Below are 122250 nucleotides of genomic sequence, written 5' to 3' on the forward strand. Positions count from 1 at the left end.
AAACAACAACAACAACAACAACACTACTACTACTACTACTAATAATAATAAATTAAAATCTAATTTAAATTCAAATTTTATTTGTCACACAGTCATACACAGTACGATATGCAGTAAAATGCTTAAACGACCGCCTGTGAACTTAAAAATAAAAGATTATTAATAGGAAATAAATATGAATAAAAAAAAAATAAAATAGAAAATAAATTTAGCTAAGATAAGATAAGACAAAATATACAATATAAGAAAAACATAAGAAAACCTAGCAGGACAGATATGGAGAAGAGATGATTTCTGTACAAATATAGAAAAACATAGACCCTTGTGTGGACTGCGGAGATGAAGTGGGATTTCAATAGAAATTTCCGATGGGGGGGGGGGGGGGGGGGATAAGGGGGCTGTAAATATGCATAAAAGTGTCTTATTGAAAGTCACCCTGAAGTGTTTTATTCCTTTTATTACACTTAAAAATATTTTTGCCTTATACTTTATATATTCATATAATATTATATATATTCCACTAAAATATATTTAAAATACAATTTTATTCAAGGAGTCTAACATAAACCATAAAGCATTATTACAATTTTGTTCAACTTACCTGAAATATTTTACTTTACTTTGAAAATATAAATTGAACTATAAATTTTTAGTTCATTATATTTTATTTTTATTAGAATGTGTTCTAATTTCCTTTTATTATAACGTATTATATTTTACTTCTACTTCACCTTTCATTTAAACTTCAATGTCGATACATGATTATTATTATTATTTTTTTTACATGAAGTTTAATTAATATTTTAATGAGATTGTGTATAATCTCTATTTCCTGCAATCATCTTTCGCCATTTTCAGGCAAGGTGCCAATAATTTTGCAGTTAACCTGACTGCATTTGCGGCGGTGCCGTTTCCTTTGTCCCCACAGTAAGGATGCTGAGTGATAATTGAATTTGGAACGCGACGCCTCCTCAGTTAATTTGAGGCTCCTGGTCGTGGCGTTTGGGACGCGAGCCGAGAGCGAGAGTGTGCTGCGAGACTTAAACACACTGTCTGCACTGTAAAGGACTTTAATTGGATGATTCGGACGCCTTTGCCAGCAGAGGCCATTTGAGATGATTGCGAACATGTGTGCGCCGCTTAAAGAGGTGTAAACACTCGGTGCTGGGGAGGACTGGAGAACCTTGCTCTGCAGCTCCACCATCGCTTCACTACTCTCGTATCAATGTGAAGAGCCGCGACACTGTCATTTCTGTCTTTTATTAGAATTGTGAGCTGCCTGATTTGTAAACAAACACTCACACACACTCTCACACACACAAGTGCACAAGAATGATTGTGTTTTGCGTTTCATGGGAAGACTGAGGTTGCTTTATGCCACGGAAGATAGGGCCCTTCTTAGTTCTGTGTCACTCCAGGGCAAGGTTCTGACCCACACACACACACACACTAGCACCCATACATCATCCAAGGGCCTGGGGGCAGCCAGTGGTGAAAGTGGACACCCTGAAATACCGCAGCACGTTCGAGGTAATCCAACACTGGGGGGAAAGCAGAGTGTGAGAGAGTCTCTCTAATTTTACTGCCCTCCTCCCCTAATGTGCACACACACACACACACACACACATATGCTGTTCTGAAATTTAAAGCCCGTCAAAACTCAAATTATCCTCTAGCGTTAGAGATAGAAGCTAGGCTAAAATTATTATTTAGTTAAAAATGAATCCTCCCCAAATAAGGTTTAAGTGTAACCCCAGTTTAATGCTCAGGGATTGTCGCTAAATGTCACGACGCATCACATTGTTATCCTTTTATGATTCCCATAAAATCACGGTGCTGAAGTTAACCGATTACAAACTGTCTGGATATTGTAATCGGATTTCAAACACTTATTCTCACTCAACGCAAAAAAATCTGCTTACTTTTATAAACATTAATAAATTGCATTTTCCTGCTTGGACAATAAACAACTCTTAAGTTTTTTTTTTTCCCCGCGAGCCCATCTGCCTGCCAGACGCTACGCTAATCACGTTATCTAATTTTCAGAACGGTAAAGTTGTGGTGCTCAGCGGTTATCGTTCTGTGCTAGTGAATTCGTTGGATGTTTTCATGTTCAAATCACAGGAGCGTCTGAGAATTTCCACCCATTATAATAATCTGTCATAATAAATTGGTTTAAAGGGCAAAATGAAATTAAGCAGGAAATAAAAACATGTTGTGGATGAGTTCCTGTTCCCACTTTCGTACCGCGGCTATAAACAGTCGTCTCTCTCTCTCTATTAAATTCAAGGCAAGATTTAGTTTTATTTCTTTAACACAATTTCAGGCCACAAGCGTTACCATAAGGACAATGCAAACAGCAATGAAATGAAATACAAATAAACTGGCAATAAAAAATATTAAAACTCAAAACCTCAAATGAAAATTCAGGACAAAAACAGAAGACTTGATACTACAGCACTTCAAAACACTCTCATGTCTAAGAACATAAATGTACCTTTTTAACAGACTTGAAAGCAAACTTTTTTCTTTAAAGATAAAATAATGTTTACGTTTAAGTGAATAAAGATGAAGTAAAAAGTTAATAAAGTTTAAGCTTAACTGGATAAAGTAAAAGTTCAAATAAATAAAGTTTAAGTTGAACTTGATAAAGTTAAAGTACGTAAAGTTAAAGTGTATCATGTTGAGGTAAAATAAAATTGAAGTGAAGGTTAATAAATTTCAATCTATGGTTAAAATGAAAAAGTTTGAGTTTAAAGCAAATAAAGGTTAATTAATGTGAATTAACTGAAATAAACATTTAAGTGGAATACAGTTTAATAAGTCAATAAAGTTAAATAAGGTTGAATTTAAAGTGAATTATAATAATATAATTTACGTAAAAATTAATGTTTAGGTTAATTAAGTTGAATATAAGTTTAGGTTAAAGTCAATATAGTACAGGTTTAAATTAATATAGTATCTTTAAAAGCATAGAGTAATTTTTATTTTATTTCAAAGTTAATATGTTAATAAAGTTCAGGTTAAAAAAGTTTAAAAGGTAAAGTGAATAAAGTTAGGTTTATTTTAAGGAATGTTTAGTTTAAGGTAAATTTAAGTAACATCAGGTTTAAGTATATAAAGTTTATATAACGTGTGTGTGTGTGCATTAATATAAACATGTAATTAGCAAAGCGATTTCTCTTTATCTCTAGTTAAATACCACCAGATATCTCTGTGTGTGTTTTTATTGTAATGTGTCCTGCTTGCATGGTGTATGTTGGCAGTAAGGTTCCACGCCGTGCCTGTAGTAGCAGCACTCGGAGTGGGCGTGGTGCCCACGTGAGCTCCTTGCTTCCCCAGGCCTCGTCAGCAGGACAGTGCAGTCATTGAAATCTCAGGGTCGAATCTCTTCCCCCTTCCTTCCCAACAATAGCATATTATCTTCAGGAATCTCTAGGTCTTCCAAAAGAGAGAGGGGGGAGGGGGGGGGGGGGGAAGAAGAAGACGAAGAAGAAAACGTTCCTTTTCTCAGCGTCATACTGATGAGAGGCTCCACCAACCTGACACTGAAGCAAGCCATTTAAGAGCAGCGAACAGTGGCGGCCATTCATGAAGGCGAGCAGAATGGACTCTCTCTCTCTCTCTTTCTCTCTCTCTCTTTCTCTCTCTCTCTCTCTCTCTCTCTTCCTGGCCTTGTTTAAGGAGCAGAAAGGGAAGCTCATGAGAAGCACGCACCGAGACACAAGGGCCACGCAGAAACCCGAGCAGCCAGCTGACTCGCACATGAATAGGGCGAGCACAATGCCCGAGCACTCGCCAGCACAATCAGGCCTGCTTTACTGCCTGCTCCACGTCGATAAATAGATAATGAAATGGAGAGAGAGCGCAGCGTCGCCGCTATCTCAAACACACACACACACACACACTCACTCTCACACACACAGACATAAACCTGTTTCAGAGAATCTGCTGATTTGACCTCCGAAATTGGGCTCCTTGTGGATTCAATATAAAAAAAGCGCTGATCAGGCTGGGAATGTCAGCTGAATCTCAGTGGTGTAGAAGATTCAATTGTCAATTAGAAAAAAGAGACAGAGAGAGAGAGAGAGAGAGATGTCCTTATAGTCTGATTTCGATGGAAACACAAGAGACGTCATTCTTTTCCTTTAACATAACAGGCGTTTTGTTTCACCTTAGGGCAGCGGGTCTCCTCTCTCCGTAAGCGGGACACAATGATCCTCTCCTCTCATTACAGGAGACGACTCGGGGAATGAAAGCGCCTGGAGTTGAGTTCGCTCAGGATGGAGTAAGAGGCGTCTTTCAGCTCCTCAGCACTTACAAACCTGTATCTCACTTTTTTTACATCACTGAGAGTGGAAAGTAGGATACTCGCTTTTTAAGCCCTACGTTCACGAAAAGTCGTGAAATTGGTTTCCTGTGTAAGAGTCCACCGACGTACATCTTTCACGCAAATTAGCCTTGACTCAGTAAAGTCAAGCAATAAAACTATATAAATATATTATATTTCTCGAACCTGTCCATTTTTTAGGTCCTTGCGCACAACTCAACGTCCTGCCTGAAAATAAACCTGCAAACTTATAAGGTTTTTTCTCAACCTGTTACACACAACCTTTCATTAGGGAGAATTTAAAGGGAAAATCAAGCACAGATTGTTTATACGTCTGCCGAGTGAGTGCAGCTACAGGTACAGGTGGCCTGCGAGACTTGCTAATCTGCCAGCACTGCTAGTTAGTTAATTGGTATTTATCTAATTAGCATTTGACAAAAAGAAAACAAACAAAAACGCAGGGTGGGACACACCCAGAAGCGGCAACAGTAGCTGTCTTGAACAGAAATGCCACATTCACTTCATTAGAAACTGTGCAGTATTACTGAGTTTAATGTTTCTATGTCCATGCACGGCACGGAGTTAGCATTTTATTTCTTTTCCCGGTCATTACGTCTCATCAGGTGTTGTGTACCATCAGCGTGAACACTTTAACTTCTTAGAGATCAGCACAGTTTTTGCTGGATTGAAATTCATGTCCAGTTTGAATTGTTTATGATACTGAAACTATACGGACGATATTCATTTCCATAGTGCCACTGTAAAGCAAACACTCAGATTGTTGTGGATTTACTGTATTTAGTGTCTTGTCTATAACAAAAGTGCAGTGTTTTATGCTGGCCTGTACTCTAAGAGTCACAAATAGCCGTGTGTGTGCCAACATACCTAGAGAATAAAACCCGGTTCTGGTTCTGATGCTGATTTTACATTTGATGTGTTTAAAGATTCCAGTCATTTTCAAACTTTAAAAAAAAAACTGCAGCAAAAAAATCCTGTTTTTTTTTTCTTATGACTATTTTAGCAGAGACTTCCCTTTATATATTATTTATAGATTTTTTCCATCTTATTTTTTTTGCACTTTTCTTAATACAAACTTTAGTATTTTTTAATCATCATTAAAAAATAAGAGTATTTTTTTCACTCAATCATATTTTTTAATGCCGTACACTGGGTTCACTAAGGTAAGATTCTACTTTCACTTTTGTTTTTATCTTTTTAAAAAAGAGAAAAATGTAAAATTTAAGATGGATATACAGTAATTGAATATATAAGAGGTGGCACAGTGGTGTAGTGGTTAGCACTGTCTTCTTGCGCCTTCAGGGTCCAGGTTTGATTCCCGCCTGTGTGTGCATGAAGTTTACATGTTCTCCTCGTGCTTGTTGGTTTTCCTTCATGTACCCTGGTGTCCTCCAACAGTCCAAAGACATGCAGGTTAGGCTAATCGTGTTTCCCAAACTGCCCGAGTGTGTGTATGAGTGTGTCCTCTACGATGGATTGGCACACCATCCAGGGTGTACCCTGCCTCGTGCTCTAAGTCTCCTGGGATAGGCTTCAGGCCCATGTGACCCTGTATACAGGATAAAGCGGTATAGCTGATGAGTGAGTGAGTGAATAATTAATACAGTAATAATAATAAAAGCGTCTACTAAAACATTTTTCCTTTCCTTATTTCTCTCTCTCTTACTGTCATTCTTTTGACGCTTTTATCTGCTTAAATTTTTAATTTCTCCCTTTAAAAAATAATTCTGCATAACCACACTACTTATAATACTGTATGGAATAATTCATCCTTAATGCAGTACACTACATCTCCACTAGGGGAGCTGTCTGTCTGTGCTTTACATGTCATTCTCTCCAAAGTTGTTTAAACTTGTCCGTTCCTTGTGGTAACACAATGCTAAGCAGTGTGTGTTTGGCGGTTTGGGCCTCAGCCATGTTTTATCATGTGAAAGAAATAAACCAGATGGCGCCATCTTGTGGTGGAAATAGACTACTTTACACGATAACGTGTCTAATCACGAGATCATAAATAAAAAAAATAAGCAAACTTTGAATCGTGGTTATATCAGTCAAATCAATAGTTATTCGTAATTTAACTATTATTCGATACCAGAAACATTCTTTTTAATGTTCAAATTCACTCTTCGGTGAAACACTTCCGGGTTTGTCAGCGCGCCAGAACTTCATTTCCCGTCAGCCTCAAATGTCGCGCGGACAGGATCGCGGACGGCCGTGTTCTCGCGTAGTATCGCGAGAGTAGCGCGGTGGTCTCTAGGCAAAGCTGTCAGTGAAGGTTTGTGAACGAAGAGGCTTCAGATTTACTGGAAAAAACGGCGTAAATGTTACACTCTGCGCTTTCATAGAGGTGCTTTAACAGCCAGTGTACGCGTAATAACGCTTTAATAACCTATCTGTAGCGGAGAAACCGAGTGTTAGCCGGCTAGCTAACAATAAAAACAGCAAAAGCAAATGGCGTTGAAAAGGATTCAGAAGGTGAGTAACGCTAGCTGATGCTCATGGCAACGGCATTCTTATGGTTTCATTATGGATGTATTTGAAAAGAAAAAATCTAATTATTGTATATATTATTATATATTGTATATTATATTGTCAGTTATTTTATATTTTGTGTATAATTATTGTATGTCATACCTATCTGTAGACTACATCCGTTTAAAAATGACGTGGTAAAAAATTACAATCATATTATACACATTTAAAAGCATAAAATGCTTATTATTTTACAAAAATCCTCTTTTAAACAGCTGCTAGTGAATGGGAGTGTGTTCGCGCATGCGCACTGAGCTCCTGCGCTCAACGGCCATATAAGGCTGCAGAAACAGGGCCAGTGGGGCAGTCAGGGGGTATTTATAACAGATTCACCCCACTCTGTCCACATCACTTACCACCTCCATCTCACACAAACACTCCCCCTCCACTTACACCTCATTCAACACGTTCCTTATTAAAAAATCACAGTATTACTAACATGGAGTTAATCCACAGCATCCATCAATCTGATCCCATCAGGCTGAATCTCTCAGCTCCGCTCTGTGAATGTGATATTATTACAATTACCATAGAATTCAGGTTGTGTTCAATAAATGTCATTGTATTTATATTAGTAATATGAAAAATTAAATAATAACACCGGTGACATGTTAAGGAAAGCGGCATCGGCCTTAAAAAATAATTATTGTTGTTTAAACATTTTCCTTTGGTATCAGTTAATGCAATCTTTCAGTAAAACAAGTTAAATGACACAGTTTTTCCAGCATATTCAGAAGGAAAAAGAAAAACAAATGTATGATCTATATTATATTAATATAATATGAATAATTTTTCTTTTTTTAAAGTGTGTATACATTTTTACTGGCTTACATATACTCTTATTTCTTATGTTTTATAATAAGTAAAGGTTTTCTTAGGACAAAAACTATCAAAAAATTTGGTATGAAAACAATAATATATTTTTTTCATCTACTTTTTAAAATAATAATATTAAATATTTGAATATAATCATATATTTTTTAAATGTAATAGAACTAAGTATTTCATTTTTAAATGATTTGAACCATATGATTTTGTACACATTTTAGTAAAAAGAGCACACACACACACACACACACGTGCTAAAGAATGAGGGCAGGATGTTGCTGGTGTGGATGTTGTGTAAGTAAAAATGAAGCTGTAAACAACTCACCAGGCTCAAAGGAACAAATCAACATACAACTATAGCAGTGGTTTGGGGTTTTTTATTTTAAAATGGTATTATATTACAAAATGGTATAATTTTGGATGAGAAATTTAGTAAAATTAGCAAAGAAAGAAGAGTGAAAAAATTATTTAATGGGTGTGTTTTTGTTCATTCTAGTAAAAGATGCCAATCAGATGGCTTCAGATGTACAGTATAGATGGTCTATCTGTCTGTCCGTCTATCTGTCTGTCTGTCTGTCTATCTATAGCATGATTTATATTTTATTTGTTTTCATTTCAACTGCATGTTCAGAAAACCATGACCCAGGTGCGCAAACATCAGGCATGGGTGCCAATAACTGTGACTCATGTTTTACAATGCTGGTTATAATTTTTCCCCCCAGTTTAATGCAGAGTATCCGATCATATTTTTACAGTTATATTCTCGGATTGTGAGTTTATTAAGTCAATTAAACCACAAAGCCCCCATCCAGCTTTTGAGCCCATCTTTAATAAAGGGTGCCAGTAATTTAAACACAGATTCATACTTGTGTTGCATAAGGACTGACTGAAAAGTTATTTAAAGCTATTTTTAGGGTGAATTTTATAACTCATAAACAGCATCAAGAACTTAAACAGTGCGATTAAAAACAGACAACAAAATTTTCTGAACTGGTGCTCTTGAAATCCTCACGGATTTCTGGTGGAACTTTTCTGGCTTGTCTGGCAGAAGCGCATCTGTTTAATAGCTGACGCCAGCGTGGTGATTTGATTTACTCCAGTCCCGGGGGTGCAGCCGGACCAAATTAGCATGGACAGCTCTGAAGGCGATTTGTTCATGGTATTTATTTTTAGCGCCGCATACTCCTCCGCTCACACTTTTTCAGTTTCTATTTTTGCTCCACTTTTTTTTCTTATGGCACAAAGAAGTCATTGGGCAAAACGCGTGGCGTAACCTGAGATACCGTTCTTGAAGGTTCTGGAAGACCTGAATGCTCTGATTGAGTACCAGCACTTAATGTGTTTTTTTTTTTTTTTTTTTTTTTTCTCTCCACAGGAGCTGACGGATCTACAGAGGGATCCTCCTGCCCAGTGCTCAGCCGGACCAGTGGGAGAAGACTGTGAGCTCTGACTCCATAAATCATATGTCTTTAAATTAAATAACTTCATTAAAGCGTGAAGAATCAAGTCCCATTGAATATGTTGGTTTTAATTATGCTGTTTTTTTTTGGGGGGGGGGTTTTCAGTGTTTCATTGGCAGGCTACGATAATGGGCCCGGTGAGTTTGTGATTCTTTTCTTTTTATTTATTTAGCTTTTGCCTGAATTTGTATTTTTTATCATTATTTTATGATATTCTGGAATGCACACAATATGACGTGATACATAGAAGCCATGTCACCTTTAATAATATGACTGATTTACATGGGCCGCACTTTCTTATATTACTGATATACATAGGTCACGCCTCCTTTAATAACTGATACACAGAAGCCACGCCTTCTTTAATATAACTGATACATAGAAGCCACACTTCCTATAATATAACTGATACACAGAAGCCACACCTCCTATAATCTAACTGATACACAGAAGCCACAACTCCTTTAATATGATTGATACACAGAAGCCACACCTCCTTTAATCTGACTGATACACAAAAGCTACACCTTAGATAATCTAACTGATACACAGAAGGCACGCCTCCTTTAATATGATTGATACACAGAAGCCACACCTCCTTTAATCTGACTGATACACAGAAGCCACACCTCCTTTAATCTGACTGAAACACAGAAGCCACACCTCCGATAATCTAACTGATACACAGAAGGCACGCCTCCTTTAATATGATTGATACACAGAAGCCACACCTCCTTTAATCTGACTGATACACAGAAGCCACGTCTCTTTTAATCTGACTGATACACAGAAGCCACACCTCTTTTAATCTGACTGATACACAGAAGCCACGCCTCCTTTAATACAACCGATACACAGAAACTTTAGTATGACTCCTTTACTATGACTGTTACCATAGTAACTGTTAATATGTATGCTCTCTTTCAGAACGACAGTCCTTACCAAGGCGGCGTGTTCTTCCTCACCATCCACTTCCCTACAGACTACCCCTTTAAACCTCCCAAGGTCAGTGATGTTTCAGTCTCTCAGCCGCGGAGGTTCGAGTCTCTTGACGTGACGGAGTTATAATCGAGCTCGTGATGTGATCATGTGACTCTGTGTTTATTCTGTCGCGCAGGTCGCGTTCACGACAAAGATCTACCATCCCAACATCAACAGTAACGGAAGCATCTGCCTCGACATCCTGCGCTCGCAGTGGTCTCCCGCACTCACCGTTTCCAAAGGTCAGGCTTTGCGCCACAAGTCTTGGCACCCTTTGTTAACACTGAATAACTCAACAACACCTTCCCCCTCCCCCCCCCCCCCCTTTTCAAACACAATGTTGCAAAATAATAGACACCCTTAAAAAATGAGTTATCGCAGACAAATGTCTGAGGCTATTCCCATAAGTGTTAAAGTGTTAATGCTCTCGTCTCGTAGTTCTGCTCTCGATCTGCTCGCTGTTATGTGACCCGAACCCTGACGACCCTCTAGTGCCCGAGATCGCACACACGTACAAAGCCGACAGAGAAAAGTGAGTAAGACGTCCCACGTTGACACCACAGTGCTGTTAACACTCTATACTAACACGTCCCAATGTGTCACGGTTACCATAGTAACATTTACAAAGCTGAATTCTTCACTAATAATAATAATTGTTAGATTTGTGTAGAGGAATAAAACATAATGATGACGTTACCCGTTATTTATCTTCACTGATTGCTTCAGCGCACCGTTAGTAAGTTACACCTTGTACGCGCTTTTCCTCTCTTCTCCTCCTCCAGGTACAACAGACTAGCGAGAGAGTGGACGCAAAAGTACGCCATGTGAAAGGAGCACGCACGTCCGGACAAACACGGCGCAGCACAGCGCGAACGCACAGAGGAACCTGTTTTAACTTTTTTTAAAGCGACAGAGCGAGAGACGGAGAAACGGAGAGGTAGATACGGATCAACACTGATGCTTCGGCAGAGAGGGAGAGGGGGGGAGAGAGCGGAGAGACCCGGGAATACCACCGCCCGCTGGCTGTACGGCGCAATCTCAGAGCCGCGCCCAGAAACACACCACACACACACACACACCACATACAGCCTGGAGAACACTCGGGACAAACACAAACCCAGGAAACCAGACTCTACTGACGATTACTCTGGTGACATGTTGTTTCTCATGAGTGTTTCTCTGCCTCTCAGAGATGCAGACAGATGGCTCCACTCACGCTCACACAACTCCGGGCATTTCTCTGTACATATCACACATGTGTGTTTTTTTTGTTGTTGTTTTTTTTCCCCCCTATTCATACCAGTTTACACTCAGGGGCACGGTGCGCTTCATACCCCGTTACAGTATTAACAACACTTACTTAAAGTCTTTTAGTAAACCAGATTTTTTTGTTTGTTTGTTTTTTGTTTATAGAATGTCAAAAATAAATATTAAAGCTGAACGTCTGTATTAGAGAAGCAAGGACAGGACTCAGGACTAGCATACATGCACGTCCAGTTTAATCCAGATTATTTAAAGATACCCTGTTTTACGTAGGTTTTTCTTTATCTCTTTTTTTTTTTGTCAGGGAGAAAAAAAATACAGAAGAGTTATGATCAAAATGTGTGTGTGTCCTAAGATCAGGTCTAGTTTATTCGAGTCAAAGCAGGACTTTTGATTGTACAGAATAATTGTAAGAACACAATTATGAGACTTTATTTCTCTATATAATCCTCGGCTACACTAATGCACTCCACTCAGTGTTTCACACCATCAAGGTAGAACGTTTTCTTAGTACGGCGGTGGATCACATCTGAAACGCCGGACTCCCAGGAACTCCTTTAATCACTTCTCCAAACGTGTGGAAATGGCTTGGAGCGAGGTCAGGACTGTACGGGGGATGTGTCAATACCTCCCAGCCGTGTTTCCTGTAATGTGCAAGTGGTGCTGGTGAATGATCATGCATACAGTTCCTGCATCTCTTCATCATCAAGGTGACATCGATTTGTCTCTAAAAGCTCATGGGGACGACTGCAGCATGCTCTGAATGAAGGCCTTGAAGTGATTGACGTTTACAGAAGACTCCAAGCGCAGTACGGTGATGAGACTCTTAGCCGCAGTAAAACATCAGAAGCATTTGAAAAAAAAAAAGGCCGTACGTCCGCGAGTGATGATGCCGAATGGCCGAGGTGGCTTGGAGCCCACTGTAGTCGTTCAAACAATCCCTGTGTGAATTTGCAGGGAAGCGCCCATGTAACCATCCTGAAACCGGATTAAACCGGACACGCGGATTCTGTACAGCGCGAAGCAACACGTCTTGGGTGTGTGCGGTAGAAACATCACGGCGCTGACTCAACACCGACACGACTTGTGTTTTTTATGTTCTGAAGTGTTTTTTTTTTCACCTTTTTTCTGTGAGTGTTGCTCTTAACCCACATTTCTCATTACAGGGTTAAACAGCACTCAAGCCAAATCCTCATCCTGTCTCGTACGTACGCACGATAACACAGTATACGTTTAATCACACGCGCGTACGGTCATACCTCTCAGAGCAATACAGTAGCTAAAGCAGAACCGTGACTATACAAACTCCACCTTTTTTAGTGGAAAGTCTCTGTCGATCCCTTGTATATACACATGCACACACACACAATGTGCAGCTAGTTCCCGTTTACATTTACGCACAAACGTGGAGGAACATCCTGGGTTTTAGGTGAGAAGCATGTGAGTGTGTGGAGCTAGCAAGCGCGCTTAGCTAATCTGTCTAGAGACAAAATGTACTTATTGTCCGCTAGCTTGAACGTTAGATCCTGTACATGATCTACTTCGGTGAGGGGGGGAGGAAATCATGTTGCCTTTGTAAGACATGTCGTTCCAGAGTCTCTTCCGTATTTCTTCTTCGACTCGAGACGTCCAGTCACGTCACATCGACTAATCACCGTGAGACGGTTAGCTGGTGCGACCGCTGACGTACGGTTATTTTGTTCCTGCTCGAACTTGAGATCTTTTCCAACCGACGAGTGTTTATCTTGCGTCTGATTTTTACCTCAGCGTTTTCCCGCTTCTTTTGCGTAAGGACTCGGTTCTTCCTGCGTCTCCTCAAAATAGAGTTTAACGAATAGAATTTGTGTAGAATTAGAGTAGATTAGTGATTTTAGTAAACATATAGACTCATCAAATCCATGAACTGGAAGCTAAATGCGAAAAACCTGGTGGCCTCTTCATGTAGTAAGGGAACGTTGTCCCAAAATCTCCAGTTCACATGATGATGATGATGATGATGATTATGGTCTGGGGTTAAATAAGGTCATTTCCAACCATTTCAACCTCGAGACATTTGGTCGAGTGTAAAAAATGTGACGCGGATGGAAGTCTGTGTGTAGAGAAGAAAAGAAAGATTTGGAGAGAGAGGCAAGTTTTTCTCTCAAGATCATCAGGGCTTGAACATTAAAGACATGACAACAAACAATAAGAAGCGCGGATTTGAGAACGGATTCTTTTCCGTTATAATTTGACTGGACTCGCGAGACTAAAGCGAGCTCCAGATCACGAGTTCACTTCCTCACAGAGTTCGACGCATCTTCTCATTCATGTAAAAGTTCTCCATTTCCTCAACATATCCTATTGACTAACACTAACAGCCGTTCGACTCTAGTTATTCATTGTGGCTGAAAGTATGTGCACCCCTGACCCTCAGACATCCGTATATGCTCCTTTTCCAAACCAGGTTCTTTCTTGGACGCGCCCGATAATCTTGATATCCTGTATTTCCTTTCACTGTGACCCAGATGTGGAGTGTTAGGGTTGGACAGGAAGAACTAGTGGTTAGGATGAACCGGAATGGGAACCAGAGATATTCCAAGACCAGGCCTGAGCTCACTTGATACTCATGTAGCCGAACGAACACAAATCCAACATCTGGTGCGCAGTCTTCATAAGAGATAAGAGAGGAACCAAGGAAAGACGTGTACAAGCGTGATGATGATTAGAGGTGCACAGACTTTTGCCCATGTAAAGATTTAAAACAGTTTTAAGTGTGAGCTAGAAGGTCAAGACAGATTTTGAGTTCTTGATTTAACTTTGGTCTTTTTTATTTTATTCGTTTTTTCTGGAAAGTTTCTGAATGTATGTCATTAATGCTGCTTCTGTCTGGATCATTTGCTGCTTTTTTTTCTCGTCATATATTTATTAACCTTTTGTATTTCCTATTTATTTATCTTCACTATCCACTACTGAGCTGCAGTTGGCCGTGACGTGAGGTGATGTGCGTCATGTGACCTCACGCTCCTCTCTGACCGGGACCTCAAAAACGGAACAGATCGGTACGGACGCACTTTGCACTCTTCAAACAACCGTATCAGGGAAGCTCTTCTCCACACTCCACTCTCTCATCATCATCATCATCATCACCTAGAGTCAAATCCAGCCTTAACCTTTAATCAGAACTGTACTGTAACATGTCTTGCTTTTTGCCCACTGAAGACTTTTGGGAGGAGAGTGGTGCAGTGGACTCTCACGCATTCATACACACACGACACACACACACACTCTCTCTCTCTTAACGAGCCAGGCAACGTTCTCCTCGAGCTCTCAGAACTGCTGAAATAAACCTCACAGCTGTTGGCGTTAGTGAATAAAGCTCCTTTGGGTTTTATACTCTGTCCTGGATTTTATTTGTGTTGCAGTCGATGATTGTGTGTGTGGCGGCGATGCGTATGAGTTCATTCAGTTAGAAATTATAAAAAGAAATAAATATTCAGAAACGTCTTCACACTCTCTAAAGACACGTCTTGTGTTTCAGACCGCAGTGTTAATGTTTCAGCCTTAAGAGGAATTTTCTGTTCCAGTTCTTCTTAAACAGTGACGCAGGCTAACGTTAACGTAGCATCCTGCTTGTTTACGCTGGAACGTGACCATATGTGTGAGTTAGACTTTAAACAACAGTAATTCTCCTTATATCTCCTTTTAATGTAACTTCACACAAAATTTAAGGATGCATCAGAATATTATTTCTTGACTTGCGCATATACAATTCATTCTTATCTCTATAGCATTTTTACAATAGTCATTATCGCAAAACAGCTTCTTAAAATCAAGAATACGGCTTTTAGTTTAAATAAAACTGTTTATTTTTTATTCATTTGTTATATTTAATGTCCAGCTTCTTAGCTTGGATACACAAGGAGAGATTAGTGTTTTCTAAAATGCCCACTAGGCGGCGACATTTTCCTTTTTATGACCTTAACTACACGGTTATGTAGAATTGACCAATCACAGCGCGGCTTCTGTTGGTAAAAGGCGGGGCTTTTAAAAAATATAGGAAGATTTGGTAAAACAAAACTTTTTATTTAATTATTCACGTGCACATAACAAACAGAATATTGTGGAAATGTTCAAGCTCTTATTTGTTTTAATTTTATTTTTATGATTCCGTTTAGAGATCCAAATCTCTGAACGTTTATTTTTTACATTTTATTTGTTTCTTAGTTTTTTTTGTTGTTGCCTCTTTTATATTTATATACATAATAATAATTGTTTGGTTTCTTTTCTAATTTAAATCTTGGAATAAAAATTAAAACCAGCACAGAAAACAACAACAACAACAACAACAATAATAATAATAATAATAATAATAATAAACATTTATTTAGGTTTATTTTGTTAATATATTTTTTTACAATAGAAGAAAAATATTAAATAGCACAAATATCTACCAATAAATAGATCAATTATTGGCAAAAATATATACAAGATAAATCTTTCACACACACACACACACACCCACACACATATATATATATATATATATATATATATATATATATATATATATATATACACACACAACATAAACATCATCATAATAATAATAAATAAATAAATAATAAACATTTATTTAGGTTCATAGTACACTTTTTTTTTTTTTTACAATAGAAGAAAATTAATTAATAAGACAAATATTGATCAAGAAATAGATCCACTTCTGCCAGAGGTATATTACAGTAAAATATAAAAAATATAAATATTCCATATATTTTATTTTTTTTTAGTTTCATTATTATTTCATATTTTGTGGGAAAAAAAATCCTGATTCTCCTTTGCTCATTTTCCTTGTGAATAATTACCTGAAAAATAAGTTTAAGGTAAATGAATATTAACATTAAAAACAGCGTACACGTCAAGCGTGACGTCAGCGTGCGGAATGACGCAGCGTTCAGCGCTTCCGGTAGGCGTGGCTCAGCGCCCCATCGCCCGAGTCTCACTGTGCTGTGTGTGTGTGTGTGTATGTGTGTGAAGCTCTCTCGGTTTCTTATTATTATTAATATTATTTGTAATTTATAATGTCTGTGAATTTGAGTAAGAACGGCGCAGCGCTCACGGCCGCGTATAAAGAGGTGGTGGACGAGAAATCCGAGACCAACTGGTGAGTAATGAAGCGTTACGACGTCTCGTAGCTGCGTTTATCTGCACGAGCTCGGCGGTAACGGCCATCCTGACCTGGGGCTGTTCCCCCTGTTCCCCCTGTTCCTGCTGTTCCTCTTATAATACAGGCTCACTGCAAGGTCACCCCAGTGTCTACATTAGTAAAAAAAAATAGTTTAAAAAAAATTATATATTATGGAAAAAATATGAAAATTTCTAAATACATAATAAGGTCAGATTATCATCTTAGAATGTCTGTGATTCCTCCGGCTGTTCCTCTTCCTTGTGCTGTTCCGTCGGCATTCCCTCCTGCTGCTGATTCTTCTGCTGTTCCTCCTCCTCCTCGTCCTTGTGCTGTTCCGCCTACGCTTCCTCCTGCTTCTGCTTCTTCTGCTGTTCCTCATTCTTTTCTAGCTGTTCCTCCTTCGGCTGTTCCTCTTCCTCGTGCTGTTCTGCCTGCGGTTCCTCCTCCTCCAGCTGTTCCTCCTCCTTGTGCTGTTCTGCCTGCGGTTCCTCCTCCTCCTTGTGCTGTTCTGCCTGCGGTTCCTCCTCCTCCAGCTGTTCCTCCTCCTCTTTGTGCTGTTCTGCCTGCGGTTCCTCCTCCTTCGGCTGTTCCTCCTCCTTGTGCTGTTCTGCCTGCGGTCCCTCCTCCTCCAGCTGTTCCTCCTTCTCCTGCTGTTCCTCTTCCTCCTGATGTTCCTCTTCCTTGTGCTGTTCTGCCAGCGGTTCCTCCTACTTCGGCTGTTCCTCCTCCTTCGGCTGTTCCTCCTCCTCCTGCTGTTCCTCTGCCTGCGGTTCCTCCTCCTTTGGCTGTTCCTCCTCCTTCGGCTGTTCCTCTTCCTTGTGCTGTTCTGCCTGCTGTTCCTCCTGCTGCTGTTCCTCTTCCTTGTGCTGTTCCGTTGGCATTCCCTCCTGCTGCTGATTCTTCTGCTGTTCCTCCTCCTCCTCGTCCTTGTGCTGTTCCGCCTACGCTTCCTCCTGCTTCTGCTTCTTCTGCTGTTCCTCATTCTTTTCTAGCTGTTCCTCCTTCTCCTCCTTCGGCTGTTCCTCTTCCTCGTGCTGTTCTGCCTGCGGTTCCTTCTCCTCCAGCTGTTCCTCCTCCTTGTGCTGTTCTGCCTGCGGTTCCTCCTCCTCCTTGTGCTGTTCTGCCTGCGGTTCCTCCTCCTCCAGCTGTTCCTCCTCCTCCTTGTGCTGTTCTGCCTGCGGTTCCTCCTCCTTCGGCTGTTCCTCCTCCTTGTGCTGTTCTGCCTGCGGTTCCTCCTCCTTCGGCTGTTCCTCCTCCTTGTGCTGTTCTGCCTGCGGTCCCTCCTCCTCCAGCTGTTCCTCCTTCTCCTGCTGTTCCTCTTCCTCCTGATGTTCCTCTTCCCTGTGCTGTTCTGCCAGCGGTTCCTCCTACTTCGGCTGTTCCTCCTCCTTCGGCTGTTCCTCCTCCTCCTGCTGTTCCTCTGCCTGCGGTTCCCCCTCCTTTGGCTGTTCCTTCTCCTTCGGCTGTTCCTCTTCCTTGTGCTGTTCTGCCTGCTGTTCCTCCTGCTGCTGTTCCTCTTCCTTGTGTTGGTCCTCCTGCTGCTATTCCTCTTCCTTGTGTTGTTCCTCCTGCTGCTGTTCCTCTTCCTTGTGTTGTTCCTCCTGCTGCTGTTCCTTCTCCTGCGTTTTTTTTCTCCTCCTCATGCTCTTTCTTCTGCTTGTACTGTACCTCCTTCTCCTGCTGTTCCTCCTTTTTGTTCTGTTCCCTTTGGTGTTCCTGCTCCTCCTGATTTTCCTCCTACTTTTCCTGTTCCTGCTGCTGTTCCTCTCCCACCTGCTGTTCTTCCTGCTCCGGTTCCTCCATACCGGTATTCCCTTTTTTGCTGTTTCTCCTGCTTGTGCTGTTTCTTCCTTCTCCTGCTTTTCCTCCTCCTCTGGCTGTTCCTTCTCCCGTTCCCCCTGCTCCTGATGTTCCTCCTACTCCTCCTCCTGCGTTGAGGCCTCACTTGCTAGCTCAGCACAGATATCATGAGTAGGGATGCACCGAAATGAAAATTCTGGGCCGAAAACAAAACCGAAATTTTTAATGCACTTGGCCGAAAACCGATACCGAAACCGAAAATGGCTTCATTAAAAAACATGTTTAAAATATTTTCTATTTGTTTGTATTAAAAAAACTACAAATCAATTACAATTATTGCAACTTTGCTGTCCTCATCTGAAACTTTGAAGTGCTTCCAAACCGCCGACATACTCCGTGTTTAATGCGTAATGACAGCGCGAACGAGACGGGAGGATGGGAGAGGCGTGGCGACAATTTCGGCTTTTATTTTCGGCGCTTTCTTACGTTTCAGCCGAAACCGATAATGCTATTTCGGCCGAAAATTTTCGGCGGCCGAAATTTCGGTGCATCCCTAATCATGAGTATAGAAGTAAGGATCTGTGAGCTTCTGTTCCAGGTGATTGCATTTCCATGTGCTTAGACTTCAGCCCAGCATCCTGTTTACTAGGAGCACTGGTGATTCATTGGTGGAGCGTTGCACCACTGACGACAACTTTTACTGCCAGTTCGACACCAGTTAGTGTTCGCGTTAGAGCTGTACGATTAGTCGAAAAAAGAAAAATCACGATCTAAATTCACACACACATGCGGTCTCATTTCTGATTCACTCGCGTGTGTTTCCCTGCGTTCAGATCACACTGCATTCACGAGTTTACTTATTTACTTGACAACAATCCTGGACTGCTGTATCAGTCAAGGTCACTGGTTTCACTTAAATAGTGTAACATGTTATCGTGTAACAAGGAGGCGGAGCTAAACAAGCTAACCGGTAATCGGGAGTTGGGGTAGGATGCTGTTATTTTCATGACAAAAACTATTCTGCACCCTGATTTTATTTTTGTTTGCTTAAACGCTCACTTACTCCAGCAAACTCACACTCCATCATATCTCAGCACTGAATACCAGCTTTTTTTATTTATTCCGAGACCTGTTTTCGATTGACTCCCTTTGATGCTTTATGTATCCGCTCAATGCGTATGTGTCAAACAGTTACACCCCTATCTCACCTATGCGGTTTGACTCGCGGCGAGGCTTCGCATGGCCCGTGAGCTTCAGCGAGGACCCGCCCATAGTAAAACATTTAATTCATGGTGTATCGCCATGAACCCCACTGCATCCAGTGGCTGGGGTTTGGGCTTTGGCTGGGAATTGAACCCGGGACTTTCACATGGCAGGACAAAATGATTGTTGGTGCGTGACTGTGACAGAAAGACTAAGGTAGATGATGACCATCAGACGTAACAGCACATGCGCTATACACGGAGACGGAAATATAAATAAATACATAATGTGCAAGAAATGTATAAAATCAGCCATCGGCTAGCGTCTCTTGACGAAAAACTTTTTCCTGTTGGTCCCTGGACTCCCTGCCACACGTGTCTGCTAAATCAGTCCGGATTCAAACTCGCCATCCCTAAATGTTGTGCCACTCGTCAGATCGTGTTGGGATCGCATTACTTTTTAAAGTAACTTCTTACAAAATTACTGTCTTTAAAAAGTCATCAGTTACATTACAGCGTTTCTTTCTGATAAAAGTAACTAGTTTGAGTACTTATCCTCTGCAGAAAATGAAAACCCCTTTGTGATTCCTCATGCATGTTGTTTTAGTCAAGACCTTTATAATTATTCTACCATCATCACTCAGTGAGAGGGGGCGGATTATCAGGGGCAGGCATGTAGGACGACTTTCTCACACACACACACACACAAACACAAACACTAACGGAATCACTGCTGTCTGGCTCACGGATTACATAAATTGTCTGAATAACGGATTACATTTTAAAAAAATATAACTAAATAATAATAAAGTTTTAGAACACTTTCTAACTCCACGATCGTTCCTGATTTTTATTTCTTTCTACATTGTAAAGGAATGCTAAAGGCGTCCAAAAAATGCATTAATCTCCTTTGAACAGTTGATGGTGAGATGTTTCTGCTACTTCTGCTCTGTAAAGACTTCATAACGCCTCTAATTAATTAGTCATTTTTCAGGCTGATAACTCTAAATGAACTTCTCATCTGAGGCAGAGGTAGGTTTTGGTCTCGCCCTCCTGGGATGGCCTTCATGAGAGCCAGTTTCATTATGGTGCTTGACGGATTTTGCGAATCCACTTGACAATACTGTTCTTGCAAGAAATATTACAGAAAGGCTGACCTCTGTGTCTTAAAATAACAACTAATTGTTGTTTTTTTTTGTTGTTACGTAATTACCTAATTCCATATGTGTTATTTTATAGTTTTGAAATCCCCAGTATTGTTGTAGAATGTAGAAAATAAATCACTAAACAAAAACAAAGAAATTTGCAAGTGTTCTAAAAGTTTTGAACGGTAGTGTACATGGTACAAGTATAGCAGTAGTTAAATGCGATTGCGACAAAATCCAGACTGTGCAAATTAAAAAGAGAAAAGAGAAAAATCAATGAGTAGTTTTAATAGTGATAAAAACACTCTAACCAAGAATAAGAATAAATATGCACATAACGTAATTCTAGGATATAAGTTGCACAGATATAAGGTATATAGATACAAGTCATACAGAATATTCTTCATGTTGTACAAGTTTACACGCCTGGTATGTAATGATCACTCACAGACTCAGTCGTGTCATGTGTTCGGCCATGCGGTATTGTGGTATTCAGGTCCTGTCCACATGCAGCCGGGTATTTTTAAAAACTGAGATTTTTATCTGCGGTTTTTATCCTTCCGTCCACATGCACACACTATTTTGATCAGTGAACTCTGAGCTTTTGGAAAGAGTTCTTCGTCCGAAGTGAAGATATTTTAAATCTCAGTTTTACGTTAACGAACAGAGGTGCCTGAATGTATTGCGTCACTCACTGCTGCTACAAACAGAACTGTGAAGACACGGACACCGCAGACAGCTACTGCGGTTTTGGACAAGACCCGGTCGGATTTCTAAATGGCGGAACCGGTAATGACGTTTTGTCTAGGCTTCTGATTCGCCGTGTCGATCAGGGACGCTCCTGACAGCATTTACCAGGCGTTTTGTATGTTCATGTAGACAAAGATATTTTTAAAACGTAGGTTGTGTGGAAAAAAGTAAAAAAATCTCAGTTTTTAAAAACACCCGGCTATGTGTGGACATGTCCCTAGTTTGCGTACGACTTCGACGGGAATCACCAGGGACGACCCGATACGATGTTATCACAGTGCCGATTCTGTTTGCATTGCGATTCTATAAATATCACGGTTTTATAAATGTCCCGAATCTATTTTATTCTTGTTTTGAGATTTTGTTACAATTCTACATTAATTAAAAATTTATTTTCAAACCAAAAATTTATTTCGAATGCATGAATCGCCACACAAAATATCTAACTGAATAGATTTTTTTGTCCATCTCTAGCAGTAGCATCATATCGTATGTAAAAGTCCGTGTAGTACTCAGAGGGTTTTAGTGTCAGAGCGACTGAGTACTGATTAAATTCTCAATATGATTTTTAATAGCGTATCATGAAGTAAAGAGTGCGCGATATGAGACGTCTGACTTCAGTGTGATGAGCTCAAGCCGAAACGCTCTCAAAGAAGAAACAATATCGAGCAGTTTCCTATTTTAAGTTATCTTTTTGAGTCTTAACTTCCTCTTAGGCCTACGTGTGTGCATACACGCATGCGTGTGTGTGTGTGTATCCTGTAGTGCGACTCTCGATCTAACTTACAGTGCTGATTAGGTCACGAGGAAGTAACGGTTCTTGCAGCGCCGACCACGGCTTCCTTCGAGAACGAGAAAAGAAAAAGTAATTAGGAACGGCCCGTTTGAATTAATTACACAGGCTTTCCCTCTCACGGGGACGAGACTCCGGCGCGCTCGAGAAAGACTCGCTCCTGCCGCCGCTAATTCTGTGGAGAAATACTTAAATCAGTCATTAAGCATGTTAAAAAATAACAAAGAAAGATAAGCAAAAGAGGAGCAGAGAGACAAAGAGACAGAGAGAGACAGGTAGACAGGAAGAGAGTGAGAAACAGAAAAAGAGAACAAGGCAGTAAGACAGACTGATAAGAGACAGATCTAGAGAAAGAAAGAGATGTGAAACGTGAAGTACCTGCTATTTTCATTCCTCTCAGACGTCTTGTTTGAAATCACAGGTTTCTATATTCATCTGGACGTGTGATGGTTTCCATGGTAACGTCTCGCTCACGCGCTTTAAAAAGTTTGACCGCAGGTTTTGGCGCAAGTTTGAACTTCAGTTACAATTTTAGTCAGTTGTACTTAATCCCGGCTACACTGTACACTGAATCACTCACACACTTATTGTCTATACCACTTTATCCTGTATTCAGGACCACAGGGGGCCTGGAGCCTATCTCAGGAGACTTAGGACAGGGCACACACACACTCATTCACACACTATGGGCAGTTTGGAAGCGCCGATTAGCCTAATCTGCATGTCTTTGGATTGTGGGAGGAAACCGGAGTATCCGGAAGAAACCCACCAAGCACAGGGAGAACATGCAAACTCCATGCACTCGGAGACGGGAATCGGGCCTGGCCGGGAATCACAAAAGTTGTGCTTTTGATAACGTAAGAAAATAAAAAGGCTCCGACCTACTCTCTTATCCAAATTCTGTGAGTAAATTAGCCTGAAACACACTCATTACACACGCTTACACCAGTCTCACAACACCGCAAGCGCTAAGTAGTCTGGAAAATCATTAAAAGCCGCCGTGCATACCCCCGCGCTCACTGTCACTTCGAGTTCTGAGACTTTTGCGGCGGTAAAAGGTCTGCCTTTCTCTAAAATCCTACAGGTGGCGCTCTCTCAACTATCTACACATTTCCATTGTGTATGGTAGGAGTGAATTATTTGCTAAGTTTGTTCAGAAATAATCATTCTGTATTATATAATTCACGCTGCACAGTTTAAATGTTAAACTCTTGTAATTAAAGTTAGTTTGTAAAATCCTCGCGAATCCTCGTGTTTGGTGAGAGTATCGCTCTCAAATGGTACACAATGTTAAACTGGTGGGGAAAAAAAGTTTTTACTAAATTTTGAACCATTTCCATCAGTCTGTAAGATTATTGTTTCTTCTTCTTTGGAGTTTTTAAGCGGTTTGTTCAATACCGCCGCCTACTGGATTGGAATCTAGAGCAAAAAAAAAAAAAAAAAAAGATTATGGCTTTGTATGAGGCGTGACCTTTTTAATCCTGTAAGAAATACAGCTGCTTAAGACAAATCTGACAGAAAAATCATAAGTGATGTTAAATCAAATCGAATCACAGGGAACAAAACCCTAATCAGATCAGATCAGATCGGCAGTCTCGCTGTGAATCAGCTCTACAGGATTTTTAAGAAAATGCTCTGCGAGCGATCAGATTAGAGAACTCAGCGGCGCCGTGTGGTATAAATACATCCTGAAAACCTCACAAGCGCATTTATCAACACACGCGGGTTTATTATTTCATTCTTGTTGCTGGAACGCCTGTGCTTTTCCATCCCTGCTGCTGATGAAGCATAAAAAACACCAAGTTCCTCGCTTCTGCAAGAAAGAGGAACACTATTTAAATGTTTGTGTTTTTATATATATATATGCAGTCAGGAGCTTGTTTTGGTTGTCTTTCACTTTCTGTTAGTCCCACCCACGAGCCACGTCTGAGTCTGAGGATTTCGCCCCTGAGGATTTCGTGATTACTCGTCTGTCCTCGGGCGAACCAGTTTGACGTCTCGGCGTTCTGTCAAACAGCTCAGTCAGGATTCTGCAGCACCAAGCAGTGTGTGTGTGTGTGTGTGTGTCTTTGTGTGTGTTTGTTTAGCAAGCACAGAATTTCACACAACAATACCATGACATGGGAAGAAAAAAAAAGTAGTCCCTGACATCTGGTGTGTGGTTTTTTTTTTTTTTTTTCATTACTCCACTAGAGCTCATGAGAACTTCTCCACCAAGGGGCTTCTTCTGATGGAAGAAAATCTCAGATTTGCATACCACACGGTGCATGCTGGGACTTTTTCAGCCTTCTTCTTTTTCTTCTTGGGGAAATCTGCAGAGTCAGCGAAAAACACGAGTCGAGTCAGACATGTCTCCAAACACTTTTTATCTTTTTACAGTGTGTGTGTGTGTCTGTAAACACCGTCAGTGTGGGCTAGCTCCACGGCCTCCAGGTTACAGGAAGGAAGGAAGTTGACACGGCTTCCTGCGTACACAAGTGGCTGAACACACACACACACACACACACACACACACACACACCCACTCATACAAGAGCTGTCTGTGGGAGTCACGAGCTCGCAGAATTCTTTCAAAAGCACAGCTGTTTTTTGTTTATTTTTTTCCCCCTGGTCTGTTGTCCTAGTGTTTTGGATTTAATAAGTTATAAAGTGTTATTACAGGAGAGCGCTTTACGCAACTGTGTGTACACGAGGACTTAATGGGAGCAAAGATTTGCAGGCTTTTAATTCGTCTCAAACCTGAGGTGTGTCTGGGGTAAATCAGACTAACAATTATTCTCTAACAGCGCTGCGCTTTGCGTGTTCCGCCCGGATTCTGTGAAATGGGCGGAGCTACATAACAGTCTCCTGCCAATCACTTAAACGATCATGACTGACATTTCTTTGAATGCGCTGCTAAAGAATTATGGTGTAATATAAGAATAATCTCTCACTGTCTGTTTAAAGTTTTTTTTATGCTGAGAACACACACCCACACACACTGATCTGTACAAACACACACCTGCGTTTCTCATATTTCATAAACCACCAGCGCCTCAGACCTGCCTGAGACATTTATCACGAGAGATGTGGTCTGTTCTTTTCACAATGCAGGGAAATGAGCACGAAGTGACCACGCTGTGGTTCGCATGATCGTAAGTGTCGTTGCATCAGCTGTGCATTGTGTGGAGCATTAACTGTATTCTGGTCTTCTCCCAGGGCCTTGTTCACCTACGAAGGAAACAGCAATGACATCCGGCTGGCCAGTAAAGGGGGTGAGTGTTTCTGACATCTTTATTCCCTGGTAATTGTATATTATACACTGCGATATGCTGCGATATTCTACATATGGAATGTTTTAAATAATGTACAGGTTCTTTTCTAGGGGAATTTGTTACGGTGGACAGCATTATTTTAACAGTGTTTGTGTGGTGCAGACAGTCAAGATATTTAGACTTATAGTTGAGAACTGACAAGATGGGCAGCAAGCTGGTCAACTCATTTCTCTCTGAAAGAAGGAGACAGTCTTATTTTAAACGGCTGTGTGGGTCAACTCAAAATCAGCTACGTGGCCTAAAATTAGCAGTTCCACAAAAAAAACCAACTGAACTCAGTGATTTAAATAAAAAATAACAAAGCAGCTGGATTCAAAATCAGTAACTCAACTCAAAATCAGCAGCTTAAAGCAAAATTATCAACTCAACTCAAAAAATTAGCAACTCAAACCAAAATCAGCAAATGGATTCAAAATCAGTAACCCAGAATCATCAACTCAAAATCAACACCTCAAAGCAAAATCACCAAGTCAACTAAAAATCAGCAACTGGATTTATAATCAGTAACTCAACTAAAAATAAGCAGCTCAACTCAGTTAACAAGTCAATTCAAAATAATCACTTTAAATCAACTCAATATCAGCAATTTTAACTCAAAACCAGCAACTCGGCTTAAAATCAGTGAATCCGTTCAAAACCTCCGAATTAATTTACAAATAATTAACAAATAATTTCCAAATCTAAAAATCAACACAAAATCAACAATCCAGCAAAACAAACAAAAAAAATAAAATTAGCAAGATTTTTTTTTAAACGCAACTCATCTCAGTCGAATCAGAAATGTAATCAGATCAGAATCTCCAAAAAAAAAATTAGCAACTCAACAATCATCAATTCGACTGAAAAAAATCAGCACCTCAACTTAGTCATCAACTCAAATACAAGTCAGCAATTTGACTCCAACTTTCCAGAATCTTTAGGGTGAGGAAATGTATTGAAATTCATCATATTGCGATACACAAAGATTTCACAATACGTGTTGCTTTGTTTTGAAATATGCATCACATGGTCTTCTTGCATCGGAGACTTTTTTTTTTTGCAAATAAGATAAGAGAACGGAAGTCAGAGGCCATATTGGGCAAAAATCTTGTTGATCCTCCACTAGATCAGTTTACACATTGAGTGAAAACCTTGTATGTCCATATATCAGTCTGTTACAAATATCTTACCAATGATAAGTGTTAGAACATGCTTGTGACTAAACCTCGTCACCCGATTGGATCCTTAAAAGTCATCAAAACCTCATAGCTCCGCCCTCGCCGTCATCCGAATGAAGTTACTGCAGTTGTCTGGAGACAGTCTCTGTTTGTTTTTTTCAGTGCAGAAGCAGCAGGGCTAAATAAAGATGTCATTGTTTGAATAAGTACAAAGATTCCTTTACACTAAGTCTATAAAGGTTTTATCTATTTGAAGCCTGAGACATGGGAGCAGGGACCAGCGCAGCCAAACAGCATTAGGTTTAGAGTTTACCGTCTAATCATATTTCAGTGCCTTTTTATAGCATCTAATCTATTCATAACAATACATTTTGGCAAGATTTATTTAATGACAGGTACATTTGTGTGCACACATAGTTAAATTATAATAATAATAATAATAATATGATGATGATGCAATGTAATTCACTTAAATTATCAGGTGCTGTTCAGATCAGCAATGGGAAACTTTTGCAACCTTTGCTGCTCAAAAGCATCGTAACACCGTTTAATTATATCATAACACATTCAAGTATCTGATTATATACACTGGCTGGCCAAAAAAGTGTAGGGTCAAATTATTGGGCTGCATCAAAGCAAAGAAAACAACTAAGGAGATTTGAAATGACTGAAACTGGGTCAAGAACCCATTTAACACGTTATCAAAAACCTGAAAGGACAGTGCTAAACTGTCAACTTTGTGGACGAAAAATGTGGTTAGAAAAAAAAAATCATGAACAGATATGACTTAGACACTTGAAATTGCATGGTGAAAAATAATCAGTAAAAACCAGAGCTATGGTTAATAGTGAAAGTAAGAGCATTTCCACACCCACACAATATGATAAGAATTCACGGGATTGGGACGAAACATCTGTGTGTCTATAAAAAAAAACACTTGTTAGTGAGACAGTTTAGTTTGCTGCATAAAGATTGGACTCTGGAGAGATGGGGGAAAAAGGTCATGTGGTCTGATGAGTCTAGATTGAGCCCATTCCAGAGTAATGGGCGTGTCAGGGTAATAAGGGAAGCGCATGAAACGATGCACCCGTCATGCATAGTTTCCACTGTACAAGCCTCTTGAAGGCAGTGTTATGATTTGGGGTTACTTTAGTTCCTCAGGTGTAGACAATAACATGAAGTCAGCTGACAACCTAAAAGTACTGTTTTTCACATTGATGGAGTTCTTCTGGAAGTGTATAAACACAACACCAACTTTGACAACGCAGTGTTCAGTTCCTTTATAAATACAAGTTTAATCTTTTTTTTTTCCTGAAAAGTCATGTTTTTGGACATACAACTTCCCTTCTGGCAGCAGTTGTGCACAGCAGTAACAGCAATTCAACTCAGCAGCTAACTTTAAAATTCACAATTCAACTTAAACCTAGAATTACGTAAAAAAAGCAGCTCAGTCCAGCAGTTTAAACAGATAAAACAGGTCTGTATCTATGTTAGACACCTACCTGTGCTTCCTCTGTTTCAGAAACCACCCGCGCCACAGAACTCCCCACTTAGACTTTCACTATGAAAGCGTTGTCTGTTTTTTTTTTTTTCAATGCAGAGAAATGTGTATAAAATTAGCATATTTCGATTCTCTTTATTATACGTGTTAAATAGATCGATATTGTGCAGAACTTTAATCAGCATAACTGGAATCTAGCAGTTCAATTCGATCAGCGTTTCAACTTAAAAACCACGGTTCACCCCATGAGCAAATGAGCAACTCGATTCATAATGAGCAGCTCAAATTCAGCCATCATCAGATACTCAGCGTAAATTCATCAACTCAACATAGATTCAACTAAAGATCAATAGTTCTATGCAAAATTAGCAGCTCAGATCAAAAGCAATTTAGCACAAAATTTAACTCAAATTCAGCAACGCAACCCAAAATCAATTCAAATCAGCAACTCAAGTCAAAATCAGAAATTCAACTTAAAGCCATCTAATCAGCTTACATTTGGGAACGCAACATAGATTCAGCAACTAAAGTTCTACTCTAAATTGGATCAAATTCAACAATTTAACTCAAATTCAGCAACTCAACTTAAAATCAATGTTAAAGGCAGCATACCAACTTAATCTGCAACTCAAAATTAGTCATTCAAATGAAAATCAGTAAGTGAACTCAAAATCAGTAATTTAAACTCAAATCATCAATTCACCTAATATTATCAACTCGCGTTGACCAGATTAGCTTAAAGAATGACAGCTAAGAATATCTCAACTTTTTTTATTCACCTTGGGTCACTCTTTTAATACAGCTTTTTCCAACTTGGAGAAATGTTTGAGATGGAACTTTGGAGAAATGTCTGGGTTTGAATTTTTCAGTTTTTGTTAAATCAGTCCTTATGTGTGTGTGTGTATTTAGATGGAGGGCTGGAGGAGCTGGTTGAAGAGTTAAACAGCGGAAAGGTGATGTACGCCTTCTGCCGGGTCCAAGACCCCAACTCCGGCCTCCCGAAATACGTCCTGATCAACTGGGTGAGTGTTCTTCATTTATAGCGATACAGTTCACTTCCTGTCGGTCTTTAACAGTGTTTGTGTTTGTGTTTTTCAGACTGGCGAAGGTGTGAAAGATGCCAGGAAAGGACTGTGTGCCAACCATGTTAGTTCGATGGCTAATTTTCTAAAGGTGACACTTCTCTTGGCTTCTACACAAATGGGTGTGTGGGTGGATTGATGTGTTAATAAGTAGTCGTCCTACTTGGGTCTGATTTTATTATCAGAGCACTTATTGGTTTTGGCAGTAAGAATGTAAACAGCACCACAATGTTTTGGGATTTTCATCTATTTCCAGTTTTTATTCATATATTTAGACAATACATTTTATACATCACAACACAACCTAAACATCTGTTCATTAAGGATGATTTCAGCATTGCTTCTGCAGCCAATAGGAGCACACCAGGGGTGGGATTTTGGTGATACTCTGCTTGCATCCAGACTTCTGTCGTCTAGTAGGAAAATGTATGATGAACCTCAGCTTGATGAACCTCTGTGCATTAAATAAACAAATGTGATGCTCTAGAGAACAACTTCACAGTAGCATTTAATACCCCGTTGTTTAGGAGTGCATTTATTTTAGAACTTTTGAATGTAACCAGAATTATTATGCGGGCTGTTTCTGTAGATTCTGTAAGTGTTTCTGTTTTACTGCTTATAAAGAGTATACAGGAACTGTTACTGATCTCTGACTAAACACATTGACTACAAAGAAAAACCTCACAGACCCACATTTAACGCCTTCCCTGATGAATGCAGATCAAAACCAATCAGAAATCCAACTCAAAATCAGTATCTCAACTTAAATTCAGCAGTTTAACACCATATCAGCAATTTAACTCAAAGCACTCCAGCTCAAAAACTTTTCATTTACAGTTCAACTCAAAATGATCATCACAACTTAAAATTAGCATCTCAACTCGAAGTTAATTCCTTAACTCTAATGTAGTAATTTAAGTCAAATGAAGCAAGCCAATTAAGTTAGCAAGTTTTAAAATAATCAACTTCAATCTCAATTTTCTCAATTTACCTCATAGTACTCTAATTCAAAATCACAACTTAAAATTGGCATCTCAACTCAAATTTAGCAATTTAACTTAAAATGAACATGTAAAGTAAATCAGAAAGTCTGATTTACTGAAATCACTGCAGCTTGATGCAAATCATCAACTTGACCCAAATCAGCAGTTCAACTCAAAGCACTACAATTAAAAAAACCCAACTTAAATTTGCATTTCACCTCAAAATTAGCATCTTATCTCAAAAGTAATAACTCAAATTTAGCTATTTAACTAAAAAAAAAGGAAGTCAACGAAGTCAGCAAGTCAACTAAAAATCTGCAACTCGGTTTAAAATTATCAACTCAAAATTATCAACTTGACCCAAATTAGCAATTTAACTTAAAATCAGCAATTTAACTCAAAGCACTACAGCTCAAAATCTCAACTTAAATGTGCAGTTTAACTCAGAATTAGCACCTCAACTCAAAAGTAACACCTCAACTCAAATTTAGCAATTTACCTCAAAATGAGGAAATCAAGCAAGTCTGCAAGTCAAACAAGTCAGCAAGTCTGCAACTTAACCTAAAATTATCAACTCAATTAGCAGCTCAACTCGAAATCGGCAGTTTAACTCTAACCTAAAATCTATAACTGAACTTAGTCTCAACTTAGAATTAGCAACTCAACCCAAAATCAACAATCCAAATCTAAATCATGCATAGAAATGTTTAATTTATAATCTACTATACTAATATCAGCATGTATAGACAGGCTGTAGGATCGTCTTTACACCCTTATCTATTCAAAAGATCCAGGAGGAGCCAATTATTCTTAAAAATGTCAATGTGGACTGATAAATGGATTGATTTAACGCATCATACAGTATTTACACAGGAAAACTCATTAAAGACCACAATGTCCTTCTTGGACTGTTTATTATTATGATTCAGAAAGTAGGACATTTATGTTAACCAGCGTCCAGTTTGACTCTGGAACAGAAGCCTGTAGAGATCCAAACACAGCACCACCAGGCCTCAGGCCGAGAGTATTTCGGCTGAGCGCACGGACAAGTAGAGCAAACATCTGAGAAAAGCCTCGAGCGCTTGTGGTTACACGAGTTTGGCCTGTGTCAAGAGCTGCGGCAAGATCCAGCATGAAAAATCAGAAAAACACACAGTGGCAGTGTGCCCGGAAAATCCCCAGAAGGTTCTTCAGGAGACACTGTGCATCAAAACCCAGGCAGAAACGTGTCTGTTCCAGACATCAGTGGAGCAGCGTAATCTACACAGCGAAGTCCAGCGTTCTACATCGTAAACATACGCCTCCACACCTGAAGGACAGGGGACACTCCATGTAGAGGACATAACTGGTATGAAAGCGGAATTGCAGGAAAAAGGAACTGGAACTGTGTGTGTATCACACCTCGGGGTCATGAGGTCACGTTCTTCCTGTGATATCAGAGGTGTTATGTTTAACAAAAGGGATTTTTTCCCCCCCAGCATTCTGTAGAACTGAGATGTTGTTGCGTTGACATTCGGTCTGATCTCACACACACACACACACACACACACACACACACACAAACAAACACAATCGGAACAGGTAGAAGTGTGAATCTGGTATTCTCACATAGCGCAGAGTCATCCTTAGATTCCTCGATTGCTGGTTTTCTAAACCGAACCAAATGACACGACATAAAAGCCGTTGAATACGCGACACTGAAACCATCATTACAAGTTTATAAGCTGTGTGTGTGTGTGTTTGCTTAGGGAGCACATGTGACCATAAACGCTCGCGCAGAGGAGGACGTGGAACCCGAGTCCATCATGCAGAAAGTGGCCAAGGCTTCAGGAGCCAATTACAGCTTCCACAAAGAGTCGAACCGCTTCAGAGACACAGGACCTCAGGGACCAGTGGTGAGTCTCTCCCACTCTTTCTCTCTCTCTCCCACTCTTTCTCTCTCTTTCTCTCAATCCCTCGCTCTCGCTTTGAATTCTTGTCTCTGTTTTTATTTCCCCCTCTTTCTCAATTCCTCTCTTTTGTCTGTATCTCTTTCTCGCTCTGTCCCTTTCTTTCTTTTAATTCTTCTGTCTCTCTTTTATTCCTTCTCTCTCTCTCTCTCACCCACACACCGTCTATTTTTCTGTTTTTCAATTCTTTTCTCTCTCATACTCTCTTTCTGCTTTCTGTCTGTCTCTCTCTCTTTCTCTCTCTCTCTGTCAAACTGCCTTTCTTTCTGTCGCTTTCTTTCCAACTCTCTCTCTCTCTGTCCTTCTGTTTCTCTTTCCTTCTTAGTCCCTTTCTCTCTCAATTGTTTCATCTCTTTTTTAAACCATCTCTCTTTTCCCCTGTACTCTTCCATTCCTTCTCTCTCTCTCGCACCCAAACACCTTTTTTCTCATCTCTCTCTCTCAATCCATCTGTCTCTTTTTATATCTCCATCTTTTCTTTTTCACACACTGGGTCTCTTCTTTCTTTGCCCATACCTCTCAATCTCTCTCTTTCTCTCTCTCACAGGCACACACACACCTTTCGACCTTTAGTAACCCCTCATGCTCCAGCGATCTTAGCTATTTTTAGTACTGATACCTGTACAAATTAAAAAGCTGAGTGATTATACACGCCATGGTGATTAAAACCGTACGACTCGCGGAAAAACACGAACACAAACCCGGTCCAGGGGAACTACATGTTGTAGAACTTATTATATGTACAGATGTTGATTTCTTCCTCACCACAGCTGGATTTCAGGTTATCCAGCTCTCAGGTAAACACATTTAAAATCCCCTGACGACAAGAACCGGAAAACTCGTTTTGGGGAGAAAATGAAAAGTGTAAAATATCCTTTAGAGAAGCGCAGAAGCTCTGGAACATGATGTGCTTCAGTGTGTGTGTGTGTGTGTGTGTGTGTGTGTGTGTGTGTAGTGTGTAGTGTGTTTGGCTCAGGATCAGCGACGGAGCCCGAGTGCTTTGTCCTTCACCTCGGTCTCGCATTCGGAGACATTTTATAACAAGCGCTTGGTATTCGAGGCGAACTCCAGCGAGATGCCTGAGCTCTGACTAAACACGCCGTAATTTGAGGAGGAGAAGAAGATGAAGCGATAACTTTATATCCGTAAGATAGAGGGATGAAAGGGGGCGAGAGCGATGTCTGTGATAAACAGGGCGGCGTGATGAGAAGAAAAATACTCAATTCACATCACACTGGAACGCGAACCTCAATACCAGCAGCAGTAGCTAAAGCAGATTCAGAATTATTGGCGCCCCGCACACAAAAATTCAAAGCTCTCGATGTTTACGAAATGCTTCTCTCAAAACTATTGGCACCTCCCAGCAATTCTAGAGCTACTTGAAACTAGTGAAGTAGTGAACGATCTGAGACTAAATCATAATCAGGACAAAGTGCTAATGTGGGCTATAATCAAGTGTCAAAGAACACTTTTAAGTCATGTACCATTTTTTTGTTGTTGTTGTTGTTGGGTTGTGTTTGTTTTAGGGGTGCCAATAATTTATCCATAAACATTTATTTATTTATCTTCCAAAAAAATTTTAATGAAAAGTTTAATATATTGCATGTAGCGTTCATACGGAACACTGAAAAAAAAATCTGTCTCTCATTAACTTTAAGTGTTTTATTAAACTTTTTTTTTTTTTTTAATTATGAGAAATATAATTTAAATTCATTTTTTGGGGGAGGGGACATCAGGCTAAAATTGTTTACACTGTAAAGTGAGAATCGTTTGAAAGACTTTATTGTCTTAAAAAACTGGCAATGAAATTGAGTACACCCTCAGTGAACATGTCAAAACTGTGTCCAAAGTGTCACTGTTGTGTGTGAGCTCCGTTGTCACCCATCACGTCCTGGTCCTGGACTTCACCAGAGCTGTACATGATCCTCTTCCACTCCTCCATAATGATATCACGGAGCTGCTGGATGTTAGACACATGATGCTTCGCCACCCCCCGATTGAGGACGCCCCAGTTCAGTAGGGTTCAGGTCTGGAGACACACTTACTTGTCCACTGACAAACACATGAACATGGTGAATAGGTCATGTGACCCTGCATGGTTAAAGATGTACAGCTGTTATCACAGAAGTGTAATCTCTTTTGTTGCCGGCTATTTTGACAATAACGGTAATAATTTTGGCAAAAATATGTTGCTGCAGATTGACGACTCTAAAATATATCAAAGTTTCATTTCTATATAAGATATACAAAAATGTTTGCTGAAATTAGAGGGGTGTACTAACTTTTGTAAACAGATTATATGTAATAGATGTATTAAATTATTACACACATATATATGTAATACTTTAATAATTATCATTACTTCCCATAATTATTTATTAATTATTAGTTATTTATTTATGTTTTAAATAATGATAATTATAACAAACATGTCTTATCAAGAAGAGGGTGCCAATATTTATGCACTCCCTCATACAGAAGTGTTTTGTCCTTGCAGGGTTCTGTGTACCAGAAGACCAACGCCATGTCTGAAATCAAGAGGACCAACAAGGATAACTTCTGGGCGCAGGCGGAGGTGCACACACACACACACGCACACACACACGCACACACACGCACACACACACACACACACACACACAAGTAATAAAGTGCAGTACAGTATGTTGCATCGTTTCTTTTAAGCTCGTCTTCATTCCCTCTCTCTCTCTCTCTCTCTATCTCTCTTTCTGTCTTTTTTTCAGAAAGATGAAGAGAAGCGGCGACAGGAGGAGAAGAAGAGAGTGGAGGAGGAGCGACAGCAGCTGGAGAAGGAGAGGAAGGACCGGGAGGTCAAGGAGACGGCGCTGAGGGACAGGGCGGCCAAAGAGAGAGCGTCCCAGATCGACGAGCAGAGGTGAGACTGTACGCACAACACACACACACACAGGATCGTTACTGCACCGACAATACTGGTGTAGTGTTACACTAGCGCGCGCGTGTGTGTGTGTGTACTGATAAAGGTGTTTGTGTTTCAGGAAGTACCAGCAGCAGCTTGATAGTCAGCAGAAAAAACAGCAGGTAATCGAGGCGCATACTTCACACACACACACTCATTAAGTAGTCATTTTGTGTGTGTATATCTTTACCTTCATCTCTTATCTCAGTGCGTCAGATAAACCTGCTGTACAGGACGGGGTGGTGTGGCTCAGCGCCGCGAGGATTTCTTTACATTCATTTACATTTTTTCAAGTGCTCATTTTTCAGTTCCCCTACTCGCCCAGGTACCAAGAGAACTTAGTAAAGGTGTGTGGGCGGAGCTAGTAGCCAGAGATGGGGAGGGAACAAGTCGATTTTATAAAATTCAGTTTCAGTTTTTAAGGCAGTAGTACATTGCAGTTCCTCTGTAATCCTGCAGGGGCGCTGTGGACCTAAGTTATTTCCCAAGTTTGTTTAGAATTGTAACAAAATCTGGGAGGGAAAAAAAATATATAAAATCAGGAACTATTTATATAATCGTGATACTTACATTATCCCGATATAAATCGAATGGGAACAGAAGTATCATGATAATATCGTACCGGCTGCTCCCTGGCGAGTCCCATCTCTACTAGAAACATTTATTGAAATCCAAAATTTCCAATAAGTTTTATATTCGTTCTTTTATTATTATTATTATTCGCATGCGCCTTTTCAATTAACGTTTCATAATTTTGACTACAAGAATTTCTGAATTGTTTACACACACTCGCTACATGATAGGGTTTAACACTCTTATAAACTTACCTATGTTTAAGACACACCCACGTTTAATATGCATGATTCATGTTTAATGAAATTCAGCCCATTTTTGTGAAGCGTCACACCCGTTACTGTTCGACCTCCACACAAGCTCCTCCCACTTTTACTGGTACAGACTGTACAAATTGTTTTGTGGTTGTCTGTGCATGACTCGGACACTATAAAATAGAGCTTGTAAATGTAAATAACTTAGTGACATTGTGTGATTTATTATTTTATTCGTTTCATTTATTTTACTATGAAATCTTTTTTTATTTCAGCAGTATAACCACTGACGAGCCCTTTCCTGCTTAACTGGTCATGATTTGTGTTGGCTCTGTAACTCGGGTTAGGGCCGAATAAAGTAAAAAAAAAAAATAGAGAAATAAATTTCAAAATGTTGCGTTTTTTTTTTTCCTTAAAGTCCTTAGATGTGATGGTTTTTATTAAAACCACAGAAACTTGTGTGTGTATATATATATATATATATATATATGTTCTGAAGTCACTGCGAGAACTGAGGCCGGTTCTCGCAGCATGTTAAGTGTGTATTCGTGTGTGTTAGGAGGAGGAGCTGGCTGCCAAACCCAAAAGCTATAAGCGCGCGGAATCGGTGGAAAAAGCAAATGTGCGTGAGTGAGAAAGACGACGACCGACCCGAACTCAAAGCTCCACTCACACTCACCTTCGGCTTTTTATTTCTCCACTTTTACTTTCAGATTAACCGGAAACATCTCTCCTTCTGAATCAGTGCTTCAATTAACCTACAGCAGCTCTGCAGTCTCTGTCTATCTGTCTCTCTCTATCTGTCTCACTCTCTCTGTCTCTATCTGTCTCACTCTGTCTCTTTCTCTCTGTCTCTCTATCTGTCTCTCTCTATCTGTCTCAATCTGTCTCTTTTTCTGTCTCTCTTTCTCTGTCTCACTCTCTCTCTCTTTCTCTGTCTCACTCTCTATCTGTCCCTCTTGATCTGTCTCACTCTCTCTCTGTCTCTTTCTATCTGTCTCTCTTTATCTGTCTCACTCTCTCTCTCTGTCTTTTTCTGTCTCTCTATCTGTCCCCTGTCTCTCTATCTGTCTCGATCTGTCTTTTTCTGTCTCTTTATCTGTGTCACTCTCTCTCTGTCCCTCTTTATCTGTCCTTATCTGTCTCACTTTCTCTCTGTTGCTATCTGTCTATCTCTGTCTCTCTTTATCTGTCTTTATCTGTCTCACACTCTCTGTCTCTCTCTCTGTCTTTCTCTCTCTCTCTTTATCTGTCTCACTCTCTCTTTGCCTCCATCTCTCTCTGTCTCTCTCTGTCTCTCTTTATCTGTCTCACTCTCTCTTTGCCTCTATCCGTCTTGCTGTATCTCTCTCTGGCCTACTAACAGAATTCTCCTTTTAGAAATCTGTACAGTGATCCTTGGTGGTAATAAAGTGTGTGTGTGTGTGTGTGTGTGTAAATGCTCAACAGGAGGCTGCTGCTCTGATCTCCCAGCGTTCTGTGAACCCCAGAGAAATGTTCCAGCAGAGAGAGAGAGGGATGCCATCCAGCAGCACAGACAACACACCCTCCAGCCCACAGCCTGGTCAGAACACACACACACACACACACACACACACACAAAAAAAAAATTATCACTTCGAATCAAACATTAATTTAAGACTTTTAATTAAATTAATCTAATCTCTTACTCAGTGTCGACAAAATCCCACATTTCAGTTTTTTTTTCGTCAGGATGTGGGTGTTTACAGAGCGTGTTAGTAACATGGCTAATTTGCACTCGGTCCTGCCCACAAAACTCCATAAAAGGAAATGCCTGTAAGGGAGAAAATAGCAAAAAGCTGGATACAATCTAAATTATTTGTAAATACTTAGTAAGAATAATTTTGGAAATCCTGCAAATCTTTTATATGCAATTTTGCTCCTTAGTGAGTTAAGTAGTCTAGTCGATGTATTATTATATTTATTGAATCAAATGTTAGAATCGATTTGCACGTTCTATTAACGTTATTTAAATAAACTTTGGAACATGTCTAAAACCTGTGAATTCCTAAAAACAAACAAACAAACAAACAAATAGAAACACAAACCGAAAGTTTTTGCCTTATTTCCACTTGCTGAGCATGTTCACGACACGGCTGGTTTGCATTTGGACACGCCCACCAAACACCGCAAAGGTAAAGGAGACGAGAAACAACAAAATGACAACAGCGCCGCTTGTTTATCAAGTGGAATACAGACTAAATTTATTTGAATTAAAACCGAAAATTTGTAAAATTCTACATATAACAATGATTTAATTTAAATTTAATTTATATGTTTAATTATTATTATTATTTTGTAGAGCCGCACAGTTAAACCAGTTACGCAGTCGAGTTGATCTTTTTTCAGTTTGTTGAATCGGAATCGATTTGCACGTTTTAGTAAAGTTATTCATGTAAACTTCTGAATATGTCCAAATTGGTGAATTAAAAAAAAAAAAATACAGCTTGGGCAGAAGACATAATCCAAGTTCATTATCTTTGAAGTCCTTTCGGAAATACTCTCGTTTTGTGAGACTATTGCATCGTCTTCTTTCGAGTTTATGATCGCTTGGTGCATTATCGCCACCTACTGGAGTTGAGTCTTTTAAGGTTTAACCTCGATTTAAATCTTAACAGATCAGATAATTTCCCGGGAACATACTCTGCGCTTTAAGTGTCACGTGATTTACACACGCACATGCACGTGACACAGTGAAAAACATTCAGCGTAAATCTGTCAGGAGATCGTCTAACGCAATCATTAGCGCGCGATTACAAGATAATTACCACATCTGGTCTGCTGTGCACACGCTCGGATGAGGTGCAAGTCGAGCTTGTACAGTAGGTACGAGGTTGGCCTCCTGTCAATCAAGCCGCTCGTTAGAGTGTCAGGCCACGCCCACTTTTTTTGAGAGAGATTTTTCTAGACATGTTCGAACATGCAGCGGGAAAGCACAGCTGTGACTCCAGGATAATCGGCTCCCAGCTGCCTTGTAAGGAGGAGTGTGTGAACGCCGACACTGCACACACACACACACAGCAAGGGTATGCAGCACAAGCCTGAGCAAGCTGAGGGCGGTCCTCTTGTCTCCTAGGGTCGGATATGATCACTTTGAGCTGATGATTTCCTGGTCTGCTGGTGTGTAACTAACACTAATTCATGTGTGTGTGTTATTCTCTGAGATGGTTAGCGCCCCCCTCTGGCTACATTTCTCCCTGTCTATCTGTTGTTAAGTCAGCGCCATGACTAAACTCTCTCTCTTTAAGCTCACGTCCTGGTTTTGTTTAATGTGTAACTTCTGTGTGTGTGTTATGGCTGTCTGCTCATTTCTGCCTCTTTTCATTCGGTGTCTTTTTCTCTCTCTCTCTCTCTCTCTGTTTCTGTGTGTGTGTGTCAGGGCGGTTGAAAAGCCCTTTTCTGTCTAAGCAGCCTTATGAGCCTGAGCCGCCTCGCTCTCCTGTACGCCAAGCCTCACCCGTACGAGCCACAGGTACACACACACACCCACACACACACGATTCAGCTGTAAATACATGTCCCCACTGAAGTTCCAGGAACCTTTCGAGAACCTGAACCGTCCAGGAACTTTGGATGCCTGAACACATCTGAATCTGAAAGTTCACAGGAAGTTAAAGTCGTTGCTCTGTTGCTCAGATATTTGAAATATGCCGAAGCACAACCTCGTAGCAGGAAGTGTGTGTGTGTGTGTGTGTGTGTGTGTGAAATCCTGCCCTTTCCTGATCGTGCCACACCTCAGATTTAAATGTAAGTGTGTGTTTACTTCGCCAGGCTCCGCCCCCTCAGTCACGCCCAGTCTGCTGAAGGTTCCTGGAACTTCACGATAAGGTTCCTAAAGGATTCCGAGGCTAATTACAGTTCAACCTTGCAGAGATGTAAGAACCAAACCAGAGTGTCAATCTATCTAAACCCCGCCCACTCTGCCATCCCCGCCCCTCTCAGAGCTCCAGAGAAGAACCCTCGAGGAACCTTTCCTTTTTCACACACATCATCGACACTCACGAGGCGCTGTAACACACGGCCGCCCTGTTGTGTCCAGGGTGACGAGTGTGTCCTGTGTTGTGTGTCTTAGCTGCTGCACTCGTCCTCTCCTTCCTTTTTCTGCTTCATGTTCACACACACACACACACACACACACACACACACACTACACCCTACCAGGTGTGTGACAATGATGATGGGTTTAGTAAGCAAGTAAAAGTTATTTATTTATTTATTTATTTGTTTTAATTAATTTATTTATTTGTTTTAATTAAACGTTAGCGTTAAATTTTTAATGATCCTGTCAATCCTGGCGAGCTAGCCAGCTACCGAAAGGGTTTTAACTTTTTGTGAATGAGTTCTAAACTCCTTAAGAGTGTATCAAGTGAATAATCAGCCTTGTACAAACAAGCTTTGACGTTCGAGTCAAACCAGGACTAATCAAATTTCTGCTGAATTGAGATTTACAGAAGATTTCAGGCACAGTACGATGATGAGACGCGTAGTCGCAGTTAAACATGAGAACGGTGCGAACGTTTTAAAGAAGGGGCTCAGTGGTTGTTTCTCGCCGGCCATGTGGAAGTTCCGGGTTCGATTCGCGCTCAGTGCCCGAACCCCAGCCAGTGAATGCAGTGCCGGTCCCGAGCCTGGATGAAATTAGAGAATGGCGTCTGGTGTAAAACCTGTGCGAAGTCGAATGGTTGGCTGTTGCAACCCCCATCAACGGGAAAAGCCAGAGGACTAACAATAACAAACGTCTAAAAGAAGACTGTACATCCGTGAATAATGATCCCGGCTGAGGTGGATCAGATCCCGCTGGAGTCGTTCAGCATTCAGCCAGTGTAACGTCTAATCCTGGACAAAATCGCTGGATAACTCGCGGAAGAGACGCATCCGTCTGTGTGAACTGTACACACAATCATTCACCAACATCACTAACACATCACAGAAACTCGGCTGGGAGTCATTGGCCCGTCACCCGTAGAGCCCCGGCCTTGCTCCGAGACATTTCCACATGTTAAAGGAGTTCTTGGGAGGCCAGGACGTGAGACAAGGATAGCTTTGAATCCAAAATCCAAGCACTAGTGAGACTCTGGGATCAGTGCGGAGTAGGAGGGGATTATAACGAGAAGCAAAGGAAAGGACTTCTGTTATTCTGCACAATCAAAAGTCCTGGTTTTAATTTGGAACTAACTTTTTTGTTGTCGTGCTCAAACAAGCCATGTTTAGACGCGCACACACACAAAAAAATAAAAATTGAAGTCCAAAAAGCTCTGAATCGGCCATTTTGATTTCATCCACACTGTAAATATTCAGGTGCAGATCACCGTTCCTGTTTTTAACAATATTTATTCCTCTTTTTTTTTTTCAAAGCATTTTAAATTGTTACTTTTATGGCCAAATCATCCCTTCATCATCGTTACACAATTTCCTCCTTGTGTCTGGTTTTAATTCATAATAACTAACAAAACTAACTAACGACTCCGTCACACACGTCTCCTGATCATCAGACTTCACTTCACACACTTTCAGTTCAGTAGAAATATAACGGTGTGTATTATTAAATTGTGTGTGTGTTTAAGGGATGGAGTTCAGACCTAACTGACTCCCTGACACGAGTGTTTTCGGCATATGTGTGTTTGTGTATTTTTAAATGCATGTGTGTGTGTGTGTGTACAAGTAGAACCAACCCGAGTTGTGGAGTCTAACACTGATTACGAGGAAGTTGATGCTGACGAAGAGTACGAAGGTGGGATGCACGCGCATACACACACACACACTCACACTTGCACACCTCTCTAAAGCTACACCCTACAGCTAGTTTGTCATGTCACCCCTCATTCTGTCCATTCAAACCCTGCTTTTAGTTTAACTGCACCCAGGCGCCACCGTGTGGCCAAACAGGAGCGTTGCACAAATCTGCAGACTAAACTGTCTTTTTGTCTGTCTGTCTGTCTGTGTTTTGTGTGTTTGTATGTGAAGATGTGGAGCCGGCCAGTAATCAGTACAAGTCTCATGTGGAGCAGCCGCACTACGAAGACCTTACAGAGCAGGAGAACCTTTACGAGGACCCACAGCAGGTCCAGCAAACGCGCACACACACACACACACATATGTATATATCTTTATATAAAACAAACTCTCATACATCATCATGTTGTTAATTGACATTATGAATTCCATATGTATGGTGTTTGTGTGTGTGTGTGTGTTCAGGCAGAGGAACAGGACCTGTACAAAGACACCACCGCAGGTGACCATGGTCAGTGTGCTCGAGCACTGTATGACTACCAGGCAGGTAAGTACTACACAAGTGTGTGTGTGTGTGTGTGTGTGTGTGTGTGTGTGTGAATCCTTGACAGCTTCATAAACTATTATAGCTATTATAATTGATTGTGTTTGTGTCTGTCTGTGTGTGTGTGTGTGTGTGTGTGTGTGTGTAGCCGATGACACTGAGATCTCCTTCGACCCGGATGACATCATCACCGGCATCGAAGAGATCGACGAGGGCTGGTGGCGAGGTTTCGCTCCGGACGGCCATTTCGGAATGTTCCCGTCCAATTACGTCGAGCTCATCTAAAGCGGCTCCGCCAATCACGTCTGGGCTCATGTCGATCTCGCCCCGCCCACACTTAGACACCGAGTCGCTTAGGGAAACGAGTCGCTTGTTCCGAATTGGACAGACTGAAACAAAAAAACAAAACAAAACACTGATTGATGATGAAAGAAAAGAACTCCAATCATGTCAAACTTTTTTTATTTTTTTTTTATTTTAACATTAAGACCGTTCTCACTGGCTAACTAACAAAAATTGTGTGTCACATTAACTAGTTGGTGTTATTATATCATTCTACTCTCAGATGTTCCAAGCGTCTCTTCAGCATTTGTGTTTTATACTGCTGTTTTTGTTTTTCCTAATCTGGACCAATTCCTGTTAGAGGTGATCGAGACGATGATAATAATACACACTGTTTAATTAGGATTAGACGGATTTATCTCTGCCGTGAGCTTTGAGGTCTTGTTTCGCCTTGGTTTTTGCCTTTTCTGCACATTTTGGAGCAGTGAAACGCCGCGGCCGATGATCTGAACACGTGTGCTTGTGCAAACCTCATCGCTTTCCTTCCTGTCTGCTCTGAAATGTGTAAAAATACTGTGATTTTTTTTTTTATTATAATTTTTTTTTATTCTTTAAGTTTCAGGGAACAATCATAAACGGTGATAAAGCGGATTTTTTTTTTCCGACTGCCCTTTTTTCCTTTTTTATTATTAAATTACACCACATTTTTGTTAACGTGCATAGCTCTGGGAAACCCCGCAGGGTTATTTGTGGTAAAGGCTGTGCCAGTAAAAGAGCGACTGAGTGAATATAATGTTTAATTTTTTTTCGAAATCTAACATTGAATTGTATGCAGAGTAATCATGTGACCACCAGCGGGAGCCTGGTTCCTTCAGATGTTTAATCAGAATGTTGAAATAAAGGAAGTGAAAATGCAGTGCGTGTGAATTTGATGGTCTTATTTTGGAGGGGGGGGGGGTGTTGGGGGGGGTACGTTTGCTGAGCAACTTGATGACCAGATTATTTTAACTTGTAAATATAGTGTTTTCTATATAGAATAGTTTCTCAGAAAGTCCATTATATACAGTATATATACAAATGAACTACAGCGTGGGTGAAAAGTAACTCTGCGATAAAATTTGTCCATATTTCGAACACATATTTCGTACATGTACTATTACATATGAAAATGAAGGCAAATCTTTTAATTTCCACCGGGTGGATCAAACCAGTTTTCTCAAACGGCCCGGGGATGGAACCCACAGTCTTCTGAAGGAAATAGTTTCGATTATTGCTGAGAACCTCCTGAATGTCTCCAGTGTGTGTGTGTGTGTGTGTGCAGGTCTTTGTCCTGTACGCCTCCTTCTATGTGTAGCCCGATAAAAAAAATATCACATGGAGTGAGATCTGGACTTCCTTGAGGCAGTTTATGAGGCCCGTGTCGTCCCAGCCAACATCCTGGAGAATGCTGGTCTAACCAACCACGCACAGTAAGAGCAAGATGGGGTGGTGCACCAGGGGGTTTGTGCTCCAGTCTACTACAAGTTCTACAGCCATTAAATATCACCTAGTACATTTTCACCCACCCCCACCATACTATATAAATATGTATGTCTTTTTGTTTTTAATTTGATAAGAAAAAAAATGGGGTTATGTTTTAAATTAATGAACTGCTTAAATAAATACTGATCATCGATAAGAAAAAAATTAGCCAATTAGATTTCTTCCCTGATGTGACCTCATATAAGAAGAGCTTCTCACCTGGCTTGTTGCTCAGCTTCTAAGGAGAGGTGTGGCCCAACAGTCACTCATTTACATGGACACTGGAACAGAGGGATTTTGATGTATGGAGAAAAAAAATGCATAATCTGTTGGTCTTTCTATGTCTAAAGCACAAGCCACGACAGAATAAGTGTGACGTACTCTGGCTTCCTGCTGTCTCCATAGCCTTATTTTTGTTCATCACATTCCATAAGTTAAAAAAACATCAGGATTTTTTTTTTTAGCCCAATAGAATTTTCAGCGTAAAATCTTGTTTTGTTTTTTTTCTTTTAGCCCAATAGATTTTTCAACATGAAATATCGGGTTTGGTTAACCAAAGTGGTTAAAATTACCAAAAGGCATCCCGCTGTTTCATTTTCAAGCATTAAAAGGTCTTCTGAAACCTTAACTGGTAATTAGGCTTTAATTCCTGGACATTAATATGATGAGACATGGGAGGGCAGTGTGTAACTGTGACTCGCAGTGGTGACTGTGGTTAGCACATTACACCAATACCAGTTCTGACATTTGTACTTCCTGTGGTGAAACAGGCTTGATCGTGTTTTGGGTAAAAATCACAAATAATCACTTGTAGAGCGCTAATCTCCAGTTTCATTGTGAGACTTCAGGGAGTAAAGGATGTGGCTCGTCTGTTCTTCATCTTGCTGTGGGAAGATTATGTATGGTTTACATCTTGCTTTAAAAAGAGATAAGGTACCACAAGGTTAAAGCTGCATGTTCAGAGTTCATGGCACTTTTCCATATTTACATCTCAAACTACATTTTGCAAGTCACGTTTTCCATGCCGTTAGGCCTTAACTGAAGTTTCAATTTCAGAACTAGAACTTGAATATTTTTATATGTTTATAACCCGAATTCCGGAAAAGTTGAGACGTTTTTTTAAATATGAACGAAATGAAAGCTGAAAGACTTGCAAATCACATGAGCCAATATTTTATTCATAATAGAACATAGAGAACATAAATGTTTAAAAAGAGAAATTTTACACCATCAAATGAACTCAATTCAAATTTGATGTCTGGTCTCAAAAAAGTTGGGATGGGGCAACAAAGCTGAAAAAGCAAGACATTTTAAAACGAATCGGCTGGGAGAATATCTAGCATCAGATCTGCAACATGGTTAGCTATAAAAGGGATGTCTTAGAGGGACAGAGTCTCTCAAAAGTAAAGATTGGCAGAGGCTCTTCAATCTGTGAAGGAGTGTGTAAAAAGATGGTGGAATACTTTTAAAACAATGTTCCTCGACCCCAAATTGCTAAGGCTTAAAAAGATTTCATCATCTACAGTGCATGACATCATCAAATGATTCTGAGAAACTGGAGAAATCTAAGTGCGTAAGGGACAAGGCAGGGGACCTTCGTTGGACACCCTCAGACAACACTGCATCACTCATCGCCTTGATTGTGTCACTGACATTATTAAATGGGTCCAGGAATACATCCAGAAACCACTGTCTCAATCTCAACTAAAGCTCTATTATGCAAAAAAGAAGCCATATGTGAACATGGTCCAGAAGCGCTGTCATGTCCTGTGGGTCAAGGCTCGTATAAAATGGACTGTTTCAAAGAGAAAGTGTTTTATAGTCAGATGAGCCCGGGTGATGAATACCTGCCCGCAGTCTAGATCTTTCACCTATACAGAAAACACGTCAGCTGGATACCCATGTTAGGGAAGAATAGAACCAGATTCCAACACCAAAACTGTTTTGAGAAGAAGAGGAGATGCAACATCATGATGAACATGCCCCTGTCCCAACTTTTTTGAGACCTGTAGCAGGCATCAAATTTGATTGAATTAAAATTTTTACATTTTCTCAGCTTAAACATTTATGATGTGCTCTATGTTCTATTGTGAATAAAATATTGGCTCGTGATTTTAAATAAAAATATTGTGCTTATTTTATACAAATAACGTCCCAAAAAACATCACAACTGTTCCGAAATTTTTGTTGAACTTTCTTGGGGAAACAGGTGCGATTGGTCAAACCTTCTGTAGGAGTTCATGGGATTTTGGATGCAAGAGTGAACAGGTCGAGTATCTGCAGGACTTGGTCCCGAAACGGATTGGTCAGGAGTGTCTGTTGGAGCAGCAAAGTTTCAGCAAGGTTGGACAAGGTTGGTTAAAGTTTTCTTCAGGATCGAATTAGGATTAGTCGAACATTACATTACATTACATTTAGGCATTTAGCAGACGCTCTTATCCAGAGCGACTTACATTTTTTATCTCATTATACATCCGAGCAGTTGAGGGTTAAGGGCCTTGCTCAAGGGCCCAACAGTGGCAACTTGGTGGTTGTGGGGATTGAACTTAGGACCTTCCGAACCGTAGTCCAATGCCTTAACCACTGAGCTACCCCTGGTCCGAACATTTTGTTGGAGCTGACAGGATTTGTAGGGGCACATAGGATTGAACCATAGTGTATGTAGGAATAGACAGGATCGGTCATGGGTGTCTGCAGGAGGGGATGGGATTGGTCTGCAGAAGGGGGGTGATTGGTCAATTACCTATGCAAGCCGGGATGGGATTGGGCAGAAGTGTCTGCACAAGGGGTGGGATTGATCAGGCGCATATGTAGTAATAGGCGGAATTGGTCAAGAGCGTATGCAGGAGTACAGTGAAATACTTTCTTTGCATAATTAAGGTCAAAGCACAGGGTCAGCCACGGCTTTACAGTGCCCCTGGAGCAGATAGGGTTAAGGGCCTTGCTCAATTGCCCAACAGTGGCAACCTGGTGGTGCTGGGGATCGAACCGCCAATCTTCCGATCAGTAACTCAGTGGCTTAGCCCTTTGGGGCAACACTGCCCTGTGGGTGAAATTGGTCGAGTGTCTGCAGGGGTGGCTGGGATTGATCAAAAGTGAATGCTGGAGAGGAAAAAAACAACAACAACCTTCCCAACAGTGTCTGACCGATGGTTCTCATAGGTAGTAACCTGGTAACAGAGTAATAGTATTCTATCTAGTAGTAATCTATCTGAAACTTCAAAGCACTTTTGTCCGTCACTCTGGATAAGACTGTCTGCCAAAAGCCTAAATTTAAGTGTAATTGTAAATGTCAAGAGTGTATGCAGAAGTGGGTGGGATTGGTCACAAAGTGTCTGCATGCGTGGGTGAGATTGATGTAGTGTTTATGCAAGAGGGTGGGTTTAGGGTGGAGGTGTCTGCAGGAGTGGATGGAGTTGTGAAAGGTTATGCAGTAATACGCAATACTGGTATAAATGTTCTGCATGAGGAGGTGGTATTGGACAAAGTTTTAGAAGCAGAGTATAAGGGACCGGTCAAACTTTATGCATGTACAGGTGGGAATGTTTGTCCAAATCTAACGTAGAAGCAGGTAAGATTGGTCAAGGTTTCTACACATGCAGGCAAAATCAGTCGAAGCAGGCAGGGTTGGACTGCAGGATCTGTAGGAGTGAGTGGGATTGGACTTGCATTCTGCAGAAATGGGCAGCATTGGTAAAATTATCCCACGTTCCCCATCAAATTCTTTTTTTTTTTTTGTTGTTAGAATTGAGCATGGGATCGAAACAGTCTCCACTCACTTCAAAAATATGTAATGGATTGTGGTTTACAACAGATGCGTATTTGATTCAATTTGAGACTCTGACCGGAGTGTCCCTTTAACCACCGAGCCCCATCACCGCCCCTGTGCGTTACAGACATAAATGAATGACTTGTATTATGAGTCATGCTCTGAAATATAGTTACCAAAACACCAAAAAGGTTTTTAGGACAATTCCAAATATTATTTTGAACAGCGTGGTATTTTATGTCCTCTATTTGCATATATATATATATATATGTGCTGACCTGGGACCTGAATAGAAGCAGTGTATGTGTGTGTGTGTGTGTGTGTCAAACACACAGTAGTTTCCTGGAATAAGAGAAATCAACATGGGGATTTTCTGTATTATAACCCCAAAGTTTCACTTTCGGCGCAAAAGACAGAGTTTACGTTTCCCCTTTTTTTCTGAGAGCAGAATAGATTTTTAGCTGAAATTATAACCGAAAAATTTTCCCCATGTGCATGCGTGTAATTATTCACCATACCTTTTTATCTCATCTTATGTCTATTCATAGTTCCTTTAATATTATATAAAATTTGCATGAAAAGTTAGTTTGAACCTTTAAATATTTTACAGTCTTAGCATGGATAACAATACAACCTGGGGGAAAAAAAGGAGCAGCCGGCTGTTAATCTACACACACACACACACATGCATACACTGATATTGAGTGATCAGAGTGCACTCGATTCTCACTTCTGCAAGTTGTTTTTGCATCACGAGGAAGCTACGGAGTCAATGTCCTCTGTGTAGGGTCATGCAGAATTTTAGCACAATATGAACTTTATTCAGAAAAAGGAAGTAAGAAATGTCTTGATGGAAAAAATATCAACACACTTCTGCAAAAGCTGAGCGGAACTGTGCTGGTGTCTGGGGAGCCAGGGCTGGCGCTAGAGGTTCAAGAGCTGGAATCAGAAGTGTGAGATGAGCTGAGACAATGGGGCGAGAATGGTGTCAAGATCTGTACTAATCTGTACTGTGCATTGCAAGGTGTTAGCGATACACACTGCAGCATTATTCACCTCTTCACGTCGCAGAAAACAATCCCTCAACTTTCTCAGAAATGTTTCAGGCTGATGCTCGAGTACCTCGCTTCATATGTCATGACTTCAGCATGGGGTGGAAATGTGTTCATATGAACAGTCAAAGGAAAACTTAGCATTGTGGGTAATACAAGTCTCGAATCGAGTCACTTCAAACCACATTTGACGTCTGAACCTGTGTGTGTGTGTGTGTGTGTGTGTGTGATTAATCTTTCAACGGACACCAATATCAGATTCCTGTATGTTTGGCCTCTGGAGGCAAAAATTCGATAGAACTTTGCCAATCTTGGAGTTTTTAAGAAAAAATTAATTACAGTCATTTTTTAAGTACGTCATTATTTAGTTCATCCTTGTTCCTAATATTGTTTTATTATAATATTTTATTTAAGTTATATACTTTTTGTCCATGCGTTTATTTTATTTATATTTATTTATTTTTGCTTATGTTGCAAAATGTCCAAAATATGTCATATAAATAGTTATTGTTAATATTATTATTACCGGTATTAGCCTAGAAATTTCCCTCAACCTAAACATAGCCATGATTAACATCTTGAATCATTTCATCATAGCTGTATAATTCAGATATCTAAATATAGCTAAATATAACCATGCATTGTAAAAAAAAAACTAATTTTTTTTAAAAAAGCCACAAGCCTGGTTCAGAATTCAGGACGATCTGTTAACGAGAAGTGAAGCGTAATAAACACTGATTGTCACGTGCCACCTCATGTGGCATAAAACCAAAAATTAAAACCCGTAATCGACTTCCCCGTTTCACGTTTAAAGGAAGAAACGGTTAGTTATATGGAATGTATTACATTTAACATTAAAGAGGAACAAAAGCACTGGTGCTTTTCTTTTGATCGACGTTGTGATAAAGCCCCACGTTCCGCTCATATCATTTCGAACAGTCTGCACACGAAACGACCTCCGAGCTGGTTCAGATATATTCCTTCTATAGATATTACATACATGTACTGTATATGCATGTATGTGTATAAGAAATCGTGCTGACTGTTCCCAGGAATCTGAGTCAGATAAAGATCTCGACTCAATCTCGACTTGACGAAATTTCTGGTTAACTCTTTAAAGTCTTTCTGCATCTGGACTGTTTTTTTTTTTTTTTTTACTTTTATTCTCTATTTCTCTCTCTCTTTTTCTTTGCCTGAGATGAATAAAAGGGGAATTTTGTCTCCTCTCCTTTCACATACACACACATATACACACGCACACACACACACACACATCTTCGAGGCCCTGGGTCCTTTGCTGTTCCACTCAATGACTCACTTGCACATATTTACGATTTCTGAACTCCCTCTGTTACCCCACTTTAACTGCCTACTTAAGTGCGAGTGTGGAACTCCAGAATCGACTCAGCAGCTACACAACACGCTTCAAATTCACCTTCTTACATACTGTAACTTTCCAATTCACATGTCAACATAACATGAGCTGCTGCTTTATTGGACGTCCACGAAACCAACTCAACTTTTTTTCCTCCAAATATTGATGGAAATTGATTTGAAACAACAATATTATTTTAGTAAAGATTATACATTCCACACGGTACTATACTATAAAACAACCCCATATTACAACGCCTTGCACCTTTAGGGTCCTGGGTTTGATTCCCACCTCTGGATCTGTGTGCATGGAGTTGACATGTCCTCCCCGTGCTTGGTGGGATTCCTCCGAGATTAGGCTAATTGTCAGTCCCAAATTGCCTGTAGTGTGTGTGTGTGTGTGTGTGTGTGTAACCCCATCCAGGGTGTACCTCGCCTCATGCCTTAAATCTCCTGGAATAGACTCCTAAAAAAATATAGTTTACCCAAATATGCTGCTTGATTGGGAAATCGCTCATGGTTAAACCTACCTAAACTCCTCATTTGCTTAACAAATCAAAGATTATTTCATTTCCCGAATGCCTAGAATGGTGCAAAACTTGGAACCTTACTGTACATTTCCCAAAAGCCAGTTCTTTGCCCAGGGGTTGCCAATACTTTTGGAGCTGACGTATTTGGATTCTACTTCATTTGAAGACTGCTGACTACTTTTTCCGTTGCCTGTCACTTGTTGCGCTCGAGGGCGTGACACTGGCTGGAAAGCGAATAGGGGAAGTACATTAGTCTCTTGTGCATTAGTGTTTTTACTGAAATGATGACCACATGATGGTTATGATTCGTTACCACTGAGTCAATCTTCTCTCTCTGAGCCTGAATCAAAAGTGTTCACTGATGGAGAAGTAAGCCTCCTTTAATTTGGCGCACATGCTATCGCTTTAAAGTCGACTGAGCTCAAATCAATCTAATGCAACTAAACAGTTAAACACACGCAAACACACATCGGTGATCGGCCCCAAAGGTGGGCATGCTGATCCTAGAAGGAGCCTCGAGAGGAACCTGACTCAAAGGTGGACGCATCCTCTCCTGGTGTTTTATAATTCTGCATCAGTGGCAAAACTGAATGTTGAGTTACACTATATAATTTAAGGTAAATACAGTAAACTGTCTTCACCCTTAAATTCTACTGTTCATTATCGTGTTCAGAGGATTGTGGATGCACCTGTGGTCGTAGTATACTGTATCGCTGCAGTATGAGTCAAACAAGGTATACTCCAGGCACCTTGGCAGTCTGGGTAAAGAACTGGTTTTGGGACATAAATCAATAAATTATTGATCTGTTTAACAAATATGGAGTTTAGGTGGGTTTAAACACGAACACTTTTCTTCTGCAACATTATTTATGAAGCAGCGATTTGGCTGAATTGGGGTTCAGATTTGATAAGCTTTTGAAAACGGACCATGCGCTTAAAGGCCACTTTCCACTGGGGAAAAAGTCACTGAGCATTGAAGTAAAGGTTCAGATGATGAACACAGGGGTCTTTTTTAAAAACATAAAGTGTTGCCTTTACTGGTTTTTACACAATCTTAAAACTGGACTGCAGAGTAAAATCAGGAAAGAATTTATGGTCAAAAAAACGTGTTTTTTTTTAAATGATTTTCGATCCGGAAATAGACCCCTTGACAACAATAAGTGCTGCAGTGATGAGTGTGGGTGGATCTGATGATTAGAAGCGGAGGGAAACTGATCTGGTCTGTAGGTGGTCTCAGATGAGAATGAGACTCATTTACAAATATTGGTTTCAAGATGAGTTTAGCGAGGTAGAAGGCGATTCACACGTACATTGTGTGCAGCTGTGCAGTTTATGCTTAAGCATTAAGGGTTTTGCCCATGGGCCTAATACTTTCTGGTTTAACCTCACAACCTCCTGGTGCTCCTTACACCGCTTCTCAATCTCTTCTGTGACAGAAAAAATATGGCCTGATTGAAAGGTGGTTTCTTGTTGAATGTGATGTAGTCGGTTCTGACATGGTTCTCACAATGCTCTCACATATGGCTCTAACGCAGCTCTTACACAACTCTCACACAGTTCTCACAGGCTCTCACACATCTCTTACATGACTCTTACATGACTCTCACACATCTCTTACACATCTCATATATGCTTTGCACAGGGCTCTCACGTACTGTACCTCTCATATGGCACTCCCGCAAACAGCCCTCACATGGCTTTCACACACTTCACACAGTCTCTTACACAGCACTAACACCGCTCTTATACACCTCTCACACAGCTCTAAAAAGGCTTTTTCTTGGCTTACACACATCTCTCATAGAACTCTCACAAGGCTTAACTTACACAGCTCTCACTCATTTCTCACGTGGCTCGAACAAGGCTCTCACATATCTCTCATATAGCTCTCACACAGCTCTCAATCATCTCTAATACATTGTTCACTTGGCTCTTACATGGCTCTCACACAGCTTTCATACATTTCTCACATGTCTCTTACACATCTCTCACATGGCTCTCACACAGCTCAAACGTGGCTCATGCACAGCTCTAACATGGCTTCCAAATGGCTTTCACACAGCTCTCGTGTGGCTCTCATGTGGCTCTCACACAGCTCTCATGTGGCTCTTAGACAGCTCAGAAGTAGCTCCCACACAGATGAAACATGGCTCACACATCTCTTAGACGGTTTTCAAACATTTCTCACATGGCTCTCACATTGTTTTCACATGGCTCTCGTACGTTAGACAGATCTCACATGACTCTCACACAGCATTTACACAGCACTAACACATCTCTCAAACAGTTCCCACAGGCTCTCACACATCTCTTACATGACTCTTACATGACTCTCACACATCTCTTACATATCTCATATATGCTTTGCACAGGGCTCTCACGTACTGTACTGTACCTCTCATATGGCAGTCCTGCAAACAGCTCTCACACAGCGCTAAAAAGGCTTTTTCTTGGCTTACACACATCTCTCATAGAACTCTCACAAGGCTTATCTTACACAGCTCTCACTCATTTCTCACGTGGCTCGAACAAAGTTCTCACATATCTCTCATATAGCTCTCACACAGCTCTCAATCATCTCTAATACATTGTTCACTTGGCTCTTACATGGCTTGAACACATCTCTTACAAAACTCACACGGCTCTCACACAGCTTTCATGCATTTCTCACATGTCTCTCACACAGCTCTCACATGGCTCTCACACAGCTCAAACATGGCTCACGCACAGCTCTAACATGGTTTCCAAATAGCTTTCACACAGCTCTTATGTGGCTCTCACGTGGCTCTCACACAGCTCTCACGTGGCTCTCACACAGCTCAGAAGTAGCTCTCACACAGATGAAACATGCTCTCACACATCTCTCACATGGCTCTCACACAGCTCAAACGTGGCTCACGCACAGTTCCAACATGGCTTCCAAATGGCTTTCACACAGCTCTCACGTGGCTCTCATGTGGCTCTCACACAGCTCTCACGTGGCTCTTACACAGCTCAGAAGTAGCTCTCACACAGATGAAACATGGCTCTCACACATCTCTTAGACGGTTTTCAAACATTTCTCACATGGCTCTCACATTGTTTTCACATGGCTCTCGTACATTAGACAGATCTCACATGACTCTCACACAGCATTTACACAGCACTAACACATCTCTCACACAGTTCTCACAGGCTCTCACACATCTCTTACATGACTCTTACATGACTCTCACACATCCCTTACATATCTCATATATGCTTTACACAGGGCTCTCACGTACTGTACCTCTCATATGGCAGTCCCGCAAACAGCTCTCACACAGCGCTAAAAAGGCTTTTTCTTGGCTTACACACATCTCTCATAGAACTCTCACAAGGCTTAACTTACACAGCTCTCACTCATTTCTCACGTGGCTCGAACAAGGCTCTCACATATCTCTCATATAGCTCTCACACAGCTCTTAATCATCTCTAATACATTGTTCACTTGGCTCTTACATGGCCTCGAACACATCTCCTACAAAACTCACACAGCTTTCACACAGCTTTCATACATTTCTCACATGTCTCTCACACATCTCGCACATGGCTCTCACACAGCTCAAACGTGGCTCACGCACAGCTCTAACATGGCTTCCAAATGGCTTTCACACAGCTCTCATGTGGCTCTCATGTGGCTCTCACACAGCTCTCATGTGGCTCTTACACAGCTCAGAAGTAGCTCCCACACAGATGAAACATGGCTCTCACACATCTCTTAGACGGTTTTCAAACATTTCTCACATGGATCTCACATTGTTTTCACATGGCTCTCGTACGTTAGACAGATCTCACATGACTCTCACACAGCATTTACACAGCACTAACACATCTCTCACACAGTTCCCACAGGCTCTCACACATCTCTTACATGACTCTTACATGACTCTCACACATCTCTTACATATCTCATATATGCTTTGCACAGGGCTCTCACGTACTGTACCTCTCATATGGCAGTCCCGCAAACAGCTCTCACACAGCGCTAAAAAGGCTTTTTCTTGGCTTACACACATCTCTCATAGAACTCTCACAAGGCTTAACTTACACAGCTCTCACTCATTTCTCACGTGGCTCGAACAAGGCTCTCACATATCTCTCATATAGCTCTCACACAGCTCTTAATCATCTCTAATACATTGTTCACTTGGCTCTTACATGGCTTGAACACATCTCCTACAAAACTCACACAGCTTTCATACATTTCTCACATGTCTCTCACACATCTCGCACATGGCTCTCACACAGCTCTAACATGGTTTCCAAATAGCTTTCACACAGCTCTCATGTGGCTCTCACGTGGCTCTCACACAGCTCTCACGTGGCTCTCACACAGCTCAGAAGTAGCTCTCACACAGATGAAAAATGCTCTCACACATCTCTCACATGGCTCTCACACAGCTCAAACGTGGCTCACGCACAGTTCTAACATGGCTTCCAAATGGCTTTCACACAGCTCTCACGTGGCTCTCATGTGGCTCTCACACAGCTTTCACGTAGCTCTCACACAGATAAAACATGGCTCTCACACATCTCTTAGACGGTTTTCACACATTTCTCACATGGCTCTCACATTGTTTTCACATGGCTCTCGTACATTAGACAGATCTCACATGACTCTCACACAGCATTTACACAGCACTAACACATCTCTCACACAGTTCTCACAGGCTCTCACACATCTCTTACATGACTCTTACATGACTCTCACACATCCCTTACATATCTCATATATGCTTTGCACAGGGCTCTCACGTACTGTACCTCTCATATGGCAGTCCCGCAAACAGCTCTCACACAGCGCTAAAAAGGCTTTTTCTTGGCTTACACACATCTCTCATAGAACTCTCACAAGGCTTAACTTACACAGCTCTCACTCATTTCTCACGTGGCTCGAACAAGGCTCTCACATATCTCTCATATAGCTCTCACACAGCTCTTAATCATCTCTAATACATTGTTCACTTGGCTCTTACATGGCCTCGAACACATCTCCTACAAAACTCACACAGCTTTCACACAGCTTTCATACATTTCTCACATGTCTCTCACACATCTCGCACATGGCTCTCACACAGCTCAAACGTGGCTCACGCACAGCTCTAACATGGCTTCCAAATGGCTTTCACACAGCTCTCATGTGGCTCTCATGTGGCTCTCACACAGCTCTCATGTGGCTCTTACACAGCTCAGAAGTAGCTCCCACACAGATGAAACATGGCTCTCACACATCTCTTAGACGGTTTTCAAACATTTCTCACATGGATCTCACATTGTTTTCACATGGCTCTCGTACGTTAGACAGATCTCACATGACTCTCACACAGCATTTACACAGCACTAACACATCTCTCACACAGTTCCCACAGGCTCTCACACATCTCTTACATGACTCTTACATGACTCTCACACATCTCTTACATATCTCATATATGCTTTGCACAGGGCTCTCACGTACTGTACCTCTCATATGGCAGTCCCGCAAACAGCTCTCACACAGCGCTAAAAAGGCTTTTTCTTGGCTTACACACATCTCTCATAGAACTCTCACAAGGCTTATCTTACACAGCTCTCACTCATTTCTCACGTGGCTCGAACAAAGTTCTCACATATCTCTCATATAGCTCTCACACAGCTCTCAATCATCTCTAATACATTGTTCACTTGGCTCTTACATGGCTTGAACACATCTCTTACAAAACTCACACGGCTCTCACACAGCTTTCATGCATTTCTCACATGTCTCTCACACAGCTCTCACATGGCTCTCACACAGCTCAAACATGGCTCACGCACAGCTCTAACATGGTTTCCAAATAGCTTTCACACAGCTCTTATGTGGCTCTCACGTGGCTCTCACACAGCTCTCACGTGGCTCTCACACAGCTCAGAAGTAGCTCTCACACAGATGAAACATGCTCTCACACATCTCTCACATGGCTCTCACACAGCTCAAACGTGGCTCACGCACAGTTCCAACATGGCTTCCAAATGGCTTTCACACAGCTCTCACGTGGCTCTCATGTGGCTCTCACACAGCTCTCACGTGGCTCTTACACAGCTCAGAAGTAGCTCTCACACAGATGAAACATGGCTCTCACACATCTCTTAGACGGTTTTCAAACATTTCTCACATGGCTCTCACATTGTTTTCACATGGCTCTCGTACATTAGACAGATCTCACATGACTCTCACACAGCATTTACACAGCACTAACACATCTCTCACACAGTTCTCACAGGCTCTCACACATCTCTTACATGACTCTTACATGACTCTCACACATCCCTTACATATCTCATATATGCTTTGCACAGGGCTCTCACGTACTGTACCTCTCATATGGCAGTCCCGCAAACAGCTCTCACACAGCGCTAAAAAGGCTTTTTCTTGGCTTACACACATCTCTCATAGAACTCTCACAAGGCTTAACTTACACAGCTCTCACTCATTTCTCACGTGGCTCGAACAAGGCTCTCACATATCTCTTATATAGCTCTCACACAGCTCTTAATCATCTCTAATACATTGTTCACTTGGCTCTTACATGGCTTGAACACATCTCCTACAAAACTCACACAGCTTTCATACATTTCTCACATGTCTCTCACACATCTCGCACATGGCTCTCACACAGCTCTAACATGGTTTCCAAATAGCTTTCACACAGCTCTCATGTGGCTCTCACGTGGCTCTCACACAGCTCTCACGTGGCTCTCACACAGCTCAGAAGTAGCTCTCACACAGATGAAACATGCTCTCACACATCTCTCACATGGCTCTCACACAGCTCAAACGTGGCTCACGCACAGTTCTAACATGGCTTCCAAATGGCTTTCACACAGCTCTCACGTGGCTCTCATGTGGCTCTCACACAGCTTTCACGTAGCTCTCACACAGATAAAACATGGCTCTCACACATCTCTTAGACGGTTTTCACACATTTCTCACATGGCTCTCACATTGTTTTCACATGGCTCTCGTATGTTAGACAGATCTCACATGACTCTCACACAGCATTTACACAGCACTAACACAGCTCTGACACAGTTCTCTGCATGGGTTAATCTGATATGCTTCAAACACACATACACATGGCCGGGGCCCTGCGATATTCTGAAAGCATGGTGTGATCTCAGGCTGAGTAAGACATGCTACTGAATCTGCCAGACTGAAACCTCCCTAATTTCCATTCCACTAATATCACTTCAGACAATATCACATGTGTAAGGTTATTCAGGGGTGGGTGTGGTGATTGTGGTGGGGAAAGGGGGCGAAAATGGAAGCATGAAAAGACTATGGGTAATAAACCGGTGGAGACTTTTAAAGTGCTAAACATCATGAACCACACCATAGACGTTAACCGTCATTTTTTTGTTTGTTGTTGAAATCATACCCTGGGATTATCTCACTTGCTATCTCATGAGAATGATGATAGAAAGATCTGTCTTTTTATTCAACATTAAAAATCAATCCATGTTCACAAGGAAAATCCAGGCTTTTTTTTTTTTTTAAAGTCATATTTTCCAGTCCATCTTTTCCCCTCACCAGTGTTTCCATAATACTGTATTGTGGCTGGTTAAAAAAAAACTTAATCACAGTGACTGATTACTCACAGCTAAGATTCCCCAACGATTATATCAGTTTTCCCTTCGCCTTTTATATGCTAATTATTTAGGACAAAAAGAAAATAGATCTAGAAAGCCACATATCTGGAAAAACAACACTTTTTTTGTTATGAGTTATAAAATGTTTTAATAGTATATATAGCCTAAAGTGTAGGAAAGATATATATATATATATATATATATATATATATATATATATATATATATATATATATTTTTTTTTTTTTTTTTAGGAAGTTTTTTTTCATCAGGTATGATGACATAATACTTTAAGAACTGTCATATTTGTCTGCGTTGATTGTTCACACCTTTTCCCTGATCACCTCAGTACATACTGTACTGTAGGTGTGCGAGTGTGTGTGTGTGTGTGTGTGTGCGTGTGTATTGATGGGAGGGCTAGAGCAGCAGTAGTACCACCTCTCTGGTTCCCAATAATGAAGAACGGCGGATGTTTTTGTCTAATATTTTTTACCAGAGAAACTCGTCTTGGTGTGCCTGTCCTCTCTCTCTGTTATTCTTTCTGACATTTAAAGGTTAAACTCGGTTAAATGTCAGGGACTATCCGGGCAGGTGGAAGACAGAGAGAGAGAGAGAGACAGAGACAGAGAGAGACAGAGAGACAGAGAGAGAGAGAGAGGCCCCTCCATAACACAGATCCGAAACTTTCATCAGCCATGCCGGGTGCAGTAGAAGCCAGCGTGCACAGAACATCTTCAGAGTCAAAACAAAGGCTGCTGCTAATACTTTTCTCTATAATCAGGATGGGACTTTCCGTGCTTTTATTTTGTTGTTGTTCATTTTTTACAAAACCTTTTTTTAAAAAAATAGAGCGATAATATTTATCGTTTATTTAACAGTTCTGTCGCTTTGAGTATAAACACATAGAATTTAAGAGGAAATTAAATATGTAAAAATATTGTAATGAACGAAATTAAAGTTTTTGCACTGATTTTACAGCGATTTGTTCCACTGCAGAAATTAAATGTGAAAAATTCAGAAGATTACATAAAACTGGAATTCAATCGTTTCACGACTCAGTAATCAACTGAACTCTCAGACATGTTGTTGTTATTGTTGAGGTAATACGTGCTCTGGGGAAATTCTGGCAAGAACTTTCACCTGTGCCTCTCTAGACCCATGCACTCGTCTCTGGATCGGGGCAATCCCCCGTTCTCCATCATTTCCAAAGAAACTATGAAATAAAAAAGTACGCAAAACCACAGACAAGATCTGATTACTGCCAGATCAATAGAAGAATGCATAATTAAGCTTGCTTTTGTACGGTTATCGGACGTGCAGGAATTGACTGTTTTTTTCCCTTTTTTTTTTTAACGAGACATAAACAAAAAACATTTTTTTACATGACAATTATTTAGTTGTCAATTTTGAAGATTTGGTTTCACAATTTTTACATTTATGTACGCAAACATTTTTGTGATTAATTTGATAATATTATATTTATGCAAAGCTATTTTTATGATTTTATGTTTTTACAAATTAAAAACCAATGTAGGATGTATTTTTATAGTTGTAATTTGTCATTAATTTAAAACTTTTACCATAAACATAAATGTTAAATATTTAAATACAAGTCCCCAATCTAGAGAAAAACACTTAAATATTATTTATGTATATATTCATCAGAATAAATCTAGTCATTTGATAGTTTTGCAGTGTAGGTTACAGCTAAAGGAAGTATTTGTAATTGAGTAAAACGCAAACCTAACATTTTAGAGGATCTAAATGGCTTTTTAATGGTTCTTTAAAAAAAAAAAAAAAAAAAAATAGAACAAAGTGGGGGTGGGGGTTGTACTTTCTGACAGAAAAAATTTACATAGAACATTTATCTGTGTCTTCTGGAAAAATAATGCTAATAACATGTTATTATATTCTTTTATTGTACCAGGAGAGTCACTGGTGTCACTGAAATTACACGATCACATCATCCATGCTACAGTAGCAGGTTAATACTAGCACATGTTAATGCTAGCTATCACTTGAGTGAAGGATCCAGTATGCTCCTCCTATGTTTTACTAAAGCGGTTTGAGTGTCTTCGTGTCTTTTTACTGATTCCAACAGACGGAATTTAAAGACAGAAATTAGTTCAATGTTAGCATGTTTTTTATTTGTTAAACCACTGCAGTCCTTAGCACGATCGATAGTATTACACTGCAGTTACATCTTTTCTCTTTCTAAATATAACTAATGTTTCAGTTTATTTAAATTGAAACAATTTTATGAACACGTTTTTTTACCATTTCTCTCAGCACAGGAGATTACACAGAGGAGTTTCTCTGAGGGAAAAACATAGCTTATAATTTGCTAAATGAGTCAGCTCTTTGATTTGGCTGTTAGAATCAGATTTTTGAGTCAGTTCGCTGATTCAAAGGGTGTGAGATTACAGTAACACAACAAGCATGATTGATACCAGAAATAAGAATTTTTTAGATTAACTTAATTTTTTTTTAGTAATTTAGTAATATTTTGAAAAATATTTAGTCAAAAAGTAAAAATATATACAAAACTTACGTAAGTCAGATTAAAGATATGACTGAAAGCAAGTTCATTGTCTTATTCGTTGTTGCGTTCATGTGTGATTACTTTTTGGCGGAAATAATTACAATGATATATTTTTTTTGTCTCTTCCAAATTTGTGAATTATGAAAATTGGGTTTATTTTTGTATAAAGCAACATTGAATTTATTACAGTAAAAGAAGTTATTTGCTGCTTAAAGTAAAAGTTGAAAACTAAAAGGTTACTTGCTACAAAAAAAAGATTAAAAGTAAAAAAAAAAACATTCCATAAAAAAAAACATTCTTCAGCATTATAAAGTATATTTCTTTCTTTTAAAATTTCTCTTAAAATAGAAAATAACTCCTTTGACTCAAATAAATAAATTCTTCTTCATACTGTTCTATTTATTTTGAAGTATGTTTCGTGGAATATTTCGGAATATCATAAAGCCCCATCCGACATACTTACAACATAGAGAAACATTATTCAAACACGCTTAAGTACAACAGAAGTTTATTCTAATTGTTTAAAACAATGAATCATTCTTTGGATCTGAGTGTTTCGCTGTGAGTAAAGGTTAACCATTCTAAAAGCTTTTTAATTATCCAATAAACCCTTCTCAAAACCCTACCCCACTTTTTTTTTTCTTTTCATCATAACAAGTACAAAGCGAATTAGTAGAAATGCTTTTTCGGAATTCCTAGAACCATTACATTCAGCTAACTTGTTTGCTAGGAAGAAACATTCTTGGTAGAGTACTCAGATTTCTGCAGCGTTTTAAATTGTGTCACTTCTTCTAGAAGACTCATGAAGCTCATTAGAGTTTGCGGAAATCCTGCAGCTTAAAAAGAAAACTTTGCGCATTCTAATTTGGAAACTGTTTTGCATGTTATATGTACAAAGTGCTGCTCTAGCAGTAGAGATCTTCATTTAGGTAGCTGAATTATTGAATGAAAATTTCTAAAAAAAAAAAACTCTCGCAGAAGGAGTGTATCAAGTAAAAGGTCCAAGTCCAAAGACACTTTGAATGTAGGAAGGTTTTAAGTGTGCAGAAGAAAATATTATCAAGAATGCAGAATGTTATATAACATTATTATTATTATTATTATTATTATTATTATTATTAATAATAATAATAATAACATATAAAATGCTTTGGGGTTATATTCATTATTATGCGCTTAAACCCTAAATGTAATCCTTTTAAAACAGCAACAAGTGTTTGAATATTTAATGAAACAAATGTCTAACACAACACTCGAACATTCCTACATACTACATACATTATGTCTTAGATATATATTCGATCAACAACTGTTGGACTACTTATTTAGACTGCAACCAATTATCATCACTGTTCAAATTCAAACAAAGTGAATAATACACATAAACTTCAACTCCCATGAGCCTTTGGCTGAGAGACTAAGGAAGTGAAAGTCTGTTTCATTGCCCAATGACAACTGGAACAACCAATCTGGTTTAGACCGAGAGATTTCGAAAGTCTTTTGCATTGTGGTGAGAGAGCACTAACGAGAATACACTCTCAAGGAAGACATTCACACACACTCACACACAGGCACACAAGCACATACTGTACGGATCTGAAGCTCAGTGGAAAGAGAGATAGAGAGAGACACATTCACAATGGGTATGTCTGATTTTTGTTGCTTTTCATTGCACTGGAAGTGAATCATTATGAACTGATATGATTAAATATTATTAATTAGTTATTGACAGTTATTAATAATATGGATGTAAGTTTCTTTTTTAGTTGATGTCAACATGTTCATAATGTAATAATAATAATAGTAATAATAATAATAATAATATCATGCATGGGTTTTCTTAGAGTGTTGTACAATCAGATAATAAAGTATAAACAGTTAAAAAGTAATGGAATAAAAATGCAAAAGGATAAAGCAAAGTCAGGATATGAGTGTTAATAAGTGTGAGGCGGCTAAAAAGAAATAGACAAAGCAAATCAAATAAGATACACATTTTGGTTATAATAAAATGAAACAATAAAGTAAATACAAATTTAAATGATTAGCATTTAAAAAAAATCATATAATCAATTTGGAATGGAACTATATTTGGATTGTTGGGGTAAAGTTCAATAAAATACATGTAATTATGAGTTCTAAAGACATGTTAATGTTAATATTTTAGCTTGATAAACCAATATACATAAGAACGTCTTCTTTACTCTGTTTTTTCCTTCCTTCATTTTTTACATTTATTATTATTTTGATCTTTGTGTATGGCATCTGACATGAGAATTTCGGCATTTTGGCACCCGTGTGTGATGTAATCCAGTGTGTATTGAGTATATTACGGCAATAATTTGGTTGCAAGACGTGTACGGCCTGCCGCTGTGTAAAACCTAAATCGACAATATAATAAGGTGGGTTCCAGTGAGATAAAGGGCTCGAGGATGTGTCACGTAGCGTCTGAGCTCAGATATTTGTGTCTGTAGGCAGAAGCCAGGAAGTGGTTAAGGGAAACAGAAACACAGTACAGTATTGCTGAGAAATGTAGAATCCTGAATCTGATAAATTCACAGCTTTACACCGAGTATCACAAAAAGTTTATCTTCAGGAGGAGAGAGAGATAGGCTTTGATAAGGCGGAATTTAACTAAAATCAAAAGATAATCTGTATCAGCACTACAGTATGCATATAGTATATATATGTAGGTATCATGTGGCAGCAGGTCAAGAGGTCATGAGCTTCATATCTGCATCAGAATGAGGAACAAATCTGATCTTGGTGACTTTATCAGTGGCATTGGTATTGGTGCCAGTGTGGTTCGGGTGTTTGAAAAACTGCAGATCTTCTGGGATTTTCATACACGACAGTCTCTCAGGGAGAGCGTTCTGGAAAAAAAAAAAAAACAAGCAAGAAAGAAACATCCAGTGAGCCGGAGTTCTGCAAATGGGATGGAAACATGGAATGGTTAAAGAGAGAGAGAGAGAGAGAGAGAGGGGTTACGAGAAGGCTGGGGTCACTGATATAATCACTCTTTACATCCAGGGTGAGAAGCATCTCAGAATCTTGATGTGGGTGTCAACCACAAACAGGAATCTGTATAGGAGACTGGAAACCTTTTGTTGTTTGTTTGTTTGTTTGTTTGTTTGTTTGTTTGTGTTTTGCAAAGTTCACCATATAGGAAAATCTCTCAGATCAACAGGATCTGAAACACTCATCGACATCTACACAACAGTTAACATCACTGATCCTTATGCATTGGTTATGCATAACCTTATGATTGGTTTATTGGATCAAATTTATCATATTTACTTTTTTTAACACACACACACACCCTTTTACAGTTAAAGTTACATCTCCTACATGATGCTTAGAATTTGCGAACAGATGGATAACCGTGGTTTCTGAATTATTACTCTACAAGTTAGGGTTCGAATCAGTTTTATGAATCGCTCTGATCCGGTCAGTACATTTCTGGCACAAAAAAATCTCTCTAGAGAGCTGTACGGCTGGGGCTTGGACCACAATTAGAGATTAAAACAATTTACCGCAGCTTGTAACACGATAGAAGGTGTGAACAGAATTTGTGAATAATTAACCGATCCGGATTTGACACGTGAGTCATTTGAACGACTCTCTTAACAAATTCAGTGAATCTCGACGCAGCCGGTTTTTGCCAGAACTACGACTTCGTCATCATGACCCGTTAGCTTCATGCCTTTGGCCGTCCTGAACTTGTTTTCTGCCGCGTAATTTTCCCCGCTTTGTCCTGGGACAAATAGGACCAAATGATTCAGAGTAATTGCACAATGATTCAGCTTGTAAAGGTTTTCCATAAATAAATAAATAAAAAAAAGCATTATAAGCAAGAAAAATCAGTGTACATGCCCTGGGTGTGTATGTGCCCCTGTTTGCCCTTATGTGCATCTGTGGCAATACAGACAAAATGCAGAAGTCAAATAATTAAGAGACCGCCGCAGCACAGGAAGTGTGTGATCTCGAAAGCGCAGCGTCCTCTGATATGTGTGGAAAGGAGCGGTGAAGTGAGGAAGGGGAAGTTGGGTAGGGTGCAGGCCACAGCAAGTCTATAATTTGACACAAAAGCTTTTCTTTGCTTTTTTTTTTGCAAGTAAAGAAGCAAATTCACAACACACACACACAACTTTTGGACAAGTCTAAGATCTGCAAAGTCGTAAGGCAGCAAACTATTTATGTTGGTTGTGTCGCATTTGTAGAGAGTGTATTTGTGTCTGTTACTACACCAACAAAAAAAAAAATAATAATAATAATAATAATTTTCCATATCTGCACATCCTGGAGTGTTTTATTTCTCTTATACAACAGCAATTATTTTTAAATGTTAAAATTTTTGCATGCATTTTTATCCAATTCTATATGAAAAAGTTAGTTCCTGTTTTCACGTGTACTATAGCAGCTATAAAGGGTAGATCTTTCACCGGCGTACTTCCTCCATCCGAAAAAAAAAAAACCCTTCAATCCCTTTAAGAATGACAGAAATGAAGTTAGTGAGTTAATACCATCTGTCTAGTCTGACCTGTGATCTGAAAGTGTGAGCAAAGTGTGAAACTATTGTACTGTATACACGAGGGCCAACCTTAAACTTAAGTATTTTATAGACCAAAGTCAAACACCACACGTCTCCTTCAACCCTCATTATTTTTAGGTCATTGCTATTTCGGATTGCACTGTGACACAGTGCGATACATCATCACTGCAGTCGGGTACCGCGTTCCTCGGCCGCGACACTGATATAAACAGTAATAATTAAACCCAAAAGTTACTCTTAATGTTTAGAATATTGAGACGATGTACAGTAAATACACTACATGCACACGAACGTGTCTGGAAATCCCCGTGCTGTGTTTGTGCAGTAATATTTTATATTAGATTGAGGCATCATGAAGCTGTGGTTTATACACACAGACAGGAAGCAAGGTTTGTAAGCATGCGGTTTCATATTAGAACAGTTCTCTCTCTCTCTCTCTCTCTCTCTCTCTTGTTATTTCAGTCTTTTTTTTTTCTTCTCTCTCAAGTATTTCTGGAAGTAAGAATCAACACTTCTGCACCCTACCACTGCATGCTCGAAGATTGCATGGGCGTTTAATCAGAACACAGAAGTCACTTCTTTGTCACAGCTAATAAAAATAGTCATAATGTTCAGATATCTGTTGAGATCGACAGTATCACCAGTGATAAAGTTAAAGCCATTTCGCTGTATTTTAGATTACGTCTGCAGGGTTCTTTTAGTTCTCCTTTAGCGGTTTTTCTGTCTATTTTGCAAACTGGATCTTTCAAAATAAACCTGCAGTTTTCAGTTATATGCTTTTTAAATTATGGAATTAAGCAACACACTCGTATAAAAAAAATACAATGGTCGGATAAATTAGATAAATAATAAAATGCTAAAAAGTATCCTTTCCTCTTTAAGTTATTCTAGATAAGACTGTCTTGTAAATGTAAGCTATATATATATATATATATATATATATATATATATATATATATATATATATTTTTTTTTTTATTTATTTATTTATTTTTTTTTTTTTACCACCTCACTTGGAGTCCATGGTGGAGGGGGGCACAAACTTTTACACCCCACTGCGTTTAAAGTCAAAACACAAAATACAGCACCACACTTGTGGAACAGCCTGCCACACCACACTCCTTTTTACTTTAAGTACTTCACTTTAATGTCAAATGATGCGTTTTTTATTAGCTTTGTTATTGCTTTTATTAATAACTGAATAAATTTTTTGTATTATTTATAATTTATCTTTAGTCTAGCCATGTATTATATATATAATTTTTTTTTAGAAGTTTCAGACGTACAATTTAGCGACGTTGTACATATAATATTCATATTTGAACCTGAAGTGTTTGAGATATCATTAGAAGAATGTACACTGGGTAAAATTAAAAACAAAAAAAAATGGTCTCATTTCAATTAGCTTGAAAAATAAGGAAATGTGATGATCTGAAATTTTTAGGACGTGCAAACACGGCTTGGCAACTTCACAGGAGCATACTGTATATTTCGCAACGCCCCTCCACTGCAGAGGCATAATTAAGCACCTGGGTATTTGTGTGATCTTCGGTGATAGTTGGGAGTTGTAAGTTAATTTCCTCTAAGCTTATATTCGGATACAACCTTGTCTGTTCTACAGTCTTAGCTGGACTGACGATACATCTGCTCCACCGATCTGATCAGGCATTAACACATTACCACTGACTATCAATTACACCCCGGTAGACTGGTGAGAGGATCACGGTCACCCAAGGCCCACCCATGCCCACAGGGCCCGAAGGCCAACCGTGTGGTCCGATCCCACTGAAAAGCCAATGCAGCACGAATCACTGAGAAAAAAAAAATGTTGGCCAAAATAGAAAGGCACCAGAACACCCAGTGCACCACAGGGTTCAGCAGGCCGAAAGCTAAAGGCTTCCCAATCACATGCACCGTCAATGAGATCCACCGGACCCTATCTTGCAACCCACAGCACAAGTCCAGACACCACGGTACATCCCTGGAGGGGTTCTTCTGCGGAGAAACAACCCCGAGGGGTCAGAGCTGTCCTAGAGGCACAAGGGGAACACACACATCATGTGATGTCTGATTGGTGTATAGTCTTATAGCGAGTCTAATCTGTAAAACTATCATTTAAATGTAAATTCTGATTAATAATTATTCCAAGTTACAGTTTGAATCAGATTTCGGGCGTTTTTTTTTCATCGTTTGACAAGAATTGGCTTAATAGTGAACAGTAACAAACCCTTGATTACCCTGTATTACACACACCGAGTGTTATTTATCTGAAACGTCTTCGAGAAGGCTGGAGGAACGGAACAGCGTCGTTGCAACAGCAGCGTTTGTTTGTACAGCACTCGAATCACCTCAATGCTTTTCAAAGCGCACTGTAGATTTGTGTCTTTGCTGCTTGTGGTTTCACTGAAGACGTACATGTGTGCGTCTGTGCTTGTGCTTGTGTTTGTGTGTGTGTGTGTGTAAAACGCATGTGTAAGTGGAACGCAATCACAAACGCCATCAAACCACTAAAAACAACTGCAGCAGTGTGTATTTCTGTCCTCCTCACCTTTCATACAGTGCATGCGTCTTTATATGGTCATAAAACACCATGGCTCTGTTTTTCAGTCTCGGAGCCTCGTGGAGAAGCGAGCGGTGAAGAGGAACACGTGGAGGTGTGCGAGGAGGAGAGGATGGAGGAGAAGAAGCCATCGATTCAGGTAAGGACGTGATTGAGTGACCTAAACTGGCTGAAACGATCATCCGGTTGCGATAAGTGGCAGTGTGGATATTTATAAGGTCCTCTATATGTTATGACCAGTTTATGGACCAGGTACAGGATAAACACTCCATGTCATGCTGTCAGAGGAAAATAATCAACGATGGTTGGTGTAGAAATGGAAACAGATCCGATAGAACGCATTAATATATAGAAGTGAAGGTTATACATGCTCAGAGCGTGACGGTTATTATTCTAGGTCACTCACTCTGAGACACAATTTCCAGCATGTCCACCAAAAAAAAAAAAGTTGAACAAAACCGGATGACTCTGAACCCTGATAGATGGAAGAAATCCGAATCAGCAGATGTGCACATGTTCAAAGGGCTGCTATGAGTCAGGCCATATTTTGCTCCCGTTTCTCATCTTGCAAAAGTTTTAGATTGACGTGTGTGTGTGTGTGAGTGTGTGTTTCAGTAGGTCAACACTCATCAGTGTCTTAGTTGGATTCCACCTCTGCTGACAGAGGTGGAATGGATGGATGGAATGAGATATTTAGCCAAATCTGGTTTATGGTAACTGGTAAAAATGAAAAAGTCCTCATTGTGGAGTTCATATGATCGATAACTAGAACACGCGCAGTTATTGATTTCTCTTTATGGTTATGTACCACTACATGCCTTAAGCTCTGCCTATCAATTGAAATTACTTTTTCTTTCTTTTTTTTTTTTTTAAAGTGGAGGCACAGTGGCGTAGTGGTTACCACTGTGGCCTCACACCTCCAGTGTCCGAGTTCAATTCCCGCCTGATCTTCTCCCCGTGCTTGGTGGGTTTCCTCAGGGTACTCTGGTTTCCTCCCACAATTCAAAGACATGCAGATTAGGCCAACTGGTGTTTCCAAAGTGTGTGTTCTTGTCTTGTGATAGATTGACAGCCCATCCAGGGTGTATCCCCATCTAGTGCCCCTTAGGATTGGGTCCAGGCCCGCCGTGACCCTGTACGGGATAAGTGGTATAGTGAACGAGTGAGTGTATGTAAAAGTAGGTGTACCTGAAAACTTACAGGTATTGTATTGTTATTTATAGAGAGAAGTTTCAAGTATTTTGAGATACCTAGATTAGCTTCCGTGCATAAAATCGCTACAAGAGTCGTAGAAAAACTCTTTTAAGTCCTCGATCTGTGCTTGCATTGTGACTCACTTGGGAGTGAAATGAAGTGAAGTAAGATTTTATTCTTTTACGTGAGATGTGAGAAGCTGCACATCTCCAGCGGCGAAAGCTGCCCTTCCTGTCAGCGTCCCCTACATTCGCGTCGGGCCGACTTTCGTTCTGAGACATTATTGACGCGTCCCACGCACAGGTTTTTTTTTTTTTTCACGATTCGAAATAATGTGGAAATTTAAGCCAGCTCGCTTACGGCAAGTTTGTCGTATGGGGTTTGTTTTTAGTCGCGGTTTTGTTCGAGGGGGTGGGAGTGGGGGAGGTGGAGCGGTAGTCGGACAACAAGCTGCTTCCTGTTTGAAACCGGAACGTCACATTCAACAGCCTTGCGGTCTGAAATATCAACGAAATACCTTCTCTTGCTCTTGAAACGTCTGGAGTAATAATAAAGTGTAAATTTCACAGTTAACTTCTGCAACTCTGGTTTTGACTTGCGTACAGATTTTCTTCGTATTGCAGAACTTCCCAGATTTGATTAACCTTGCGGATTCCAAGTATTAAAAAAAAAAAAAAAAAAAAAAAGGAAAAAAAAAACTCAACTTCTTTCTTCGAAACTGGGTTTTGTCAATTTCACAGGAAGTGTTTGTGCAGACGCCAGCCTCTGAACGCTTGCGGGTGAAATTTCACTGAAGACGAGCCAAATCTGGTCAGAAGCAACGTGTTGACAATGAAGCTACGATAAAAGCGGCTGCGTAGAGGACTCTATGATACTTTTGACTCATTTAGGGTTACCCCTTTGTGGCCCACATTTGCAATATTGTCCCCTTGACAGAACACAGAACTGGTTTCAGCTTTGTCTTCCAAGTGACTCATTGTGCTACCAAGAGAAGGGACCCACATCTTCAATATTACTCAGCGGCAGCAGCAGCCAGCTCAATGCTGACGACCTTAGTCATTTCAGAGGTCTGCTTCTGGGAAGCTCTGATCTCTCTGAGGAACTTCAATTCACTCTGAAACCCTGAGAGTGAACTTTATTTACGTGAGGCCCCCCTGAACGACCGCTGCAGACGTCAAACGGAAAGTCGAGGGTTTACTGTACAGTCACTAGTCTTCGCCCAGCCGACTGTTGGTGCGGGTTTTTAATTTAAGAAACTTAGACTTTGGTCTATTGAAATCGTTTTTATGGGAAAATTTCAGCATCCAGCGCTCTAAAACCGTCCCAGAGTAAACTCTGCATGCATATTCCCGCATGGACATTTTATTAGAAACACCACCAATGAACATTTGCACCTTCTTTTAAAATTCCAATGATGTGTTTGGATCTGGTGTCACGATCGCGGATGCATTATCATGCTCACGGCAGCTACGTTATCAGCACTTAGATAGCCTGTGGCGGTCAAATGATGTTTGTTTGTTTGATATCAATGGTTCTAGTTTGTGCCAGGAAAAAAACATTCCCCGCAGCATGACACCACCCCCGCCAGCCTGAACTGTTCTCACCTCGAGAGATATCGGGGTTTATCTGATAAGACGAGTTTTTTTTTCCCCCTCTAAAATCTTTAACTGTCTGCATTCAGTGAGCCTGTGCCTGTCAGGTTCCTGTTTTTAGCTTGAAGGAACCTTCAGTGTTGAGCGTTGTGCAGTTCCTAGTTGTGAGATGCTTTTCTGGTCAAAACAGCTATAATGACTTTCAAAGATGTCTGTTAAAGTAACATGCTGTAGCTTGCAAGTCATTTTTTCTTTTTACGGGTTGAAAACCGTTATTCTGCCAGTTTGTGCAGACTTGTCCAAAAATGCTACCAGAGTCTATCGATTTGTGCTACTCTTTCAGAAAAATATTGAATGCTTAAAGGTTAAATGTACCATAACAGGAAGTGGAGCAGTTTTTTATACTTTCTTGTAATATATTTATTGGAGAAATTGGGTAGCATATTTTGATAGACAAATATTCTTATCAAATAATGCCTCCAGTACCTAATCGATAAAATTAGTGAAACAATTTCTAAGCTCGTCAGAATCGTTAAGCTGCAAACAAGATAGTTAGCATGACAGTTTAATATTTTAAAATAAGCATATGGGCTTCATTCGTAAAAACAAACAACAAAAAAACGTACTAGAACATCAAGGAGAATCTATTGTTTGTCACATTCAGTCCAAATGAGACTTGATCTAGAGACATGCAGATACAATAGTACACCAAACACTTCACATCATAAAGTAGTGATAAATGGAGCAAATATGGCTCAGTGGTTAAGTTGTTGGACTACTAGGTTCAAACCCCAGCACCACCAAGTTGCCACAACCAAGGGCCCCTTGAGCGAGGCCCTTAACCCTAAACTGCTCATATCTATAATGAGAAAGTCACTCTGGATAAGGGCGCCTTCCAAATGCCGCAAAAGGTAAATATAATGCATGTAGCATTATATTAATATCGCTGGTGCTAATATTGTTAGCATGGTGATCACGATACAACCAGGGACGACACTTATAACATTGCAGCCATGCTATGAAAGGACTCAAGGCAAAAGCCTAGCTTTAGTATTCCAATGCGTCCACGACGCAGTGACGTGTCCTATAACGCCGCGATCGTCTGCGAGACTTCAGAAAACCCAAATCACACTCGCAGCGCAGGATATTTAGTTTTATTGAACAACAGCTTTCAAAAGCAGAAGCGACGCCTCACTGACTCTTTTTAGCGTCTCGTTCTGCCCCGTCACTTTTGCTTACTTCTTGAAGAAATAACGACAGAGTCAGCTGCGTCGTTCTGCTTCAGGCGTCAGGACATGTGACCGGGGTTACGGGTCGTCTTGGTGGAGACGTGACGATTGTGTTTTAGGAAGGAAGGCGACACACGAAGGAGATTCGTTTGCTAATTTATAGGACTGAATTTACAAATCAGGCAAAAAAAAAAGGAGATGGGGGAAATAAAAAGTGTAGGTTCCCTGGAACAACAGAGATCTGTCTATCTGTCTATCTGTCTGTCTATCTGTCTATCTGTCTGTCTATCTGTCTATCTGTCTGTCTATCTGTCTATCTGAAAAGCAATACAAGACTTACAGGATATGACCTGACACATTAACATTTCGCTTCTCTACTCAGAAATCCTTCACACTTATGACCCATCTCGTCTGACTCACTTTTTAACGGATTACAAAAAAAAAATTTTTTTACTCTCTTTTTCCACTCGGTACTTTTTTTTTTGTTGTTGTTAGCTTGTACGTCATGTCACGCAACTCCCCGTCTGAATAATATCAGGTGAATTCTGGAGCGAGCAATCTCTTACTGCCACATCGACCACAATTCTTTCCTCACTTCATAAAAAAACGGTTGAGCGTATGATTGATCCTGTGACAGTTGGTGTGTGTTTGTGCTGCCCTGGTGTTTTTCATTTCCTGCTCTGTGGCCTGCCTCTCACTGAGCCTCATTGTCTTCGCTTTTTATTTATTCTGCTTTGCCACTTAAGCACACTTCCACTTTTGGCTGCACCGCACTAGACAATATGGGAACTTTTATTTATTTATTTATTTATTTATTTATTTATTTATTTATGATGATTCGATAAGACTTAACGTCGGGTATTAGCTCATATCCGCTCTGGGAAAAGAGATGGTTAGAGGTTTGTAATAAATACATCAGTAAAATAAAAAGGAAATGATTTATACTGATTGCGGCTATAATGCTCAGCTCGTTACGATAAGCGCCGTGCTTCTGATACATGTTTGTATTTTTGCACATGAAGTCATTTACTAGTACTTCTGCTGGGGTTTTTGGTATGTTTTTTTTTTTTTTCCGATCACACTGCTACTTTCATTTTGTACAATATTTTACATTCACATCATGCATGTACATATCATGCTTCTGCCTTTTAATCAGGATCCTTTCTAAATTGATCTCTTTTTTAGAGTAACATTTAAATTTTCTGGGGAGAATTTTTACAAGTCACACATAAAAAAAAAAATCCCATGATTAATTAAATACTACGATTACAATTTTTTGTAATAACATGATCATTTTAAGGTGCAATTTTCCCCATCGAATTCCAAAAGATTTCAAACATATACTTTCTTTTTTGCCATCCATACAGGACATCATTAACAATTAAAACGAGGATTTGAGTAACTTACAATGGTTTAATGATGTTCTCAAAAAAAAAAAAATAAGACAATCAAGATAATAAGAATCATTTGTTCACTTTTTTATTTTTAAAATGTCCCTACAACAATCGATATTTAGTATGAAGTCCTTTAAAATCTTTTAAAAACCTGCTCGATGGCTTCCTGAACATCATGGACAGAAATGTAATTAGCCACAGAAGTTCATATTTCCTTTCAGAATTCCTGAGTTTTGGTCATTTTTCTGCAAAACACCAAACACCCACGAGGCGACACCACGGCTTTAGAAAGTCAAAAATCCTGCCAGGTATTTGTTCCATCCATTAATTAAACCAGCTGATTTAAATTAGAACAACTTTTCAGCCAGATAGGTGAGAACTCATTAGTGACATCACATGTTTTGTGGACAGAGAGAGCTGTAACACATGGCATACAGTATGTTGGTTTAATCCTTTTGTCCATGCTGTAGCTCTATCCTCTTCTGACTTACTTACAAATTCTACTTAAAGACAAGATTTAGCAGCGACCTTCGTTTGTAACCTGGGGATTACCTGTGACTTTATTTATTTATTTATTTATTTAATTATTTTTGAGAACAAGCATTACAAAGCTGCTTAAATCACCCTGTTAAAATGTGACGGGTCCCCGGGTTTTCAGCTCGGCTCTTGTTCACGTGTTCCGTCTGTGTCAGTGTGGGTTTCCTCTACAGTTCTCTGGTTTCCTTCCACCTCCAATCAACATCCAGGTGGATGGGCTAACGTACTGTAAATGAACACCACCACTTATGTGTGTGTGTGTGTGTGTGTGTGTGTCCCTATCCAGTGTTCCCGGTATGGGCTCTGGGTTAAAAAGCTGTTACTGAAAATGAGTGAGTCAGTGACAGCACCGGATGGAGATAATTTCCAAATTCTCTCAACTATTCTCCTACATTCTGACCTTAAGCCCTCTTTAAATGTAAAGATTGCACATCTGACATGATAGTTTCATCATTCCAGCAATTACCCAGTTTCACCAGCCTGCTTTCTTTCTGACCTCTTCGTCTTCTAGTTACGATACGTGTACAGAGCAAGCCTCGAGTGTAATATAGATTCAGATTTGCATCAGCTGTTTTTTTCTTTTTTTTACAGGAAATTAATTACATCATCTGTACAGTACTGTGAAAAAGGTCTTGACTTCCTCCTCATTTCTTCATATTTTACTTTCAAAGCTCCAGACTTTCTTGTAATTTTACTGTAGTGCTGAGGAATAGTTCTCCAGGCTTTCTGAAGGACCTGAAGTTTTTCGTCTCTCATTATGTTTAGCCCAGTCCCTGTACCTCCGCAGTTTTAGAGCTTTTTTTATTTGTTAAGCCACGCAGCAACCTATGGATCATTCAAGCATTCAAAACTCATCTAATTTAAGTTATGATCCAGTGAGAAACAGGTGCAGGTAATTATTATACTGATGATGCTGAATGCTGAGTGGGTGGAACAGACGAGAGGGGAAATGAGGTCGCTGCTGAGGCTGTTACATAAACAATCCATTTTTTTAAAAACGTATCTTTAGGCGGTTTGCAGCCTGTCGCACTAAAACATTTTTTTTAGTTTAATATAAAATCCTTACAAACACCACCAAAATCCTAAATTTTATAATTTATTTAAAATATAAAATCATGTTTTCGAAAAACAAAAAAAACAAACAAACAAACAAACAGTAATAATAATAATAACGTTAATAAATTGGTCATTGAATCCAGAGCAATCATCAATCATGAATCTAATGTTTAGAAGAAAAAAAATGAATACAGTACATAACATACATAACAAAATCTAATCCAAAAATATACAAATCAAGGTTAAATGCAAAGGACTAATGTGTAAAAAGTTAAACGTAAATATGAATATAAATTAATCACATGTAAAAGAATTCAGTTGAAAATCAAGGAACTTTGTACACAACTAACATGAAAAAAAAATTTAACCAATCTTGTGCAAAATGTGTTAAATGACTCATTTGCAAGATTCCGTTGCGAACAGAAAGGCATCATGAGCAAAAGAGTCACATGTAAATGTAAATGAATTTAATAAAAGAGTCAGTCGTGAAAATAAAGGAATCATGTACACAAGTCACTTATGAACAACAATGTATATAAAAGAAATCAAAGGAATCGTTTGTAAGAGTCACTTGTGAATTTTGGAGTTGTGTGTAGGTGAAATAAAATCCTGTAAAATAAATAATTATTATCTGAAACAATCTGACGTGTAAAACACTGAAATTATGAAATAAATGAATCGTGTAAAAACTCACATATGAATTTAACGCAATTGTTAGAAAGAGTCACATGTGCCAGAGTCACATGTCTGTTATAAAGGAACCATGTGCTATAATTCTAGTGAAAATAAATAATTCTTGTGGAAGAGTACGAACACTAACTTTTCGTAAAATTTTTGCATCATCAATAACACATGATTTCTTTATATTTGCGAGCGACTCGTGCATGCGATTCTTTTGTGATTTACGATTTATTTATTTTAAACACCGTGAAAAGTCAAAATCTGGAGTCCAAATTTGAAATTTGAATTATGTAATACTTCATCATTTGCTATTTGTAAATGAATTGCAAAGCCACACATCAAGGCTTGATGCACTTAAGTGGTAATGAACACACACCTTTATATTACAGTGAAAAACAAATGCAAATGTGCCTTCACAGCTCGCCCAGAGATCTCTCCTTTAATTCAGGACACGTATGTACACGTACAGTATGTGTGTTACAGTAAGTGTGTGACGAGTTTCTCATGCCCTGTATATACAGTGTGTGTGTGTGTGTGTGTGTGTGGTGTGTGTGAGATGAGAGTGAGAGTGAAGCAGAAGCCTCTCTCTCTCTTTCTGTGTGTGTGTGTGTTTGTGTGTGTGAAACCCCCGGTGTGTTTCGCTTCAAACAGGATGATAGCTTACGTGTTCAAAGCGGTGAAAAAAGAAAAAGAAGAAGAAAAAAAAACACATTCTCAGTTTTACTATGAATCGTCCCGGAAAGAGATGATATGAACCCACATTCACCTGAAATTTGAGGAGATGATGAGAAAGTGAATCAGATTGTTTTTTTTTTTTTTTTGATGTGAGAATTTTGTTTATACGAAAGTGAAATTTTAAGCAACTGAATCAATCAAAAGATAAATAAATAAATAATTAATTAAATAAATAAATAAAGGTGCCTTCTTGAAACAATGCTGAAATTCCCATATTTCTCATAAAATCTAAATAAAATGTAAGTATTTAACACAGCAACGTGTTTTCTTTTTCTTCTTTTTATTAGTTCAGAGAAATGTCGACTTCAGAACTGACCAATGGGAGCGCACAGGAGTCCAAGCCCGGCCAATCAGACAGCGAGGAGAGGACGTTTGTCATGAACTTGTACCAGTTCATGAAGGAACGGGGCACGCCCATTGAGAGAATACCTCATCTCGGATTTAAACAGAGTGAGTAAACAGTCTGAGTGGTTGGAACAGACGAGCGGGGAGACGAGGCTGCTGCTGACGTTGTTATATAAACAGACAGTTTAAAAAATAATTTATTTATCATTTCTTCAATTTAATCTACTTTATTGTATTTTACTTAATATGGGGAGATGAAGCAGGGGGGTCAAGACTTTTGCTCAGCGCTGTATTTAAATTCTGATTCTGAACATTTAATCTAAATTCTGAAAATTGTGCACATGCACTGTAAGTCTTAATTCTCTTATTTAAACATTTTTATGCATAGAGTTTACATAAGAGCTCAAGACTGTGTAAAATGACATGAAAATATGATATTTATTTGATATTAAGAGTTTTAAATGCAAGCTGTTTCCAATAAACCTGGTAATGAAAATCGAGCAAATTTGGGGTTGCAATGTGCATCAAAAAATATGTTGAAATAAAAAATATGGATTTAAATTTAATTAAGTTTAGTATTGCTTTAATAAACTTTAAAAAAAATACCCTTAAATTTTTAACACTAAATACTTTATCCTATCCTGTTCGCACGGACGCGGATTAGTCTTAGCCTTGGCTTGGCTTAAAACTTTTGCAAAATTTCAGTGCAAAATTGTATTTTATAAAATGAACATGCCTTTTTTTCTGATATCTCCTGTGCACATTTCTGGCCACAAGACTAAACAATGCAATCAAATTTGACTTTTAATTTAATTTCCTCTTTTCTTTGTTTTATACTTCCAGGTTGTTGTTGTTGTTGTTGTTGTTGTTGTTTTCCATCTTATTATTTTTGGAGCCTTATTGGTGCTACTAAAATTGAAAACATTTCAGTCATCTAAAACGTTTGCACGCTGCCAGTCTGATGTAGACGTCCAAAAAAAGGATGCGGTTCGTCATCTCTTCCTGTTAGAGAAGGTGCTGCTTAGCCACGTGTAGTGATGAACAGGAGGTACTGGCCTCTGTAGAGCAAGGTGCATGCTTTGAAAAAAGAAAAGGGGAAAAAAAAAAAGAAGCCTTTTTACCGTTTCATTAGATCATCAAGGGTTCTTAGTTCCAACAAAACATGATTTCAAAACTTTTTACGCCAACACTACAGTAGGGGAACGTCAAAAAAAAAGTATATGTTGTTGTTGAATTTTGACTTTTTTAAACTGATGTTTGTTTTAAAAAAAATGGAAAAGAAAAAAAAGGAAAAAAAAGAAAGAAAAGTCATTCACATCAAATCATTGAATTACTTTGGCCTGACCAAATGCTGTTTAACTCAGTTTAATAATATCATTAATGTCACCAAAGATTCCAATGATAATGTCTGTTTAATATTTCGATAATATCAGCTGCTAGCTTTAAGCGCGTCTTACTATTATTATTACGTGTTGTTGACACTAACGTCCTCATTTTAATGTAAAACCACCAACCTGGACCTACAATAAATTACCATTCAAATTTCTTCTCTTTACATAATTGACCAAATCGAGGGTGAATATTAAAACTGTTTTGTCTTTTTCAGTTAACCTGTGGAAAATCTACAATGCTGTGGAGTTACTCGGAGGCTATGAGTCGGTAGGTTTGTGCGCACACCCAAACACATGCACGCACACACACACACACACACACACACACACACACCTACCAGCCCTCCACCTGCTGCACCATAAAGTCTCATAAATAGCTCTCACAGCTCGCTTGCGTACTGAGCACCTCACAGCTTCTGGACGGCATTTCTTTGAAATAGAAGTTAGTTAGTTTTTTTTTTTTCTTTTTTTGCGGCCATCACTCGACTCGGGCTCTGAAGTGGAAACTCGAGCTTGTCCTGAGCTCACGTTGAAAGCAGTGGCCGTTAAAAACCACAACGAGAGCTCAGAGCGCGGGTCCTCAGACTTCCCTCTTCAGACATCCTGAAGCTTTGCTTTTTGCAAGACCCTCTGCCCACCTCTGCTTCTTTGTAGCGCTCACTCAGAAACTTTCCACTTGCTCGAGTGTGTGTGTGTGTGTGTCAGTGAGTGTGATGAGTGTGTGTGGTTAAAGCTAGATCTTGACACTTCATCCAGCTTTATTTCACGTTTTCGGGCCAAAGATCTGAGGAGAGCCAACGTGAAACATCTGTTACCTTGTTTTAAGTATTCTTAGAAGAAAAGAAAACCCTAAATCACAAAACTAACACACTTTAGTGAAAGTACACTCAGAATAAAAGATACAGATGTGTGAGAAAATTTGTTAAACATGCTAAATCGTAGCGCTATGACTAACCAGATCAGATTAGTTTAGAAAAGATAATCAGGCAGATATTGTGTTACTCATAACACACCATGACACAAACACACAATCACACAATTAGTCACCACGGGTTTATCTGTGTGACCCCGAGAGAGAGAGAGAGAGAGAGTAAATCTTAAAGGCTTAAAATCATGAGATTATTAATCAAAATACAGAAAAAAAAAGAATTTCACTGTTTTACGTGAATGCTGAATTCTGATTGGATGTTATCTAATACTAATATATCACCGTTTCCATAGCAACAGCACATGTATTTCAGACACTCGTGATAATTGGTGATAATTTGGTGAAACGTTCTAAAAGGAAATGTTCAATTACAATTCATGGAAGGAGTCTCCAGTGTCAGAGCTCCAGTGTAACTGTTGCGATTTTAAGGTTTTGTTTTTTAGTAATTTTCAAAACAGATGAGTTTCTTTTAGCAGAATGCAGGTGTTTAATGAGATTAAATGTAACTGTAAAAGGATTATAAAATAAGAAAAAAATGTATGAGTTGTAATGATCGGTTGTGAATAAGACGAAGAAAATTCTTACTTTTAATTTGCTTGTGTAGCACTTTTAAAAAGTTCTTTATCGTTAAAATTATCATTATTATTATTATTATTATTATTATAAAACACTTATACAGGGATGTGCGGTTTGAGGACAATAATCAACTGTGGAGCTCATTTCATATTGCTACAATATCTTGTTATAATATAATATAATATAATATAATATAATATAATATAATATAATATAATATAATATAATATAATATAATATAATATGTAGGGAATATCAGTGCTTGTGGGCTGTGTTCTCACTTTGTGTGTGTGTGTGCGTGCAGGTGACAACCAGGCGGTTGTGGAAGAACGTGTATGATGAACTGGGCGGCAGTCCGGGCAGCACCAGCGCCGCCACCTGCACTCGCAGACATTACGAAAGGTAAACTCCATCATCCTGACAGGAAATAATCCCAAATTGAATGTTAACATTAATGATGCAGTTCAGGAGGTATGGTGGGTTAGGGGATTCGTGCCATCACCTCGCACCTCATTGTCAGGGGTTCGAATCTCACCTCTGTGTGCATGGAGTTTGCATGTTCTCTTCCCATGCTTGGGGGGTTTCCTCCGGGTTCTCGGGGTTTCCTCTCACAGTCCCAAGACTTGACTGATTGGTGTTTCCAAAGTTCCAGTAGTGTGTGATTAGGTGTGTAAGTGTGTGTTTGTCAGGGTGTACCCAGTTCTCTGGGATGGTCAGATGTACTGCGTATTTCTTATTATAAGATTACAGAAGAAAACAAATATAAGATTGTTAATCTTAGTTCTAAGCGTGTTTTTAGCATTTATTTTCTCATTGTGTCCCAGATATTTTGCTTATTTCTAGAAATTAATACTTAATTTTTTGTCATCTAGTCATTTCTAGAATTTATTTTCATTTTCGGTGACAGCAAGTTTTTAATAATGAATTTAATACATGCCAGATTATCGCACTGCATTATCATTATCATTATCATCATCATCATCATGATAACTCTAATTGGTCATTATCAGTCATCATCATCATCACCATGAACATCTCCATCCTCATTTTTATAATCCCTATTAATCATTATCATTCAGCGAGAAAAGGTGTACAGGACAGTGGTGAATCCAGCAATGCTATACGGCTTAGAGACAGTGGCGCTGAAGAAAAGACAGGAGGCAGAGCTGGAGGTAGCAGAGCTGAAGATGTTGAGGGTCTCCTTGGGAGTGACAAGGATGGATAGGATCAAGAATGAGTTTATCAGAGGGACAACCCACGTTAGATGTTTTGGAAATAAGGTCAGAGAGGCCAGATTGAGGTGGTTTGGTCAGACGAGGAGAGATGGTGAATTTATCAGTAGAAGGATGCTGAGGTTGGAACTGCCAGGCAGGAGGTCTAGAGGAAGACCAAAGAGGAGATTTATGGATGCAGTGAGTGAGGACATGAAGTTAGTTGGTGTGAGAGAAGAGGATGCAGAGGATAGGGTTAGATGGAGGCAAATGATTCGCTGTGGCGACCCCTGAAAGGGAACAGCCGAAAGACAAAGAAGATTAATCATTATCATCATTTTCATTATCATCATCATTATCATCATTCATCATCATCATTCATCACTATTATCATTATCTCATTATCACCATCATCATTCATTCCCACCATCATCATCATTCATTATCACCACCATCATCATCATCACCATCTTCATTATCACCATCATCATCATCAACATTCATTATCACCATCTTCTTCATCATTCATTATCACCACCACCATCATCATCATTTATCATCATCATCATCACCATCTTCATTATCACCATCATCATCATCATCAACATTCATTATCACCACCATCATCATCATCACCATCTTCATTATCACCACCATCATCATCATCACCATTTTCATTATCACCATCATCATCATCATCAACATTCATTATCACCACCATCATCATCATCACCATCTGCATTATCACCATCATCATCATCATCAACATTCATTATCACCATCTTCTTCATCATTCATTATCACCACCACCACCATCATCATTTATCATCATCATCATTCATTATCACCATCTTCTTCATCATTCATTATCATCATCATAATTCATTATCATCATCATCATCATCATCATCACCATCTTTATTATCACCATCATCATAATTCATTATCACCATCTTCTTCATCACCACCACCACCACCACCATCATCATTTATCATCATCATCATCATCATTCATTATAACCATCATTATTCATTATCACCAATATCATCATACTCATCGTTTTTTTCCTAATTCATTATCATCATCATCATCATTCATTATCACCATCATCATCATTCATTATCACCATCATCATCATTATTTATCACCATCATCATCATACCCATCTTCTTCATCATAATTCATTTTCACCGTCATCATAATCATCATCCTCATTTTAAAATTCTTCTGATCAAATACTACACAGATATTATAAACTCATAGAAAAAAAAATAGATTGTAATACAGTAATATTGTCCTGAGACATGTTTTTGTCTTTATGATGATGAAGGCCAGTTCCAGTGTAAAGGATGTGACATTCTGACTCAGATCATTAAACAAACAAGCCTCAGCTCACAGGCACACTTAGTATCAGTAGATTAATCACCACAATGTTTAATATAAACCCCTTAACCATTTATTCATTCATTCATTTATAACTTTTTTCATCTTCTATAGCGCTTATGTCTGGAGCCTATCCCAGGAGAGGTACACCCTGGACAGGGTGCCTAGAATAGGAGAAAAGGGAAAAGGACCAAGTTAAAGCTTTATCAGTATGAGCAGTTGTAGCATTTTAGTGTGTTTTTTATTTTAGTTTAGTTTTTCCCCCCACAGTAAGGTTGACTGTCGCATGGAAAGGACCCAAAGTCATTGATCAAACACAATTAAAAATAATAATATCATAGAATTACTCATACAGCATTAATTTTCCAAAAGCTCACATCTTCCAGTCGAAATCAGAGCAGTAAAGCGATCTCGGTCGGTTTGTGGTTCATGAAGAGTTTCAGAACTGAAAACTAGCCAAAAACCTGGTTGTTGTGATTTTGCAAACAGGGCTTTTAACCCCCAACCTCACGCAGTTTACACTGGGTTCAGACTGCAGCTCTGTTAGTTGTGGATTCAAACATCACCCAAAGACATCATCCCAGGTTCTGTCACGGAGCTTACAGGAACACAAGACTGAGTATTTTACATGTACTCATGCTTGTGTCTTTTCGTGCTCTCTCACCAGGTTGGTTCTACCATACGAAAGGCATCGGAGGGGAGAGGAAGACAAGCCACTTCCTCCATCGAAACCTCGTAAACAGTACAAGAGAAGTGAGGAGAGCAAGGGCAAACCCGAGAGCAAGAAAAGGCGGAGGACAGACGGAGACGAGACAGAGGTAAATGAAAAAGGTCTCCTGCAAAGCAGCGTTCGGTTCAGGGCTTTCGGGACGAATCCGAACACTCTGTGCTATACACTGCAGCTCTGTTTGCAGAGTCGAAGCTAGAACCTGAATTGCTCGCACACATTAATGCCACTCTGAGCAATACCACAGGAAGCCAGACAAGATAAAGAACGTTGTGATTAACTTCGGATGAACTTCCTGTGTGCTATATCTCAGTCATGTGAGATGTTCGTCCTGAGAAAAACCTAAAGATTTTCATTCAGCACAATTTTATGATGTGACGTGCTTCTGAGCTGGTTTACTCTCCTCAAAGTTTCCTCAAAGGTTCTTCAAAGGTTCTTTGGATGAGTAACTGTCCTCAGAACATTTGGAACCATTCCCCCTACAGGGGAAAGCCCTTTTCCATGGGGACGTTTCCAAAGATAAGATCATAACTCTTGCAGTTCTGTTTTGACTATTTTCCTAAACTTTCCTCTAACATGTTTGTGTGTTTTGTTCATCAGGAAATTCTGAGAGGCAGCCATCTCTGTGAGAGAGGAGTCTGTTCTCACTCTGGACCGTGGCCAGTTCCCTCAGAGCATTCGGACAGTGACCAGGTCTCACCTCGAGACATGTGCCTCAGGGAAAAGCCTCTTCTTCAGCCGCTAGTGCCCGCCCTGGTTATATCCCCTCTGGAGAAGAAGAAGCGTCTAGCTCAGGCGAGCTTGAGTTTAGCGCCTCCTGCTGGCCTGGAGGACGGAACCGAGCCTGAGAGACCTTCTGTGATTCACCTGTCAAATTTGTCTACACCTTCTGGACGCGTAAGCCACACCTCTGACGGCTCACCCTTGCCTCTGTCCTCTCCATCCTCCTCACGGAGCCCCTCTCCGTTCTCCGTTTCCTCGGAGGACTGTGTGGCCGTGTCGACCCAGAAGACGACCGCTACGGAAACGGAAAAGCAGAAACAACCACGCTTCGGAGCTTTGCCTGAATCCGTAGTGCGTGCCTGCCAGCCTTTACCCATCATCCACTCGTACCCCTGCCCAAAAGACATGTCCACTCTGTCACGCCCGCTTCACCACAACTTCCATGATGTCACATCCACAGATCCAGACAAAACCCAGAGACACTCAGCGCTCAGAAAACCCGTCCCCATGTCTCTAGGCCAGGCCTGCTGTTGGCCTGCTGTTGGCTCGAGCTTCAACAGGGTCGTCCCTCGCTCCCGTGACCCCTGGAGGCCTATGTCATTGCAACCACTTTACAAATATCCGGCCCAGAACCCCAAGAGGCCAAGCAGTGCTGAGACACACATGAAGAAGCTCCCATCTCCTCTACGCTTCTCAGAACGAAAGGACAAATCCAAGGCCGCGCCGCCCCAGCAGTACCTTGTGCACCAAAACGGATTGCCCCAATTGCCGGGTTACCTGGTGCCAGGCTTCAACCGGATCAGGGCAGATGCCCTGGAACACATGAAAGCTTTTCCTTTCCCACCTGTCATTGTCCCTGCTCATCTCAGCATCCCTCTGTCTCAATCACATTCCACACATCCCATGCAGAATCCCTTCTCCGGGCAGTATGACCCCACGATGCGGCCGTACCCGTACACAGTGCCAGTCTGGCCACCACCCTCTGGGTACAACATAGCAACACTGCAGCCGTATTAACCCAGACTGCTTTTATCTCCACGGACTGGGATTTCTAGGGGTTCTAGCCTGGACCGGGTCATGGTCAAAATAATAATGTAGCTCATGATTGCTGTATGAGAAAAATCCCACTGATGGGATTCGCATAGGTGAATTTTATTTTGTATTAACCTCCATATGACATTTTACTTCCTCTATGATGACTTGAATCTCTTGACAAATGTGTGGGGTTTTTTTTTATATCTGTTTGTTCAGCCTGACTTAAAATCTAGATTTAATCACACCAGATTACGCCAGTAGTTCGGGACCAAAACGATATTTCGTTGGTTTTCGTCAGCAGCAGCATTTTTCATAGTAAGGGTTTTTTTACTCTGTCTCTCTCTCTCTCTCTGGTGATGTGATAGAAAAGTCTTCTTTTTAAGCACTTAATAATGTAAATTAATGCAACTGTGACTAAAATATAAGAAATGAAAAGTAATAATAATAATAATAATAATAATAATAATTTCAATCAGAATTAAACAGAGTATTGACAATCCATTACTTCGCACTACTGACTCAATCCCTGTTTTAAAAATATCACACAATGAAGTAATGTATATTTTTACTGTGTCTATATAGTATTTTATTATTTTATTAAATACATTTGCTTTGTATAAAATTTGTTCTCAAGTTTGACAAAGGTGTTTCATAATACTGTACACTGAAAGAACTGGACAGTTTCGATACCCTCCAGTTCATTTAATGGAAGCAATCTAAGGTAAATATGATTGATAATGTAGGAACAATGTTCCAGATGCTGTCGCTGTGCTGTTGTTTGACATTCGTTGCTTCGCTGGTTATGCTGCAAGGGCATCTGACAAACCTTGTAGAGATTTTGCAGTTGTTGTAATGTTGTAGCGCCCCTTATTGGCCAAAGTGCTGACTCCGAGTGTCTCTCTCTCTCTTTCTATGTTTTATTTTTAAACTTGTGAATCATTAATAAACAAAATACCAAAATACATGATGCATTTCTGAATATTTTTATAGTGTTGATTGTCTGCAATGATTTTAATAAAGCATGGACAACCCTTTGTGTTCAAAAAGACTGAATTTTGAACGAGATGTTTGTCTCCTCCTCTATCGTGATGTGATTCCAGTCTGATCATCACTCAACATTGACACATTTAAAAAGATGTATTTGTAACTGTATTAATAAGCCATGGCATTAAAATGGACTCATAGATGCAGTAGTGCAAATACAACATTTCAAGATCCACTTTCAAGATGTTATAGCTTTTTCATCTTGTTGGCCAGGCCTTCCATACTTTTACACTGAATGTCTATTTAGTGTCCCACCATCTCTCAGTCGATAAAGATTTATCTTTTTTTTTTTTTTTTAAATCTGGAGAAGATTAAAATATACACTTAGATGTTATTTTACAACTGGCAGCCGGTTATCTTTTATTTTATAACTTTACAGATATTGCCTGCTTCCTGAATATTTGAACTCGGTCATGCATGCAGTGTATGTATGTGTGATTCACACAGATCTATTTGAGGCAGAGTGTGTGTATGGGTCCTTTACATTACTTTTGTTTGTTTTTGTATAAAAATAATATACTTTATTCATTGAGTTTCTTGCTATTTTGTATATGATGATTGAGCCATAAAAATCATTAACAAAAAAAAAAAAAAGTAATACATTTGAGCATTTTTACACAGGGTTATGGAAATATGGATATGTGAGAGAAATGTTAATAATAATAATAATAATAATAATAATAATAATAATAATAACAACAGGTTGCATGGTGGAGTAGTGGTAATCACTGTCACCTTGCACCTTTGTTTGATTCCCGCCTCGGAGTCTGTGTTCATTGAGTTTGCATGTTCTCCCTATGTTTGGTGGGTTTCCTCCAGGTGCTCCGGTTTTCTCCCACAGTCCAAAAACATGTACTCACACCCCGTGACCCTGTATACAGGTTAAAGTGGTACTGTATAGGCAATGAGTGAGTGAGTGAGTGAAAAAGAAATAAGTTTAATTGTTTTTAAACAAGGACATCTCAGAGTATAACTATTTCCAAAGGGTTAATAATAATAATAATAATAATAATAATATTCATAGTGTTTTTTTTTTTTTTACCATCTATCAGACATAAAAGTGTATAATGTATTATGGATAATTGTTCTGTGTGTAAATCATTCTTAATCTTAGTTGTAATTATATATATATATATATATATATATATATATAACCTTGTGTAGTTATTTTTCATATTGCGCAAATAGTGCGCAGAAACAACTCTTCAATGAAGAAAAGTCACACCAATAATAATAATACTCCTTTTAAGAGCAACATTTAAATTTATAATGAAATGTCGTTTTAATTTATAACTAAACAACTAATTGTGTTCTCATTTAATGTGAAAGAAACGAATAAATACTTGTATATTAGCAGTGTTTATTTTCTGCGCAGAGCTGCGCAGACACAACCTGCCAGAGCACACTCCTCTCTTACGTCACACCCGGCCACGCCCAGATGATATGGCGGGAATTTTTTTTACCCCTCCTCCCGGAAGACATGTGTGTTTGTAACTTTGGTCTGTGAACATGTCGGAGTTTATTGAGAATTAAAAGCGATATTAAAGGACGCTTCTGTAAACTACTTTTAACTAGTACGGATGTCGATGTTTACGCCGCCATCTTGGATCCTGAGACGTGCAATTGTTTTCTAACTAGCATTAGCTCGGGTTCCACGCTCGCCGTTAACTCTGTTTGTATAAAACAGTACATGATGGCGGACGCGCTGCTGTCGGAGGCGAGCGACCTGAGCGGAGATGAGAGTCAGGAGGAGGACGTGCTCACCCCGGCCGAGCTCATCTCCAGGCTGGAGGAGGTGAGGACCCGGGGGAGATCCGGGGCTGCGTCCCAAAGCGCGCAGAGGCACTATAGGGTTACCGCCACGGGTTACCATGGTAACCGTAATGCTATCGAGGGCGTGTTAAGCCTACTGAGTAGTGCTGGAGGATTCGGTTTGAGACACAACCACAGATTACCTTATTTTATTGCTCTATAGTGTGTTTACTTAGTGTTTTTTTTATATGTTTGTTATTGTAATTAGTTCAGTAGACTGGTCTGGGAAATATTATTCACAATTAATGAATCTTTTAATATGTATTATTCTTTTTATCAATTATAATATTATTGGTAGTAGTAATAATTTATAAAAATTAAATTAATTTAAAAACTGTATATTTTTTGTATATTTACATATTGTTATATTATTATTATTATTATTATATTTATATATTATTTATTTACTGTATATACAGTTTAAACATTTTTGTCTCTGTAAATGATAAATATTAAGCGAATCTTATTTTATATATTTTTTTAAAATGCTGTTTTTATTTATTTACATTTTATCACTAAATCATTATTTATTATACTGCAATATAGATTGCTTACACTACAATTTTTTTAAATTTTTTCATCACTGTAAAGAATTTAATAGAGAATAAAGAATGATTATTATTATTATTATTACTTATTTCTGATCTTATAATAATTAGCAAAAGTACAAACTGTATATATGGTTAAATAAATTCTGTAATTGATAAACCTTATTCTATTTATTTACATGCACTTTGCATTTATTTCTTTATTTGTTACTATTGAAATATATATTGCATACTCAACACATTTTTTACATTTTCTATAACATATAATATCATGGAGAATAAGTTTTTTAAAAGTTTATTTATCTGTTATTATCATGATGGCGTGTTGTTTAGGCCTGGCTTAACGAGACGTTCTCTCCCGAGCTGCTGGAGAACAGATCCGAGCTGGTGGAGTGTGTGATGGAGCAACTCACACACATGGTATGGGTGGATTAATTGCACACACTCTCTCACATGTCAGTCAGTCGTATACAAAAAAAGACTGAACCATGGTTAACAAACGTGTGTGTGTGTGTGTGTGTGTGTGTGTGTGTGTAGGAGGAGAACCTGCAGCGTGTGAAGAAGGGCGACCTGAAGGCCAGCGTTCACCGCATGGAGATCGACCGCATCCGCTTCGTCCTCAGCAGCTACCTCCGCTGCCGACTGCAGAAGGTCAGTGGGGACACCCTGGTTACCATGGTTACCGCCATGCGTTATTATTTTAGATCATGAACCTTCACAAAATTTGTTGCAAGGTCGAGCAATACATTTTGTAAAATTTTGTACGATTAAGCTGGGTTTGCATAAGTATTGTCCGCCTAATAACCAGGTTGGAGACTCTACTTTCTCTCACTGAAGACACACTCAGTCTCAGTGAAGCATGGTGGTGGAAGCATCGTTGTTCAGAGATACTCTTGGCCAAGTTGTTCTCAATTAGTCACGGCACTGTAATGTTTAGCAGAGCTGAGAAATCACAGTGGATGTGATAAAGTCCAGTATTCTTCAGAGGTTTAAAAGTCCCTCTGATAATTCCTGCACCTCTTTGATGTCGCGTCTCTGTACATTTACGGTTTTAAAACTGTATCTAATTTGTCTTTGTGTTTTTCTCCTGCAGATCGAGAAGTTTTTCCCTCACGTCTTGGAGAAGGAGAAATCTCGAGCCGACGGCGATCCCTCGTTCCTGTCTCCCGAGGAGTTCGCCTTCGCCAAAGAGTGAGCCCCCAAACCGAACGCGAGCCTGAATAACCCGAGCTTCAGTACGCAGTGGTGTGTGTGCTCAGTGCTCGTGTCCTGTGTTCACAGGTACCTAGCGAATACAGAGATGTACCTGAAGTCTGTGGCGCTGAAGCACATGCCCCCTAACCTGCAGAGCGTCGACATGCTCAAAGCAGGTGAGCGAGTGTGAGCGGTACAGCCGCGTGTGAGCGGTACAGCCGCATGAGAGATCATTCGTATCAGTGTCGGGAGAAATGACGACTTAATGCACTTTTCCGAGTGTATCATTTCCCACTTTAACTTTAAACTACTTTTAATATAATTGTTTTTCATTTTCCATAGGAATCAATGAAAAAAATTTATAAAATAACATCTTACAAAAACAAAATGCTTTTTGGTATTAGAGCAAATCTGATAGCTGATTGCGTTTTTTTTTTTTTTTTTTTTTTGGTCCTCACTCCTCAAATATAAATGCTCTTAAGAATCATATTTATATTTTAGTCATATCACCAAGGTCTACCCTTTATGTGTGTGTGTGTGTGTGTGTGTGTGTGTAGTTCCAGAGCCGTGTCTGGACTCATTTGTGTTCCTGCGTGTGAAGGAGAGGCAGGAGAACATCCTTGTGGAGCCTGAGACTGATGATCAGAGGTAGACTTTAAAGATTTACTCACACACACACACACACACACACACACACGGCTATCCTGACCTAAATTATTGAATGCTCTATGAATGCCGACTAAAAGGCAGCCTGTGGTTCAGATGCAAACCCAGAAAAGTGAAGAGGGTTATTAAAAATAACTAGTGAATGAGAGAAGGAAGTAAGAATTAAAGAGGGGAAGAAAAAAATCTACCCTGAACTTCTGCAGCTCTGCTTTTCTGATCACGGAGCTGTCAGTGGTGCTAGTCCTATGATGTGATTGATTTATGTAGCTGTATTGCTCCACCTTTACTGTTTGTGTGTTTCAGGGAGTATGTGGTGGACCTGGAGGAAGGCTCGCAGCACTTGATGCGCTATCGCACTATAGCGCCCCTAGTGGCCAGTGGTGCGGTGCAGCTGATTTAGCGCAAGGAAATTAAATGGACGCAAAATGAGAATGGTCATGATGATGTTGATGGTGATGATGATGAAGCACTGTGTATTATTTTATGTTTCATATGAATTTCAAAACTATTGTGCCTGTTAAGAAAATGATCTGTGTAAAAAAAATATAAGACAAGCTTGAATTTTTTTTGTGTGCTTATTTTCAGAAATCTTTTCTGAGTTTCGTGTAAAAGGTTTCTTTAGAAATGAATCCATTAAAGTGGCTGACAAGCAAGTCATTTCACTAACAAGCTCAGAATTACGTATTGTACTTAATGTATAATTGCTATTATAGAGTGAATGATGAGTAAAGTCTGACAAGGGTTTGAGGCAAGAAAAAAAAAAAACACTTAATGATTCAAGTGATTTCCAAGAAGTTACTTACAAATAAAATGTTTGGGCATATTTTCATAATTTCATACTCTAAAAACATAGCTAATTCTCGCTCAAATAATCTCAAGTTTTAATGAGATGTGTTAAAACAAAAGAGTTTAATGTTTTACATTTATTTCTGTGTTGCTGTGGAACAGAAAATTAAAGATGATGCGAAAATATGAAGTTTTTCCGGAAAGTTTTGTCAGGATTTGACAAAGGCGGTGTATCACCCCTTACGGAGTTGTCAGGCAGGGGATGGCAAGGTTGTTATAGAAACAGAGGAAATGGCTGGAATAACTTGAACTTTAGATCTATCAGTGTGATTTTATTTTATTAAGATAAACAATTTGACTGTTTCTTTACAATATTTTTGGTGATATTTGTGAAGATAAACAGATCATCTTCTTTTGCAATAAGGGGGTACAAACTTTTGCATTCAGCTGTATTTTGGTAACTTCAGTAGGTAGCACCGATCCTTAGAGACATCACTGATATATAGAGTGTTGATTGTTACTGATTTGGCAGTTTGTGCATTTTATGGCTTTTATATTTATACAAATAGTAAAATCCGTCTGGACTAATGATGTAAATCATATTAAATAAATATAATAATCAGGATGTGCTAGTTTTTCCATTTGGAATTTAAAAAATAATAATCTTTATAACACTGTTAAAATTGGTCACCATCTTTTCCACCACATTTCTTTTTGTGCTCTGGCGCAGCTCTGGATGCTGCCTGTTGCATCAGAAATATTGCACCAGTTCATTCCGGTCTCGGTCCCTCAGCGCCCGACACTGATGTTACACACTTTGCAGCTCGGGTCCTTCTTGGCGTTGGCAGTAGAGAGGCTCATGAGCCGGTGATGGCCGCTGATCTGTGCCACCGTGCCTTGTTCCAGTGGCAGTGGCTCTGTGTACAGAGCCTCCAGGATGACATCGCTGGCGTGACAGAACATCGGTTCCTCCCCGGGGACGTACGTCAGGAACGGGTTGTTCGCGAGGTCCAGCAGGGGGAGCCGCCCGTCGCAGAAGCGGTCGCCCTCTGACCCGACGGGGGCCAGGACCAAGATGACGTAGTGGTACGGCGTGTACATGCAGTAGAAATCTGCGAAATAGAGGTGCGTGTCAGCCTTCAGGAGAAGTGCGGCGGAGATCTGGTAGCGCAGGGGGCCGTAGGGCGAGTCTTTAGGAGGGAGGCCGGTGTCAAACTCGGTGTTGCAGCTCAGGAAGACGCCACGGAGCTTTCCGTTGATGGGCGAGCCGTGGCTGCCGCTGTTGTCTTTTAAAGATGTGGGCATCAAACCTCCACATTCAGTTCTTTAGAGAAAACCAAACAGAGCCATATTTAGGACAATAATATATCTCCAACATACCCAAGCCACATGGCAACAAACCAAACCAAGGAACTGCGTGGCTGAGAAGGAAAACAAATATGTGTCAAATTGACATACTGTACTTCTTAAGATTGCAATTCAATTATTTGTCACATTTGTACCTTACAGCATATCCCAGCTAGGAAGTAGGGGTCAGAGAGCGGGGTTGACCAGGATACAGCACACCCTGGAGCAGATAGTGGTACGGACCTGTTCAAGGGCTTAAACCTCTGAGCTTCTGATCAGTAACTGTTAACTGTTTAAGCCACCACTGTCTTAATCTTAATGAGGGGTGCCAATATAAAAAAAAAATGTTGGATCCCAATGCATAATAAACATATGCTTAAAGTAATTTAAAGAGATGTCTAGATGTCGATAGACAGTAATAGACAGTATAGTATATAGACAGTATAGTATATAGACAGTATAGTATTAGTATAATATACAGTATATAGTACTTTGGAAACTTAAAGCAGCGATTTGTAATTTTTGGAATGAGCTGCAGCTACAGCAGAAACAGGGACAGATGTCCACTCCAGTTCCTTTGCTGAATGCTTGAACACCCATACCATCATCACCTCATTGTCCATACTGTTATATCCTGTATTCAGGGTCACGGGGGGCCTGGAGCCTATCACAGGAGACTTAGGGCATGAGGCGGGGCACACCCTGGATGGGGTGCCAATCCATCACAGGTCACACTCATTCACACACTCATTCACACACTTATTCACACACTTATTCACACACTACAATTTGGGATGCCAGTTAACCCAACCTACATGTCTTTGGACTGTGGGAGGAAACCGGAGTACCCGGAGAACATGCAAACCGACATTTTTAACCACTAAGCTACCGTGCCGCCTAAATACCCATGTGATTTAAGTTTTAAGGAAATCTATCGATATGGGCAGCTTTGTTCTTTCCATTGAGGGCGGAACTAATTTCTGGCCCTTAAAAACGTAGAGAACATTGTAGCATCGGGGAGTTCCTTTGTGCCGCTTCTGCTTGACTCATTATGCATCTAAATCTACATACAGGTTCTTTAAAGCTAATTTACAACAACTTTTATTGACATGTTTTAGGAGGGAAAGAGAGATGATGAACTGACACCTACCTGACGTAGTGGAAGTATTCGGGGTGCTGGTTGCGGTAAAACACAGAGAAGCGCAGCATCCTCCCCGCTACACCCTGAGCTTTATCCAGCAGCTGCTGCAGATGATGTACAGCGTAATCTACAGCACAGACACGCCATCACACACCTCCAGAGGCAGTCGGGCACGACACGACTGGTGTCTGTAGATTGTTTAGTTACTCTGTAGTTTATTTACTCTGTACCTTATTGAATCAGTAGTTTGTTTAGTCTATAGTTTTTTTTTATACTGTATCATGTGGTCTATATTTTATTTAACCTGTAGGAGATTTGGTCTTTAGTTTATTTAATTTGTAGTTTATTTATTCTAGCATATGTGGTCGGTAGTTTGTTTGTATCGTTTTTTTTAATTAGTTTGTAGTTTAGTTAGTCTGGAGAGTATGTATTCTGTAGTTTGCCTAATATTCAGATTATTTGGTCTTTAGTTAATTTAATTTGTATGTTAGTATGTAGTTTTTTTTCAGTCTGTAGAATATTTAAACCATAGTTTCTTTAGTTATGTAGTTTTTTGGTTTGTAGTTTATTTTTTGTATTTTTTTTAGTCTATATTATACGTAATCAGTAGCTTGTTTTGTTTTTAGTTTAGTCAGGCTAAAACTTATTTAGTCTCTAGTTTATTTAGTCTGTATCTTAGTTAATCTGTTGCAGATTTAGCCTGTAGTTTATTTAGTTAGCAGTTTATATAATCTGTCAGTCATTTAGTCTGTAGTTTACCTAGACTATAAAATATGTTGTAATGTGTTTGATTCCATAGTGTAATAACATGTTGTTTATTTATTCTGTTTGTTTGTTTGTTTGTTTAGGTTTGTAGCTTACAGTATGTAGTTTAAAGGTTCTTTGATCTATATTTGAGCATATGTAGTCTGTAGTTTATTTAGTCTGTAATTTTTTAGCCTGTAGCTTATTTAGTTTGTAATTTTTTAGCCTGTAGTTTATTTAGTCTGTAATTTTTAGCCTGTAGTTTATTTAGTTTGTAATTTTTTAGCCTGTAGTTTATTTAGTTTGTAATTTTTTAGCCTGTAGCTTATTTAGTTTGTAATTTTTTAGCCTGTAGTTTATTTAGTTTGTAATTTTTTAGCCTGTAGTTTATTTAGTCTGTAATTTTTTAGCCTGTAGATTATTTAGTTTGTATTTTTTTAGCCTGTAGTTTATTTAGTCTGTAATTTTTTAGCCTGTAGTTTATTTAGTTTGTAATTTTTTAGCCTGTAGTTTATTTAGTTTGTAATTTTTTAGCCTGTAGCTTATTTAGTTTGTAATTTTTTAGCCTGTAGTTTATTTAGTTTGTAATTTTTTAGCCTGTAGCTTATTTAGCATTTATTTAGCAGTTTATTTTATTTTATTTATTTAACAAGGCTATTTTGTTTAGTCTGGCGTTATTTAGTCTGTGGTTTATTTAAAGTCACACACTGATGTCTATAAGGGAACCTTAGGGCTATACATCACCAGTGTTTCATCATTTGCATGTAAATGTTATTCCTTGGGAATCGGAGAGTTCTTGTTTATATTTTTAGCAATTAACCATTGAACTTATTAAATAATCAGCACAAAACTGGAATAAATACAGAACAAATCTCGACATTGTTGAAGATCACATGTACGATAAATGTTACTTACCTCCAGTGCAGAACTCCACCACCTGACTCCACTCAGACACCTGTAATATTAATAATAGTAAAAACAAGGTTTAAAAAATTGCCCTAAAAAAGGTTGCAGGATAATCTCATGTAAAAGTAAAGGATTAAAAGGACGTGTAGTGGACCTGGTAGTCTCCATCAGGCTGCCGGATGGCGGTCTGTACAGCCACACAGTACTCGGTTCGAGGGCTCAGGAACCAGTGACCCCTCACGGCCATCGGCAGCGGCACCGCCTTAGCCACCAGCTTAGTGGGAACATCCTGTGAAATCAAAAGCCAACACGATCTTTGCAGAGGTGAAATTAGATGGTTTTGTAGTTAATTATTAGACTAGTAGATATTTCATAGACAGCCAGTAGATATTTTGTAAAAGGCTAATAAACCTTCTGTGGATAGCGAGTAAACTATTGATAGACAGCTAGTATATATTCCGTACACAGCTTGTAGATATTACGTATACAGGGTGGGCCATTTATATGGATACACCTTGATAAAAAGGGAATGGTTGGTGATATTAACTTCCTGTTTGTGGCACATTAGTATATGTGAGGGGGAAAACTTTTCAAGGTGGCCATTTTGAAGTCGGCCATTTTGGATCCAACTTTTGTTTTTTTTTTAATAGGAAGAGGGTCATGTGACACATCAAACCTATTGTGAATTTTACAAGAAAAACAATGGTGTGCTTGGTTTTAACATAACTTTATTATTTCGTTTCGTAAGTTTCTGACCACTCATAAAGTTTACATACTAATGACATGTAAGGAGCGGATAGAAATTGTGTGTTGATGTCTGGTGAACGCAGTAACCGGGTCATTGCAGCAGATTTCAATGCAAGACACCTTACGAGACCACCCATCTCCCGTGCTACAAGCACACCATTGTTTTTCTTGTGAAATTCCTAATAAGTTTGATGTGTCACATGACCCTCTTCCTATTGAAAAAACAAAAGTTGGATCCAAAAGGGCCGACTTCAAAATGGCCACCATAGTCACCACCCGTCTTGAAAAGTTTTTCCCCTCACATATACTAATGTGCCACAAACAGGAAGTTAATATCACCAACCATTCCCATTTTATTAAGGTGTATCCATATAAATAGCTCACCCTGTACAACTAGTAGACCCTTGGTAAACAGCTAGCAAATATTTTGTGGACAGCTTGTAGACACATTGTAGACGGCTAGTAGACAGTTCATAGACAGCTAGACAAACTAGCATAACTGTTGCACAGCATACACATCTTTAGAATAAGTTTTCACCCCTATGAGTTCTGAATGTAAGTACGTAAAGCATACAGCTCTATTAAACAATTTCTCTCCAATTATGTACAATTTAAAAAGTTAAAAATCAACAATTCACAACAAGTCTGGTGAAGGAATATTGTTTAGAACGTAAGAAATTATGTTCTTTTTGTAATAGCTTTTTGTAATAGCATGGACAGAGCAGTTTTCTCTTTTTCTGCAGCTTTTTTTTTTTTCAGGAGAGAAAGCAGAGCTGGTGATCAGTTTCAGCAAAAACCGTAACTGGTTTGTTCCCTGGAGGTTCCACAACATTAAATGTCATTATAAATGGACATGATGTGGACATGCATATTTTACCATTATAGGAAACAGTTGTTTGCAAAGGTTTTTTACCCCCCCCCCCCCTGTGGTTTTAAATGAAGATATAGAAACCACTTATAGTATAGCACGTTCTGACGTTCCACAACATTAAACACAACTATAAATGAATATGAAGCTTCATATATATATAAATATATATATATATATATATATATATATATATACTGTAGATTTCCTTTATATGTAAGACATTCTGCATAGGAAAAGACATAAAAAGGCAAAGTCAGCCAGCATCACATAATAACAGAGAGAGTATTCTATTTCATAAATGGTTCTAATATCAGTCTGACATCAACACTTGGAATCGAACTGACTCATACTGTACTTATTAGGATCTCAATGCAAACTGATTTCGCTCTGCTGATGCCACTGTTGGTTTAAAGAGTCTAATGTCCATGGACTCACTCTGGCTTTGTTGTAGAAATAAATATTCCTCTTTCATATCAGGATTCTATCAAAGCTAATTAGTTTTGTTGTGAAGTCTCGTTCCTTTGACAAGCGAAACCAATTACAGGAAGCACAGAAGCCCATAACCATAGCAACACTGTCCTTCGCTTCGAGAGTAAATTGTGGGCCGCATGGAAGCGGGAGTGATTAAAAACACATTTAGCGGCGGATTTCCGCAGCTGACCAACAAAGAGCGTCGTAATATGGGCACCAAGTAAAACTGTGAGTAATAAACGACTCAGGATTTTTCATGAGGACGTAAAAGCAGCGGGTGTCCAAGGCGTCCATTATTGGGTTGGAGATCGAAAACATACATTTATTCGTTTGTTTGTTGTCCAGACATTTTATCGACCAGTTAAATGTTCATTTCAGCCGGCTGCTTCGTGAGCACTCCAGCACGGTGGCCTTTCGCCACTCATCGGGTTTTTGGTTATTGAAGATGAAGCGAGTGTGTGATGAGTCACCGGCTCACGGCACTTTTCATGACGAGGCCTTTGAGTTTCTAGATGAGAGGCGACCGGAAAAGCAACACGCACGTCTGATAATCATATTTCCAAGCCGGGTTTTATCTCTGTCCCTTTATCGCTTTCTCCCGCTCTCTCTCTCTCTCTCTCTCTCTCTCATTTTCGGACTTTACACTGTAAAAAAATTGGGCAGAATAACAAATATATGCAACACTGCACAATGAAACTGATTGGATCGTACCACTCCTGCGAGGCCAGGGATAAAGTACTATAAAGGAGTGTTTTTTAAATGAGCAATATAAATTTTACTGTCAATTTTCCCTTTTTTTCCCTTTTTAATTCTAACAAAGAAAAAAATAAGATTGTTGATTTATATATATATATATATATATATATATATATATATATATATGTCAGATTTAAAATTCTTCAGGACGGAGAAATTGTTTGCGAAGAAACTTGAGTATGAACATCATTAACGTTTTAGCTTTACGTATATCCAATTACATAACATAACAGTGTCTAATTTATACCTAAACCACAGAAATTTCTCATGAATATGTCCTTTAACTTTACTAATGCATTTATACAGAATGGTGCAGAAAACAGAAAACATTTAGCAAAAATGACCCGACTGGTTGGAGATGTCAGGAGGTTATCTTGAGAAGACTCAAGTTCCTTCAACAGAAATTTGAGGATGAACATCGTTAGAGTTTTACATCTAACGCATCAGTTTATACTTCCTAACTTTTTAATGATGGATACTTAAGAGTAAACTGGATTAATTAATTAATCATAAATTTTTAGTGTTGGTTTACAGTACTTGCAAAAGTCTTGGCTCTGCTCATTTCATCATAGTTTGCTTCAAAGCGTCAGACTTTCTTGTATTTTTACTGTCGTCTTGAGGAATAGTTCCCCAGGCTTCCTGAGACTGAATTTTGGCTCGCAAATTCAGTCCCTGTACCTGAGCAGTCCTCAAGTATATATAAAAATAAGCATCTAACTTAAGTCCTGACCCAGTGAGAAACAGGTGCAGATGATGACAGATGATCAGGTGGTGATTAGTACAGTATACTGTACTGCTGATGCTGAATGCTGAGAGGTTGGAACAGACGAGAGGGGAAATGAGGTCGCTGCTGAGGCTGGTACATAAACAACCTATTTTTTTACATTTTATCTTTGGGCACTTTGAAGGATGTCAGAGTAAAGCATTTGTTTAAACATTTAATCTACGTCACTTTATTTCATTTAATATGAGAAAATGAGCTAAGTGGGGGTCAACACTTTTGCACAGTGCTGTAAGTGCATAAAAAAAGGCTTTGCTTGCTGTTTCTAAAATTAAAAAGGTCAGAAGTTACATGAAAGTTGAAAACAAGATATTTTTAAAAAAGGAAAAAGAGAAAAAACATAGTGGTGGAAGAACATGTGATTTAAATGCTTTTCCCCCATTGATGTCCATTATTTTGTCCTCCAAACTTGAAAGTGCATTATTTAATCTTAAAAAAAAAAAAAAACTCACAAAAGGTGAATAAGAAGCTTTGTGTCAGAGTGAGTTATGCTTCAGGAACAGAACAAAAAAATAATAAAAGAAAAAAAAACCCAAAGGCACTCACTTTGTGTTTGAAGCGGTTCCTCTCTCCTCCAGCTTTGTGGCTCAGGTCGATGAAGTAGTGCGTCACGCGTCCCGCATCCTCGGGGGTCATCTCCCAGGCAACGCAAAACGAGTCACAGGTCACCTCACTGATTTGGACGTTATGGGGTGTGGAGAGGAGATCTACCACCTCAGCCATCGCCTGAAGAGAGAGAGAGAGAGAGAGGGAGAGAGGGAGAGAGACGTCAAGAGGGGAAAAATTACAGTGGGCCAATAAAAAAGCAATCTGCTGTAACAGACAAAATTCAATTAACCTCTGGACAGGCGACCCATCACACCCCCTCACCTCTCTCTCTCTCTCTCTCTCTCTCTCACTCTCTCTCTCTCTCTTTCACTCTTTAGTATGATTTCAGCATGCTTTATGCTCATGATAAAAAAAAATTAATCTGCAGAAAATGTAAAAATAGGCTGATAGTAATAATTAAAAGAAATCCAAATATTTATATCTGCTTTATCATATAAGATAACTAGTTTCTCAGATGTTCTATGCATAAATGTTGTGACGTTAACGGATGAGGAAACATGTTAAATAGAAATATACTAAATATATTATATTTTATATGAAATATTCAACCTGTAAAAAAAACAGCCTTCAGCCTTCAACTGTACAAATAAATAGAAAAAAATATTTTTTTAAAAGGAAATAAATATTAGGATTATTACCAACATGAAATCTACGTCACGTGGCATTGACCAAAAATTCCTTTGAATTTTGTTCAGAATTGGCCAGTGTGTGTGTGTGTGTGTGTGTGTGTGAGCATTTCTGGCTCAGTGAGTGTACGTGGCTGCAAGAAAAACAAGGATGATGCATGCACTAAGTGAATTTATTCTTGTTTATAAATTTTGACACAGCGATCAGTTCTTGTGAGCATAAATCTGATTTTATGTGCAACAATTGTCACCTTATAAAGGATCACTCACATGGCCACAAAATCCAATTTATATTTTACTGCAAAGATGATTTCTAGTGACAAACGCAATGATTCATTCCTCTATGAGAGAGAGAGAGAGAGAGAGAGAGAGAGAGCTACGCATCCTGTTCGGGTGCAAGTGGCATAAAATGTTTCACGCGGCTGAGCAGTAAAATGACAAGTGATTAGATTAAAAAAAGATTATTTCTACTGTTAGTCATTTATTTGCTTAGAATTTCTAAGCAAATGAGAGATAATAATGAGAAAGTTTAATGAAAGTGTTATGATGCATGTTGTTAAGTTGTGAAGGTTTGTAGCCTGTAGTTCATTTCATTAATTTGCCAGATTTCTGACCATCAAAGACCTGTTATTTTGCCTTTAAATAGTCCAGCTACACTCTGCTCATGATTCTAAATTAGTAGCACCTGTTTGAGATCATCTTGTTAGCTATCAAAAAGACACCTGTGCACCCCACAGTCAACCAAAGTCTAAGTAGATACATGGGGTATTAATGAATTAAGAATAGTGAAGAATCAGCCCAGAACTACACGGGAGGAGCTGGTCAATGCCGTAAAGAGAGTTTTGACCATCGTTTCCAAGGCTACTATCAGTAATACACTAAGACGTCATGGTTTAAAATCTTGCATGGCACGGAAGGTGAAGGTTCTCCTGCTTAAGTCAGCCCATGTCCAGGCCCGTCTGAAGTTTGCCAGGGACCACCTGGCTGATCCAGAGGAGTCATGGGAGAAAGTCCTGTGGTCAGATGAGACCAAAGTAGAACTTTTCACCATGTTTGGAGGAAGAAGAATGATGAGTATCATTCCAATAATACCATACCTACAGTGAAGCATGGGGCTGGAAGCATCATGCTCTGGGGGTGTTTTTATGCACAGGGGACAGGACGACTGCACTGTATTAAGGAGAGGATGAACGGGGTCATGTATTGTGACATATTGGGCAAAAACCTCCTTCCCTCCGTCAGAGCATTAAAGATGGGTTGTGGCTGGGTCTTCCAACATGACAATGACCCAGAGCACACAGCCAGGAAAACCAAGGAGTGGCTCCGTAAGAAGCACATGGATTATTTAAAAGCAAAATAACAGGTCTTTGAGGGTCAGAAATCTGGCTGATAAGCAAGTGATCAAATACTTATTTGACACAGTAATTCACAAATAAATTGTTAAAAAATCATACAATGTGATTTCCGGATTTTTCTTTTTAGATTCTGTCTCTCACAGTGGAAATGCATCTATGCTGAAAATTGTAGACCACTCCATGATTTCTAATTAAGAGAACTTGGAAAATCACAGGGTGATCAAATACTTATTGACCTCACTGTATATAGACAATAAAGTTTGGAGAAAATGTCATGACCTTATATGAGAACATTAAAGAGGTTAAAGAGGTAAATTGACATTTTAAGAGCACTCTGCTGGCTGAATTGCAAGCACAATTAAACTTTTCTTATATTTACACCTTGAGTAAATCTAGTCCACATTGTTGCAGGAAGTCACATGATCATGGCTCTAAACAACCGTGGTGAACAGAAGAGCATCTCAGAATACAACAAACCTTTTTGGAGGAGGGACACCAGATTGGGTCCCACTTCAATCGGAAAAGAACAGGAATCTAAAACTACGGTTGGCACAGACAGCAAAACTAGACTGCTGAAGATCATATATAACTATATCCTCTTCATAATATTTTTAAATGACAAAAAAGACCTTTAATAAAGATGAAATATCGGTCCAGATCATGATTGAGCAAGATACGGTTAACACCATTGGGATGCCTTAATCGAATTTGTGTGAATCCGTGCCAATAATAGGCGTCTGCGGACGTCTCTGGTTTGTCTGCGATCGCAAATAGCTCTTATGCAGAAGGTTTTTGCTCAATAGGAACTGCTACAGCACCTCTGTCTTCCTCTTATCCTGTATAGATATTTCCCTCCTAAGTGAGAATTAAACCTTCAAATCATATCAAATCTTTTACTCTCGGCTCTGAATGCACAGAACTTCCTGTAACGTGAGTGTGTGTCCTGCCATTGCAGGATGATTAGTGATAGCGGTGTAGTGGAGGTGATAACACGCATTATGGGTTCGATTAGCCGGTGTGATGGGTGACCTCAAAAAGAAAAGCGCGCACACACACACACACACACAACCTATTATCACACACAAGACACACACAGTGAATGGGAAAGTGTCAGGACTTTGAATTATGACCACCTTCATCTCTCTCTCTCTCTGTCTGTTTTCCCCTCCGAGGTCATTCCCCCCATAAACCCTGACAGAAAACTCACAATATTTCACACACCGTGGCTCCTTTCATGCCTCGGCGCACTCCTGTTACATAAAACACACAGATGACCCGAAAATAAAAAAATCAAGACGCCAAGTTGGGGGACTGCACGCTGTCTCAGATTAGCTTAAAATTCTTTACAAGCTATATTCAGACAAGACATGTTCGCTTTAGTTTTGTACTACAGCTGCCAAGCTGAAGGTTTCTAACAAGTAATAAACATTTATCGCTACTACTTTAGTGTTATCGCCTTACACACTCACCTCGGAATATATCATTTGGCTCAGCAGCTTGATTTTCCTCTACATACAGTATCGTAAGATACAATATCAGAACATGATGATCTGTATTAGAATCCCTAAATCAGTTTGATGTTAAAGTTTGAGCCAAGATTTGGTTTCTGTTAGCGGCTAATTTCTATCTTGTTTAGGTATTTCATTTCTAAAAGCCTGGAAATTATGATTCAAAAGAGAAGAAAAGTTTAGACTGCAGGGTTTTCTTTCTTTCTTTTTTGAAATAAAAGAAAATGAGGAATCTGCTAGTTATTAATCATCAAAGTATCTATCTATCTATCTATCTATCTATCTATCCATCCATCCATCCATCCATCCATTCACCTCGGCATACAAATTGAATCCATTCCGGATGCGAGTTCTTAGGGTGAAATGTCGTATGGCGAATCACATTTCCCCATAGGAAATAATGTAAATGCAGATAATCCGTTCCAGCCACCCAAACTTATTACCTATATTACCAATTTTCAACACCTAAAATCATATTTCTTCATATAAAAACAATCAAAACACTTACAATATACATATTAATTAAGTGAAATATGAAATAAATAGACATTATACCTCATTTAACCTTAATTTATGATTCCTCTTGGCATTGGCTGCTTAAAAAACCAAACTGAAAGCGTCTCTGTTTTCTTCTTGCTACCGTCCCTGATAACGTTCTTGGGACCCATGGCGCTATGTCTTCACTATATCTTGTACAAAATTAAAAATTGAAGAAAAAAAAAAGGTTTGGATGGCTCTCGAACTTAACCGGTGTTCGGTTCACCTCGGTTTGGCTCAGTTTGGTCACTCGTATGCCTCAAAATGCTTCGAATGCAAAGGCTAATTTCTTGCTTCAGTTCTTAAGGTGAAAAGTCTTAAGGCGGGTCATTCATATGCCAGGTACCACTGTAGTGTACATAAAAAAGCCAACGAACCGTACATTTAAAACATTCCAGTAAAAACCCCTGATTTCCACCTGGTTATTTAACCTTCATGTGGGTCATACAGTTAAAAGAAATTTAGGCAAGAGGCAAAAACATGTACTAACAACTAAACATGACAATAAGATGTTCAGTGAAAGCTATCCGTTATCTGGTTTTTATTAGCATTCAAACTGCCCAGGTTAGCTTCTTAGCTCAGTTTGTCAGTGGTACCTAGGCATACAAATGCCCCGTCAGCCAAGCAAACCATGTTTCCATATTTTTAATTCTTAAAAGTCGATTTTAATAGCGCCGCGGGTCTCAAGATGTTAACAAGGACGATAGCAAGAAGAAAAGGGAGACATTTTCCGTTTCATTTTTAAAGCAGCCGGTTTACATCATGAGGAATCATAAATTAAGGTTGGTATTTGGAAAATGGGTAATATTAGTAATAATAATAATAATCATATTGATGCATTTTTGGGTGGCTGGAAAGGATTATCTGCATTTACATTATTTCCCACTGGAAAATGCGTTTTGCAATACAACATTTGAACTTAAAAACTCACCTCCGGAGTATGATGATTAAATTAGTATGATGAGGTACTACTGTACGGGAAATATAGGATTGGGAAATATTGAGTCACTAGTTCTAACTCGTTGGCTAACAGCTTTGCTAGTTACACCGCTAGCTCAGCTAAACAAAAAACCACAGTTCCTGTTTCTTTCTGTGTGTAAATCTCTATGAGAATTCAATCATGTGTAAATCTCACATCAGCATTAGCATTAAACTCGGTTCCGAGAATCGGTTCCGAGATGGCTGCTGATGTAAATTGTTTTTATTTTTAGCCGCTGTCTTACGCTCTGTGTCATGCTTTTATATTTATATGAAACCGTCTGTCACAGTGTGTGAGAAACCACAAAAGCTAGTGAGATTTTCAGGGACGTGTGGGATGGTTTACAGTAAGAAGCTACAATCCTGGCTATAAACTTGGGTAAGTGATTACCGTATATTTGGATCGAGGAAGACTGATGTGTGTGTGTGTGTGTGTTGGATGTATGGGGCAACTTTGACTTAAAGCTTAGTAGAGTTTATGAGCTAATAAACATCTGTCCTTCACTTGTCCTCTGGGACTAGCGCAGCACTGTGATGGTAACACCGTGGCAACGCCGTGGCAACGCTATAGCAGAGTTGTTTTAGTGTCATGGAAACAGCATCCTTTCCCTTTGCTCTCTCTCTTTGTCCAAGTTAATGTAGGGCACTAACATTCTCCAAGGACTTAGATCAAAGACCTAAATTGTACACACACACACACACACACACACACACACCTGCTCTACTTTCTTTTCATCTAATAACAGTCATTCTTAGAAAGATTTGTTGCACGTGATCATCATATCATCATATTCAACCGTCATCGCTCAGATCTATTTAAAGGTGATTAAGAAACACTCATGCGTTTAACTCCATAATTATTGGCACCCTCCAACATATGGGTACCCTAAACATAGTGTAGATCTAAATCAGCGCTGGAGGGGATGCAGAATGGACAAACTTCTCTGCGGTCTGAATGAGAGATACACATAAACATAAATAAATAAACAGCTTAATATGATTAATAATTAAATTGTTTAATGGAGCATCGCAATTCTTTACAGGTTGGCCCATGCTTGGTAGAATTCACTCAATTAATTATTATTATTTTATTATTAAAAAGTGCCTACTTTTGTGTTATGTTTTCTATAGGCCTATATATTTTTTTAATTCAAGACAAAAAGTTTGTGCACCCCTCACCGTCACACTAATATGTACATGCTAAGCATCCCATCCCAGGTTTATTCAATTTAGGATTCAAGATTCCCACTTTGCCGTTACATTGCTCTCCACTCCTCTGGTAAGGCTTTCTACTTGATGTCAGAGCGTGGCTGTTTTTTTTGTGTTCATCCAGCTACATAACCACTAGAGAGCTTAGGTACTGATGTCGGGATGTAAAGAAGGCTCCGGTTTCGGTTCGAGGTTCAGTGGGGATGGGTTCAGCAATGTCCTGGAACGGGTTTGGGTCTCTTAGTTAGAAAGCAGTGCGGTGAAAAAAATGTTAAAAACATCTGAAGCATGCAAAGACATTCTGTACAACTGTGTGCTTATAACTGTATGGTAGGAGGTTGAGAAAGAAACTGCATATGGGCATGGTGCACAGGGGTGCACATACTTTTAGCCATATACAGTAATGTATTCTAATAGTGTAAAAATATAAATAATAAAGTAATACAACACTGTTAGGTTACTGACTTTTATTTATTTATTTAGGTAAAATTAAATGAAGTACAGTATATGAACGGTCGCCTCTGCCCTATTGTAGATACTGCTTTAAGTCAATACTATTTTCTTTCCATACTTATTTTTAAGAAGTGTGAAATTGAGAATGTAAACCCCTTTAAGGAAAGAAAAAATATATATTTTTCAGATAATTTCCTTTCAAGTAGTTTCTAGGTGTACAATTATATGGCAATGTGCGTCGTTTTTACTGTTTATCTACAATAAAATTAGTGAAGTTCCCAGAAGGGATATATGTACTGTATAAACATATACATACGAGGGGAGTTCAAGTCAAAGTGGGACTTTTGATTGTGCAGAATAACAGAACACAGTTCTGAGAGAACTGAGAATTTAGAAAGTTTTTGGAAGTATGCCAGAGCCGATTCATGTCTGAAACACTGGCCTCCCAGGAACTCCTTTAATGGCCCGAACATGTGGCAACGGCTTGGAGCGAGGTCTGGACTATACGGGGGTGTGGAAATAACTCGCAGCCGAGTTCCTGTAACATGAAAGTAGTGTTGGTGTGGATTGTGTGTACAGTTCAAATGTGTCAAATGTTTTACTGCAGTCTCATCACCACCGTACTGTACTTAATGTTATGTACCTATGAAGATTAACTGTCTTCATTCACCAGAAATTTCATCAAAAGTCCTGTTTTGACTTGAACACCACTCATATATATATATATATATATATATATAAGACCGTGAATGAGGTGAGAGATGTACATACAACCTAATAATAACTGTTTACTGTATATTGCATACATTTCAGAAAGGGAGTACAAACTTTTACACTAACACCATGTTAATTCACACTTTACTTAAATGTTTTTATTCAGGTGTTGATTAATTATCTACAACATATTATATAATGTATCATGTTAGTAAATGTAAAAAAATAATTCTGAGGCTTGCTTTGGAATAACATTTTCGGACGGAGTCTCCAGTGTCAGCACTTTGAACCAATCACAGGCAAGATGAAGTTTAACCTGATAATCTGCCTTTTATTTTATTTATTTGATTTATTTATATGCATCGTAGTAACTTTAAAAGAGAGTGAAATAGAGAGGCTGGTTAAGGCAAGAGCTGTTTGCAGCTGCTATAACGTAAGTGAGAACAAGAACTAACGAAAGTCATGAAACAATAAATGTTTTTTTTTTCCTTTTGATGTCATTATTAATAGATACAAATGCTTGAAGTGTTTGTTTGATGTGTAAAATGTTAATTATTCGCAGGTTGCTGTGGTGTAAGTGGAATAAAACACTTCTGTACATGCTGGTATACGGTGGTAACAGTTGCTCAGGATCCAGCACAGCAAGTTGTTGTTGATTGTTTTTCCATAACAGCACGACACCGAGTGTTTTATTTCTTACCTAATACACACAGTTTAACCTTTCTTGGTTAGTATAGGACCATTAAACACTCGACACATCTCTTAATATGAAAGTGCCTCGTTTTTTTTTTTTTTTGTTCAAAACTTTTGGAATTCCTGAATCTGAGTTTTTATAATTCTTACTTTAGGCGTTCTCGAGTCTAGAGAGGATTGATTTATCGCTTTGATCTGATTCAGAGTCTCATTCTGGAGATGGATTTCGAGCGGCAGAGTGTGACTGATTCACTGAGATTGGCTTTAATCTGAATGAAATGACTGAGAGAGAGCGAGAGATGTGTGTGTGTGTGTGTGTGTGTGTGTATATGTGTGTTATTAATGATATTGGTCATGGCTCAGCTTTCTCTCCTCGGACCTGCAATGCAGTCGGCGTCTGACCAAGTGAGAAATGAAAAACATTTATTCTTTTTTTCCCTCTCCATTAAATCTCTCTCTGTAGCGACCAAAGCTTTCTCACGGAAAAGCGCTGGAAATGTCACTGATTTGCAGCCATTCACACACACACACACACACACACACACGCATATGCACTCTCTCTCTCTCTCTCTCTCTGTAGACACACTCAGGGGAAAAAAATAACTGAAATATTAGTGCCGACTCAGCAACATCTGAGCAAAACAAGACACGAGCGTGGATCTTCGACTTCACCTGCGCTCAGCCTGCAACGCGTTACATAATAGTAAATAATAATAATAAGGGGGAAAAAACTAGTGCAGAGATGTACAGTAGAAGTGAACGCAACATGCATTGTGAACACACTCTCACACACACACTCACACACACACGCACATAGACAGAAAGATAGATGAGGCTTACCTTCCTTCTTACCTTAATGCCTGCAGCTTTGAAATCAACACAAATGCTGGAGAGAGAAAGAGAGAAGAGGAGAGAGAGAGAGAGAGAGAGAGAGAGAGAAATAATAAGGGAAAGAGAGAAAGACGGATGCTGCTGTGCTGCTGTTTGTGTCTCTGCCCTGGAGTGGAAGAAGGACGGAGAGACGACTCTTTCTCTCTCTCTTCTTCTTCTTTCTTCTCCTCCTCTTTCACTCATCTCTCTCTCTCTCTCTCTCTCTCTCTTTCCTTTGTCACACTTCCATGCCCTCCTGTCTCCGAGTCCCCCTCCTCTCCTAACTCACCATGCATGTGTGTGTGTGTGTGTGTGTGCTTGAGGAACTGCAGTGGAAAACATACAACAAGGAAAACAGTGCAGGGTCAGGTAAAGAGTGTGAGTGATATAACTACGATATATTCACCTAAACCTACACATGCACACACCCACACACACCTACAGTACACACACACACACACACTCACACACAGTGAGCGCTGCAGTCCTAATCGCTCACAACAACAGACTGTGATAAATAGATGAAAATTGGAAAGAAGGTTGGACTCCTCGTCATCTAATCAATCAGTCCGGTCATTAGATCAGAACCTGCTGTTAAAGTGTCCTCACGTACAGGAGTACACGTGGATCAGATTTCCCTGGATGTAACGACCAACGGTAAGGAAGGTGCTTAACATCATGACGTAAGATAATAATAATAATAATAATAATAATAATAATAAACACAATGTCAAAATAAGAAGAATGTCATAAAGGGAAAATAATCAGCATGAAATTGCCGTGATGAAGCGGAGTCCCTCTTACTTTACTGAAGAAGATTCTTTTTCCAATAGCACCTGGGTCTTGAAGTGCTTTATTGCTTTTGCTCCACAGTGATTTGTCCACAAACTTTTAACAAGACTTTTCAGACAGGGACGGATCCTTTGACCTTGGAGGGCTCAAATATGAGGAACAAGAAATTTGTCTCGGTATATGACGCACTTTCGGGATACGAGCGACCGAATCGAGGCTCGGTTTGGTCACTCGTATGCCAAAAGCCGTTAAAAACTTGTTTGCGCCAGTGGAAGGTCAAGTTAAGCCAGTTTACATATTTTTTGCATTTTGTGCAAGAAGCAAGGACGGTAGCAAGAACAAAGGGAGACGCTTTCAGTTTTGTTTTTAAAGCAGCCGGTGCCAAAAGGAATCATAAATTAAGCTTAAGTGAGGTTTAATGTCTACTTATTTCACTCACCTTCTCCTGTATTTAGGGTTGCGGGGGGTCTGGAGCCTATCCCAGGAGGTGGGGTACACCCTGGACAGGGTGCCAATCCGTTCCAGGGCACACACATACACACACTACGGTCAATTTGTGGACACTAATTAGCCTAACCTGCATATCTTTGGACTGTGGGAGGAAACCCACCAAGTACGGGGAGAACATGCAAACTCCATGCACACAGAGACGGGAATCGAACCCGGACCCTGGAGGTGCAAGGCGACAGTGCTAACCACTACACCATAGTGCCACCTACTTATTTTATATTTCACTTAATTTAAGTGTATTTCCTAAGTGTTTTGATTGTTATTATATACAAAAACATGATTGTAGTGTTAGAATTTGGTAATATTGGTATTATGTTTGGGTGGATGGAATGGATTATCTCCATTATTTCCTATGAAAAATACATAACTATATCGGCAGCATGATGGCTTGGTGGTTAGCAGAGTGGGCACACACCTCCAGGGTCTGGTTTCGATTCCCACCTTGGGTCTGTGTGTCTCCCACAGTCCAACGTGTTACTCCCTTGTGATGTTGTTTACAGGATAAAGCGGTATAGAAAATGAATGAATGAATGAATAAATACAGCTTTTCATGGTACAAAGACTTGACTGACACTGGAGACTCCTTCCCTGTAACAAACATGCTACAGGGAAGAAGTGGAAAATTCCACCATACTAATCAACATCTTGTGAGTTGCTTCTACTCGCATACTGTAGCTGCTGGTTGACGTGCATCACGGCGCTGTGATTTACAGTAACAGCTCTTCAGCTCGGTGGGGTTTTTTGGCACACCGACAGACAGACGGACACGCCGGGAGGGGGGATGTGTGTGTACGTGTGAGTGGGATGGGGGAGGGGGATAACGGAGACGAGGCGTGGGGGATCACCTTAAAATAAAACTCACCATGATGTTTTTGACAAACTGACAGTTGAAGAAGTTCATTATTAGACACACTAGAGAAGCCTGCTTGTCATCCTCACAGACTCTGAAGATCTAGCACATAATGCTTGTTTCTTATTCAAAACTAAAGATGCTTTCTGGTTTTGTATTTGCACATGATGTCCTCCTTCTTCTCCTCATCATTATCGTCCTGAGTTCCCAGGGAAAGGGGTTCCTCCAGAGCTGGAGGTGTGTTAGTGAGAGGAGCCAGATGGCCCCATATGGTCCACTTCCACAGGCAGTGCTGGACTGAAAAGAAATCCGCATCAATTTTACACCCCACTGATCAGTACACAGCATTAAACACACCGCAGCACACACACGAGCCAAGGAGAGACAGACCTTCAGCCAACTGTACTCCCTGACCAGGCATGGAGGATACTTTGTTGATGTTCTTTGTTTTTTTTTTTTTTTGTTAATCTTCAGCAAGTTCTCTTTTCTTCTATTCATCCAGCCAAAGCATGTGTGCTCTACATTAATCAAAGCTTCTCACTGGTACACTTAAAAAGCATGTAGTGAAAAAATGAGGAATGAAAGAATAAATGTTTATCATTGAGTGCCAGATGATGTATTTGCACATCATCAGCATAAAAATGAAAGTAAAGTTTGTATCTACTGATAAATGATCCCAAAGGGAGCATTTACAAGGAAAATAACAATGAGCCCAAAGTCGAACCCTGTGGCACTGCAGAAGAGAGAGAAGCACATGATGAATCACCAACAATCACAGGGAAATTTTTAGATAGATAAAAAGGTAAAACATTTTAGATAAATAAAATAGGTAATTACTACATTTCATGATCCACAGAGGCAAATGCAGCAGTAAGATCAAGGAGCACCACTAAAGCAGGCATTAAACTTTTATTATGTGCAGACTCACTATGTATTTTAAGAAGAGAATTGTCCTCTAAAATGGACAGTAACTGATAAACAACAAGTCTTAAAAAAGGAAAATAGGTCTCTAATTTGATCAAATTAAAGGGTGTAATTTTATGAGACCCTTATAGTTTTATTTATTTACTGTATTTATTTATTTATTTTTGTGAAGGAGCAGCATGACACCTGCATGCTTAGAAGCAGCTGTAACAAACCCTAAACTAAGACAAGTGTTCAAGAAACCAAGTAGACAAGGCCTCACTTTAAGTAGCTTTACAGGGAATACATTTAAAGGACAATCAGCATCCTTATATACAGTAATTCACTTCTTCAGCTATTAAGGAAAGAGAAACTGGTTGAAACTTAACAGATATAACAGAGCATGTTGATGAAATGTGTAAGTCAGTAGAGCTGACCACATCTGGGGATGTGTCAATTAAACCGGTAGACAATGGATTTATAAACGTTTATAGTTTTTTAATTACACCCAGGACGATGGCAGCCATTAATGATCACTTTAGATGAACAGTCACATTTTGCTAATTTCATGGCATTTTGATAGTCCAACTAACATTGACAAGTCATGACAACAAAATTATTACAGTATAAGTAAATAAAAAAAATTTGGCCTTTCTGTAAAAGTCAGTTTTATTTTCACACCCTTACTGGAAAAGTCCTGTACTTGAAAATTTTAACTGTTATTGTATAATCATTTGTTCAATTTCTCTATGTGAATTCAGTTTGCAGAATGTATTAATTTCCCTAGACTTTACATTTCATATATTTGGAATAAACAGATTGTATGACTTTTTTTTTTCCTCAGTACAGGAGGGAGGGTCTTACCCCTTACCTGAATTTTATTTTTAGATATGTTTATTGTACTTCTGATTTGGAATTCAACAACAATAATTATTATTTTAAAAATATTATTTTATTTATGCATGTATTTATTTTTTTATTTGGACAAGATTACACCAGGACTAGTAAAGTATATATTTCACAAAAAAACTTAAATGAAGATTAACTAATAAAAAATGGGGAAAAGAAACAGAATCAAAAAAGAAAAAAAAATGGAACCACATGGAGACTTTACTTAACACCCACATGGAGACTACACTTAAAATCTGTTAGTTATTCCGTTAGGGATATAATATGAATGTAAAATAGAAATGTTTATAGTTATATATTAATTCAAAATAATGGACAGGTTTCTTTTACATACAGTGACAGATTTGTCACCCCTTGCTTAAAATACTAAAATACTTCTATACATTCTGAAATATGAGTTACCTATGGCTTAATGTTTTAATCTTTAATCTATATTTATTTATATGGTAAATGTTAACGGTCTTCTTACTCACTGATCTTTAATGACAATAAAGACCTTTATAGTTTACAGTACAGTATAAATAAATGATGAAATAATTACTCGCTCTACTGTTCATATTTGGAACTTCACTTTTAAAAATTCTATTTAATGAAAAGCAACAGTGGCTGCTAGAGAAGAAAACTTTTTATTCTCATAAAAGCTTCACATGTAAAAGATCCAGTGAAGGGATTTTATTGCACAGAGACCAGACCAGGACTCATTAGACAATCTTCTTCCATCGCTCCACAGTCTAGTTCTGATGCTCACCAAAAGCTTGGGTGTTCTGACTCCTCTGTATCAGAACCAGCCTTTTTTAGGAGTCAAAAAGGCTGCTACAGAAGCTCTTCTGTAGGACTGTGGGTTTGGACATGATGGCATAGTCTTCGCTCTGCAGACACACACACATCAGAGATCCTTGAGTGCCCATGACCCTGTTGAAGTTCCAAGGTTGTCCTTTCATAGACCACATCCAATAGGAACCTACTGCTGCAGACTGGGACACATCATCACACAAGACCTGCTGATTAACCAGGTTATAACATATATGGAGTTTTACTTCTTTGATTATGATTGTGGTCCTGGGAGCATAAGGGACCATTTTAACACTAGAAACTGTACTGTACTCTACAGCACTGAAGTATAATATACTAGATTGTACATTACAATAATATTTTGTGCAGTGCTGCATTACTGATTGCTAAATCTCAGTGTAGGTAATATTACATAATATATATATATATATATATATATATATATATATATATATATATATATATACACTCACCTAAAGGATTATTAGGAACACCATACTAATACAGCGTTTGACCCCCTTTTGCCTTCAGAACTGCCTTAATTCTACGTGGCATTGATTCAACAAGGTGCTGAAAGCATTCTTTAGAAATGTTGGCCCATATTGATAGGATAGCATCTTGCAGTTGATGGAGATTTGTGGGATACACATCCAGGGCACAAAGCTCCCGTTCCACCACATCCCAAAGATGCTCTATTGGGCTGAGATCTGCTGACTGTGGTGGCCGTTTTAGTACAGTGAACTCATTGTCATGTTCAAGAAACCAATTTGAAATGATTCGAGCTTTGTGACATGGTGCATTATCCTGCTGAAAGTAGCCATCAGTGGATGGGTACATGATGGTCATAACGGGATGGACATGGTCAGAAACAATGCTCAGGTAGCCTGTGGCATTTAAACGATGCCCAGTTGGCACTAAGGGGCCTAAAGTGTGCCAAGAAAACATCCCCCACCCCATTACACCACCACCACCAGCCTGCACAGTGGTAACAAGGCATGATGGATCCATGTTCTCATTCTGTTTACACCAAATTCTGACTCTACCATTTGAATGTCTCAACAGAAATCGATACTTATTAGACCAGCCAACATTTTTCAGTCTTCAACTGTCCAATTTTGGTGAGCTCGTGCTACAGCTTCTGCTGTTGTAGCTCATCCGCCTGAAGGTTGTGCGTTTTGTGGCTGCACAAATGCTTTGCTGCATACCTCGGTTGTAACGAGTAGTTATTTCAGTCAAAGTTGCTCTTCTATCAGCTTGAATCAGTTGCCCCATTCTCCTCTGACCCCTAGCATCAACAATAATGCTAGAGGTCAGAGGATATACTGTATATATATATATATATATATATATATATATATATATATATATATATATATATATATATATATAATGAACTTGAGTAAGTACCTGTCCTTGACGGATAAAGAGTTTGTAGAAATAGTTAAAAGGTTAAAGCTAAAAATAATCTAATCAGCTTTAATGTAATCAGCAATAATATTATTTCTAGTTGAAGCCCATGCACATGTCTGCCCTTCCTGTTTATGCTTCCTGATCTGTCCTGTCCATTCATCTTTGAAGGTTCAGTTTAGTGTACTTACCTTTTGCTGTGTTGTGTTTTGTATGTGTTTCTTAAGGACTTTGGCAACTTACAGGTGTATTACTGTCATTTATGTGTATTAAAAACGTTAAACTATCGTGTTGATTGCCTCTGTTAAGTGACGCATATAACCACACCCACTTCAAGGGAAAAAGCACTAAATTAGTAAAAAATAATAATAATAATAATAATAATTTTTAAAGAGCTAGATCTGTGACATAATCTGGCACAGACCTGCTTATAACTTCTAAAGTATCGGCAAAGTTTTATTCAATTTTTTTCCAGCCAGTTTTGTGTGATGCTGTGACAAAATCTGTCTGGACAGACATGCAGACAGATATACTGTACAGACAGACAGACAGACAGTCAGACAGACAGACAGACATTCACCTACAGACAGACATACTGTGTAGTAAAACAGACAGACAGACAGAAACATTTCTGAGACTGGTTTCTGGTCCTCCAATGTATGAAATGTAAAAATATCATTAAAAGAGGGAGTTCTGACCATAAATGTACAGACGAAACCTCTCTTTTATTTATATGAAAACACTGTATGTCAGTAGCTAATATTATAATATATTTGATATTTTAAAATGAAAAAGTAAAAACAAAAACAGATGTTTTGATAAGCTTGTGCATTTTAAACTTAATTTTTTTTTAGTTACATCTTGGAAAAAACATAGATAAAAAAATTATTTATATAAATGGCCGAGTCGTTTCAATGACGTCAGATGTCTAAGGTTGTTAAACTCCGCCCATTAATCGCTAACTACACATTTGATCCGGAAGTGCTGAGTGTTTTGACTGAATAATAAACAGAGAGTTTGGTTTTCGGATGCGTTTGAAGAGTTTCAGCGAGCAGGAGAATAAATCTGGTAATTATTAGTTTTATATTTTAAAAATATTTTGCTTCGCAGGTATAAAATTACTTAGCAGCCGGTTTGTTCGTCCATGTGTCGCTGCCATGTGTTTCAGATGACTCGTAAACTTGTCATTTCCGCAAATGACACCGATGTTTATTAATATACAGTTAAAAACCATCATATGGCGAGTTTTTGTGAAATATATCCCTGCGCGCGCGAGGACCATAAAAGTTAAATCAGTGTAGAGATCAAAGAAAGCACGAACTGCTGAATCGTACCCGGATATTAGCTAAGCCGTACGTCAACGCGTCCGCCATATTGGAAGGGTCCAAGTTATACGTCAACGCGTCCGCCATGTTGGAAAGGTCCAGGATAAACGCAAGGCTATGGAGAGAGAGGCGTCTAACCTGATCATCATGTTTAAGAGATTTATTTAACACAAGTGACGACATAATTTATATCCTTAATGTAAAAAATACACATTCTGTCGATATTTTGTTGATCTAATTTTTAGGAAATTGCTAGCATAAAGGGTAATAAAGATAATCACATTTCCATATATACAATACGTACAATAAATCAATTATAACTTATATTAAACCATAATGAATACAATTATCACAATGTTTTGGTACAACTAATGTTAAGTTTATGATAATGCTAGCTGATACTAAAGTGAGGCCATGTAATATGTGTGAACTTACTGCCATTTGTCACTAGATAGCGCTCTTTTATTTAACTGTAAAGTGAAATAGAATATATGAAAAAAATTATACAAAATATTTGAAACAAATCTTATGTTTTAAAATAAATACTGAGTTTAAGGTTTTATCATAATACCGCAGTTTGTTATATAAGTTATAATGCCTACTGTAATCTACACCGTCAGTGATGTTTATCCTGAGATCTTCTGATTGGGTGTTTCAGAGTAAAGATGGCGACCCCAGGCTCCGGCGACTCCTCGTCGAACCCGAGGCCCGCGGCTGGAGGTCGCGGCTCGATGCTGAACCTCAGGACACCCGGGCGCCTTCCTGCCATGCGCTCCAGAGACCTGACGCTGGGTGGCGTGAAGAAGGTACACTTCAGATCAATAAAGTAGTAAAATGTGCTTGTTAATTCACACAATTTTAAAGGTTTACAAAAAAGTCTGCAAATGAAGTGAACAGCTGTGGAGCTGTATTTAGAAACAGTTCACCCTCAGACTTCCAGAACGAGATTTCTTCTGTCGTCACTACGGGAAAATTAGTTAAAAAAATCTGAATGGTAATTATTAATACTGGGGGATGTGGAAATCAGTCATGAATAAAAGTTATTAATTTGTGTGGCAATTCATGCATCACCACACTGACTCCAAAATATATATACAGTGAAACCTTGGATTGCGAGTAACGCAGTTTGTGAGTGTTCTGCAAGACGAGCAAAGATTTTTAATAAATTCTGACTTGGAAAACGAACAAGTCTTGGTTTATGAGTACCGAGTATCATGTATCACACATGCACTTCTTGGTTTGACGCCAAGCATGATCACAACTGAACACGCACACAGCGCCTGCGCGCATAAATGGAAACACTTATCTGTCAGGATTTATTTTTACTTTAAAAAAAAAATTAAGTGCAGGTTGATTTGTTTTATTTTTACTTTATATTTCAATTAAGTATTTTTATGCATTCCTTTTTTGGGGCTGTGAAACGAATAATTTGAGTTTCCATAGTTTTTTATGGTCAAATAAAATTTAGTTTAGTGTTTTGGAATACGAGCCCGCTTCCGGAACGAATTATGCTTGTAATCCGAAGGTTCCACTGTATATATATATATATACATGTAAAAAAAAAAAAAAAAAATATATATATATATATATATATATATATATATATATATATATATTTTTTTTTTTTTTACATGCGTGTTTGCATTTGAGCTGGTAAAATGTTGCAGTTCCTCTATAGTCCTACAGATGGCACACTCTAAACTATTCACATGTCAGCGAATACCCTGTGCAGCCAGCACAGGGTGTGTTTGTGAGGTTTGTTCAGAATTGTAACAAAATCAGGATATTTATAAAACCGCGATAACACTTTTTGGAATTTTCCTTTAAATCATTACGTAAACAAATATACACAGTATGACATACAGTTAGATGTTTACACGATTGTCAGTTTGGTGATACATAAATCACCACACAAAAAATGGTGAACTGTATCATACACATATTGGCAAAAAAAAAAAAAGATTATTTTAAGTAAGTTCATTAATACCTCAGTGTCATCTCTCTCTCCCTCTCTCTCTCTCTCTCTCTCTCTCTTTTTGTTTTCCCTGACAGAAAACGTTCACGCCCAACATCATCAGTCGAAAGAGTAAAGAAGAGTAAGTGCTCTCCAAACCTCCAGGTTCTGACGTCTGCAGTGTTTTGATTGTTTCATGCGACTAAAATTTTATGGGTTTGCTAATTGGGTTGCTTTGTGGTCGCTAAGGACGATGTCATGTTTTTTACGGCTGAACCGGGTCCGTGGTTGGGTAAATATTTGGGTAATTTATAGCTTATAGTCCATGTGTTGTTTTGGGAAAATAATCAGTGATGTGACCTGGTGTTCCTGTTGCTGTGTCCGAATTCATTCATTTCCAACATGATCACGCTCTGAAGTGTGTTTATTTTCCTTCTTGAAACACAAACATATTCAAACAGTTAAATAACAGTTTTTGTAATGTATTAAAGAATAATCGTCCACCAAACTGTTCTCATGGCTATACAGTATGTCGCTGTATTCTCCACTGTAGCGCGACACTGATACGCGCGAGACTTAATCTTTAACACGAGAACTAATTTGATGCTTTTTTTTTCTCCCCTTTAGACTAAAAGTAAACGAGGGACCCAGGAGAGAGAGGAAGGACGCGGATCGCGGGCGACAGCGAGATGGGCGGGGCAGGGGGCGGGGACGACCGGAGGTCATCCAATCCCACTCTATCTTTGAGCAGGGCCCGGCGGAAATGATGGCCAAGAGGAGAGGTGAGGAGGTCAGACAAGCAGGAGGTTTTGTTTAAAATAAAAAAAAACCTTAAGGATCCTCTTTTTTTTTTTTTTTTGGGTGGCCTTTAGGGAAGATCACAATTTTATTATACAAGTTACTGAATCTTTTCCTCGCATCTTTCTAGCTGTTGATAATTAGCATTATTCTCACGTTTTGTATCCATGATGCAGGTGAACTCCACCATCTCTAACACGGCCTGGTCCCACATACACTATTTAACTTCACTACATAGTGGATTACGTGCCAACTTCACTGTATGACCACTTACTTAAAGTTTGTTCTTTTTCTTTATATTCAATCGGTCAAAAGTTTTTTGTTTTTACATTCCCGGGTTATTTGTATCGATTCGACTCCAGCCTCAAATGTTTACCTCCGGAATTACACGCGGGGAGCCACATTGGTCCTTAAACACACACTCGTGTATGTTCGTGTTTGCCAGGTGTGTATGAGGACACGCGCGAAACGCCCAACAGCGCCCCCTGTCCCATCATCAACATAAAGAAGGAGAAGCGAGAGACGGAAGAGGAGACCAAAGAGATCCTGCGCAAACTGGAGAGAGACAATGTGAGTGTGCGCGTTACTAAAGCTCTCTATTAAATCCAGGAGTTTCTCAAGTCAACAGACCAGTGCAGAAAACTCAGTAACACGTTCATTATTTCCAGACAGGAATGTTTCCAGTTACACTTATCTCTCTATTTGGTTTGGTGATACCCATGATCCTTTGCGTGTGTGTTCTGCAGTTCATGGACGACCCGCAGCTGAGGAACGAAGCGCGCTGCTGTCCCGTGCAGCTTCCACTGGCCGTGTCCGGCTGGGTGTTTAAAGAAGAGCCCGAGGAAGACGCCGAAGACCAAGAAGTCAAAGTGGAGAAGAGTGCAGAGGATTCTGTTACAGGTGAGACAGACAAAGAGAGAGAGAGAGAGGGAGGGAAAGATGGACTAAGGTACACAGAGAGAGATATAAAGACAGATGGAGGTAGACACTGAGAGATGACCAGAGACAGACAGAGAGGGAAATAGTTAGATATGATATGAGAGGAAGAGAGACAGAAAGACAGAGTGTCAGAGAGAGATGAAGACAAAAAAGGATTGGGATTGATGGAGACAGAGAGATAGACTGTCAGAGAGAGACAGAGACCAAAGGAGACAGACAAGGAGAAAGGGAAATGGGTGGACAGACTGCAGATGCAAGGGAGGGAGAGACAGGGAAAGGGGGCAGATGGACAGACAGGGAGGGAGGGCAGGACAGTGGGAGGGCAGGACAGTGGGAGGGAGACGGGAGGGCAGGACAGTGGGAGGGAGACGGGACGGGGACAGACAGACAGGGACGGAGAGGGGAAAACGTACAGGGATGGAGGGAGAGGAGGAGAAGGACAGACAGAGGGACAGCGACGGACAGACAGAGAAGGATGGATGGTGACGGACAGACAAAGGGAGACGGATCGCTAGACTGAGAGCAAGCAAGATGGACAAATATTGATTGATGTGTCCACCCTGTTAATCTAATGTTCTTTCTGTTCAGTAAAACAGGAGCCTCCCGACGTCCCTGTGATAAAGAAGGCGGAGCCGACATTTAAGCCGCCACCCCTTCCCGAACCCGACCTGCTGCCTGACCTGCTGCAGGTGTGGAATCGCTGCAAAGAGGAGGAGCTTCTGTTCATGCAGCTTCCTGATTCGCTCCCGGGCCAACCGCCCACCAGCGACGCCCGGCCCGCCAAGACCACCGTGCAGTCCGAGGACGGGCAGAACCTGCTGCAGAAGACTGAAGGACAGGTGTGTGTGTGTGTGTTTGTGTGGTTCTGTTGCTTTGTGTTCCAGCAGCTTAAATCAGCAACACTGTGGAACTAATGTGTGTGTGTGTGTGTGTGTGTGTGTGTGTGTGTTTCAGGAGGAGGCTGAGGAGGAGAACGTTTGTAATCTGAGGGATCTGCAGGAGGGTCTGGTGGGTCGCTTGTTGGTGAGGAAGTCAGGACGAGTGCAGCTGGTGTTGGGGAACGTCACGCTGGATGTGGCTCTGGGGACGTCCTGCTCCTTCCTCCAGGTCTCTCTTTCTCACACACACACACTACACATACCTACTTGTCTGTTACATGTTCGTTTTGTTTGCTTTATTGTTATAACTCTGTGTGTGTGTGTGTGTGTGTGTAGGAGTTGGTGTCAGTGAGCACAGAGGGCAGGAGAGGAGACATGACCGTACTGGGCCACATTAAACACAAACTGGTCTGCTCACCCGACTTCGAGGCGCTCCTTCAGAACAGAGCTTGAGTGTGTGTGTGTGTGTGTGGGTCTATCTACATCAGCTTCCTGTCTTCAGTTTACAAAGCGGGTGAAAAACTTTAGCTTTATAATTATTTTGAAACACTGTATAATCTGTAAATAGAATTTGACATTATGTGATGTCTCGCGATTAAAGAATTAAAAATGTTAAATTAACGTTATCGTGAATCCTCGTGTGTTTATGATGTAAGAGTTTCGTTACATGAGATTTGCTGCTCGTATAATAGTACACAAATTGCCATCACTGGATAAAAAAAAATTTTTTACAGACCACCTGGGGGCAGTAGTGCACCATTTCCCTATAAAGCCAACACCAGGGAGTTGATATAGGCGTACAGAACGTCCTGTTACCGGAGCGAGGAAGTCCAGATCATTCTGCTGTGAGGAAACTCAAGTCAGAAGTGTAATAAACGTGTGTTTATTGGCCTGGACGTTTCATCCTTATCTGCCGTATGGATCTAATTAGGTGAAGAAAAGCGTGTGACTACTTGGTGTGTGGAACAAGGGATCGTACGCCCTATATGGGGCAATAGCTTCATGTTTAACACTAATTTGGATTTAATCGCAGAACACAGAAGTTAACCGAGCTGAAATTCTGAAATGTAATAAAGGGAACTTTTTATTCTCCTCACCCTTTGGCTACAAAGTAACGCTAAGAATTAAAAGCAATATCGCACTCAAGGTCGTGCTGTTGTACTGAATATCTGCACGGCTAAAATAATCCATGAATTAAGCAGAAGGGGGCATGTCAGCTCCCTGAGAGTCATGTGACCAACAACGGATGCCTTATGGTTGCCAGAATCATGTGACTGAATCACATTGAAAAAAAGGGAAAAAAATTGCATTACACAATGAACTTTGATATGCAAGTAAATAAAGAATATTAATTCTAATTTTTACTGAAACTCATTACTGTATGCTTTTTCCCTATCTCTCATTTTCTTTCCCTCCTCAATTAATGTTCTTTATTGCATGTTTTAATCATTGATTTGTGTATTGAATCCTTAACTGGCAGATTTATATATTATGTTCAAATATTCTAATTCAGTCATTTATTAGTTGTATTCATGTCTATTGTTAAAAAAAAGAAAAGGACTTCACTATTTCTTTACTTTTCCTTTCTACTCTGGATCGTCAGGTATTTTTCTAATATTCAGTGATTGTGCATGAACATTTTCTTGAACTGTGTATTCTTAAACACACCTGACATGACTCACAAATGCTGAATTCAACATTACAGGACTTACAGCTTTATGTACATAGTAGTAATTAGCTGCTACACTAAATTTGTCCACTAGATGGCAGTGCAAAGAGCTTTGTAAAATAACCCTTTAGTTAAACTATTGGCTGGGAAGTCTTACTGAGGCTTCACCTCACCATCACATCATACATGCTCAATCACACACTTTAGATTTAAAATCCATGTACAAAGAAGAATGCTGATTATTTTTAGATAATCTTATCAGAAACCTGCATAAACAGAGTCTCCCTGCCTATACAT

General features: G+C 39.4%; 6 protein-coding genes across 8 annotated transcripts; 5 read left to right on the forward strand and 1 right to left on the reverse strand.

Annotated features, from left to right (window-relative positions):
• The first annotated feature begins 6572 nt into the window (after positions 1 to 6572).
• ube2d4 (ubiquitin-conjugating enzyme E2D 4 (putative)) lies at positions 6573 to 14782 on the forward strand. The gene is made up of 7 exons (XM_053504242.1): positions 6573 to 6823; positions 9084 to 9147; positions 9274 to 9305; positions 10096 to 10173; positions 10286 to 10391; positions 10588 to 10681; positions 10932 to 14782. Exons 1-7 carry the CDS (start codon positions 6800 to 6802, stop codon positions 10975 to 10977), a joined length of 444 nt encoding a protein of 147 aa, XP_053360217.1. The 5' UTR covers positions 6573 to 6799; the 3' UTR covers positions 10978 to 14782.
• Positions 14783 to 16359: 1577 nt separating this feature from the next.
• dbnlb (drebrin-like b) lies at positions 16360 to 43513 on the forward strand. 2 transcript variants are annotated; one of them, XM_053503763.1, is made up of 15 exons: positions 16360 to 16552; positions 25465 to 25520; positions 29148 to 29260; positions 29337 to 29411; positions 32052 to 32198; positions 34750 to 34827; positions 34997 to 35148; positions 35270 to 35312; positions 36577 to 36639; positions 37467 to 37581; positions 39418 to 39510; positions 41704 to 41769; positions 42003 to 42100; positions 42237 to 42318; positions 42464 to 43513. In XM_053503763.1, exons 1-15 carry the CDS (start codon positions 16470 to 16472, stop codon positions 42598 to 42600), a joined length of 1401 nt encoding a protein of 466 aa, XP_053359738.1. In that variant the 5' UTR covers positions 16360 to 16469; the 3' UTR covers positions 42601 to 43513. The 2 variants fall into 2 exon arrangements, with proteins under 2 accessions (XP_053359738.1, XP_053359739.1); XM_053503764.1 differs by lacking the exon at positions 39418 to 39510 and having other exon boundaries at positions 16362 to 16552.
• Positions 43514 to 62525: 19012 nt separating this feature from the next.
• arid5a (AT rich interactive domain 5A (MRF1-like)) lies at positions 62526 to 85823 on the forward strand. Its single transcript, XM_053504029.1, has 7 exons — positions 62526 to 62657; positions 68171 to 68262; positions 76829 to 76991; positions 78493 to 78545; positions 80086 to 80183; positions 83044 to 83194; positions 83704 to 85823. Exons 1-7 carry the CDS (start codon positions 62654 to 62656, stop codon positions 84841 to 84843), a joined length of 1701 nt encoding a protein of 566 aa, XP_053360004.1. The 5' UTR covers positions 62526 to 62653; the 3' UTR covers positions 84844 to 85823.
• A 1665-nt stretch (positions 85824 to 87488) lies between these two features.
• On the forward strand, positions 87489 to 91097 carry gins4 (GINS complex subunit 4 (Sld5 homolog)). Its single transcript, XM_053504161.1, has 7 exons — positions 87489 to 87700; positions 88599 to 88685; positions 88803 to 88916; positions 89359 to 89456; positions 89547 to 89635; positions 90017 to 90107; positions 90429 to 91097. The coding sequence occupies exons 1-7, from the start codon at positions 87596 to 87598 to the stop codon at positions 90523 to 90525; spliced, it is 681 nt and encodes a 226-aa protein (XP_053360136.1). The 5' UTR covers positions 87489 to 87595; the 3' UTR covers positions 90526 to 91097.
• A 63-nt stretch (positions 91098 to 91160) lies between these two features.
• Positions 91161 to 108383, reverse strand: LOC128530296 (phytanoyl-CoA hydroxylase-interacting protein). 2 transcript variants are annotated; one of them, XM_053504160.1, is made up of 6 exons: positions 108210 to 108383; positions 99222 to 99401; positions 95204 to 95338; positions 95059 to 95098; positions 93409 to 93526; positions 91161 to 92235 (listed from the first exon to the last, which is right to left on the reverse strand). In XM_053504160.1, the coding sequence occupies exons 2-6, from the start codon at positions 99396 to 99398 to the stop codon at positions 91701 to 91703; spliced, it is 1005 nt and encodes a 334-aa protein (XP_053360135.1). In that variant the 5' UTR covers positions 99399 to 99401; positions 108210 to 108383; the 3' UTR covers positions 91161 to 91700. The 2 variants fall into 2 exon arrangements, with proteins under 2 accessions (XP_053360135.1, XP_053360134.1); XM_053504159.1 differs by having other exon boundaries at positions 108198 to 108383.
• Positions 108384 to 115346: 6963 nt separating this feature from the next.
• On the forward strand, positions 115347 to 120905 carry polr3d (polymerase (RNA) III (DNA directed) polypeptide D). Its single transcript, XM_053504382.1, has 9 exons — positions 115347 to 115458; positions 116374 to 116521; positions 117768 to 117811; positions 118297 to 118451; positions 118913 to 119037; positions 119214 to 119367; positions 119995 to 120245; positions 120361 to 120513; positions 120621 to 120905. Exons 2-9 carry the CDS (start codon positions 116381 to 116383, stop codon positions 120735 to 120737), a joined length of 1140 nt encoding a protein of 379 aa, XP_053360357.1. The 5' UTR covers positions 115347 to 115458; positions 116374 to 116380; the 3' UTR covers positions 120738 to 120905.
• The last annotated feature ends 1345 nt before the right edge of the window (positions 120906 to 122250 follow it).

Source organism: Clarias gariepinus, chromosome 9 (assembly GCF_024256425.1).
Source record: "Clarias gariepinus isolate MV-2021 ecotype Netherlands chromosome 9, CGAR_prim_01v2, whole genome shotgun sequence".
Lineage (NCBI taxonomy): Eukaryota > Metazoa > Chordata > Actinopteri > Siluriformes > Clariidae > Clarias > Clarias gariepinus.

Coding starts and splice junctions, on each gene's coding strand:
- polr3d (XM_053504382.1), top strand. CDS start 116,381: ATGGCGACCCCAGGCTCCGGCGACTCCTCGTCGAACCCGAGGCCCGCG. Junction 118,452..118,912: donor AATGATGGCCAAGAGGAGAG/GTGAGGAGGTCA, acceptor CGTGTTTGCCAG/GTGTGTATGAGGACACGCGC. Junction 120,514..120,620: donor CGTCCTGCTCCTTCCTCCAG/GTCTCTCTTTCT, acceptor GTGTGTGTGTAG/GAGTTGGTGTCAGTGAGCAC.
- LOC128530296 (XM_053504160.1), bottom strand. CDS start 99,398: ATGGCTGAGGTGGTAGATCTCCTCTCCACACCCCATAACGTCCAAATC. Junction 95,099..95,203: donor AGCCTGATGGAGACTACCAG/GTCCACTACACG, acceptor TTAATATTACAG/GTGTCTGAGTGGAGTCAGGT. Junction 93,527..95,058: donor GGTGGAGTTCTGCACTGGAG/GTAAGTAACATT, acceptor TCTGTGCTGTAG/ATTACGCTGTACATCATCTG.
- dbnlb (XM_053503763.1), top strand. CDS start 16,470: ATGTCTGTGAATTTGAGTAAGAACGGCGCAGCGCTCACGGCCGCGTAT. Junction 32,199..34,749: donor CAGGACCTCAGGGACCAGTG/GTGAGTCTCTCC, acceptor TTGTCCTTGCAG/GGTTCTGTGTACCAGAAGAC. Junction 36,640..37,466: donor AATCGGTGGAAAAAGCAAAT/GTGCGTGAGTGA, acceptor AATGCTCAACAG/GAGGCTGCTGCTCTGATCTC.
- gins4 (XM_053504161.1), top strand. CDS start 87,596: ATGATGGCGGACGCGCTGCTGTCGGAGGCGAGCGACCTGAGCGGAGAT. Junction 88,917..89,358: donor TCCGCTGCCGACTGCAGAAG/GTCAGTGGGGAC, acceptor TTTCTCCTGCAG/ATCGAGAAGTTTTTCCCTCA. Junction 89,636..90,016: donor CGTCGACATGCTCAAAGCAG/GTGAGCGAGTGT, acceptor GTGTGTGTGTAG/TTCCAGAGCCGTGTCTGGAC.
- ube2d4 (XM_053504242.1), top strand. CDS start 6,800: ATGGCGTTGAAAAGGATTCAGAAG. Junction 9,148..9,273: donor CGGACCAGTGGGAGAAGACT/GTGAGCTCTGAC, acceptor GGGGGTTTTCAG/TGTTTCATTGGCAGGCTACG. Junction 10,392..10,587: donor CGCACTCACCGTTTCCAAAG/GTCAGGCTTTGC, acceptor CTCGTCTCGTAG/TTCTGCTCTCGATCTGCTCG.
- arid5a (XM_053504029.1), top strand. Junction 78,546..80,085: donor TACTCGGAGGCTATGAGTCG/GTAGGTTTGTGC, acceptor GTGTGCGTGCAG/GTGACAACCAGGCGGTTGTG. Junction 80,184..83,043: donor ACTCGCAGACATTACGAAAG/GTAAACTCCATC, acceptor CTCTCTCACCAG/GTTGGTTCTACCATACGAAA.